General features: G+C 36.4%; 2 protein-coding genes across 6 annotated transcripts; both read left to right on the forward strand.

Moving 5' to 3' along the window:
- The first annotated feature begins 4,016 nt into the window (after positions 1 to 4,016).
- LOC145663226 (cytosolic carboxypeptidase-like protein 5) lies at positions 4,017 to 99,060 on the forward strand. Of its 5 annotated transcripts, none has more exons than XM_081729592.1 (10): positions 4,081 to 4,192; positions 29,387 to 29,487; positions 37,231 to 37,369; positions 41,728 to 41,944; positions 64,126 to 64,308; positions 71,492 to 71,541; positions 82,065 to 82,169; positions 84,662 to 84,709; positions 85,904 to 85,948; positions 98,626 to 99,060. In XM_081729592.1, the coding sequence occupies exons 2-10, from the start codon at positions 29,394 to 29,396 to the stop codon at positions 98,840 to 98,842; spliced, it is 1,098 nt and encodes a 365-aa protein (XP_081585718.1). In that variant the 5' UTR covers positions 4,081 to 4,192; positions 29,387 to 29,393; the 3' UTR covers positions 98,843 to 99,060. The 5 variants fall into 5 exon arrangements, with proteins under 5 accessions (XP_081585720.1, XP_081585718.1, XP_081585716.1 ...); XM_081729590.1 differs by lacking the exon at positions 4,081 to 4,192 and adding an exon at positions 4,370 to 4,472; XM_081729591.1 differs by lacking the exon at positions 4,081 to 4,192 and adding an exon at positions 4,385 to 4,863.
- Positions 99,061 to 140,063: 41,003 nt separating this feature from the next.
- On the forward strand, positions 140,064 to 141,530 carry LOC145661932 (uncharacterized). The gene has a single exon (XM_081727280.1). It carries the CDS (start codon positions 140,064 to 140,066, stop codon positions 141,528 to 141,530), a length of 1,467 nt encoding a protein of 488 aa, XP_081583406.1.
- The last annotated feature ends 2,649 nt before the right edge of the window (positions 141,531 to 144,179 follow it).

Raw genomic sequence — 144,179 nt, forward strand, 5'->3', positions numbered from 1 at the left:
TCGATTTAGTCGCACGACTAAATCGACTCGCTGCATTTGCCACTAAATCGAAGCAACTAGGCCGAATCAGATTGATGAATGTGTTCAATTATTTCAACCACAGAAAATAGAACGTCTTTTAATTCAGTTGAAAGTCGATTAGTCGCCTTCGATCAACAAGCGATTAAGTTGAAGTCTCGTTTACACGGTCGATTAAGTTGAAAGTGACGTCAATTCAACTGAATCGAACGCAAATCGACTAAGTGTAAACGCCCCATTACTGAAATTCCGCTATTTCCGCTACATTATAAAATAATTCTTTAATGGTAAAATAAAGAAAGAAAAAAAGAAAAACACTGTTAACAAAACTGCAAAATATTTCACACATTAATAATAGGCCTTAATTCTAAATGAAAATCCCTGATTTAGCGCTTCGTTAAATTTTATGAATTAAAAAAATCAGTCTTATTTGAATTAATATTATTAAAGTAAAATGCATAATCAATGCTTACCATTCTTTTAATATAATATTCTTTATTAACATATTACCATTGTGTTAAAATCATTTGTAATTGTAAACATTTTTTTTAGCAATAGAAGAAATGAAAGGAAAGGGAAACATTTTTATTTTATTTTCGTTACTCCATACAATAACTTCTAAATTATAATGCAAGAATAATTACAATAATGCCACTTGACAGCAAATTAAACAAAGGTTAACGTGCAAATAATGTTGATAGTATATCAAATCTGAAACTAATAAAATGTTTAGTTACAATTATCTACTTTGATATATTTTTTTTTAAATTTCTCTCCCCAAGAAACTACTATAAAATACTATTTAATTGCATAAAACCCTCTCTCGCCGAAAGAATACTCTGATTAAGACCTGGACAAGCATTAAATGCACAGGATAGTTTTGGCCTTATGTAAAGTCGTTTTGACGTAAGATTAGCGTCATACTAACACTGGCTACTGCAGGAAACATGTTAGTCGAACTCTTTTGTATCTCATTAATCACGCGTCACGACTCTGCATAAGGCAAGAATTGATTACATTTTGTCGCGTGTTTTCTAACCTAACATAAATGTTTTGTAACCTAATTTTTTCACTTCTTTCAAGCTAAGGGAAAAATTGGAAGTTTTAATATAGGTTTTCAAAAGTCGCTGCATTTTCCGTACTTTCGTCCGTCGCTGCTTTGTCGCCAGGATAACGAAAAGCCGCTACGAGTATCAGAATTCGGCTACGGTTGGTAGCACTGGTATGATAGGAAAGTTCGTAAAATAAGTTCCGTTTCGATTTTTCTCCGCTGTAGCGTTACGATCACAGTTCCACTCATGCGCACTAGTTACTCTGATCCAAGCAGAACGAAATAACGATATTTTGACATCACTCTATGTTGTGTGTCGTTGGTATAGTATATTTGTAATGTGTGCGTTGATCAAAAATCCCGCCTCTTGTGAAATTTGATATGCATTTCATTTTCTGAATTCGAAGAACGTAAAACCAAGCATCATTCATCGACAAATCTGCAAGGTTTACAGAGAAAATGCAGTGAGTGATTCAATGGTGAGAGATGGGTCCGACAATTTAAGGAAGGGACTGATTAACTGCATGACGACAAACGATGTGGGGGTCCATCTGTGCTTTCTTCAAAGATGTGGTAAACTGGTGAGTGCAGTCGAAGAAAGGATTAAGAACCGGAGGTTTACGACTAATGCTCTTATTTTTGAATATCCACAAATTTCACGAACAGTACTTTACGAGGTTGTTACTGAAAAACTGAGTTTTTGTAAACTTTGCGCACATTGAGTGCCTAAACTTGTTACTAAAGAACACAAAAAACAACGGATGGGCAGCGCACTTGATTTTCTGACACGTTATCATAATTATGGCGAGAACTTTTATCGCAGATAGTCATGGGGGATAAAATTTGAGTTGCTTATGACGCCCCTGAAACGAAACGGCAATCCATCGAGTGGAGTCATACTCCGCCCCCAACAAAGATTAAGCCAGAGCAAATCTTGACAACCCGAAAAGTCATGTGCACAGTGTTTTAGGACAGACGAGGCATTTTACTGATTGAATTTTTACCATGAGATGCAACAGTCAATAAAGATGTTTATTGCGAGACGCTTTAAGAAACTGCGCCATGCAATATAGAACAAACGCAGAGGAATGCTCTCAAAAGATGTTGTTTTCATTCACGACAACGCCCGACCACACACTGCGAATGTGATCAAACAACTCCTTGAAAGCTTTGGCTGGGACGTTTTTGACCATCCTCCACTCAGTCCTGACCTCGCTCCTAGTGACTTTCATCATCTGCACCTGAAGTCTTTCCTTGGTGGTAAGCGCTTCAACAACGATGAAAAGTTAAAAGAACATGTTACCACATTGTTGACAACACAGGCGGCGTCCTGTATGACACAGGAATACATAAACTTATGTCACGCTATGAAAAATGCCTGGAAAATTACGGGAGCTCTGTGGAAAAGGAGTGTAAGTGTTACTGATTTTGGTGCAATACGTTGCTTTCATTAACTGTATTCGATTTCTTATTTTATTATCAATGGAACTTACTTTCCGAACGAACTTCGTAGTTTATATGCTTGACATGCAAGAAATACTTGTGGATTTCATTTGAATACGACCCGCCATTGATATGCACCCTTATAAATTTTGGGAAGTCGGCGCCGTTGTTCACCTTAATCGTCCGTCTACCTCTCTGGAAGAGGAAATGGGAGAGCTCCGATAAAACCCAAGCACATGGTGTTTGTCAACTACAAATACCACTTGGCGCGATCTGGGATCGAACCAGGGATCACACGCACAAGAGGTAAACGCTCTACCTCTGTGTCACTGCGGCCCCAGCAAGGGCGAAGAGGCATTTCCTTTTCACAAAAAATTTATTTAAAAAATAATATTTCACTATATAAATTCTATACATATATATACTACTTACTTCCAAACATAATGAACATAAACACGTGAAAAAAATTATGGATTTACTAGTAGAGATATAGATTTACATTTACGGAGAGTGCAAATAAATCAATTTTCAGTTAATAAACACCGATGTTTTCTCACTGCAACTTTGAAAGTATCATCCCACCTTATCTAAAAATCAATATCAATCTTGCCTGAGATTTCTTGCTAACAATAGAAGAAAAAAACTCGACATTAGAGCAACAATTTAGCATGCGAATAACCCATAATTCCCGACGTTTTAATTCTTTTGATCGGAGTATTATAGCCCTAGGTTTATAGCTAAAAGTTAAGCCAAATCTCACAATTTGATAAAGAATTCCTGCTAAAATGTAGCAGCCCCAAACTCGGAATTACAGCATCAATTAGTCCATAAATAGCCCATATTTCTGACGTTTGATTTTCTTTGATTCGAGATGTCTAACCTTAACAAGCGTTCTTTCTTCATGTCAAGCTAGACTCCCCCACTTTTATTCCCATTTCCCACTAAAAGGTAGGAGTCCAAAAATCAGGATTAGAGCAACTAATTAGCCCCAAAATAGCCCATAATTCTAGCGTTTGAATTTCTAGGATCGGACCATTGTAAACGTACGTTTTTTTTTCTTTTTAGCTTGATGACAAGCTAGACTCGCCCATTTTGATTCCGATTTTCCGCTAAACAGTGGGAGCCCAAAAATTGAGATTAGAGCAACTAATTAGCCCATAAATAGCCCATAATTCTGGCGTTTGAATTTTTTCGATCGGACCATTGTAACCGTAACCGTATGGGGGGTTCTAGCTTGATGTCGAGCAAAACTCGCCCATTTTGATTCCGATTTCCAGCTAAACAGTAGGAGCCCAAAAATTGGGATTAGAGCAACTAATTAGCCCATAATTCTGAGATATGTTCCGGTCGTTTTAGTGTTGGTGGTTGGTCTAACTTGACATGTGTCGATCAGAGAGAAACTCGCATTCACTTTTATGATACGTAATACGTTTGCAAAACTCTGATACTTGGATCAGAAATGCTAGAAAGTTTAAGCACTTGCTTCTACATTAAGCAAGAAGGAAGACACATAATTTACAGCAAAAATAAGTATAATCAGTTTAAGAAACATTTCATTTAGACTTAGGTAAATTACTAATGAGAATAAACTAGTTCTACAAAGGTACAAAATGCAAACAACGGAAGACGAATCCACGCTTTTTTTGTACGTTGATCTTCATGCTTCACCGATTAATCAAGGTAACTAGTCTTCGCTTTTCTGTCACTTCAAAACGAATATAATAGCAACAGTATATTTACAGCGTAATTACATTTTTTTTCTATAGCGTAACGCGTGAATTAAAGATAATATATATGCTGCAAGAAAACATGTCACAGAAAAAAGGCTACAATTTTACATCGCAGCCTTCGTTGGAAAGAAGAAAAGAAGCTGGTGTGAAACATCTGACGTACGGGTAGCGTTAATGCGTCATTTCATACAAACAAAATTTCGTAATGAATTAGCTGAAACTTCTAAAATGTAAGCAGAAAAGAGCCATCCGTAAAAAAAATCTTAAATTTTGTGGAATGATATTTCTCAATGTTGTAAATATGTAAAATGAATTATGTTTAACAAGCAGCATGCACAGAGGATAATCAAGTATTGTTATGTTTACTATTTGTGAAAGCTAAATTTTGATTATAATTCAATGAAGAAATTACTCATATCGTCAGATAGAAATGAATAATATGTTTGTTTATCTAAAATCAAATCATTTTGAGGTAACACTAAACAATCGTAAAGGAAAGTTATGTTGCAAAAGGGGTTGAGCTGTCAGAGAGATCAGATAGGATGACAATCTCCGAGATAGATGAGCCCGACTCAGGTCTCTTTTTGTATGTTGATCTTCATGCTCATCCAATTACAGAAGGTAACAATAAAAATATATACATAGAATTGTAGGTTTCTCTAAGTTTTACAATTCATCCAGAAGTGTAGATATATATTTTGAGTCTGGGGAATTCCTCAGGAACACTACTGTCTTTGTATTGTAAATTGTCTGTATAATCATTTTTAGCAAGAAACGATTCCATTTCTTCATTTTACGGTTCTTTGTGAATTGTAATTGTTCCTGTACCAGTTACCATCGTATGTATTCTTTTATAATTCGTTAATGAGTTCCCTTTATATACTATCGAAGCTTATTGAGGTACAATCCGTTTGTGTGTAGGTGAAGTTTAAGGACACTGCTCGCAATAGTTGTTGGAAAGTTATTATCATAGCTTTGAAATGGGTGATTTTAACAAACTTAAGGGAAGTCATCGGCAATAATTATCTCCACATCTTTTTGCAAAATGTCTAAATTGGACAGCATGGCAATATCCCACTTGAGACAAGTGAAAGTAAGTATGGTCACTGGAAATAATTGTTAAATGATCTTATACGGCTTGTGTATAGCCCACTCCCCCCAGTTCTTTGTCACCGGAACTGGAAGAGTTACTACTACTACCACCACCACCACTACTACTACTACTACTACTACTCCACCTATATCAGGAACAACCTAACCAACCCCTGCGGGGCTTCTAACCCGTTCCTACTACTACTACTACCGGTACTACTACTATTACTACCGTTACTACTACTACTACCACTACTTACACTAAAGCTTCCTTATTACAAGTTTTACATCTTAAACCTTTATAACATTCGATTCCGATTCATTATGAACTTATATGAACCGTTAGAATCACTATGATTCATTAAAAATCACTGGGATGAGCGGGCTATACTCAATCCCCTTATATACTTCTGCAATACATTTGTAATGAACGTCATGACTAATATTTTACTCTGCACAAGTGAAATTATGAGAAGGGGGACCAATAGTAGCCATGTACGTAAAATAGAGAATTGTGAGATTCACGCACTAACCTTTGCTGTGTGGTCACTACAAACTAGTTTCCCGTTTATTCCAGTTCAGTGCAGGACCCAAAGGACAACCGCAGGAGGTACATTCGTTCGAGGAGACACATTTGTGACAGTGGGTATGCGCGTAAAGCAAGATTAGTGTGATAAATAGCGTGGTCATTACGCAAAGTTTGCATTAGAATTGTCAGTACTAATGAATCATACTTTTTTCAGTTTTTATATTCACATATGATTTACATGTTCTTCGCCTACATAAATAAGATCAACATGATAATAATGATAATTTATAACACAACAGACCCTATATTCTAAATCTGAACCAAAACTATGTATCTTACAAGTAGACCTCACCACTTCGCAGTTGCGTTAGCAAAAGGAAACAACTACTATCCTAATGTAGGGTTGAATATAAGACTGACAGAAACTTTAGCTATTAATGAGCACTAGAAACATGGGAAAACGAAATAGAAACATGAATGTGGGAAAGCCATCTACAATATAATTTGATAGTTGCAAGACTGATATTTTTACGAAATAGATGGAGGAACAATAGTTATGACTTCAACTATGTAAATCGAGTTAGGAGGGATGTTTTTATGACATTCCAGATTATGACCGCCATCTTGAAATCCGCCATATTGGGTCGACATCAAACGACAATGATCTTTTTTCACCCAATCGCATACACTAATTAGTTTGTCCATATCTAGAACGGTTTACAACTTACAGTTCTTTGAATGTTGAAAAATTTGTTGTTTGTAGCAGATAACAGATAACTATAGTGCCAATGAACATAGTTCCAGAGAGCATTCTTACCAGACAAAATTACGGCAATGCAAAAAATGCAAGTCCTCAGCATTCATAAAATGGTCAAAAGAGAATTTTGCATAGCACCATGAACGCCTAATAAAAAATGAAGCGTCAGAAATATCACAAAAGTTAGTTCCGGGAATATTGAAAGCGTACTTCTTCGGCACCTCGAACGATTCGATTGGATCATCAGTATATACTGATCAGTATATACTGCAATCTTACAGGCACTAGTCCGTTCTTTTCCTGGAGAACAATGAACAACTTACCAACTAACTCTCCCTTTAAATTAATTAAAGGCATGATTGTGTAGGAATGTGTCATAGCATTCACATTTATTACAAGGGCCTCGATTTTCCTTTTACCTTTTATATCCAAAGTTCTCGGGCAATGCATTTCAAACTGAAAGCCACTTTGGTCAGCATTACAGACATATTGAAACTCACTTTCCGTAGCCCGATATTATAATGTCGTTTGAAGTTCAGTAGCCAGACCTCTGAGGCTTTAAACTGTTTATACCCATCTCACGCGCAACGTGGCATGCCATTTGCTGAAGATCACTGTCTGATACCGTGGATAAACTGCGCGTACAGTGCCTCCTGTAAAAGGGAACGCTTGACTTCGCATGATAGCCTTTTATTTATTTTTTTTTTTCTTAACGCGATCGTAGGTCCACTCGCTAAAGCGAAATCGGTTACATATTGTCTTCTTACCGTGGTTTGTATGTCGTGTCATGTAATTAATAATTTGTTTCGTCTTCTCAACCGAGAGTGAAGCGCATTTCTTGCGTTTCGCTGGTGATGCAAGTGATACGTCTGACGTAGTTTCTTGGACACTTGATGTTCTGTCAGCATCTTCGAAATCTGTTGTGTGATTACCCCCATCCGCTTCCACACTAGCTTCTTGATTGTTTATCTCATGATGTGCCTCCTCTAGAATATCCAGAGTGTATTCCATTTCGAATTCCAGTATTTCATCCGCTAGGAATCTAATTATGTCATCTGCGATTGTTCTTTCTTGTTCTGATATATTTGTTGCTTTTTGCTTGAACCGTAATATCTGCAACTGCTGCAAGAGGTACATGGCAATGTTTGCTTTATTTAACGCCATAGCATGTTGTTTTTAGTCTATATTTGTTTCCTGCACCCACTCTCCCTAACATACACACGCACCCACCTCACAGAATTACAGGCACAATGCAATAAATGAAATTATTATTTCTCAAACAATTCCGAGTTCAGGGGTAGAACTGACAGTGAGCATAAATATTCCTGCACTTCTCTCCTTACAAAAGAGTTTGTCGCTGTAGAATGGTACACGATGCACGTAAGCTCCTACCTTATACCGTAGCTGCTACGACCAGGAATGCCATTGGAAACCAATATTGCCATTCTCTTAATCGTGCTGCCCCTACTTCTTATAGTTTCAGTTTGAATGTACAAACGCACACACGAGGTGGCGAGGTCAGAACCACTTTATGAATGCTGAGGACTTGCATTTCTTGCATTGCCGTAATTTTTTTCTGTAAGAATGCTGTCTCTGGAGCTATGTTCATTGTCGCTATAGTTACTGTTATCTGCTACAAACATCAAATTTTTCAACATTCAAGGAACTGTAAGTTGTAAACCGTTCTAAATATGGACAAACTAATTAGTGTATGCAATTGGGTGGAAAAAAATCATTGTTGTTTGATACCTCACATGGCCCTCTTTCCATTTGAAAAAGTTGACGTAGATCCAATATGGCGGATTTCAAGATGGCGGTTATGATCCAGAATATCATAAAAACATCCCTCCTAACTCTATTTACATAGTTGAAGTCATAATTATTGTTCCTCCATCTATTTCGAAAAAATATCGGTCTTGCAACTATCAAATTATATTGTAGATGGCTTTCCCACATTCATGTTTCTATTTCGTTTTCCCATGTTTCTAGTGCTCATTAGCAGCTAAAATTTCTGTCAGTGTCTTATATTCAACCCTACATTAGGATAGTAGTTGTTTCCTTTTGCCAACGGAGAAATTGTGAGGTCTACTTGTTAGTACATGCCTTGTGTTACTGCCTGCTTCTCTTCCCGATTTTGAACAACTTTAAATATAACTTCATCTAAATTGTTCGCTGTGCTGGTGTTCAATGACGAAGCCAAGTTTAATTTCTTGGAGCAGCATAAATTTCTTAAAGGGCAGCTATTTTGTGTATGCCGAAAATAATTTTCCCACTTTGACTACCTGAAAATATATCATGCCTAGAGGCAAAGGCGGGGAAAGCGATGCTATCGGAAGAGGCGTTCGCCCCTTGCTCCCTCTAGCGTTGTCACTGCTCGTGTGCTGTGCAGTTTCCACGAAACTAGTAACCTGCCAACTGTTACTGTCCAAAACATTGCAATTTGTTTCGCATTTGTTAGGACTTCCATTATACTTTTACGATTTCCGTCCCAATATTATCTCAGTCTGTCATGCTACAAAATAAATGGATGATAGCCTACTGAGGAGGGTTTACATTTCACGAGTCGCGTCATTCAGTTAGTTCGCACCGCTTCTCTTAATCCGGTTAGCAAAATTTCCCCTTTTACCGGAACCGATTGTTCTCATCCCGTCTCCAAACCAACGACAAATCTCTAGTCCTAGTAATAGTGTGTATTGTTAATAAGCGATTCTTCCTCTCACTAATTTGAACGGGTGACATCCAGAAGTCCTAAAGTGCAGAAGTCCTAAAAGGCAGAAGTTCTAAAAATATGGGCACTAGACCTAAATTTTAGGACTTCTGCACTTTAGGACTTCTGCCTCGGTATGATCTTTAGGACTTCTGCCGTTTAGGACTTCCGCCTTTTAGGACTTCTGCCGTTTAGGACTTCTGCCGCGATATGATTTTTAGGACTTGTGCCTTTTAGGACTTCTGCCATTTAGGACTTGTGCCTTTTTCATTCACTTGCTTTAGTTCTGAAATTCGCCACCACCACACGAAATTGGGACGATGCAGCAACTAGTTGGCAATAATGTTACGAACGTATCTAATTCCAACAGTAACAGCTATATTTGTACTACTAAGATTATTATTATCACTATCTGTTCTGCACTTATACACGAATTACATAATACAACCTATTTCATTCTAAGAATTAATTACATAATTAGTTAAGAAATTCGTTTCTTTCGAATGGAGATACGAGAATCCCAAGACAAATTCCTAAAACAAAAATAAATAAATAAATAAATAAATAAATAAATAATAAAAAATGTTTAAAAAGCATATTTTACCAGACTTCTGAAACCAAGCAAACATTCAGAATTCTTTATATACAAGTGTGCAGGCGGGACATAGTATATATATATATATATATATATATATATATATATATATATATATATATATATACGTATATGTATATACTATTTCATATATATACCCCTCTCCTTTGTCCCCAGGTCACGGCGCTTAATTTGGGTTTAAACGGCATTAGAAGTGTCACTGCTCATCTCAGCAATCCCAAAAACTAGAGATTCAACACTAATATCAGTCATTTTCGATCATTTTTTTTATATATCACCCCCTTCCCCCTCCCTAAAGTTTCGGCGTTGAATTTGGATTTAAACTGCATCGGAAATGTTACTGTTTATCTCAGTGGCCCTGAAAACTATGGATTCACACTAATATCGATTATTTTCCAACATTTTAATATACCACCCCCTCCCTCAATTTGCAGGGACAAATTAAAATTTTTTAAACAGCATCGAAAGTGTCACTGTTCACCTCAGCGACCTCGAAAACTATGGATTCACACTAATGTGGATTATTTTTCATCATTTTTATATACCTCCCTCAATTTGCGGGAGTAAATTTGAATTTAAACGGCATCGAAAGTGTAACTGTTCACCTCAGCGACCCCAGAAACTATGGATTCACACTAATATCAATTATTTTGCATCATTTTTATGTACTTCCCTCAATTTACGGGAGTAAATTTGAATTTAAACGGCATCGAAAGTGTAACTGTTCATCTCAGCGACCGCAAAAACTATGGATTCGACACTTATAGCGGTCATTTTCGATCATTTTATACATTTTCCTCTCCTTCCTCCAAGTTGCAGTGCTGAATTAGAATTTAAGCTTCATCGGAGATGTCAGTGTTCATCTCAGCAACCCCGAAAACTATGGTTTCGACACTAAGATCGATAATTTTTAATATATATCCGCACTTCCTTCCTCCAAGTTGCACCTTCAAAGTGAAATGATAAAACCATCTCAGGCCCGAACCTCATCTATGTTGAAAGTTTTTGTCGAGATCAGTCTGGTGGTTCAAGTGTTGTTAAGTTACAAATATAGTTACTTTCATTATATATATATATATTAACAACCTCCTCACGTCGTGCCTAAATTGCATGGGGATGACGTTATTATTGACGATTGGAGATTGCTACTACTCACTATCTGAAATGAGTAGGTTGAAGTGGAGCAGAGAAAAACCACACAAAATGAGCTTTCATTTAAGTAAATGTATTATCCAATAAAATCAAGTGTGTGTGTATGCTCATGTTGATTGAGTATAACTAGCCAGATCACATATCGACATCGTCTAGAAATTCTGTCACGAATAATTCGTACATAGCTGAGATACACATACCTTAATTTCTGATGAATGCCTGGTCTGAATGATAATACTTTTATGATGCAAGATCTCTTGATGCAGATAGTCGGCGTTCAGTGGAATCCGACTATAAACCAACCATACTCCAAGTTTATGGTTAAAGATTTAGAATAATAGATCTCCCTCGATCTATTCAGGTTAAATGGACTTGCAGCTCACTGCTCAGCTGCTAAAGGCTCTCAAGTGGTTCTCTCTAACGATCCTCCACTTCTGATCCCAATCCTCTCCAACGAGAGGTTTTTGTTCTCCTTTCCAGACATCCTGGAATTCACTTCGTTGATCTTTTTGTCTATCTCAGCTATTGGTGAAACATTGGTTTCAACCCGAATTACATCGTGACCAAATTCCCAGACCAACAATTTTCTGCAAGTCTGACAGTTATGCCACAGTCAAAGTGTGTCAATGTTACATACATCATTTCACATTGATGACATTTCATTATTTTGTACACAACATTACTAAACACATAAAGTGACGACTTAGCGTCTAGCCATAACATTCAGTTTTAACATTTAACACATTTACAAATTATTGACGTAAGTCAACAAATAAACAAACGCACGTGTTTGTACAACATGACAATATTTCATTATTGTTATAATTCAGTCCTTTAATTTAACTTTGAATAAATGTGATTTTCCATCACCTAAAATAACATGACCAAAACCATATACCTCTACAATATATATATATATATATATATATATATATAGGGAGAGAGAGAGAGAGAGAGAGAGTTACATTCTTTCATTTCTAGTCTAGTTAGTTGCATTCTAGTATACTTTCATTTATATATATGTTTATAAAAAACTCAGCTATTGCTTCTGCACTATTTCAATAGTTCGTACTTTAAGACATCCCTTCCTCAACCATGGTTGCGGAATTGATTAAACGTAATGTTCTTGTATTAAATAAATGTATTTTAAATATATATTTTTCATTAATTTCAATTAAGTTGCTTTTCAAACATCCTCTAAAATTTCAGTGACGCACTATGGGCTATAAGCCATTAACTTCTATGGCCACCCTGCTACAAACTACAGACTTAAATATTCGATAAAGCATTTCAGTACTAAGTAGTTGCCACAATACCAATATGAACGTATTTAATTCCAACGGTAACAACTATGTTAGTAACACTAAAATTATTATTAATAATGATAACGAGTAAGGGTTTAGGATGTTTCGGTGTACGGATGTTTCGGTGTACGGACGCTACGGTGTAAGGACGGTTTGGTGTAAGGACACTTGCTGTAAAGGACGTTTCGGTGTATAGCCTAATATTTGATTGCATTAATCATATGCTTGTAATGAACAGGCATGAAGTGTCATAGTGTAGCCACTCTGGAATAGTGTAAACTGATTAACATTGTTATTGAGTCTCATTGTTATTGAGACAGGATGATAATACAACACCAATCCATTCGCAACAATAATTTCTATTCAGAGATGCCCATAGACGAGTTTTATAGAATAATAATCAAATTTACTGCAAAATATTCAGCATTATTTCTAAATTGAAATAAATATATTGTACAAAGTTCCTGAGACACAGTAATAATATATACAAACTGAATAATACCTCAAAGGAATTTTTGGCGTGGGAGACCCGGGTTCGATTTCCGGTGAGAGCTCATGTGGTTCGGATTCCACGTTAATAAGTATGTGGACGTCTCATATAGCCTCACTGCTGAACGGGACGTTAAACTCAGAATCAACTCATCTCAACTCAAAGGAATTTTGTTGAGAAAATATAATTACATAGAATCACTCAACTAAGAATCTAAAATTGTACACAATTCCTTTTAAGACTGTAATCACATTGTCAGATTTGTAATTTTCACAAACGTTGTTCAGTCTCTTCGTAACACCGGCGTATTTTTTCTTTGTTCTGACTTCATATCCGCCAATTAACTTATTTTTTCCATTTGAACAGCACTAACAAGGAGACTTACGGAAGTGTAATTTACTGATTTGAATGAAACTTTGCATACTTGTAGAATATCAAAAAATAATCGCACTTTTTTTTTAAATTTTATTTTTGGCAATGGTGCGGGTTTAAGGGTAGAAACCATTCTTCGAACGTTAGAGGTAGCCTCCAAGCATAAACAGAAAGCAATCATTAAAATAGAAGATTAAATGATACGACCAGCTTACTGTCAAGGAGGTTTTAGGACAGGTGATTCAGAACCTGACGTTGAAATTACAAAATTCAAATTGGCGGATCCAATATGATGATTACAATTACAAATAGTCTTCTGGTTTGAAATGTTCTGCAGTTAGCCAAGAACAATTATAATTGGCAGGGGCTACTGAGAGAAGGTGCAGACTGATTTGAAACCCATTTTTGTACTTATTTTAACAGGACGTTTGATTAAATCTATAGCCAGAAAGTTAGAAGCCAATGCCAATGCACTTGTCGCGAATGTGAAGCAACACATATGGGCTAATCCACGCCAAATCGTACAGCGAAAATGCAATTTTACACCCGACCATTTCCGATTGCAATGAAATTTGGTATACAGTATCTTTAGACAAATATAAGAACCCGTATTTTTTATTTTGCCCATATTAGCTCTGGTTTGGTTTTTACAGCCTTCGAAAGAGAACTCTGCCCGACGATTTTGTGTATGATGCGATAAATGAACGGCACGTCACTCGGAACTTCAACTGAGCACCATAAGGCCACATTTGACCCAAATGTATTCAAATTCATCAGACTAAATGGAAATTGCATGAGGATTTTACAAATCAGGTCCAAAGTGGCATAATGATATTTCCAAACCATGAAATTTAGTTTCAAAATGGCGGAATAGAATTTTTCGAAGGTACTTATTAAATTACGCATAACTTTTTTCTCTAAGCGGGGAATTCAATGAGTAAATGCCGGTTAAATGAGTACATAATGTTCTATTAGGAGAATAAAAAATATCCGTGGGTTTTGGCTTGTAACAGCCTACAGAGCGCTAAAGTCAATTTATGACCTTAGATTTGAGAGTACGGGCAATACACCATAGATGTTACAAAATATTGCATTTCGTAAAAGAATCACGGCACTTGGTAACTGGGATAGTAGTTTCCAAAAGAAACTATTTTAGTACGAGGCCCCATGAAAATATACCTTAAAAACCAAGATGGCGGCATTGCAAAATGGCGGCACATGGTAGCTAGTTTTGCGTCACACAAACACAAATTGACGTAGGATCATGTAACAATATAGGCAACGTAAATATTCATACGAACGCCATGAATACAAAATCACAATACCACAAAGACATTGAAAATTCAAGATGGCGACCTTTCCTAAATTATTGTTTTGGGATTTATGTGGTGCAAGTTCCAAAAGAAATGTTCACTGTATTTAGCAAAAAAGCATACCGGTTGAGAAAGCATACTTAGCTAAGTTATTTTAGAATGAAATCCGACAAGAAAACTCCCGTAGGATCCAAGATGGCGGCCTCTGCAAATGTCAGCATGTAAGTATGTGGGATTTACGGAATTTTTGTGCTGCAAATTCCAAAAGAAATGTTCACTGTATTTAGCAAAAAAGCATACCGCTTGAGAAAGCATACTTACCTAAGTTATTTTAGAACGAAATCCGACAAGAAAACTCCCGTAGGATCCAAGATGGCGGCCTCTGCAAATGTCTGCATGTAAGTAATGGTTTCCTTATATCTACACTACAAATCCAAGAAGAGGCATATAACTTCTGCAGAGGAAAATATGTATTCACATTAATATTTAAATGTAACACCTTCAGACGATACACTTTAGGTTTCAAGATGGCGGCTGTTTCGAAACTGTATGTTTAGTAGTTTGTCACAATATCCTATGTGTACGTAAGTTGAAGTGAATAGAACGTCAAACAATCATACATGAAGTACCTAACTTGAAATACTTAACTTTGAGTTATGCTGAGAGTACATTTAATTTCGTTTAGTCCATGTAACAATATAGGCAACGTAAATATTCATACGAACGCTATGAATACAAAATCATCAGACCACAAAGACATTGATAATTCAAGATGGCGACACTGTTTGGGATCGTATGCACTGTGTATTGCAATACAAGCGCTCATTGCTATTCGTTTTTAGAGTGTCAGCTGACAGTAACGCCATTACATTGCTACTCATTTCAGCATAAGTTCTCCATTAATACCTATTGACCACGGTAAACTACAAATTATCATTGTTAGCTCTACCAGATAATTCACGAGCCGCCACTGCTGCCTAACCACGTACAAAACACTCAATTATTCAAACAAACATTCAATTCTCCCGGCAAGTCTGCTTGTGATGGTATAGGCGGAACTGTCAAAAGAAGTGTAACGCGTGCAAACTTCCAGAGACCTTACGAAGAACAAATATGTATGCAGCAAATGTCACAGTTTTGCAGTGAACACTTTGCACCTAAAGTGACCATCCAGTTTATCAAGAAACAGGATGTTACTGCCGTGGCAGCTAATCTAAACTTGCGTTTTTCGAAACATAAAACTGTACCAGGAACCCGTTCCTACCATTATTTCAAGCCAGTCTCCAAAACGGAAATTGCTGTAAAGAGGATGAGCAACGATGAAAGTTTTTCTCTGAGGTACAGCTTTTCACAGGTAACCAGATTCAGAGAACTTCAACTTAGTTCCTACGTTAGTTGTGTATACGAAGAACAGTGTTATATTGGGATGATATTAGAACTTGACGACGATAGCAACGATGTATGGATCAAATTTATGCATCCACATTGGCCTTCAAGGAGGTTGTACTGGCCAGAGGATAAAAACCGCGGCAGAGAAGACAAGTGCTGGGTTCCACTTGCGAATATTCTATGTGCGATGGAAGTTCCTGACGTTATCACGCAATTCGGAAGGCTGCAATACAAACTCACTGCAAAGAGTGTTAAGGACATTCAGGCAATATGGACTAAACGAAATTAAATGTACTCTCAGCATAACTCAAAGTTAAGTATTTCAAGTTAGGTACTTCATGTATGATTGTTTGACGTTCTATTCACTTCAACTTACGTACACATAGGATATTGTGACAAATTACTAAACATACAGTTTCGAAACAGCCGCCATCTTGAAACCTAAAGTGTATCGTCTGAAGGTGTTACATTTAAATATTAATGTGAATACATATTTTCCTCTGCAGAAGCTGTATGCCTCTTCTTGGATTTGTAGTGTAGATATAAGGAAACCATTACTTACATGCTGACATTTGCAGAGGCCGCCATCTTGGATCCTACGGGAGTTTTCTTGTCGGATTTCATTCTAAAATAACTTAGGTAAGTATGCTTTCTCAAGCGGTATGCTTTTTTGCTAAATACAGTGAACATTTCTTTTGGAACTTGCACCACATAAATCCCAAAACAATAATTTAGGAAAGGTCGCCATCTTGAATTTTCAATGTCTTTGTGGTATTGTGATTTTGTATTCATGGCGTTCGTATGAATATTTACGTTGCCTATATTGTTACATGATCCTACGTCAATTTGTGTTTGTGTGACGCAAAACTAGCTACCATGTGCCGCCATTTTGCAATGCCGCCATCTTGGTTTTTAAGGTATATTTTCATGGGGCCTCGTACTAAAATAGTTTCTTTTGGAAACTACTATCCCAGTTACCAAGTGCCGTGATTCTTTTACGAAATGCAATATTTTGTAACATCTATGGTGTATTGCCCGTACTCTCAAATCTAAGGTCATAAATTGACTTTAGCGCTCTGTAGGCTGTTACAAGCCAAAACCCACGGATATTTTTTATTCTCCTAATAGAGCATTATGTACTCATTTAACCGGCATTTACTCATTGAATTCCCCGCTTAGAGAAAAAAGTTATGCGTAATTTAATAAGTACCTTCGAAAAATTCTATTCCGCCATTTTGAAACTAAATTTCATGGTTTGGAAATATCATTATGCCGCTTTGGACCTGATTTGTAAAATCCTCATGCAATTTCCATTTAGTCTGATGAATTTGAATACATTTGGGTCAAATGTGGCCTTATGGTGCTCAGTTGAAGTTCCGAGTGACGTGCCGTTCATTTATCGCATCATACACAAAATCGTCGGGCAGAGTTCTCTTTCGAAGGCTGTAAAAACCAAACCAGAGCTAATATGGGCAAAATAAAAAATACGGGTTCTTATATTTGTCTAAAGATACTGTATACCAAATTTCATTGCAATCGGAGATGGTCGGGTGACACCCCTGTACGATTCGGCGTGGAATGACCCATATTGGAAAATTAAATATTTATAACTCTGATCAATAGGTTTAATTTTTTAATGCAGACGGGACGTACTCTAGTGTTTACAGGGACACAAACAGTAGAAAGGGTGGTACAGTCAGTAAATTCTATGACTCGTAGCTACATCATACAGCCTTTAATTTCTGCAAATAGTGTTTTGTTATCACCACTTTTAATTGTTTTGTAAGAAAACAATGGAACATTTGGTCTTATAGTCCAACACAACCTCTTTAAATTTGAAGATATCCTTGTAAAAGCATCAAATCCGGAAAAATTAACATCAAGTCTTGTGAGATCATAGTTCCAAGAGATTTTTCTTCAAGCGTCTAATGCAAAGTCCATTTTGTTATTAGTTTCGTGGAGTGGTCACAATTCAACTTTGACCTATTTTAAGAACAAAAGAGTAACTCATAATAGAAACAATTTCTGCAGGAACAACTGGTAGGATTCAGCCTCTTGTTGTGTTCTTTAGGCCGTTAAAAATTTTCTTGAGACATTTTTCTGTCACTGTCCTTCTCTACAACTATAACATGAATTTACATCTCCGTAATAATATAATTAAGATCTCATCACTGATTCATAATCAGTTTTCTTTTCCTAGATTTGCTAGAAAGTTAAAGTTTCTCACAGTTAATCACATTTGGTAGAAAGTTAAAATTTTGTCAACATAGAAATATATCATGGAAAGAGCAAGAAAGGACAATAGGCTTCATTTATTTATTTATTTATTTATTTATTTATTATTTCAGAACGATACAATATGTATTTATACAAATAACTTGTAAGAACTAAGGCTCTGTAATATGAAACAGTATATCTAAAACTTTGACTAACAGATTGACAGTATTCTTCTTACGGACGCGATGGTAGCGCCACAAGAGACTTTTAGGACTTCTGCACTTTAGGACTTCTGCACTTTAGGACTTCTGCCTCGGTATGATTTTTAGGACTTCTGCCTTTTAGGACTTCTGCCGCGATATGATTTTTAGGACTTCTGCACTTTAGGACTTCTGCCATTTAGGACTTGTGCCGCGAAATAATTTTTAGGACTTGTGCATTTTAGGTCTAATGCCGTTTAGGACTTCTGCCTTTTAGGACTTCTGCCATTTAGGACTTCTGCCGCGTCCCCATTTGAACACTGAACTATAGGGGTGAAGTATATACAAAACTATTCGATTGTCATTTCCTGTGTTGCATCTGTTCAGAATATTTTAGTCTTCAACTATACAACTTGTGTTTCACATCATGTAGCTCGTTTAACTAGTTCTTCCGCTTGGGTGTTGCTATGTCCATTTTTATGGGACTCTTTCTAGAGGAAATTGATAATTTTAAGCTCATCATCTTCGGTGAATTATAATCAGAGATTTCTACGCTTATCTTTTTTATATTTTTTAATATTTATTTTTGATGAACCCCAATTTTCCGAACAATATTTCAGCCCAAAATTTGACGCTACATACAGGCCCGTCGAGTGCCAACTCGGGCCCCGGGGTTAAATTATCATCGGGCCCGGTATAAAAACTGGTAAAAGATATCTCATATATTTAGTAGTTACATTAAATAGTATACAAATTACATTACTAGAGTTTCATTTTGTAATTTACAAAAGAGCCTTTTTTGCTTTTCTGCTAGCAACTGTATCTATGATATCATTAAAATTTGGCTGACGGACTAAAATAGACTCCATTATAAGAGTTCCCAAGTCGGATAATCTTTGTTGAGTCATCGATGAACGGAGAACATTCTTTACTCTTGCAAGTGCACTAAGCGATCTTTCAGCCTCCGCCACAGACTGGTAGTGTACAAAAAATACGAAGAGCAATAGTAACATTCGAAAAAATGTTGACTAGTTTTTGGTCAAGAATTGTTTTGAGCAACTGAAATGGTGTCAGAGCAGCACTGAAGTTGGCAGATTGAATGGCTTGTAGATGAACCATTTTATTAATGATATAATCTGGTAGGTCATCACTATATAGTTCTAACCACGTTCCTGCATTTTGCTGACGTTCATCATTGCTCAACGTTGGATACTTCCACAAGAAGTCGAATTTCATGTTTAGACCATGTATTACCTTATAGCGGCATTGAAGGTTGACGGTAACACAAACCACAATAGCAAAAACTGACAGTTTGAAAATTTCTTCGGGATTCTTTCTTATTCTTCAAAAGTTCCGTCTATTAAACGTTTCTTGATTATGCGCTTTTCTGGAAAATCCGAAGTCGCTTATAAGTTTTCGCTTAAAAGTATATATTCTTGCAAAATGTTTTCCTATTTACTGCATAGTAATATTAGATCCTCTATCAAACTTGTAATATTGTCAACTTGGACATCTAAAGCACATCTGTATAATAAATGCATGCTGTTACTGTTGATAAAGAACCCGTGAAGGGTACAGTGCGCCCTTTACGTAAGACGCTCTTGAGAATCCACATCAAACCTTGTGGTTTTATTTGTTCTGTATTTATTCTTTTGTATGACAGAGTTCTGTACAATGAATGCATTCCGTTACACTTGATAAAGAACATGTGAAAGAGAAAGATCCTGCGCATAGAGCGCCCTGCGAAATATCACATGATAGATAAGTGGTTTTAGTTGTTGTTCTGTATACCAGTTCTGTATAGTAAATTCATATAGATATTGGTAAAGAATCTCTAAAGTATACAGTGCACCCTTATAAAAGACGCCCTGCGAAATATCACATTATAAATATTTTTAAAATTCCTCTGTATACCAATTTTGTATTATGCATTCATAGAGTTACGAAAAACTACATTGTTATTGTGAATATACTAAAATAGAGTCCTAGTGCAGTCCACTTACATTTTCGTTTTGTCACTGCTGTAGGTTTTTTTTTTTTTTTAGAAGAAAGCTCGTTGGAATTACATCCAAAAAATTAGGGAGGGCGGAATCTTTTTCCGACGTTCTAATGTAACTTGGAGCTGGATGGAATACCTACTCGGAGGAAAAAGAATGAGGCACTTTTGCGTACATGTAGTAGCATGTACGTAGCTCATAGTACTTTCACTAATGGCATGATGCTTTGGTCACACACTACTGAAGTATCGTCCCTTGTGTGCCAGTGCTAGTGGTTGTCTTGCAGTTTTGTTGTGAAATGGTGTCAATTAGCGTGGCTGTGTTGTAGTAGGCATCTACGCAACTTGCGACTGATATACATAGTCCGATGCTCTGGTGTTACGTGTGGAACTACTGTATAACAGGATAGAAAGTGTTACGTTCAACGGTAAAGGGTTGTGTCCAAGTATTTACGGTCGTGTCAAAGTGTAGACGTTGGTGTTTAAGTAAAATTACTTGTGTTAATGTGTACGTGCCTCATTTATAGAGAGGCAACGGGAAATAGCTCAGAGGTGAGCCGTTGATACCGTGCCCATCGCCCTCAAGGAGAGCAACTTTCTCTGTACTTTTCCACTCCTCCATATTCGCCATCTAGAAATAGGGTCTCTTCAATTTCCCCTACGTGAAATCGGAGGAAATCGCACCATATGAACAGTTGAATTTGAAGATCAGAAACTGTCCTGAAGCTAGCAGTAGCCATGTGTGGGGCGTAAAAATCCACATGTTATTCTAGTGAACTATCAGCAGCAGAGATTTAGTGTGAGCGTGCGGTGCGGTATGATAGATAATTTTGGGGAGAACGTATCTTTTGTTTTTACGTAGTGCTATCCGAAAATTGTTAGAATAGTGCTCTTGAATATAAGATTCCCAGATGTGATTCCCAGCATGACAGTGCACTTGTACATTTTGACAGGAAGATGCAGACTTATCTAAATGAAACATTCGCAGATCATTGGATTGGGAGAGAAGGACCTATGTTATGGGAATCTCGTTCACCTTATCTCACTCCCCTTAATTTATTTTCTTTTGAGGTGCATGAAACGCCTTTTGTATGCAACTCCAGCCACGACAGACGAATAACTTGTTACGCGAGTTAATATAGCTGTGGCAGTCATCTACGAAATTTCGGTTGTGTTTGTTTCGAAATTTGCGAAAAAAATTGCTTCGTCGACGTCATTTTTGCAATGCAGTCAACGGTCGACAATATCACACTGTGAACTATTATTCTTCACAGCAGAATCGTGTACACATACTGCATTGCACAAATATTGTATTAGGTACCTCTGAGTATTTCCCAGTTATCCTACTAAGTACGAAACAGAATAAATGGGTAGTTTGAAATTGTATTTCTTTGTATCATGGTGCAACACGCAAAACAGTTTGTGTTTCGTCGAGTTTCGTTGGTTCTGTGTTCGGAATTATTATCTTTCACGGAATTACGTATTACGAGGAGGAAATCTTTTAATGCAGCTTACTTTAGCCCAAATTGTATTCACTTAACTTGGAGAATCACTATTGTCAGGTGAAGAATCCGTTAGACTCTCGTACATCATTCATGATCCTTGCCACCTGACTGTCTTATCCACAGTCGTTATAAACCTAATCTGGATCAAAGTTATTTTTTCACACTCTTAACTTGGACAAGAAGCTGTTCATTTATCATCCTTTACCATTAGCCTAGAAGATATAACTATGATACGTTAAGAACTTCTTTTCATTTAAATTCTTTTTCCGAAAGTTTATTCTGTGCTGAGACAAAATAGATCAGTCACATGTGTATCTTTCTTCCTTTCGAATCCTGAGTGTTCTTATTTGAACGAAGTACTATTATTTTTAATTATTCAAATCTTGTACTTGATTGTTGTTCATATTTCCCATTTAACGTTTGATAAAATACTCGAAGGAATATTCCAGTTTCTTTGGGAGTCACTCTTGCACCTCCACTATACCACATCCGATTGTACACTAAGGCTAAGAATAACGTACATTCCTTTCCGCCCGATTTCGGTCCGTCATTATGTTCTCGAGTATGACTGTTTTAGATTTTTCCGAAATTTTTCGGCTGGTCAAAGCTCCGAGGCATTTCTACACTCAAGTTGGTCTATACTTTTCGTTTCATTTCGGGAACAGGAATCAACTCCCGACGTTTACTAGATTAAGTTTTATATATAAAATTGGTATTCACGTTTGTATGGGCGCCTTTTTGGTAGACTTGTCCACCGCCCTCGTTAGTATCCCAGCACGGGCCTGGTCATAATGGCTAATTAATTCTAAAATACCCAAAAAGTTATCATTTTTGGATCTCCTATAAGAAGGTTATCATCCCTTAAGTGTAACCGTCTTTCCCCAACAAACGAATAACACCCAAAATTCTGGTTAAAATTTGTCTCCTCCTCGCACTTTCACTTTTAATGTATTGAAAAGGGATGGTTTCCTAACTGAGACGTTTGTCTAAATTACTCCATTCAACATAGCACATATTATGATTTATGTTTCGTGACAGGAAATTCTGTCCCATATTTTCTCCAATGATTTCCACAAGAGTATCCAGTTGGACATGGTTATAATGATCGAGATAACTCTGGAAGCTTACAGAATAATAGGTAGAGGAAGCAAAATAGTGCTTTCTTTTCTTTGCTCTAAACAAGCCAGTCTCTAGTAACTTCCCATTTTCTAAATTTGCATTTAAACACGGAAATGGGAAATCTATAATCAAAAACATCATTGGAAAATTTGTGAGGATGTGGGAAGGGACCACGACGCACTGCTCCTTAAATTTTATAAGCTGACGTACTCAAGTTCACCAATGTGCCAATATCAAAATTAATGGATTGTGAAGCACCGACGAAAGAAAATCTTCTTACAAGCAACGTACAGAACAAGGCAAGATCAGATCCGACTCAAACTTCGCCCAGAGAACATATAATAGAAAAGAAGAAAAAATGCCAAATAGGAGCTGCCCCCATCCAGAAACACCATAGATATGCTCCGCAACATAACGCACCACGCGATAATATGATATAAGGTAAACGTAGCAAGATACCCGTTTATGTCGAAAACGGAAAGGATGGGCAGCACCAGGATATCAAGATATTCGATATGCTATAACACTGACTTGGCGGCCATCTTGAAAGCCGCCATCTTGGATATAGCGTAAGGTATTGAAATGAGAAGCGGGGTGTATGATATATCAATGTAAGGTAAAATGCAAAAGGAAAACAAATGATGTAACCGCAAAAAACATATGTGTAATGGTATGGACGGGACGAAGTGTAGAAGACTCGGGCAAAACAAACGTGTATTCGAAGGGCAGAATAGTAGGGCAAGTCTTCCGTTACTAATCATGTTACGAGGGTGGGCTGATAAGTTCTCGGCCCGACCGAGGACTTGAGCTGCAGGCATGAAAGTGTGAGGCTATTCAACATAGTCCCCTCGAAGGTCAACACACTTGGCACTTCGATGCTGCAACTTCTCCAACCCCTAAAAAAAATATCAAGGTCTGCAAAAAAAACTGTTCCGCAGCTGTTATCGCCTCTTCATCACTGTGAAATTTCTGTCCTTTCAGTGCTGTTTTCAGTTTTGGAAACAGGTAATAATCAGAAGCGAGTAAGATGGGTGGTCAATGCACTGAAACCCTAGGTCCCTCAGAAAATCCATTGTTCTGCCAGCCTTGTAGACGGGAGCATTGTCCTGCAAGAACAAGACACCTCGTGTCAACTTTCCCCAGCGCTTTTCTTTAATAGCGTCCTTTACCTTAGTCAGCAGACTGCAGTAATACTCTGCAGTTATGGTTTGGCCCTTTGGAAGGTAGTCTGAGAGCAAAACATCATCCTTATCCCAGAATATTGAGGCAAGCACCTTCCCTGCAGACTTTTGTGTTTTGAATTTTTTGGGCCTTGGAGATCCTGAGTGGCGCCACTCGCATGACTGCTGTTTGGTTTCCGGATAAAAGTAATGCAACCACGTTTCATCCTGGGTAACAAGCCGATTCAAAAAATCGTCTTTGGAGTTCGCAAAATTCCGTAAAATCACCTGCGATGATCTCACACGTTCGCGTTTCTGATCCGCTTTAAAACATTTCGGAATCCATTTCACAGAAAGCTTGCGCATGTCTAACAGATCATGGATTATTGACCCAACACGTTCTTTAGATATGTGCACTTTGTCAGCTATCTCTTGAAGCGAAATCCGTCTGTTGCTCAAAATCAGGTCATGAATCTGGTCCACTTTTTCCGGAGTTGACACTGACACTGACCTGCCACACCTGTCACCATCTTCTGTTGAAAATTCACCACACTTGAAGTTCGCACACCATTTCTTCACAGTGGAGTATGAAGGGCACTGTCCACTCAATGTGTCTAGCATGCAATCATGGATTTCCTTGGGCGACTTCTGCTGCAGGAAGAAGAACTTCATTACACCTCGCAGCTCTTTGGTGAATATGATATCTGGCTCCGCCATGTTTCATTCAATTACCTGTAAAATAAAAACCGTTCATGGTAGAATCGTGAAATTTGGTACTTATACATATGAAAGATCAACATTTCGCATGACATCAATTACATCCGGTTAGTACATTCGGAAGGGAGCCTGCAACATTAATAAAGAAAGTTAATATAACATGTATAAATTAATTTAAAATAATACTTTACAGTTTATTATCTTTTTTCATGGTACTAGTTTCTCTATATTTTCGCAAACATGAATACGTACTAAGGCAGCCGTTAACGCTTAATCCCTCTCATTACATAAACACTAATGATTTGACAACTCCTGGGAAACCGCAGCCGTCTGCCAGCAGAGAGAAACATGTAACTGCTTGCGCGCTCACGTAAGTTGCTCCATACCAGTATACTAGCGAGGCACGGGATGGCAACAAAGCAAATTTCCTCTATTTGGAGCGGTTTCTTTTGGCAGAGCGAGTAAATCGAAGTTAAGAACAATGACATAGCAACCATTTATGGGCTATCTGAGAATTTTGGGGCGTCATTTTGTAGTGCTTTGCGTCAACGCAATGCAAAATTTGTGTTTTACTTTCCGATTTTTGTTATTGTAGTTATAATTATTTATTGCGTTATTTGCATTGAGTTGAATCCGCTGATTTTGCGTTAACCACTATCGAAATGAGGCGCGCAGACAGTATTGTAGATTGGAAAATGTAATAATTTCTATCACTCTGGTGAGCATTGAGAGTAATATTTAGCGGGAAAGTGAAATGCTACGAAGAAAATTATCAATTTTTATTTTTGTTACAAAGTAAATTGATTATAGAACGTTTCTTGTAAGGCTAAAATCAATACACTAATGGATTTAAGCCCAAATAGCAAAATCACTATTCATATTTCGTGATGCAAATTGATGAACGAAAAATATTGTATGGGATAACCGGGCACATTCCGTAACTGTTTGCGTTAATACAACGCAAACTTTGCGATTTATCTAGCAATAATAAACTAACTAACTCTATGGCCTATGGAACCCGGAGGTTCAATGCCACGTTCACAAAAGCTCTCCACTGACTTCTATCCTTAGCTAACTGCATCCAGTTTCTACTTTGTATTCCAATCTCTGTGAGATCCATTTTAATATTGTCCTCCCATCTGCGCCTAGGTCTTCCTAATGGTCGTTTTCCGATTGGTCTTCCAGTCAAGACTTTGAAAGCGTTTCTACTTTCTTCCATTCTAGTCACATGACCCGCCCACCTAAGCCTCCTAGACTTCACGACCCTAACAATGTTGGGTAAACCATATAAATTATGTAGTTCCTCGTTATGGAGTTTCCGCCATTCCCCATTCCCGTTCCTCTTGGGTCCGAATATTCGTCTCAGGATCTTGTTCTCAAATACTTTCAGTCTATGTTCTTCCCTCAGAGTAAGTGACCATGTTTCGCAGCCATACAAAACAACAGGCATGATTACCGTTTTGTATATTTTAAGCTTCAAATTCCTCGACAGAATTCGCGACGACAAGAGATTTTGAACCGAATAGTAACACGAATTCCCTGCTTTTAGTCGACATTTAATTTCTTCGTGAATATGATTTTCCTCTGTTAATATTGATCCTAGATATTTGAAACTATCCACTTTATCAAAAGTATTATTTAATATTTTAACGCATCCATAATTTGCTGTATTCCGGTCCCGACGCACTTCCATGTATTTAGTTTTATCTGCATTTACTTCTAAACTCATGTCCCTGCAAGCGTTTAATAAGATCTCTGCATTTCTTTCTATTGTTCTCCTATCATCCCCTATTGAATTTACATCATCAGCATATGCCATAACCTGGTGAATACCGTTCAACTGTAGGCCCTGGTTCCTATCTTTGATTTTCCTTATAGCGTATTCCAGAACGAAGTTAAATAATAACGGCGACAATGCATCTCCTTGTTTCAGGCCATTTTCGACGTGAAAGCTCGTGGACAAAAATTTTCCTACCCGGACTTTACTTTGGGATTCATTTAAACATATCTTAATTAATCTACTTAGCTTTCTCGGTATTCCAAGTTCTGTAAGAATGTTGTATAATGTTTCTCTCCTAACCGAGTCGTACGCCTTTCTAAAATCAATAAATAGTTGATGTATTGTATTCCCACTTTTTTTCGAGTGTTTGTCGAATGGTAAATATTTGGTCGATTGTTGATCGATTCCGTCTAAATCCGCATTGATAATCTCCAATAATTTCATCTGCGTATGGGGTCAGTCTTGCTAATAGTCTAATAATCTAGCAATAATGGACATAATAATTATAATGACTCTCTGCAGTTTTGCGTTACGTAGCTATACTCAGAATTTTTGCGAAGACTGGTACGGAACGACAACCAATGCCAGTAATAGAGGCGACTCGTGAGGTAAGTGACATTGGCAAAAATAAACATTTACGGATGCAAACCACGAAATGTTAACTGTGCAAATCTATGATAGAATTTCATTTACGGTGGATAATAATGGTCGCAAAACAAAAGTTCAAAAAAACAGACAAGCCACTTATTATTATTATTGTTTTGATTAATAATAATATACAAGGTCAGTGATAGTCCATGCCTTCAAACCTATATACGCCACTGGTTTGACCTTTCTTTGCAGACTTAATTCTTTCCTCTCGCTCTCTTCGTTTCCGCTCCCGCTCTAATTTGTGTACACATATAGAAAAGGAATCAAGAACTAATACACAACATAATAAATAAATAAATAAACATGAAATATATCGAGATAAACATGTTCTTAAAAGAACGGAAAATATTTGTAGCAATGTTCTCTTTAGCACAAGGGTTATAACACTTTCTGTATTAGCTGGGCTCTGGAGGAAAAGCCCCGGCTCTCCCATCCTCTCGTCAGACTTGGCTACATAACTGTTCACTACTGAGCTTTTGTACAATTGTAACTGTTATTTGTGACACAAACAGGCAAATAGATATTCTTGGAATCAGAAGATTGGCTACATCGCGTGCACAAACATCATGTGCACAAACTTCAGTTCAATTTTGAGTTCGATCGCGTAAACATATCCACTGAAGCATCTCGTTTAGCGATAGTTTGCTTGTGCTTTGGAAGGGGAAAGACCCGTGAAACCAAAAAGGAAGAAGAGGGTGTGGATGAAACAGTGGTTCAAGAAACGGTCTAGATTGGTCACCAAAATTTAATAGCCGAGCTTGAGATAAGTTCGACTGTGGATTTATTTACGATTGAATTCAACTATATTTGGTGAAATATTGGAAATTGTTACACCTCTTATTCGGAAACAGGATACAAATATGAGAGATGCGATATCTCCCGAGCAGAGGTGTTTGCCACTTTGCGTTATCTTGGTGCGGACCCCAGACGCTTGGACAAATTATTATAGAAACATGTAAGGCCCGATTTTTCAGATTCCTGTTTTTATAATCTTCACTCTTTATCTTCCACAGTTCAGGTAAACTTCGATAAAGTTCAATAAATTCTAGCCAGAATTCTTGAATACTATTCATTGACGCCACAGCGCAAGAAATAAGGGTTTGTATCCTACGCCTCCTACTCGGAAATAAACCTCGTGTTGGGACAAACATGCCCATACACGGTCCACGTGATTGCGCAAACATCATGTTCGTGTGAACAATTTTCGAACGAGTTCGATGTGAAAAACGTTTGCACAAACGTTTGCGCAAACAGTTCATACATTACCATGCACGATCAAACTGTTTGCATAAACAGCCTTGTTTGCACAAACCGTGGACTGTGTGTGGGTTCTATAACAGTGCAGTGCCATTAGGAAAGAATTTTGCAACGAACGAAAACGAACAAAAGTTCCGATTCGGAAGACAATCCTGAATGGCTGAAACAGCAGCATACTTGTATCCTAGTGGAAGTATAAATAAATTACACCCATGGAGGACAGTGACAACATTGAGCCTAACATTGCATTAAGCGTTTCTGTGAGGCCATGATTCGGAGCCTTCAGCGTTGAGAACAGCGCGTATGATTCTCAAGTGATGCAGCTAACAGACGGAACCTAAGTGCCTTCAGATTCTTTCTTTGGGGATTCTTGAAGGATAAGATAATTGTAACCAGAATAGAAAGCACGGGAAGCCTGTAGGAACAAATCAGGAAGGATCTCTTCGATCACGCCCTGCAAAGTGACCTTAATTATCTTGTGCAGTATATTGCTAACCGAGACTGTCATTTGCCAGACAGACTTTCACAAATAAATGTACAATAGGCCCTATATATTTAAAACGAAGTAGTAGAGACCACGTGACGTATGTAAATGGACTAGTGTATAGAAAATTATCAAGTATTTGGAGCTGCATTGTCTATAGGGCGAAATACATTATTTTCAAAATGGGTTATCGAAAATCCCATCCTATATTATAGGTTCATCCTATATAATGCAGCTATATTTAAAAAACCGAAAATAATAGTTATTGTTTTTGAAAGAAACATTTTATAGATTTGGGAATTGCTTGTTAAGTAAAAGCTTCTCTGCTTATTTGTAGTGAAATAATGGTGACCCTGGAAGAGCAACCGCCGTCAGAAAACCCACCACAATCGGATCTTTTCTTATACGTTGATCTTCATGCACATTCTTTCGTAACAGGTAAACGCAGTGTTCTCGAAAATTTAGTTTAAATCAAACATTAGAATTCAGATTCTTCAAAGTCTATTTCTCAATAATCTGATAGATGTATTCAATATACACGTACGCTGTTGACGTAACATTTTGTAGAAAATGTGATTTGTTAATACTCATGCATTATTAAGCCCAGTGTTGAAAATTATTAATTTGTATTGCAACTTACTCGAAGAAATTTCTGGTTTTTGAACACCCTGCGATGAGTATAATGGAAAAGGTTAAAATGTTAACATTAATCCAGGGTCACTTCTTGTAAGAATAATTGCAGTATGTATCACTGGCGTCTCTTCACTTAAACTTTTATTGTTTCTAACCAAGAACAAGAGAAGAAAACTCATTTGATATATAGTTGTTATACAAGAATTATTGAATGAAATGTTTGCTTACCCTGCTTTGAAGCAAGAGAACTTCGTTTAATTGTTACCAATGTGATTCCTCTCAAGAGCAGCCATTGTGAGAAATAATTATGTTCTAAATAGTTAATGCAATCACAGAATCAATAAACTATTCAACGTTCAAATAAATTAAAATACAGTACTGCACTTCTTAAATCTGAAAAGATATATATATAGCATAAAACTTTTCTTTTAAATTTAATTTTAAAAAATGGAGTAATAAGCTCCTGGTAGGAAAGAAACACCAATGATGTTTCAACATTACTTAGATGAATCTAATAATTAAAATAGTTTGCCCTACTCACGTAATTATGGTTATATATTTCTCCTGGAGATTCAGCAAACGTTTGGGAAAGTTTGGGTAAAACAGAGTTCAATTTTATCATTAATTCAACCACTTTCTTCAATAATAAAACAAATAACATTTTCTACAAAGTGTTGAATTATGCATGCGTACTTATCATAGTTGTGTAGATAATCTATTGGTGCTCATTGTTTTGTAAGTTTTTAAAATAAACCTTGTAAAATTTCTAGAATAATATGTTAGAAAGAGTTTTGAAATTAGACGGAAACAATTCTCTTTATTACATTAATAATATAGTGACTTAATATTTGGCTCTAATTTAACACTTGATACAGAATGTTATTTGTGTTATTATTACCAATGAAGGATACTTGAACCTCCCATGTTAACAGTTGATCACTGCCTGATGCAACTGTACTCAATCATAGGAAGGTATTCAGAAGTGGTAGAGGAGAGGGTGCAAATGTGGAAACCCAGTTTGTATTTAATTTGTAAAAAAGCAGTGAATCCTTAATTTAACCTGGAAAATTCCCTCAAAATGTCTTATAATATTAGAAATATGAAACCAAAATTCGGAAGTGCATAAACCATGTATGTAAAAAATAAAAAAAATGACACATGTACTAGCATATTTCGATTTTTAAAAAACTCAGGGTAATATGGAAACACCCTAAAATTACAGTAAATCAATGTGTAAACACGTAAAGTTGTTGGATCATAGTATGTTTTTAATCTGTAGACGAAACAAAGACAACAAAAGTTTTCAAATAATTATGGAGTTAAAAAGCTCAAAGTTACAAAGTAAACAAATTTGATTCAAGGTTTTGTTGTCAACAGACAAAGATGTTATGTAGGTAAGTCTTATTTTCAGAAATCACAAATACAAATGTCTGTTTCCACACCGGCACACTCAGAGTGACCCCATTTCTAACATAATTGACAATTAATGCATAGTTCCCCACGCATATCTTTCGAAAATGGATTCCCATAAAATATGCACAGGGCGCCTTTTTCGGTGGGCTCTTCTACTTCAACTGGAAGATAGACTACAGGTTTCTGTTTTTTTTTTTTTTTTTTTTTTAAATTGGAGGAAAACTTTGGATATTTTTCTAGTTTTCTTACCGCCTGCAGGCGGCTTTTGTTTAGGTCTAGCCGTACTCTTAGATAAGGATTCTTCGAGCTGTTTTTTGACGGAGATGTGAAAACAGCGCAAGAATTCGGTATACGACCTCTATTCGAAGTCTTTCTCTCCAAAGGGGGTATTTTCATGATTTCATATGGTGACACACAAACTTTTGAAGAGGTGCTCGGAACCTTGGGTTCCTCTGAAGAGGTACTCGGTACGTTGGGATCCTCTGAAGAGGTACTCGGCACGCTGGAACGCTATAATAAAAATCGTGGAAACAATTATTTCCTTTTTCCGCCTCTTTGTCAGTTTCCACTTTGCTTTACTCCTAAGCCTTACCCCTCTGCCCTGCCCCTCACTTAGACCATGAATAAAAAGTATGTAACATATACGTGTGTGATTTAAATGTGTGTTATCTTCAATAAATTATTTACTCATAATAAAACAATGCAATGGACTTTAGGGTGAGGGAAATGTGGAAACGTTTCCACATTTCCATCATCCATGTGTTCGCAAGTTACCCGCACTGTAGTCAAACTGGATTGTAGGAGTTAAGTTAAAAACACGTTTGCTTGTGATTGATTGAATGCCACCAATATCTTCCCAATAACTCCCTTTCATAATATTCTGATATGTATTACACTACATCTATGATACTTTAGACTTAATAATACTACACACTTACCACCAAAAACTACAAAAATGTGTAAACAATAATCGACGCACCACCATTAACTATACTGGCCGACTGCTTCATAGCGTTGTGCCTTCACGAATGGGGGCGAGGATGATTGTTTACGGCAATTGCCGCTCTCTGCAGTCCACATATCTTACGTTTCCACATTACCCTCACGTTTCCAGATTTGCACCCTTTCTACGTTTAATTTAAAACTGGTCCCGTGATACAGACATGCAAGAGAAAAGAATATATTGTCCTTTCCTCCTGCGCACTTCCTCAGTCCGTCAGCTACAAGTATACACACCAGCCTGACAAATTAATTACAAACATTTTAAAGAAAACTTAGAAAATTGTTGGATGTACAGCCGGGTCAGCAATTATTGAACACACTATATAAAAATATGCACAGAGCGCTGGAAAGGTTTGTTAAATTTCATTGAACTTGACAAAAGAGAAAATCAAAATGTAAAAGACTGCGAGCGAAGTGAGCACGAACTTTTATTGTTGCTAAATTCGGAAATGAAGATCAGGAAAACATTGGACTGAATTTACATAATTTGCATCTATTTTAATTAAAATCTCGAGCCGTGCCCTAAAATACCGAAATGCCCTGCGCCCGTAGGAAATGCCTACCCTATCTACCTTATTGCTATCGCATTGCATAGGGTCCCGTCATGCATCATCCACCGACAGTTTGCCTGTTTCCAACGAGGACATGATCCATCTCAAATATCTCGATGTGTTTCGTAGAGTTGATGTGGCTATGGAAAATATAATGGTTTTACTACGTCCTCATTCCAAATTCCTCATACACCATGGCGCATGCGCCAACATATTACATCGCAGGGTGGTGGAATTATCGTAAATAGTGGTCTGCCAATTGCTTCTTTACACACTATCGAGCACTGTACGATAATTTGTAAAATCGGGTTTCATCTAAAAGTGTTCTGGCTCAATTTGCCCCTGTTATGTCGTTACACTTCAAACGGTCAGCGTTACATGTATAGTGTTGATTATGGTCAACCGAATCTTGGCTGTATTTCCATCAATTTTCCATTGTACTATAAGACTCTTAGCATATGTAAATGGAATTCATAGTGCGGCTAGTCTTCCACTCTTCTAATCCCCAGTTGTAAGATCTCTGGCAAAAACTGTCAGCTCCTTACAACCACTTCTGTGGGCCACATTGTTACTTGTTGCACTGCATGCCCGCACCACCCTGTGCGTTATACTCATTGTTTGATGTTTTCAGGAAATTGTGTTGCCTTACGGCAGTGTTGGGTAAGTTACTTGTAAAAATGTAACGCGTTACAAGTTACTTTACTTTCTCATAAAATGTAACGCGTTAGTAACGCGTTACTTGTCCCAAAAATGTAACTGTTACTTTACTTCGAAAGTAACGCGTTACTAACGCGTTACTTTTAGGTCCGAAACTTTGAATATGTGAAAAAATGTTATTACTTCAATTTTCCTACTACTATTACTACCGCTATTTTATTATTATTATTATTATTATTATTATTATTATTATTATTATTATTATTATTATTATTATTGCACGTTCTGAATTGTTTTATGCAAATTTTTACTTGACAGCTATATGAATATTTTCATATAATGTAACATTGACTAAAATGCCATACTGCGTTACTCATAGGGATGGGCTACGGTGATCAGACGTACTGATTTTCGCAGTACAGTACTGTTTTTCAAAGAGCTGTCCTGCGTGTTGCGAAGACGCCTAGAAAATCGAGAAATATTATTCTTTTAAATGTTCTGCGAAATGTCCAGAGTTAATTTATTTGCAATATCTTAATGTTTCATTCTTTATTCACAACATTTTGAATCAAATGCATTGTTTTCCTCAATGATGAACCGCTGTGTTTTTTACACTTCTCAAAAGACTAGGAATAGAGAACAATCAACAAACCTTTTTTTTTACAATACATTGCTTTTACTGAGAAGGGCTTGTTGAGATATCGGTAAGGTAGGAAAAGTTTATTTTTCAACTTATGTTAGTGATGATCAAGTTAAGTACCTGTAGAAGTTCCCTTGTGCCGGTCTAAATTTTCTCTCATTTCTTAAAATAATACCACGCTTCGATTTTTTTAAAAGCCAACACGAAGTTTCACTGTATGTTCATAAAAATAAACCATTTTGTCATTCGTCAAAGCATTTGGAGTTGTGTTGAATTCCTGGAATACTTTAGTTCAGTGCTTCTTTTTTAATAAAATGTTAATTAATTTAAGGTTAACATTAATTGAAATAAGGATATGCGTATTGCCGACGCAGTAAACTACCATATACTATTATACTTGTGTTCTACTTTTCGTTTGTTAGAATCTGGTCACTCTAGGATGGGCGAGTTTTCTTTGAAACTCGATTCGAGTAGAAAGACACTTTTGAGCTCGACTCGAGAACTCGGCTCGAAACATTTCCTTCAACTCGACTCGAATTCGGGTCGAGTTTCAAGTGGAATCGAGCCAAATCTGGTGTGTAGTTTCGAGTACTCTCTTCAAGTATCTTGCATAGACAATATAGGTTATCAATGATACTACTGCTACTACTATTATTACTACAACTTTTATTATTATTATTATTATTATTATTATTATTAATTATAACAACACTGTGTTTAAACATGAAAGGTAGGCGGTTTGTATTTGAATACTAAAAAGCTATTTGATTGCCAACCTCAGTAGTCGTGAAGTCTAGGAGTCAAGGACATTGTTCACGAGCTTCTGAATTTGGGTTGAGGGGTCTAGATTGAGTATTCGGGCTCGAACCAAACATTGTTAAAAGTTATAGGACACTGGCCAAATATCTTCTAAACTGCTCGGCCCAGATTTAGAATTGTTAACGACTTGAGCAGCTCGGCTCACAGCTCATTCACTATCGACCCGAACCGAGAAGTGAGCCGAGTCAACAGCTCACCCAACCGAGTCGGCTAGAGCCTTCGGTCCAGATGAATCGAACCAGCAAATGGCTCATCCCAACCAAGCCAGCTCGAGCCGATGTTTCACCCGAAGCAAGCCGGCTCGAGCCATCGGCTCAGTTGAGCCGAGCCGAGCTGAGCTTGTTATAAAATAATTTCTTGTGGTCTCGATATTGAGACGAGAAGAAATACAAGCAGTGTCCCCCCTCGTGAGCAACACTAAAAGTATTCCATATTACTGCTTAGCTTATATTTCTCATGGCTTTCGCTTTCCAGTGTAATCAGGCCATGATTTCAAAACGAGTTAAAACGAGCGAACCATTTATCAAACTCAACTCGACTCGAAACTAGACGCCAAAAACAGTGAGTCGGCTCGGAACTAGACTCGACAATATTACCTTCGACTCAACTCAAAACTCGACTTGAATCTGAGTCGAGTTTTAGCTCGACTCTTGCCCATCAATATGCGTTAGAAAAAATGATTGCTTATTATTCTTTTGCTAAACTAATTATATAATAATAACAATGTTGTTATGTAATATTGAAAATACAGAATATTGAGAAACATTACACTACAAATAATAAAATGAGAACACATTAACTGAAGGTGAATCAAAACTTGCCAGTAATTCTAAAATCGATAATGCTTTTTAAAGCTAGTTGTTCCAAACTCTATAATCCACAGGACTCTAGGATCCGCAAACTGATCTGAAAGAACTCCAATATTACAAACCATTAACAAACTATTTTCTAGTAATAAAGTAAGCCTGCTCATCAGAACACAGTTTATTCATATTAACCCCTTACTGTATATCGTTAAATTATGGCACCCTAGTTGTTAACAAAATTTCCCGCCGGGGCACCACTTTACTTTTAAATTCTGTCCACCATCATCTTGAGCTTTTAAGAAGTATCTTTCAAATGTTCGAACGGTAAAATATTTTCGTTCTCCATCTTTATAAAAACAACACCAATCAAAGTAAAATAGACTAACCGTACTATTGCACTTGTAGTTCACTCACTGAATGGACTTTGAGCTGTCAAAATCTATGACAAAACTTTCCAGGTGCTTGCAATCAGTACACGTGATTTCCATGAGGCTGTCCTCATCTTCCAAAAACAGCAAGTGGTACTATGATCTTATCTGATTCTTTGAGTGCCAGTGACTGACTGTCGGTCAGTGACATCGTTCATGCTCCATTGCTACATTCCGAGAAATTCACTTACAGGAAAGAAACGTTTGTTTCCAAAAAAATAACATACATATATTGTAGTTACTCATCCGAAATGTAACGCGAAAAAAGTAACGCAAACTAGGTACGTTACTTAAAAATTTGTAACGCGTTACCGTTACAGTTACTTTGGAAAAATGTAACGCGTTACTAGGAAACGTTACTTAAAAAGTAACGCGTTACAAGTAACGCGTTACTTGCGTTACGTTACTTCCCAACACTGCCTTACGGGTGTCTATTTACTTACGTCGAGGTGATGCAGATCATGTTTCTGTGAAATTTTCTCAAACTTTCATTAGAAAATACCATAGAAAAGCTTTTCTCAAAGTATGGTGCACAAAACATAACTGCTTCTCGAGATCATCGGTTGTGATCCTCTTAGAACGAAAATTGGTGTAAAACATAAAAACAAATAATCAAGTAAATTGCGTATGACATTGTATAGTCGACAACCTGAACTAAAATTTGGAAATTATACATATTTGTGTCTAGTTTAACTTGTAGCCTTCAATAATTGTGAAAAGTAATAATTTTTGTATTAATACCAATATAGAATTAAAATAATTTTAATTAATTCCTTTTTACAGGTATTGACACACGCTCAAAACGTTATAATTAAATATATATAAAAATTTGTTTTCAACGGAGACAAGAGTACAGTGATCTGTAGAATATTTTGACTAATACAAATGGTTATATAGAGCTCCGTCGTGGCTATATTGTTAGCGTAAGCACCTTTGAGGGGGAAGAGTAGGGTTCGATTCTTACTGGAGCCCATGTGATTCGGATCCAATGTCCACATCTCATATAGCCTCGCTACTGCAAGGGATGTCAAACTGTAATGAAATCAAATCTAACAAAACCAGAAGTGCTCACCATTTAGAAAAATTTGAGAAAGGCTGTCAGAGTGAAAATGGATATGATTATGTAGATAGCGACATGAAAAATAAATTTGTATTAAGAATCGTAATGTTCACATATTAATTGAGGTTATAATGTTTTGAGAGAGGCAATGCTAATGGTGTTTCTGTTGCAGGTATTTTTATGTATGGGAACTACTTTGATGATCTCGATCAACATGTAGAGACTATGCTGCTTCCAAAGTTAATGTCTTTGAACAACGAGCATTTCCATTTCGGGAACTGCGTTTTCACAGAAAGAAATATGTATAAAGTGTAAGTAATTATTTTCTACTTTCAGTCATTTAATGGGCTTCCATAGAAGAAGGTTCCCATTTGCATTTTTCATATTCGATACGAAGGAGGATCAGAAACTAAGGTTACTAGGGCAATACTTCTGCGTTTCGTCTGTTATAGAAGAATGAGGAGTGTGCGGTAATTTTAATGGAGTTGGCAACTGTGCAGAGTTTCAGCCAACCGCCACCTACGGCGCTAGATGTAGGTAAACACAAATGGCGACTCGTTTGGAAAACTGGTCTCGCGAAGAAATCTGCTCAGCTATTCGATTTCTGTGGGCGAAACGTGTAACCGCGACTGAAATTCACCGGCAACTGGTTGAGGTTTACGCAGAGAGAGTAATATGTCCCAGAACGGTATCGAAAGTTTGCGGCTGGTAGAGAAAACGTCACCGACGAGTACCTTAGAAGACCACCAGGCTGTTGAAGTAGTTTCGCTGGGACAACATCGATCATCTTCCCTATAGCCAGAATTTCGTTCCAAGCGACTTTTACCTGTTCCCGCACTTAAAGGAGCACTTGTGAGGCTGTTGCTTCACTTCAGACGAGGAGGTGAAACACTTCCTGATAACGTGGCTGAACACGCAAGGACAGGATTTTTTCTTCAAGAGAGGTATATTCAAACTCATCCCACGATGCGACAAGTGCCTCAACCGACATGGAAACTATGTCAAAAATAACCTAATGTATGTATTACATGTTGGCTGTATTAATTGTATGAAATAATATTTACATGTTTCAGTGCAGGCTTGGTAACCTTACTTTCTGATCATCCCTCCTACAATTGAAGCATTTAACCGAATAACGATGTATGAAACCAGTCGCGTATTTAAGGGGGGCTTCCGGGCTAAACTTCCTCGGAATTGTACTTACTATATTAAAGTAAATTGAATATGTTGCAGAATTTTCACATTTCCAGGAACAAAGTTAGCAAAGCCCCCCGAAACGAAATCATAAATACGCCACTGTATGAAACGTTTAGAATGTGCTGAGGCAAGTGGTAAACGGAACATAATTGAAAGTTCGTTTCTGCGTTGCCGATGTGGGGGCATAACTACAGTGGCAAACTGGTCTCTCAGTAGGATAATGCGGTAGTCCAAGAACATACTACAGGTTTAAACCTTTTTTCTCGTATTCAGTAAAATATATCATATTGCGTTATTCGGGGAAATACTTTAATTCCTCTCAGCTGGAACTCTTACGATACGAAATTTGAATCTCTCTCATGGACATTTTAGAAAACCACCTGCAATCCTATCTCTTCCATTCTAGGCCTACAAAAGCTAAAAACACGCTTTTAATTATTTTAACTGAACTTTAAATACGAAATTTCGTATCTCTAAACTCAAGATTGAAAGAAGTGAATTTTAATATAATAATAACAACCTCCATTCTTTTTCTTCCTCACCCTTTTCTTCCCTCGTAGGTCAAATATCAGAAAACCCTGAATCACGTGTTCCATTATTCTAAATGAAATACGAAATTTAATGTTTTTTCCCTTCAAGAATTCCCAGACATGGACATCCCTTTATAACAATTACGTTCCTCCCTTTCCCCTTCTTCCTCGTAGAATTTTCAAATATCCTTCCTTAATGTTACCTCACGTCACAAATTTCAGATTTCTAGTTTAAACAGTTTGATTTAGGTCTTGATGAGTCAGGGATTCTTCTTTTTATAAAGAGATTAAGTCAGATGATATACAGATACCTCATGGTAACGACCAAAGGAAGAAAGCACTACATATGCTATGGTACAACCTTTGCATACCAGAAAAGAAAACTATAGTAATAAAGGACATTGATATGAGAATAGATAACGCATTGTATCTCAGACTCAAAGTAAGATTTACGTAGATTCGATTAAAAGTATTGACATGGCAACTCTGTTGTTATGTAAAGGAGTGTATTTCCGTAGCTGATAAGGGAATCGGAGAGGATGAAGTGCGGCAAATCATAACGACTTTGTGTTGTTCAGTCAAAAGCACCAGTGGAGGGTGGAAGCGCTGAAAGAGGAACGTACTTGGATCCAGGGGTAAAAGTGAATCTGAAAAGGTAGGGGGACGCATGACATCTCGCCGTCTCCCCGTGTCTATCTTTGCCCATTGTAAAATTTTTTGAAAGTGGGGGGACACCACAGATATTTTCTGGAAGTGAGCAGACGACGTCCCCTCACGTTCCCCCTTACTTTTACCCCTGCTTGGATCAAGATTAAAGAGGTACTTGAACGCGTGCACAACAATATTCTCTGGAATTTCATGACGACTTTTTGGTTAAAATAATAAAAGCACTTCGTGGGAATCACCACTACACAAGAGAAGTCCATGTGTGTCATATGGCGGAACATTGACAAAGATTGATGGACTGACAATGTATAACGCCTTCCACAAGTGAGCAGAAGGTGATAAGGATGGAAGACGATTACGTTGAAGGAATGTAACAGGTATTCTTCTGTGCGTAAGACCAGCTACGAGTTATGTTGTCCTTATGTTATAGGACATTCTATTGGTTGCAAGAGTATCCTATAATTATTATATCCATTGAAATAGCAGTATCAAAGTGAGATTTATCTATGTATTCTGAAAGTATTTGCTTTTAATCTAACATTCAGTGCGGAAACAAACGGTCAATTTATTACTATTTTATGAATGTACTCGATATAAAGATGAAATCAGATTTTTAAAAGAATTCCCAGTAGCGAAATAGTGCGTTCCTAGATTCTCCGTTAGTAGATGATATAATCAATACAGATGAGGGCTTTTCATTTTATTCTTAGATTAGTCTTCAGTAAAGTATCAACAGTAGGCTTGGAATCCTCATTGCAGGTACAAGTAGCGGTATCTTGTAATGACTTCACAGTGTTATATAGCCGATCTAGGTGCATGGATTGTGGAGAAAGACATGATTGCGTGATCCGATCGGATTGTCAAAGGTTAATCGAAAGAATCTGTAAATCTGTTTTTGTATGCTGCAAATAGCATTTGGTAATGTATCAAAGAGTTACACAACAACTTTTCAGTGGTTTCCACGTTTCCAAGCTGGAACAATGTTCATGTAGTATGATGATATACAAGTAATTGATAATAAATCCGTTTCCAACCGTTCTAGCTCCTCAAATGGCAATCAGTAGTTTAGGACTTTGTACTAAATTCAACAGTTTCTAAAAATGAATTCAAAAGACCTTCTTAAAGAGATCGGCACAGCAGCAACAAATCGATTCTGAAGCATTGAATACAGATAAAAAATATATATGACATTGCTGTGATGCTTTTATTAGGGATTAACACAAAAATTTGAGGCAAATATGGTTCCACTCGGTATGTATCTTTTTGATTATGTACTAATCAGGGCTCACACTGACGAAAACTATTGAATCGTGTCAACACAGACTAGGCCCATGCTTATTGGAAGCTTGCCATCTTTGTTTACTGCTGTACAAATTCGGATTCTTTATCTGCATAGGCGTCCGAAGGCATAGGCTGGGCCCCACTGGATCACGAAAATGTATATGTAATATAGCAAACCACGTATGTTAAATACCAGAAATACCAGATGTAATATAGCAACCATGGAGATGACCCCCTAGAAAATTTTCTTCGGGCGCCCCTGTTTATCTGATAACTATAGCATAAATTATCGATTTAGGAAGAGTTATTACAATAGGTCAGTCTGTGATAATAGTGTCAATGATCTTAATTGAAAGGAAACTGATTCCCAGGGCAGTGAAAGAGGTAAGAATAATGACTATGGTAATAATGGAAAAAGAGATTTTAATAGTGAAATAAACCCAAGGCTAGAAAAAATATGTGGCCCCTGCTGACTTCGACTAATATTTCTATGAAAGTACAATAGGAACGTTAAGGGACTATGTTTCATATGTTTGGTATTTTATCCTCTGATGATGATTGGATCTTGTATGATTCTTTTGTGGACGGCCAGCTGAAATCTTGATCAGAGTGGAGGCCCGGGGCTACATCCTCCATAAGCCCTTTCTTAATCCAACCCTGAATAAACCATATGTAGTACACATAGAAATATTTGTAAAAATGTCTTATTCCAAGTCAATGGCATCTACCAATTTTGAAATCATTGGCATGAATTAACCTTTCATCCGTGGGAAACTTGGCCCAGTTCAAGACACCCCTCTAAGTTTGGATGACTCGACGAGCTGTACGTCTGGGAGTGCTAATATATTCCATTTCCGAATTAGTTTAAGCTTTCAATTCTGCCTTACAAAATTTTCGATGGTATAGCATGGTCATTAGAGGAAATTCGTATTTCTTTGATAATTTAGCCAACAAGATGATGGTAATTAATTTCCTTCGTTTTTTGTTCTTTATAGCTCGAAGCAAAATCGTTTTGAGTATTACCTAAAAGGCTGTGGAAGGGTAGCGGCAATGGAAGCGACAGGTCTCTTACGGAGTTATACGTTAGAGTGCAATTTCAACCGAGGAAGGATGGTGAACCTTCTGCCGCCAAAGTGTACTGATGAATATAAGCATACTGGTGACAAACATATTCTGCCTACCACCAGCTATTCTCCACCAATTTTTCGGCAGGTATTCTCTTAGTACCTATAGAAACTTTTAACAGTTCACAATACATACTAGGGGACATCAAAAAGTAAAGGGACGTGCAATTTCTCGCACTAAGGTTTGTAACACTGCTATAGTATCTAGCAGTGAATTATTGTCGTCTGCAACACTTCTATGCAACGTGTCACTCTTTATTCCCTCGTTAGCCGTTGGAGTGTAGCAGATCGTTAAACTGGCAACTCCATTGTCGATCTGCACCAAAGAGGAAATGAGAGCAGTGATTCGTTTCTAATTTGCGGAAGATGTTCAACCTGCGGAAATTATTCGTATAGTAACAGCTGTTAATCGCGAAGCAAGATCTACGAATGGATAGAGCCACTGATTTATCCAGAATTTTAAACTTAGGGGAGTGTTCAAAAACTCTGCGGGGTGCAATTTTGCATTAAGGTCGTATACTATTATCGTCTTTTTAATTAGCATTTCTTTTTCTTCCTTATTACAAACTTGCAATATTCGTTGATGCAACGAACGATTGAATTGAATTTCCTTCCTCAGCCAGAGCAGCATCGACTTTCTCATGCTTGGTGTGACGTTGACATGAAGTCGTTGGCAATTGATTGATCAAACGTTGTTGTGACGATCACAGCTGTGTAAAGGTTGATTTCCATTCAATCTTGCGTTGCGTGCTTTGCTTCAAAATTTATTTTCTTGAAAGTAAGTTGTTTTATTCTATTGGCACTTAAAAACAAGAATTCCAAATCTTTTAAAAACCAAAATAGCAAGATGTTTAATGGTGTATTCTTGTTCTGCCTAAAGGCCCTCCAACACTTTATAGAAAATATTTTAAATGATCTTATGTTTAGGCAGAACGGGAATTCCCGTTCTGCCTAATCTTTCGAGACGAGGAATTCTGTCCAGGGAGGGATTTCTTCAAGAGAATTTTTCTTTAGTATTTGAAGTAGATTCTGTAAGAAGAAGTAAGTTTTATCATAAATTTTAGATGTTATTCTGCTTGTTCTTCTCGGAAAAATGAATAGATACAGTTCTGTTATCAACAGTGTTATTCACATCTATTTCAGTAAAAATGCATGTGATTATAAAAAGCTACCTGCAGAGAAATGGAAAATTGATTTACTCAGTTGCAAGAAAGCCGTTTGACATTGTAGCTGAAACGAAGATAAAACAACCGTACTTCGGTCTAGTATCATTTCACAACAATATTTTATTCAGTTTTCTAGTAGTTCACCTCCAACATGTTAAGGCCTGCAGTCAGGAGCGGCTTTAGGATTTTAATTTTGGGTAGGCCCACTGGCGCAAATCCCGGGGGGACGAGGGGGACATGTCCCCCCAATGTTGGACGTGGGGGGGACAGTCCCCCCAATAATCTGACTTAAAAAGTGCTTTTTGGGATAAGCTTGATGATTTGTGTCCTACTGCCACAAAGGAATGTGAGATGAAATTGAATTCTCTTGGCTTTTCCATTTTTAAAAAAGAATCGTAATCTGTAGTATTTCAAACTGAACTTCGTGCTGTAGTGCGTTTAGTAATCTCATCAATATGTATTAATTCCACTTCCACTACTTGGGCATAAATTGCAATAAATGCCAGACATTAGCGTGCGCAGGACATTGGGAATGTGGGTGCCAGATCTAAAGTACCACCATATGAAATGTCATCCTCCCCCTGTTTCCCCTAAGAAAAGATAGCATCATTGCATCCGACGTTGCGTCGGCGACGCACGGCACACATGCAGACGGGAAATAATTAACACGTAATCTCTTCTCAGTTTGTAATAATTCTACATAAAAAAAAAGTTTGTCTAATGGCGGTGCCAAGGCACCCACGTTGCGCACGCCTGTGATACCAGAAGAGGATATACCTCTCTCCTCATGCTGAAAAGTTCTCTCAGCTGTAGGTACGGGCACAAATTCCGGGGAAATGGGGAGACATGTCCCCCCCCCAACATTGGAACTGGAGGCTCTCCCAATAATCCGATTTGAAAAGTGCTTTTTGCAGAAAAATTTGATGATTTGTGTCCGATTGTCACAAAGGAAAGTGAGATGAAATTTGTTTCTCTTGGCTTTTTCATTTTTAATAAAAATGAAGGCGTGCATAACGTAACATGATATGAAATCTTCTCTCCTTTTCTCCCCTAGTCCCTAGCACACGAAGAATATACAGACTATCCAATGTCAGTAGAAACCATCTTTTCAGTAAATGGGAATTTAATCTATTTGTAGTATCAGCCTAGGCATCTACTCATGCTTCGTAAGCTAACTTCATAGCCTATGGAACCCGGAGGTTCAATGCCGCATTCACAAAAGCTCTCACTGACTTCTATCCTTAGTCAACTGCATCCAGTTTCTACTTTGTATTCCTATTTTTGGGAGATCCATCTTAATATTGTCTTGCCATCTGCGGCTAGGTCTTCCTAAGGGTCGTTTTCCGATTGGTCTTACCGCTAACACTTTGAAAGCGATTCTACTTTCTTCCATCCTGGCTACATGACCTGCCCACCTAAGCCTCCTAGACTTGATGACCCTAACAATGTTTGGTAAACAGTATAAATTATGTAATTCCTCGTTATGAAGTTTCCGCCATTCCCCATTCCCGTTCCTCTTGGGTCCGAATATTCGTCTCACGATCTTGTTCTCAAATACTTTCAGTCTGTGTTCTTCCTTTAGAGTAAGTGACCATGTTTCGCAACCATACAGAACAACAGGTATGATTATCGTTTTATATATTTTAGGCTTCAAATTCCTCGACAGAATTTGCGACGACATGAGATTTGAACCAAATAGTAACACGAATTCCCTGCTTTTAGTCGACATTTAATTTCTTCGTGAATATGATTTTCGTCTGTTAATATTGATCCTAGATATTTGAAAGTATCTACTTTATCAAAAGAATTATTTAATATTTTAACGCATCCATAGTTTGCTGTATTCCGGTCCCGACGCACTTCCATGTATTTAGAAAAAGGAAGCATCCTCTTGGCCTTCCTAATTTCCCGGGCTAATTATTCCCCCGTTTTGATTTTTTTTTTTTAATTCAAACATTTCCTTCTTTTAAAAATAACTAAATGATATAATTTTTCCTTTGTCATAATAACTAAAGTCCTATCATGTTGATATCCGTGCAAGTTGGTGTGGAACACCAGTTTCGCTTATGAACTCCTCTTAAATAGTTTTGGTGTTACTGATGACGGCCGACTTGAATCACAACTGACAATGGTCGATAAAGTATGATAGACGAAATGAAGAAAGTAACGTCAAGAAAAAGAAACAGAAAAGTAGAAAGGACGAAAGAAAGAACAAAAGGTCGCAGTTCTTACATGGAATGAAATTTGGCAAATACAGTATTATTTCTGAACAAATAACATAAGAAAATGGAAAGTCAATGACATTCTTAGAAATGGTTAGAAGGATTATTGTTGTACATGGAATGTGAAAACCTAACAAATTTATTTCAGAGGGAGCTTGAGCCTGATAGCCTCCTGAATACGCCACTGAAGACAATTCTGTCCCCTGATTCTTCACAGCATTGTTTTTCAACTTCATACATATTTTGAACATCGCTTATATATATATATGTATGTTCGAAGTGGAAAAAGAGCAGAGACGGTATGTCCTCATTACTGAAAAACCAGAGGTGCTATGGCATACCGTCTCACTTCGACCACTGTATATATCTGGTGTTGCAAAATAAGTGTTACAACTCTTGGGAGGTGACTCCTGCTACTGAGACAAGAAAAAAAGTTCTCTTGAACTTTCGGCTATCGGATATAGTTTCAGATCTACAAGGTGCCGAAAGCGTGGGAAAATGACTTTCGGACGTCAATAGTTCAGAAATTATCCAACGTAAAGAGGGCGGGTAAAAAATTCACTGAAGAAGTCATACCTGCTGTATTAAATTTTGCATGTTTCACAATCCTACCATGCACGCGCAAGGGATTCCCCAAAGGAACGTAGGGAATTCCGGATAATGTGCTAAATGAAAGTTGGTCTAAATGGATATGAATTGATGGGGTTTCTACCAGGTAACAATAATTCGTTTGTATTAAGTCGATATCTGGAACAAATACAAAATGGCGGACACTTTCATGCTCGTTGTGTGTGGTTGCATAATCACCAGGTACGGATGCTGGCTAACAGTGAAGTTCTGGGTATTAAGTGTAGCGAATTTGTACTCAAATGCTCTAGAAAGACATCTGGAGTGTCGGTAGAGTACAACAGATGGAGGAGGGTGATTCACATGTGTGGAAACACGTAACGAAAAATGCCCAGAGATGCACTCATACTTAGTAAACGTGAGTTCAAAGCGTCGGAAATGTAACGATTAGCGTCAAGAACATGAAAGTCAATTCACTCATAATATTCCCTCAAACCGACGCAATATGATGTGCACGGTTGCATACCAATAAGGATGCAACAACTGAGGATAAGTTGAAATTGTGCAAGGGGTCTCAGTAAGAAACTGGGTAAACTAAATGAATGTGTCTAGTGGGATCACATAATCGATATTGAAATGCTGATAATTTGTGTGTTGATATCGATATTTAGCTAGTGGAGAAATGTCAACATGTGCCACTACTGCTGGGACACCGTCCCAAGTGGGAAAAATAGGAAAATAACTACTCGGGTCTTGAATCTGAGGCCGTGGGCTCCCAGTAGGTTTGGAAACTGCGACCACGCGAGCGAAAGCGAGCGCTCTAGCTCTGCGGCTCGAGGGAGCCTGACTTTCTCTGTATACATTTCTTTGAGGAGTACCCATTTTGTTTGGCAAGCGCTCTTGTACAGCCTCCCGACATGCTTGTGTGTTACATTTTGTTACTCCTACTGCACATTTGAGCCACGGTGGCTCAGTGGTAGAGCGTTCACCTCTGGTGTTTGGGGTCCCGGGTTCAAACCCTGCTCCCTCCAAGTGAACTTTGTGGTGGATAAACACCGTGTGCGTGTGTTTTCTCGGGGTTTTCCCGTTTCCTCCCACTTTCTTCATTCCATCATTTCATTCATCTCTCATCATCACCGTCTCCTTTAGCCTAACCGGAATAACCGTGGGACGTAAAACAAAAATTTCATTTCATTTCATTTTCCTACTGCACAGTTGTAAACAATCAGAGCTTTAAGACGTTTCTTCCTGTTTCTCATGTCGTTTTATTTTCCATTTGTATGGTGTTCCAGCTGTAGTGTTCCATGTGCCAAATTGGTTCATTTTCGTCTTTCTCTTGTCATGTGTACTGTGTGTAAGATACATATTTCTAGAGGTATTTTGATATCGAGTACGTCATATGTCCCAGAAGACGTGAGACATGATACAAATTTGTTATTTTCACGCTCTATCACAATTTGAACCTTGGATTAAGAGATTTCTTTCCATATGTGTCGACTGTGGGACAATGTCCCAATCTTGTTCTTGTTACGTTCTACCTAAAAGTGCACCAGATGTAATAGCAGAATGTACAACGTTATTTTCCTAGTTTTCGCACGTGAGATGGTGTCCCAGCAGTAGTGCGACATGTTGACATTTGTCCATTAGCTACATGTTGATATCAACACACACATTGGCCACATTTCAGTATCGATCATGCGATCCCACTAGTGACATTCCTTTAGTTTACCCAGTTTGTTAGTGAGTCCATTGCACAATTTGAACTTGGCCTCAGTTGTTGCATCCTTATTGGTATGCAACCGTGCACATCATATTGCGTCCGTTTGAGGGAATATTATGAGTGAATTGGTTTTCATGTTCTTGACGCTAATCGTTACATTTCCGACGCTTTGAACTCACGTTTACTGAGTATGAGTGCATCTCTGGGCATTTTTCGTTACGTGTTTCCACACATGTGAATCACCCTCCTCCATCTGTTGTACTCTACCGACACTCCAGATGTCTTTCTAGAGCATTTGAGTACAAATTCGCTACACTTAATACCCAGAACTTCACTGTTAGCCAGCATCCGTACCTGGTGATTATGCAACCACACACAACGAGCATGAAAGTGTCCGCCATTTTGTATTTGTTCCAGATATCGACTTAATACAAACGAATTATTGTTACCTGGTAGAAACCCCATCAATTCATATCCATTTAGACCAACTTTCATTTAGCACATTATCCGGAATTCCCTACGTTCCTTTGGGGAATCCCTTGCGCGTGCATGGTAGGATTGTGAAACATGCAAAATTTAATACAGCAGGTATGACTTCTTCAGTGAATTTTTTACCCGCCCTCTTTACGTTGGATAATTTCTGAACTATTGACGTCCGAAAGTCATTTTCCCACGCTTTCGGCACCTTGTAGATCTGAAACTATATCCGATAGCCGAAAGTTCAAGAGAACTTTTTTTCTTGTCTCAGTGGCAGGATTCACCTCCCAAGAGTTGTAACACTTATTTTGCAACACCAGATATATATATATATATATATATATATATATAAAATATGGGAACGGTCTTACCCGTCCCCCCCAATGTTGAAGACAGATTTGCGCCGATGGGTAGGCCCGCTCCATCGCGTATGCATACATATGCACATTTGATTGATTAATGACAATAGGAAATTACTTTTACAGTACTGTTTATTAAATAATTATTTACCATTAATATAAGAAGTGGAAAATATATTTAATCTTTATTGTATCGTTTAGTGTTTATATATTGTTCAATATTTCTGGATAGGCTCGTGCCTACCCGGCCTACCCGCTAAAACCGCCACTTAAAAGATGCCACAGTTCATATCCTCAAGACATGTTTGGCCATACATTAAGCAAACAATGCAAAAGGATGCGTAAGACGGCCTTTATCCCCGATTATCTGAGTATTACATTGGCAATATAAATATGAAAATAGAAGTATACAGTGCGTTTCACGAATAACACTAAGACTCGTCCCCTGAAGAAACCAACACAGATAGAAACATGAAACCTTTTGTAACCTTCAAGGAACATAAAAGGCAACATTATGCTGATATGAAGAAACCCCCGTGAGATGCGCTCAAGGGGGTTACGGGGGTAACTACAAAATTTTAAGTAGCAAACCCGCCGTGTGGTATCTCGTTTGAAAGTTAATCACATGTAGAGACCAATTTTGGACAGTATCTGTCGCTAGCGTGTCCCTATCCAACATTTCGGCCATCCGTAAAGTAGGGTCGAAGTACATTTCACGCATAACACTAAGGCCCATCTCCTGAGGAAACCAAGACCTATAAAGCATGAAACCTTTTGTAACCTTCAAGGAAAACAAAAGACAACATTATGCTAATAAGGAGAATTCCCAAAGAGGGGAACCTAGGGGAGTTACGAGGGGTAACTATAAAATTTTAAATAGACCCCCATCGTGATAAGGAAAATCCCCTATGAGTTGGGCCAAAGGGGGTTACTAGAGGTAACTACGAGTACTTCGCGTACTTACGGATGGCCGCCATGATGGATAGAGACAACACGATAACGACAAGCAGTTTCCAGAATTGGTCTCTACACGTCATTAGCTTTCAAAGGAGGTACTGCACGATGGGGGTTGCTATTTAAAATATTATAGTTATCCCCCGTAACCCCCTTGAGCGCACCTCATAGGGGGCTCTCCATATCAGCATAATGTTGTATCTTATATCCGTTGAAGGATACGAAAGATTTCATGTTTCTATCGGCCTTGGTTTCTTCAGGAGATGGGTGGGCCTTAGTGTTATGCGTGGAACGTACTTCGACCCTACTTTCCGGATGGCCGAAATGTTGGATAGGGACAAGCTAGCGACATGTAGTTTCCAAAATTGGTTTCTACACGTGATTGCCTTTCAAATGAGATACCACACGGTGGGGGTTGCTATTTAAAATTTTGTAGTTACCCCTGTAACCCCCTTGAGCGCACCTTATGGGGGTTCTCTATATCAGCATAATCTTGTCTTTTATGTCCCTTGAAGGTTACAAAAGGTTTCATGTTTCTATCTACATTGGTTTCTTCAGGTAACGGGCTTTGGTGTTATTCATGGAACGCACTGTATATGATACTATTGCATATAGTATAGAATTATGTATATAAGACAAATCAGCTGATAAGGTGATGCCGAAAAAGGAGTTGTGATGTAGAACACTAACATTCTTTCTTAAGAGTCACCTTATGCATCTTCTTGCATTGTTTATATGTCTTGAGGATGTGAACTGTGGCACCTTTTACGTATTGCGACTCTTAGCATGTTAGAGATAAACTACTGAAAAAGTGAATAAAATCTTGATGTGAAATAATTTGATATTATATCGAATTAACTTTATTTTATGTTCTTTTCAGTTACAATGACAAACGGCTTTCTTGTAACGGAGTCAATCAATTTTCCATTTGCCCGCAGGTATTCATCTTTACCAAAGCAGATGTGAATAACACTGCTGATAAAGAACTGTATCCTCGTCATTTTCCCGAGTAGAACAAGAACTACATCTAAAATTTATGATGGAACTTGAAGAAATAGTTATTCTTCTTACAGCCTCTGTTAGAATTACCAAACAGATTACTACGAATGCAGGACAAAATTTAAAAGGAAAAACCCCAACGAAAATTTAGACAAAACGGACTAAATTCAAGGACAGAATCATAGGCGCAGATTAGTAAAAGAATGATTATTTTTTTTCTTCAACTGTTATGCAGCTAAAATGTTCTCTGAAATTCTTCACTTTACGGAAATAATATTTTTTTAAAAATGTTGAAAACCCAATAAAAGATACAAGACCGTTATAGTAACTATATATTTCACATTTTGATCTTTGCTTTAAAAAAATCTTGATCAGTATTTCAGAATTAAAGTTAATATTTATACATTACTCAAAATAGAAGACTGCTATATGCTACCACACAAGAACGACCTTTTTAAACTCAAATAGCATCACAGTTACTTTTCGTAAAAATGAATGGTGTTACTGTAATATCCTAAACATATTCCAAATGTATTAAAGGTATAATAAATAGGAATACCCAGAACTTTTTATATGGGTATGTGTGAAAGTAATTAAAGCTAAGCTGCCCTTTTATTATAACATTTTACGAGTTTTCAGCATTTTAAAAGAAAGAAAAAGTTATTTCGGTTGAAAAAATACAGATAACATTTTAGAATATATTACAATTGAAGGAAAAAAATAATCATATAGGGTGTGCACTGGTACATCCAATATATACTCTTATGATTTTGTCCTCGTCAGAATTTTCCTTGTATTTTGACCGCTTGGATTTAGTTCCCCCTCGTTACTCCTGCCATTTTATACGAGTTCCGATCTGCATACAAACACGCTAGGAGGCAACCTTTTCGGTGCTGCATTTCCGTGAAAATGTCCTCCTCTTATAGAATTACCTGCCTATTCCCGTTCTGCCTAAAGATAAGATCATTTAAAATATTTTCTACGAAGTCCTGGAGGGCTTTAGGCAGAACAAAAATGAATATTTCTAATATTACACCCCCTATTTGGGAGGGTGTAAGGAATTAATTTCTGGAAGGTGTCCGAAAATTTTAGGAGGGTGCTAGGGGGTGTAGATAAATCACTGGATAGAGCGTTTCAAACAGGGAAGAACTTTATGTGACGACGAAAGATCAGGCAGGCCATTGGCGTCAACGACTGATTACATCATCACGAACCAGAAACTAAGGCTACGAGCATAGTTTGGAAACACCCATCATGATCAGAAGCTAAGAAATGTAAACACCAACCATCAACTAGTCATTGATACGATGCAAAATTGGTTACAGTTGCAACCGAAAACATTATTTTTTTCAACGGAATCAAAAAAGTTGTGAAACGTTGGGAAAAGTGCGTTGAAGTGCAGAGAGATTATGTAGAAAAATAAAGTGTTTCAGCTTGCTATCATTAGTATAAGTGTACTTCTCATAAATCCCTTTACTTTTTGACTTCTCGTAAAATATATAATAAATACGTACAAAATAAGAATGGAATTGCCAACATATAATTAGCATAATATACTGTCTTTAGTATAAAGTGGATTTGTAATGCTATTATGCGAAAATGTCAGCTAATATAATATTTATATCTATTTTGTAATAAACAGAAAGTGTAATTTTAATATTTGTCTATTTATTACAAAATAAATACAAATATTATTTAAAAAGTAGTTAACAAGGAACCAAGACATGATAAGTCATCAATTACCGTTGAGTTTATAACCGCTTTCCGGAACTGTCCCCCTACTGTCCCACCAATGAGTATTTTCAGGAGACCTGAACTTACCTGGTTAAGACATCGAAGAATATTTCCAAAAAGGGATTACAGAACATTTCCCAAACTGCCCGTCGGTCAAAGTAATGAGATAAGCATTAGGCACCGAGAGGTCCGAATGTCTCGTTGCGAAATCCTCACGGACATTCAGACGGTTACTCAGACCACGGCGCACATAAAGATTACCCATACATGTAACAAAAACACGTTAAGTAAAATAACACTATGCTTATTTATTAAAACACTAGTAAAAAATGTGGAAGAGAAAGATAATCACAACACTCAACACTGAACATATTATATAACTATTTTCACTAATAAAATTACACTTCACTTTTTCACTACATTGTACACAGCAAAAAATGAGGTGTTGAAACAACACAAAATGACTGCCACTTTAGCGTGTTACGTGTGTGTTAATTCAACACCAACCACATCGTCTTCAAAGCATATCAGATATACCTCATTACTGGTTGTGAGTATTTACGTTGAGTTTTATTGTTTGGTATGAGCGAAGCTTTGAGAAATATATTTCGCATTTATGGCAAGTAACTAACAACATTCTATGTTTCTGTAATCGGTCACAATAATATTGTAAATCTGTGAATCATCTGAAAACAGTTACATAGATAGCAGTGCTTCCATCTGTTTTCTTTATCTGTTATTCTTGGGTCTTAGCTCGTATGGTAGATATGTTGCCTATGTAACTGTTGTCAGATGATTCACAGGTTTATAACAATATTATTGTGACCGATTACATAAAATATAGAACATTATTGGTTACTTGACATAAGTGCCAAATATATTTCGCAAAGCTTTGTTCATATTAAACGATAAATACCAATGCAAATTCTCCCAGGTAGTAACGTGTTATTTTTGATATGCTCGAAGGCGATGTGGTTGGTGCTGAATTAACACACAAGTAACACGGTGAGGTGGTAGTCATTTTGTGTTGTTTGAACACCTCATTTTTTACAGTGTGTCCCTTTTATCACCTATATATACAAAAGATTATGATTAAGATTTCACTTTAGATAGTTTTCTCACATCATTAATGCACTGTGGGAATAACACCGGGGTAGTCCCACGAAGTAGTTTGTAGCAGCTGTACAAATCTACAAAAATTGACGTAGTCCCCAGCAAAAGAATGTAGACAGCCCCCAAAATAGAATGAGAATGTTGGAGGGCGGGTTTACAACTGATACGCACTGGGTTTACGAAACCGGGGCTTCATTAATAAGGGACTAGCCGTCGTATGACTCCTTTACCGGCTAATTAGCTTGTGCCCCTTTACTTAATGTTATGCCCAATCCAACGAACATGGGGGTTGCTTAGAGATACGGAGTGAAATTCCCCGAGCTGAGAGGTTCGAGGCACGAGCGGCATTGACCGACTGATCAATGTTGGCAGTTCATTCTAAAATGCACTCAGGTTATATCACCTGTATGTATATGCAAATTGAATGTTAAAAGAATTGACGTTAATTTACAGTTCACTGGCCACGATACACAAATCATTGCGATAACTTCATCGTGAGAACGTGCAGATAACGAACTGGCTGAGCGATATAGTTGTCACCTCTCTGGCGTTCAGACATCTGGTCTGCAATATTTCCATAAACGATTGAAGAATGCACTTGATTCAGTTGCAAATAACTATAGAATATAGTCTTTGCATGTTAATAAGTAAGGAAGAAACACTGAAAATCCAGGTACAAAATATACGACTATCATATATATACGACTAAAAGACTCCTTTGTCCTATTACGTGGGGAGAAAACTGTTCCCACCGAAGACGCAGAAACAAAGTATAAATCAAAGAATGATTGCTGTCTTTACGAAATATCCAGAGAGTCCACAAAAATTACTTCTATAAGCTGGTGACGGTTATAAGTTAATTTTTCTAGTAGCTGCCTTAACCTATATTTTTGGGTAATTCATATTCTGGTCACACTATAATTTCTATGGACGGCAACACTGAAAATCTTTTGATTTGTATTTTCGGATGTGGAATAGCATTTATATTATTGTGCTAAGTTACATTTCATTGTCTCTTTTCACTTACGAAAAACAGTCAAAAGAAAAATGGTTAGCTTTTGTATCGTTTATAGTAATCCGCCCCCTTAAGAACACATAAAAGTCGTAGTACGCCACTATGGATCAAACAGGAGACAGTGTTTCAAAGGAACATTATGCGTGCCTTCAGCATTTTTGTAAAAAAAAAAAAAAAATAAATAAATAAATAAAAATAAATAAATAAATAAATAAATAAATAAATGAAATCTTTAATTTTTACGTCCCATGATTATGCCAGTTAGGCTAAAGGAGACGGTGAAGAAGAGAAATGAATGAAATAGTTTAATGAAGGAAGTGGGAGGAAACGGGAGAACATCGAGAAAACCCATGAGCACTGTGTTTATCCACCACAAAGTGCACAGGGCGCGAGCTGAGATCGAACCAGGGAACCCAAGCACCGGAGGTGAACGCTCTAGCATGGAGCCACCGCACCCCCTTGCATCTTTGTAGCGGCAGGCGGATGATCTTCTAGAGAAAGGGATTGTCCCGTCTCATCATCCTATCCTCAAAAGATGAGAAAAATTTATGTACTTAAGAACGTCTAATACCTACCCCCTTCCTGTAGCCTCGTTGAAAGTGTTTCTCTTTTGTTAATTAAATACTATTTTATACCCTAACTGTTTTCAATGTTTGAGAAACCCTAAAATTCCACCATCTTATGGCCATCCTTATATAATATATAATCCTTCAATGCATGAATAGATTGAAAACCTCTTATGACCCAGATTGCCACTAAACTAACAGCTGGCAACACTCATGCATTTCAAATTTTTAAGACATAGGATTGGGTTTGAGTAGCGAGACTCTGTGAAGTGTGAGCCTACACACTAACGTGCGATCCCAACCGCATGAGATCAAGGGACGTACGCTATCCATTTAACCACGTGATTTTAAGACAGGTTACTTGCAATACCCTAATGACAATGATAAATGTTAACAGCTTTTACAGCACACCTCCATCAAAATGAATTATCTATGACAGAAAACGGACAAAATTCTGTTCCGTTCAGCATAATGTGTCCAAAGAAGAAAGCGGAGAAAAACACATGAAAATTATATTGAGAAAATGTACAATGCCGAGCAGGAATGGCGAATATTTGCTATACAGTATATAATCACAATTTCTGTTGTAACTTGCGTATATAAACACTGACGTTCACTTAGATTTCTTCGACTTTTTTTGCTGTAAATAAAATTAGTCTAATTCAAACAAGATACAAGAAGACGAATGGCTTAGGGTACAGTAGCGAGTATTTTTTTAGTAGGAGCAAGTATGAAGACATAACGTAGAAGAAAATGGTACGTCAACCGGCAGGTATCATCCATTACCAGTTCCCAACAGGAGCAGCCACATCCCTATTGCTATGAAAACAGAGCTGCACGCTGCGGGATTTTAACATCACTCAAACTAACCACTCGCTTCCATTGCCCTGGTGTAGCGTCTGTGAAACAATGCAAGACTTTGCTAAGAATGATGAATCAAGGAACACATTTTTACAGTCAGATCGGAGAGTGTGCGTGTGGCGAAAGTTTCTTACTCCAAAAGTGAAATTCGGTGGTTGTGGTTTTCAATTGGGTTCGATCCACTGCTTGTCATCCTTAGTAAAATGAAGAGTACATAATACCTGAATATTTTGGATAATTCGGTGTTTTGCACCCTGTGGAATATCTGCGGAATAGACCAATGTTTCTATCAAGATGACATTGCCCCTTGCCAGCGATCCGGCATTATTGTAAGGTGATATGGGGATAATTCTGTGCAATCACTGGACTTGCCTACTTGAAGTCCTGATCTTAACCCCAATGAGCACTGATTCCCCAAGCACTACATAAGCACACATGCTGTACATGTTTTCAACCTATATATAGTAAACACTTCTACGTTTGCATACCGGTACCGTTTGCACGCTCTCTCTCTCTCTCACACACACACACACAATATATATATATATATATATATATATATATATATATATATATATATATATCGGGTGTACCAGACCATCCGTCCCAGGCATTTTCCTCGGCTCGTAGTGCACATAGACATTTTAAACAAAAAATTGAATTACCAAATCGTATGTGAAGAATCAAATGGTGATGTTTCCATATGCAGTGGCGTAGCGGGAATACTACTATGGGGGGTAACTCCAAAATTTTGAAATGAAAAATGGTATCAATTTCGATTTCTTTGGAAGCACTATTGAAAAAGAAGAAACTTTTACAGGAAACATTTTTCGTTAAATTCTACGGTTTGGCATCTACGTCTGTTACTTGTTGTTGGATTGCATCTACAGAACAACAGTTATATAGTTGGTAATGACTCTAGAAGAACATGTTCTATCAAATAGTTCTGTTGAAAACTCTTTACAGCATTCAGTATCAAATGTTACGACGTATCTCCTGCACGTATCAACCAACGAGCAGGGGCGTAAATAAGACCCCCGCAGACCCGCAATTCGGGGGGACCTCAAGCCATAAGGGGTCCCCAAATCGTGAAGTGGGACGTAGAGAAGGAGTCCCACTTCATGCTGTGTGCTGGGAGGCCCCCAAGCCTTTAGTTACGCCACTGTCAACGAAAACAATATTGCAAGACAATACGTAGTTAAAATTCTGTGGTCACAACCAATTTAAAACAGAAAAACAGATAAAAGCACTCTTTGGTTTTACGTAAAACTACGTATGAAACAATTTTTGATGTAAAGTGCAAGCAATAAAACATTACATTTCGGAACTTATTGCACAAATAATTGTTCAAGAAGAGCACAAATAAATAAACCGAAAATAATAAATAAAATAAATAACGTGAACTGCAAGTTCTAAACATTCTTATCAATGTATCGCACTTGGGCCTAAAGAAAACTCTCAATAAATGTTCAAAGAATCGACTAGCACCTGCGATACACATGCTAATGCCTACCGGGACATTTGCACTTAGTCCATGGCACACATTACAGATCCTCTCCATCATGTCGTCCCTTGAAGTAGGACGCCCTTGGTAAACCAGCTCCTTGACACATCCCCAAGAGAAAAACTCGAGCGGAGTCAAGTCTGGAGAACGAGCTGTCCAGGAAACCGGTCTCCTCTTCCGATCCATCTGTTTGGGAATAAACCAGCAACACTTCGTCTAGCAACTCTCGCAAAATGAGCAGGACAACCGTCTTGTTGTAGCCACATCAATTCAAGAGTTTTTTGTGGGACGTCTTCCAAGATCTCACAAAGAACATCTCACAAAAAAGTTGCGTATCCCACCCTTGTTAATGTACTTTCGAAGAAATGGGGACCAATATTATTTGTCCTCCCATTATATCACACCAGACAATTAGATTCCAGATATGTTGATTGTCAACTTCACGTACTCAGTGAGGATTCTCGCTGGACCAGTAGTAAGCATTGTGTATGTTAACATCTCCATTACTCTTGAAAGCCGTCTCATCCATCCATAGAATATTCTGGTGGAAACATGGCTTACTGGCGCTCATCCACTGATAAATCCCCAGACGGTTATGGAAATCTTGTTCTCGAAGTTCCTGATGCAGATGAACATGGTAAAAATGGAACTCATTATTGTGCAGATTCCTCCAAACCGTCATGTGGTTAATAGCAGCATCCCTGGTTAATCGTCTTGTCGAGATTTGCTGATCCTTTTGGACTGCGACAAGGATGTCGGGAGATAGTTTATCCTGAACACGGTACCTGATCTGCTGACATTTGTTGTGGTAAGGAAGGACGTGCCCAGTCCTCTGCACACGAAGTGCCAAGAGCCGATATACACACCCGATATACACACAGAGCCTATACCACCACGACGCGACGTGCAGTGTTGTTTGCTTCGGGAAGGTTTCGTGAAAAAACGTTATTATGTCAATAGAGGTAAGAATCCGTTATTAGTACCTAACTCAGAATATTGCCGGTTGTTTATAGCAGTGTGTGCCTTATTTCGTGTCCGTCTGGGAACACTTTGTTTTACAAGTGTTATTTCAGTATTTTTGATTCCATGGCCACTAAATCAATACCAAGCATGGTGAAGCGAAATACGCCAGGGCTTATGCAAGACTGGTTGCAGAAGACAAAGATGTTTTCATTTGTCTCACATGTTCTATGTAATGTTGGTGCAGCTTTTTTTTTAAGTCATAGTATAGTGACACTGTTTGTTTATCTTCTTATGGACTAAAACTTTTCAGTTTGGAACTTCATTTCAACTGTGGAGATTATCGTTTTCACATTTTATCTTTTTTATCTTCATCTTGCACTTTGGTTAGGGTTGCCATTTGTCCCGAAAAATTCGGGATCGTCACGGAATAGACATCTGGTTCCCGCCGTCCAAAATATTTCTCGGGACGATTAAATGTCCCGGATTTCGGCGAAGAAGAAAAAACACGGGAATTTTATAGTTTGCTTACAAGGGAATATAATATAACAAACTCCGCCAGAACATATTTCCAATGAATTAACCGTTCTATATGTAAACAAAAAAGTATACAACATGTGAGAGGATACATCATACCTTCAATGAGATGAAACAGACTCTGAAAACCACGAAACATAGCAGATTCTGAGTAAAAAAAAGAAGAAGAAGAAGGGAGTAAATCATCTGCTTACGTTACTCACTAGGGAGAAGGTCTAGTGAAATGACTAAAAATGTGATAACGTAATACTTAAACAACTCTATATAATGGAAGAAAGTAAATTTGTATATAATACTTCTTTTCATTTTAAGCATTTCAAAGATTTTCGTAATTTATTAGCGTCCCGGATTTGCATTTTTGAATTACGGCAACACTAAGTATGGTTATTCTATTTTTTGCTTCAACCATCTTGTGTAGTAATATTTGAGTTCGTATAATACAGATAATGTAAGCACTTGTAAGATTTATTACAGGTCTCTAGTAGTATTCTAGACTCTGCGTAATTAAATGCACGTGTTAGTAAATATGCCACTTGGTAACACTTTTTCTTTTAGCTTGGGTACAAAATAGAAGTGACTTGCATCATTGGCACATTTTCTTCTACACGCAGAAAAGGCTACTCTGCAACGCATATGTCTTGTTCTTTGTGTTTCATGAAAATTAAGACCATAAAAGTCAAACACCCTTAACATGGTGTATTTACCTGCACCTACCTTATTTGAAGAACATTATCTTCTGCACTTAGAAGGAACAATAATAACACCTACCCAAGAAGCTAACAGTGATCACATGTGTAATGTTGATTCGAGTTTCATGAGCCTAACTATCGCAGGATTCACACTACATCCAGCCTTCATTGAACGTTTCATCACAAATTATGCATTCAGTGGTGTTTTCCTGTTCGTCTGGTCGTATTTTCTCTTTGTCGGTGTGGTGGTTCGTTAGCTTCTTGCGACCTTCCTTTGGTAGTTCGTGTGCTGAAGTAACTTTTCTTTCAATTTGCGTCTTATATGATGAAGATATTAGTATCACACTCTATCCAGTTCTTCTGGTTCGTGACTCTAAATGTCTCTTGCGATTTTCCGGTAGTGATGATAACTGTTCACTAATGGAGAGTTCTTGACTAGTTGATGGACGAGAAGATTCTGATTCCTCGGTCATATGTGGAAAACGTGGATCCACTGCAGACGACAAACAAGAAGTAGCCCCCTTTTCCTCAACCTCTGCCTCAGTTGAAGGTTGTGGGTCTTCACAGGTATACCTAGTGTAACATCTTGCAACACGAATCATGTTTGCGGACAGATAGTCGGTGTTTGTAAAATCCGAGGTTTCAGTGAATATATTCCGGCGCACGCATAATCAATTGAGAGCAATGTCCATGCGACACATCTTTCGGTATGCCTCTGAAACAAGTTGCGCTACATCGTATTCTGTTATCTTTACTCCAGCATTCTTGCACATCCACAATGAACAAGCTTAATTGTATGCGCCTTTAAACAGTTTCATAAAACAACTGTCAATGGGTTGAGTCTTATGAGTGGTATGTGGAGGAGTACTGAGCAGTGAATACTGTGATACCTCGCATATTGAATCACTTTCAGTTCTTTATGGCTGCTATGTATATAAACAATTAGCAGAACTGAGTTGACAGAATTTCACAAGCGAAGTAATTTTAAAAAAGTATCACACGTTATCCAACCAATACTTTCTGCTACAACAATGCTTTCAGGTGGAGCATTAACCATTTGTTTTTCACTGATGCGGAAATATGAAAAGGGGTGGTACAAACTGACCAGTAGCACTCATGTAGAACATCAACATTATATTTCGAATTCTTTCGCCCAACGTCAACTTGTTTCTCTTTTTCACGTATCACTTTGGGATGATACGACGATACATTAGTCCCATTCACGTTCAATGTTTGTGATGGTGATAAAGAATATTTCTCCATCAGTGTGCACTAATTCGAAAAGAACTTTGCAACTTATTTCTTATTGAAAGTTGTTGTTATCAATATACTTGTAGACACGGGAGTTCTAAGAAACAAATCGGGATGTCACTTCATAAACTAGTAGTAAACATCTTTCACAGAACTCTGTTTATTGAACCTGTGATTCATTTTCAGTTCTTCAACCAAGTCAAACTAGCTTCAGGTATTCTTTTCGTGACAATGGCATTAAACGATCAGCTAACTGTTTCACATGAAATTTCAGCTCTTTTTCATACATATCGAGAAAAGTATTTTCGAATCTCCTAACTTACTTGCAATACGTAATTTAATTCCTTGCTTTCACTGTGACAGTCTGTCTTGCACCAAATCTGTTTGTTTGAAATGTCTACGTGCACTACTAGCCGAAAAATGCCTGGGACAGGTGGTCTGAAAATAGCAATTCCACAACAAATAACAGACGTAGATTCAAAATCATAGAATTTAACGCAAAGTGTTTCCTGTAAGAGTTGTTTGTTTTTGAATAGTGCTTCCAAAGAAATCGAAATATATATCACTCTCCATTTCAAATTTTGGAGTTGACCCCCCGTAGTAGTAATCTCGCTATGCCACTGGATATGGAAACATCACCATTTGATTCTTCACGTATGATTTGGTAGTTCATTTTTTTTGTTTAAAATGTCTACGTGCGCTACGAGCCGAGAAAAATGCCTGGGACGTTTGGTCTGATACACCCTGTATATGTGTATAGGACGTTACTGAACTATACCGACAAGCCATAAGAGGTGCTTTCTCACACCAAAATAAGAAAAAAAAAAGTACATACGGACGATATGGCTCTGTTGGTCAAAGTTCAAAGTTTTGGAGGTAGAGCATCGCAAATCATGGAAAAATACCTCGTAACATGCACTGTTCCGAATACGAGGGATGCAAAATGGATATATATTCATTTGCTTACTATCCTGTCACTAAAAAGCACCAGTGACGAGACCAGCTTTAATTCCTTTGGGCGTGAGCAAACGGAGGGTCAGAGATTTTTGGGGTGCAGCTATTTTTCTGATACCGAAAGTAGTAGTTTTATATTATTTATCTTAGATCTCATTGCATGTCTGGAGCAAACCCGTACCCATAGAGGAGGGGGCATATGAGGGCCAGCTTCCAAACTTTAGTCCTGCTCTCCAGATGATAGAAGAACGTAAATTATTTGATATATTTTATATCAGGTTTATTAGTTTAGAAATATTGTTCCTCCATCGGTGCTAATTTTCGTCATATCAGAGCTCAAATAGGGCAATGATTGAAGTACGGGGGGAATAGAGTGGGGTACAAAAGGGCAGGGAGGACTTTATCCTAATCTCAACATTATTGACTGATATTTACACTAGGCGTGTTTTGACTGACAAATCCTTTTTAGAATAAATTCTATGATGTATTACATTAGAACTGTATATATCTAGGTAGAATTAATTAAATCATTGTGTAGTTTGTTCACCTGTTCTTTCGAATCTGACTAGGTTAATTTTTTAGAGATATCATATTATTAAAAAAAATATGGCGTATCACAACCAGTCTTAAAATCATACTTGAATTTGTGTTTAGATTAGCGACATTTTTCTCTTTCATTTTTAAATCGCTACTCCACATTTGTTCGTGCATAAAGGTAATGTGCTTAACAACATATTATAAATAGCTCCTGTTAAATACCAGGTAAGCAAGAAAGTTCGTGCGCTTTTTACCCACTCCCGCGTCAATTTGGCTGCTGCGGCGACATTTGTCGCCGTAGCATGAGAGTTTTGACTGTTTCGGAAAGCTTATTCATTGACGCATCATCCAAGGTGAATACAACAACGCATTTGTTACTGTGGTGTGTAAAAATCGCTTGTGATCATGTCAGTGTCAAATAAAGTTCTTAGAGCTTGTTTGCTTTACGAGTTTAATTTGGGGACTCGTAAATCTAGGTGCAGAAGCAGCTAGAAAAATATGCGTTGCGTTCGGAGAGGGTGTAATAAGTAAATGTACAGCACAAAAATGGTCCCAGACCTTTTCAACTGGTGACGAGACCTTGCAAGATAAGCCTCGCTCTGGGAGGCCTAAATCAGTTGATATGGACCACCTGAAGGCCGCTATTGAAGATGATTCCAGTCAAACATGTGAGGAACTTGCTCACCGACTCGAGGTAAGCAGGGAAACCATTCGGGTAAGTCTGCATCAGTTGGGAAAGACCTGGAAACTGGGTCAGTGGGTCCCTCACCAGCTGACCACTACGAGCCAAGTTCTAAGACTGAATATCTGTTTATCTTTGTTGACGAGACACAAAATGTGTCGAATTTTGGACCGTATATTAACTTGTGACGAGAAGTGGGTCATGTATGACAATAAAAAACGGTCATACCAATGGCTATCACCGAATGATCCGAAGCCTTTGACTGCAAAACCGAACATCCATCAACGCTAGGTTTTGCTCTGTGTTTGGTGGACTACAAACGGTGACGTGCACTACGAATTCTTGGAACGTGGTAAGACAATTACTAAAGATGTGTACTCATCGCAACTGAGAACGCTAGCCACCAAACTGACCCAGAAACAGCCAGCACTAGTGAACAGAAGAGGTGTGCTCTATCACTAGGACAACGCGCGCCCTAGTGAGCAGTGACGTCAAAAATGCAGTTGCTGAGTTTTTCGAGTGTCGAGAACAAATATTCTACAAAACTGGCATTTACAAGCTTGTTGAGCGCTGGGAGAAGGTTGTAGAAGCAAATGGAGGTTATTTCGCCGAATAAATAAACCGTTAAAACCCTGTAATTGACAGTTTTCTTTCATAGTATTAAACCGCACGAACTTTCTTGCTTCCCTGGTAGTTTTATTGGAGAATCTATATGACACAATTTCAATTCCGCATTCAAATGTACGGGTATTATATTATAAAACCTTAAAAGTTCATATTCTTGAATAAAAAGAACTGAATTGTTTTCTTTTATTCTAAAAACAACACATGTCAAGTTTCGTCTGACACGAAATTAACTACAATATCGTGTTTCCTACGCGTAGATACACATTTTGTGAGAGATCTGTACGTGTCAAGCTGTTGCCTACGCTTGGTATATTATAAATAAGTAGACATTTTTGGAGAAAGTATACTGTGTAGTGTAGGTTTTCTCATTTTCCTCAAAACCTGTTTTTTTCTGACATGTGTTGTGTTAGAAGAAACGATTCAACTATTCACAATGGGCTAGTGAAACAATGTAGAAAGTTCTTAATTTGGAGCAAACGTTATCTAAAGATTAATTCCTTCAAATTTATAAGGTCAGTGTTTATATTGTTTATCCAAAGTGTGGATGTCATTACAAGAAGTGCTTACCATCACCGAGCTACAGTGGATTGTGTGTTACCTTTTGATCAACCCTCGTAAAAGAAAAAGATCTCAGATTTTTTTTAGTATTCTATTTCATGTAATGGAACTTTAGTTGGTTGGAATCACGAACTGTAATAATAAGTTTCTAAGTTAGTGGTTGTTTATCCATTGTATTCCTTATCCTTAATTAACATGAGAATGCTTTTATATACAGGTTGGAGAATCGTTAGCATTGTCAATTCTAGACTTAATAGAAATGAACCCTGAGAGCCGCTTACCCAGGTCTCCTTACCAAAATTTGACAAAGTTGCGGTGCATGTTGAAGAATCAGTTCGTCTGGAACAACAGGGGCGTATCGATGAAATCAAGACATGCGCAAGTGCGGCGCAGAAAACGGGTGAGTGATTAACTAATAAATCTTATGTTGATCTCTTAGAGATATTTCAACGTATACTATGTTTATTTTATTCACACTTAAAATTCTCAGGAATAAAAAAGTACATTAGCAGTGATACGTTATAATGGCTGATGATGAAACATTGAAAATATCAGATCTCATTTAAAATAGAAATAGATTTATAATTTATGCTATTATTAATTCATAGAAAAACAGATATTTATGAACACTATATGGGACGCAGGAAAGTGATAGGACGTACATAAAAGTATAGGATTTATATGCACTTACAGCTGGTATTTTTACAGTCCAACGTATAGTCATGTTTAATTTCCTAATGAATGAGGACGGAGTCTATAAACCTTCCTTCCTCGTTAGCATTCTAACGATTTCTCTCAACTCTTCCAAATGAAGAAAAAGTGTGTTCAATACTTAAACATTTGGTTTCAAAGGCATTGCTTCTATCAACTAAGTTTCTGTTTTCACCCTCTGAAAACAAATATATCACTGCAGATTGAACCTGAAACCCCGCTTAGAGAAATCACATACATTAACCACTTGCCGACGTAGTGGGAGTGAACGTAGGGGAGAGTAGCCAAAATTGCACCACGTTTTACATAAACGGTTTTAATTCGAAGGTTTTGAAGAAATTTAAAATGTTTTTTTTTTTTTTATCGTATTGAACTTAATAGTTTCCCAACTCTTTCACAGTGATTTCATAACGATATCTTATCATTATCATGATAAAAATGATATTTCAAAAGTTTGCGATTGGTGCGATTTAGGCAACAGGTTTCCCACCCAAAATCGCACCGCCATTTGAATACATGCAAATTTTACAGTAAAGAATATGGGTAAAATAAATTATCATTTCCATGGAATATCACATTATTTTATTCATGCTATATTAAGATGAGGAATAATATATCTTTAAAGAGAAAAATACTGCAATGTAAATAACCGAGCACAGAAATAACACGTAAGAAATAAGCTAAATAGAAACGCAACCTATAACTAAAACAAATTAATATTTCTTTGATATATCACATTCTTTTATATCAGTATTATTAATACGAGGAAGAATATATTATGAAATAAAAGATATCCATATTGTTGATTCAATGAGCAATAATCAATGAGTAATCCTATAAACGTAAACGAATCTATGTTTATGGAAAACATGGACAACTACACCTTATGTGCCCAAAAATCACATTGGAATGCACGTTTATATCCTGAAACACCCGCACAAGACTCACGTATCCAGACTTTACATGAAACACATTGTACGGAATCTTCGACTAAATTTTGTTGACGAAGGATACAAAACTAATCTTGTTCATTGATTTCAAAAACCACATTTGAAACACTGTGAATATGTAGCTCGGAGCATCGTCATTTAGATGAATCTACTTTTCGAATACACTTTTTGGTGTTAAGGTTTCCTGAAGCACGTGCAGACCTAGCTGACGGTTAAGAAAGATTAGGTCTCTCCTCACGTTTGGATACTCTTGGTTGCCTTTGCCGTTGTTCTTCAAGATGTTTTTATGTTCTTTGTGATTGTCTGTTGGTAGTTTTACTTCCTCCTGCTATTGGACTGTGCAGCGTCACTTTATTTTCTATATACTCTTTTAAAGCACGATTCATAGACTCCAGAGACCATTTTCCATATTATCGTGTACCCAACTTGTTTGAACTGGAACGAGAAAGAAACCAGAAAAAAACAATTATATCACTGAGCCAAAATCGGACTGGTGTGATTTCGGACACACGGTAGTCAGGGGTGCCCACAAGGGGGGGCTATGACGCAAACTGCGTCATTGAAATATTTGGGGGGGTTAAAAATCTATATAAATATGTTTGAGAGGGTGTAAAAATTAATCGAAAAGATTTTTTTCATGGAAGAACACCTACGGATAGGCAATTGAGGGGGGGTGCGTCATGGACATGAGGGGGGGTGGGCACCACTGCGGTAGTAGTGCGATTTGAGAAACTACGCTATTTTTTTTAAAAAAAAATATTCTTTACATACCTCACAAACTAAAAAAAAAAGCATAACTTGAGATTGTCATTATAATATTAATGGTATTTTGTTTATTACTACTTATTGAAACATAAGCTAATTTTCTTACCTTAATTCCTATTCTACTGTGAAATGCCCCGAAAATTAGTAAGGAATACTACAATTATATTATACTGCAACTGCACACACACATAAATTACTGAACTTGTCACTTTACTCTGTAATTATGGAAATATGCTTAAGTACTTAATTTAACTACCAGATGCAGGGCCGTGCTGGGATACTAATGAGGGCGGTGGACAAGTCTACTGAAAGGGCGCCCATACAAATGTGTATATATATATATATATATATATATATATATATGTATGTATGTATAAAGAGAGAGAGAGACTTTGAAAGAAAGTATGGGTGCCATTTTATATCAAAATTGGTTTTAGCATTAACGTAAATAGCTAACCTCGAATCGAAATCCTCTTTACCACAGAAAAACTTTTTAGTTCCTGTAATAACATTTCTGCCAAATAAAAAGAAGCTAAATGTATCAACAACTTAATATAGCACGCCTATGGACGCAGGAGGCTCATTGCCGCGTTTACAAAAGCTCTCCAATGATTTCTGTCCTTAGAAAACTGAACCCAGTTTCTACTTTATATTTCAATCTCTGCGAGAATCATTTTAATATTGTCTTCCCATCTGCGCCTCGGTCTTCCTAACGGTCATTTTGGATTTCCAGTTACAACTTCGAAAGCGTTTCTAATTTCTTCCATTCTGGCTACATAACCTGACCATTTGAGCCTCGTAGACTTGATGACCCTAACAATGTTTGGTAAACGGTATAAAATTATGCAGTTCCTCGTTATGAAATTTCCGCCTTTCTCCATTCCCGTTTCCTTTGGAGTTCGAATATTGGTTTAAGAATCTTCTTTTCAAATACTGCCATTTTCCCTCAGAGTCAGTGACCATGTTTCGCAACCATACAGCACAAAGACATGATTATCGTTTTATATTTTGAGCTTCAAATTCGTCAACAGAATTAGCAACAACAACAACAACAAAAAAAAAAAAAAAAAAATAACTGAATAATAGCACGAAATTCCTGCTTTCAGTTGACAAATTTTTTTAGTGATTATGGTTTTGGTGTGTTAATAATGATTCTAGATATTTGAAAGTATCCAGTTTGCCGAAAGAAAATATTATTTGGTATTTTAATGCATCCATAAAATACAGTATTACGATCCCGACAAACTTCAATTTATTTAGTTTTCTCTGCATTTACTTTTAAGCCTATATCCCTGCAAGCGTTAATTAAGATTTCTGCATTCCTTTCTATTGTTCTATCATTCCCTATTAAATTTACATCATCAGCATACGCCATAACCTGGCAAATACAATTCAGCTCTAGTGCCTGATTGTTGTCTTTGATTTTCCTTATAGTGTTCTCCAGAACAAAATTAAATAATTATGACGACAACGCATCTCCTTGTTTCAAGTCATTCTCAGCGTGAAAGCTCGTGAACAAGAATTTCTCTATTCGAACCTTACTTCGGGATTCATTTAAACATATCTTAATTAATCTACCTTTTTCGGTATTGCAAATTCTGTAATCATGTACAATGTTTCCCTCCTACCAGAGTCTAAAGTCAATAATTGATGTGCCAGGATGTTGTGTTCTCTCATTTCTTTTCAAGTATTAGTCGAATGGTAAATATTTGGTCTATAGTTGATCAATTTTACCTAAATCCGTTCTGATAATCTCCAATAATTTCATCTCCATATGGAGTCAATCTTCCTAATACAATGTTTAAGAGGATTTATTGGATGTTGACAGAAGAGAAATGCCTCGATAATTATTAGATCTGGTTTGTTGCTTTTCTTCTGAACTTGAACAATGATTGATTCTCTTCACTCTTGTGGTAATTCCTCCTTGTTCCAGATAATAAGAATGAGTTTGTGTATCTTGCTCTACAATTTTTATCCTCCAGCTAAAATTAAGTCAACCAGAATTTCGTCTACACCCGGAGATGTGTGTTTATTTTCTATTTCTGTCTGGTTAGGTTCTGGAATATACGGTTATGCTGCATGCATTTCACTTTCTCCACGCGCATTAGTTTTTGGCTATGTGTTAAGCAAATCGTCAAAGAAATCTTTCCATCTATTTAAGATGCTATCTGTATCAGTAAGAACTGTTCCTTTAGGTTTCTTTAATATATAAGCACGAAGTTAATAGCCCTTCTTAAGTTCGTTGATGCATTTATACATGTCCTGAATGTTTTTGTTTTCACTATTACCTTCAAGTCAATTAATTTTAACTTTCAAAAGTCGCGTTTCTTTGTTCTAAAAGTTTTAGAAGTTTTCTGCCAGATGACAATGAAATTTTATGCAGCTATTTCGTTCGGATTTTATAGCAAACGAAGTTTCTTCTGTTTTCTCTTCTCTGGTACTTTAGTACGTTCCTGGTTGAACCATGGTTTGTTCCTACGTATTTCTGCGTGCTCCAATATTTATTTTGCTGAAATTTTAAAGATATCTCTAATTTCAACCAAGTATCTTGAACACTAGTGCACTCCGAAGCTTCTAAAACCGAGAATCTATTCGACACTTCAATCTGGCTCCCCTCTCACCTGACTCTCCTCTATTAAAAAAAAATACCGCTCCGTTTTCAGATATTGAAAATTTCCTTTATTCAACGATAGTCTCTCTCTTACTATCACAATCAACTCCTCTGAACGACCGAACATCAGTTGTGCTAGACTGTTCTTTTCTGTGTACTAAAACATGATCAGTTTGAATGTGTTTTTCCATCTGAAGAGGTCCAAGTATATTTATGAATGTCGAGATGTTGGAATTTTGTAATCTTCACGATAAGATTTCTGGATGTTGCACAGTTCACGAGTCTAACGCCGTTGTCACAACCTTCCTTATGCAAACATTTATTTCCTATAATCTGTTTGAAAATACCCTCTGGTCCTACCTTCGCATTGAAACCGCCTAACAGAATTTTCATATGGCATTGCAGGAGATGATCAAATACCCGTTCTATTCTTTCGTAAAAACTGTATTTTTTAAATCGCCATTCTTATTTTCTGTTGGGGCATGTGCATTGAAAATAATAATATTACACCACCGACCCTTAAGAGAAGTAAATCTATCATTAACAAATTTAACCTATGTAATTGCTGATATTCGTTTGTGAACGGAAAGCCCTGTTTTTAGTTGATAATTTTTAATTTGTTTCCCTTAAAAGAACGTAAAATTTCCCGACTTGTCTCCTCCATTTCCTTCTCATCTAACTTCCTGATATCCCACTAGGTCCAATCTCTATTTCTAAACTCATTTTTTACAAATTTTAACGCGCCTGTCCTATAGAGACTTCTTATATTTTATGTTCCAAATCTCATGTCGATTTTACTTTGCGGAGTTCGTGCCAAGTTATCAATTCTGATCCGAGGATTCTGAGAACTTATCTGATTTTTTTTTAATGGATGAGGTTGTTAGCCTCACCAAATTCTCAAGCTGGATTATCACCCCTTGTCTCTCCGCGACTGCTTACTCAGTATATTCACAGCTAACCTCTATATCCCAGAGGACTTCTCCTCGTTCCACAACCTGAGGACGCGCCGTGCTGTGGTGACAGGAAGACCACATTTTACGGAAATTAATATAGCTTTATTTCAGAAACACAATAGGTACTGATTATTCGAACACTGCTTTAAAACACACAGGAACAATCGATATGCTAGGATGTATGGATGCATATTAAGACTGTGAAAGCTTCGATGCCGTAAAAATCGTAAATTAGAGACTAGTGTCAATGTAGTATTACATAAATGCATCGTACGTTTGACTATCCGAACTATTCTTCATGTATCACATTGTTTCGTTTTATAGCTATATAACTTTCTGAAAGTATTTGAGAACAAGATCCTGAGACGAATATTCGGACCAAGAGGAACGCGAATGTGGAATGGCGGAAACTTCATAACGAGGAACTACATAATTTATACGGTTTACCCAATATTGTTAGGGTCATCAAGTCTAGGAGGCTTAAATGGGCAGGTCGTGTAACTAGAATGGGAGAAAGTAGAAACGCTTTCAAAGTCTTGACTGGAAGACCAATCGGAAAACGACCATTAGGAAGACCTAGGTGCAGATGCGAGGACAATATTAAGATGGATCTAGCAGAGATTGGAATACAAAGTAGAAATTGGATGCACTTAGCTAAGGATAGAAGTCAGTAGAGAGCTTCTGTGAACGCGGCATTGAACCTCCGGGTTCCATAGGCCATAGAGTTAGTTAGTTAGTTAGATTATACTGTTTACCTGTTCTCTTCGAATAGCAATTGTATGAATTTATAATACAAAACTGAAATACAGAAGAATAAAATAAAAAAAATAATGTGATATTTCGCAGGGCATCTTATGTAAAGGGCGCCTTGTATTCTTCACAGGTTCTGTACTACCAGTCAGTATTTGAATTTATTAAACAAAGCTGGTATACAGGATAACTAAAACCACCTATCTATAATGTGATGTTTCGTAGGGTGCCTTATGTAAAAGGCGCACTGTACCTTTCACGGGTTCTTTACCAATAGTAACTGTATGTATTTATTGTACAGAACTGTGCTATACAGAAGAGTAAATAATATCGTTCATCTTTGATGTGGTCTCGGAAGGGCGCTTAATGTAAAGGGCGCAATGCACCTTTCACGGGTTCTTTACCAATAAAACTGTCAGAATTTATTACTAAAAACTTGTACCTTTATTGATACTGTGGTATTTCGGAGGGCGCACCGGGACACGTCCCGGTGTCCCGGTGGGCCAGCACGGGCCTGACCAGATGGCTTGTTAGTACTACGATTCTTTTTAAATTCGGGCTGGTGCAATTTAGAACCCGGCGCGATATCGGAAACTCTCCCCTAAGCTATATAGTGATGGTTGTTAAACGCGACATGGGATGAGGATGTAAATGATACACCATTCCACGTGTAGTGCAGTAAGAGAAGCAGCAATCTCGAAAACAAACCACAGATTTCTACTTACATTGACGTTGGAGTCGATATTTAACTTTATCCCAATGTTTGGACAATAGCTCCAATAGATGATAACATGGATTCGATTATAATTAAAAGTTTTATGTAAGTTTTATTCATATTTTCAGATTGGCCCAATTGATCGTGATCATGGAATATTGTTGGCGTTATTTTCTTGGTAAGTCAATGACCAATAAATATTAATAATTTGTTATATTTTTGGTATTTTGATTAATGATAGAGGACAGCTCCTTCATGGCTAGGTGTTTGAGGAGGGCATTCTCAGCGGAAGATCATATGGTTCGGATCTCACGTTAAGCACTAGGTGCACGTCTCATATAGTCTCTTACTGAAAGGAAGGCTAAACTCAAAACCAAATGAAAATAGTGCGAAGCACTTACACGATTACTTTGTGTAATTAATTTACTTACTTAGTTCTAATTATTTTAAAGGTTGAATCCACAAATAGTTGCTCTGACAAACATTTTAACCTTAATAATTCCGTTTTTACATTGTAATAATATATTTCCAAACGATATATCTAAACCACGTAGAAAGTTGACCTGAGAAGATGAAGTACGTGTAGTTATCAGAGCTACTAGAAGAATATCACAGATAAACCTTATGGTATACAATTATATTCATAAGAATCAATAATAGAAATACTAAAGAGCTTAGAACTCTCAGTCAATTCAATATTTAAAAATCCCGAATTTAAGAGCCTGACTACTAAAACTAATACAAAATTTACTATTTTTGTTTTGCTTGTTTTTCATAAGTGGAAGGAGATAATGAAATGCAACTTACCACAATCATAGACAATGTAATTCTACAAAAGAAAATATGAATCTGAAGAATCTTCAGGGTTACTATCCATCATGGGTGCCCATGTTGTGGTTTCCAAGGGGGGGGCAAGAATAAGCGACATTTTAAATATAGTTTCAAATTTTGCTGTAACTAATGTAAAAATTCTATTGGGTTTTCGATATTACGAAGTACGATTTCCTCTAGGGAGGCAAGCACCCCACCTTGCCCCCCCTGATGGGCGCCCTTGCTATCCATAGAAATTACAATGTTGCCAGAATAACATTAGCGCAGTGACTACAGGAGCAAACTCAACTACATTTGATTACGTATCATGTTGTATTGAAATCCTGTGAACTACCTTTTAAACAATAGCTGTATTTAGTTTGTAATAAACTAAATAGTTTTAACATACAGTTATGAAATTAAATAATAATGTTATTTAAAAAGTAGTTCACAGAATACCAAAACAATATTATACGTAATCAAATGCAGTTGAGTTTCTTCCTCTAGTAGCTGCCTAGATTTTGGAGGAGTTGTCATTCTGGGAGCATTGTAATATCTATGGATGGTAGCACTCAAAATTCTTCAGGTTCATATTTTCTGTTGTAGAATAACAGTGTCTATGATTGTGGTAAGTTGCATTTCATTATCTCCTTTCACTTATGAAAAACAAGCAAAAGAAAAAAATGGTGAATTTTGTATTATTTTAAGTATATCAGGTTCTTAATTCAAAATTCTGAACCATTCCCTAACCACTTAACTTTGTAAATATTTGCTCAATGGATGGTATAGAAAACTTGTAATTCTTTCGGACAATGCGATTAAAAAAAAAAAAAATCAGACGTAAGTTGATAAGCGCTTTGGGGTTTATTAAGAACAGAAAATATTTGTGTGTGTGTCTGTGTGTGTGTGTGTGCAAATACATTTTGAATGAAAACAAGGGGAATTTAATGAATTAATTTATTTATTTATTTACAAACATAATTCCATATATAGCTGAACGCCAATTTACACTGGAATATCTAACAAATCTAAAAGATGATATAATAATAATAATAATAATAATAATAATAATAATAATAATAACAATAGGGCCTAATAATAATAATAAACATAAAGTAATAGCAAAAAACGGTTGAGAATAGGTGAATCGAATTTATCCATTAAAATGACGTCAGAGTGCAGAGTTATATGCACTTTCAGAATTAAATAAATCTGTGGTTGTATGTGATATATCATTGCATAACTTAGGAAGCCTGTAGAACAAAGAGATTGAAGTATTGACAGTCTAGCTCGTACTATATGAAAATGATATGTGTTACGTGTTTGTTTGAATGGAATTCGGAAATACGATTCTGAGGGTAATGTTTCGGATCTGAACTGGCCATGTGTGAGTGTGTAGCGATATTTGAGATCACTGATTTTATGACGAGTGCAGAGCCGTAGCTACAGCTTTCGGCGCCCAGGGCGAAGTAAAAGTCGGCGCCCACTACACTCACCATACCAAACTTTTGAAACCTTTTTGTTTGTTTGTTTGAATATAAGAAAAGCAGCTTTTGTTGTTATGCTATGCTGAAGTTTTATCAAGCTGCTTGAAACATCTAAAAAAAAACGATCATTATGTACTTTTTTTACAAACAATGCATGTTCATGTTTTCAAGAAGCTTTTCATGTTTTATGTTTTTAACAGTTTTTTTTTTGGATTAAAACATCACAAAAGTGCCTTTGGTTGTATACAAATAAACTTGGAGAACAGTTATGAAAATTTACAGCTATTTACAACGTTTCATACTATCGATAAGAAACGGAATTTCAATACATTAGAAACTATGCGGTTTTAAAATGTTCGAAATAGATTACAGCATTAATTTCTAGTGGTAATAGTAAACTTTTGTAATTTTATTCTGTATATGACCAAAAAATAGCATTTTAATTTCGATTTGTTTAGTACCAGTAATTAAACGGGTTGAATTTGTTAATGATAACTTTCATTTAGAACTCTTATTGTTTTAAATGTACACTCATGTCCAAAATTATTGTCGCATGTCTATAAATGTGTTGTTGTAGGAATATAATTTGATAACGAGTTCGCCCGGTATTTCTTATAATGTTAGTATGTGTATAATCGGCAAAGACACGTATGTGGCAAATTTCATGTCAAAGGAGCAGTAAATAAGAACAATAAAGCGAAAATAAAACTTTCTTGTCTATTTAGCAACATTTTGTTTTACTCATTTTAATTTTCGTATTTATAATTCTTTTCCTATGAAATTTACCAAAAATATACATTTCCCGATTATACACATAGTATCTGTGTTAGAAGTACCCTGCAAAATCATTATCAAATTATATTCTTACAAGAAGACATTTATAGATATGCGACAATCATTTTGGACATGAGTGTATATGCCCCAACAGAAGATAAGAATGACGATGTAAAAAAAAAAAAAAAAACTGTTTACGATGAAGTAGGAGAACGTATATTTGTCCAACTCTCGCTTTCCCATGAAAATTCTATTAGGGGATTTCAATGCGAAAGGAAAAGAAACTCGGCATAACGAAAGTAATGACAATGGCGTTAGAATCGTGACCTTTGCAACATTCAAAAACCTTATAATTGAGAGTACAAAATTCCCACATCGCGATATTCATAAATGCACATGAACCTCACCAGATAGAAGAACACACAGTATTCAACTTTATTCTGGAGAATGCTATAAGGAAACTCAAAGATAGGAAGCAGGGCCTAGAGGTAAATGTTATTGACCAGGTGGCGTATGCTGATGATATATATCAGATAGGAGATGATTGACGAAGAATAGAATGAAATGCAGAGGCCTCATTAAACGCTTGCAGGTTTAGAAGTAAATGCAGAATAAAACTAAATACATGGAAGTTCGCTGGAATCGTGATCCAACAAATTATGGATGCTTTAAAGTATCAAATAATACTTTCAATAAAGGGATACTTTCAAATATCTAGGATCAATATTATATCCACGAAGAAATTAAATGCCAACTGAAAGCAGGGAATTCGTGTTAATATTCAATTCAAAATCTTTTGTCGTCCCAAATTCTGTGGAGAAATTTGAAGCTTCAAATATATAAAACGATAATATACCTGTTGTTCTGTATGGTTGCGAAACATGTTCACTTATTTTAAGGGAAGAATGCAATTGAAAGTGTTTGAGAATAAAATTCTGGGACAAATAATGGACCCAAAAGGAATGGGAATGGGCAATGGCGGGAACTTCATAACGAGGAATTGCATAATTCAAATAATTTACCTAACACTGTTATAGTCATAAAATCTAGAAGGCTTATAGGGCAGGTTATGTAGCGTGAATGTAAGAAAGCTTTTTACTAGAAACCCAATAGGAAAATGACCATTAGGAAGGCCTAGGCCCAAATGGGAGGACAATATAAAAAAGATAGATCTCGCGAAAATAGGGTAGAAATGGATCTAGTTGGGTAAGGATAGAAGTCATTGTAGAGCAGGGCGCAAAATTTCAAAGTATTACGCACTCGCCAATCCAAAAATTGTGGTCGCCAATATCTCACGCAGAAGTTAGAAGAGCTCCCTTCTCCCTACCCCCCACCCCCCGGCCTTTGGTTTGACAAAGAAAGATATTACATTAGGGCATAAAATTTCAAAACCAGACAATTAGATTCAGAACAATCAATTCTGAATTGGACAATTCATATACATGCTCTAAAATATCTTACTTTAAGACAAGAATTACAACGTTGTGAAAACTTCGCTTTCCACGTCCGTTGTAAAGACTTCATACTCCGTGTTTTCTCTCACTCAGTGACAATTATTTTCGTGCGAAACAAAACTGCGCAGCCCTGTGAGTTTAGGCAGAAACTATACCTACTGAACACTGGTCGCCAGCTGTAAATTTCTAGTCGCCAATGGCGACCTGGTGATCGAAAATTTTGCGCCCTGTTGTAGAGGCTTTATAAACGGGGTAGTAAATTTCCGGGTTTCATAGACCATACAGTTAGTTCTTTCACAGTTAAAAAAAAAAAAAAAAAAAGTGAAGTATAAGGGAAATTCAGAAGGAACGTTCTTTGTGAATTTCGATGGAGGTGAAGAATTATATGTATGCGGATAGATTAAACAAAACACAACTAGATACGTATACACAGAAAAAATATCCTGGCGATACAAGTAGTTGATGGAGAAATGATCCCAATAAATTGCTTCAAGGTGGAAGCATTTTATAAGTCAATGGAATAAAGAAAAATAACTTGTAATTATCAATCTTTGAAGAAGACGAAATTCATTGGGTTAAGTTCTGACCTCTTAAGCCCCTATTCTACAACTGCTTCGTGTGTTCGAAAATGTTATTATTACCCTTGTTTACGTTCATTTTTAATATTCTCACGCAAACAGTAGTTTCTTGTGTCTCTTCACTTCTCTCATTTTCATACCTGCATTCTCACCATTGTGATTAATCTGATTGGGTACAAAAGAGTGATTAACTAAGCAAACTCATCACCATCACAACGCCGAACACGTATTTCAGAGTTTGACCGTTTATGATTTTGAAATCGCTCCTGCGTACACTATGTCATTACTCAGGCACGTAGCCAAGAGGGTGTCCGGACCCCTCTTCGAGACCAGAAATGGAAAAAATTAAGGAAGGATGAAACAAAATGAAATAGGAAAAAGAAGAATCGCGTTAAAAATACTTTTTTTAAATCAGGAAACGTTTGGTTACTCTTTCTTATGGGGAGATGTGTATTACTTGCAATACATAGTGGCGAGGTAAGCGAGATATCCTGGAAGTCAGGAAATTTTGAATTTCTAGAAAAGTTACAGAATTTCTAGAAAAATTATGGAATTCTCAGAATTTCTGCTACTAGTCACGGAGATTTCAAGTTTCCGAAAATATAACATCGTGGACATATTTTTATCATAACTTTTCGTCATCGCATCCTTGCAGTATCAAACATTTTATTTCAAAAACAATTTTCTACTTCTCCTTTAACCTGTCATTTGGAACACAGAGTATTTTACGGAATAATAAAAACAAAAAGTTATTTGGAAAGAAAGTTATGTTAACATTTGATTCAACAGAGAAAGGAACGCAGATATTGTATGTAGCACCCAGAGGGCCCTGATCCCTGGAAAGCCACAGCTAAGTTTAACGCCCAGTGCCAGAGCACCGAGTTAATAGGTATAAGAAAGGGGTCGCCACCTGTGAACTGTTGTGAACACAGGAATGAATTAAAACATAACACAAAAACGGATACAGGATAAACCTGCGCCAAAGAGATCCTAAGAATGCAATAAAACAAAAATACAACGGTAAACGAATCCAACCTGTGCGAGACTGCCACCTATACACTCTACGAGTGTATAGAGAACAGCCCTTTTCTTGTGTCATGATTTTCTTACCTGATAGTAAACCAAAATCTTAATTACCAAAGATACAATCGTGAAGTTTGGTTTCTCTAAATATAAAGAGTGGGATTATATGGGTTGTAACGTTTATTTAACTATATATTTCCACAAGTAAAATTATTTAATAAGTATTATGCACGTGAAACTGGAATAATGTTATTTCCTTGCATTGAGACTAGAATCAACAAAAAAAAAAAAATGAATAAATAAATAAATAAATAAAGTTCTTATGACTTTTGAACGTGTGCAGACATGTGACAAAAACAGGCTTATGCTATGTATTGAGAAAGTTAAACATACTGCACTTATAAGTAAATATACAAAGAACACACATATAAAATAATAGAACATTATGCTAATCAATTTACCATGGTTTCAGTACACATTTAAACAAAATAGCTCGAGCGCTTTAACTTTGAGAACCACGACTAGTCGGGTGGACATAGAATTGGATAGGACATAGTTATCTTTGAATATTATACATGACTGACTTAATACTAAAAGACAAATTAACCTTTCAAAAGAAACATCATGCCATATTAATGTCACTCGTAGTAAACATATGATTCAATAAGGTAGACAATCACCAATTGTGGTTATACTTAACAGTGCGACACATTATAACAACTGACATTGTGACCTACTATAAAATAGACCCATGTAATCAATCTACTGTAGACCAAGAATGCGGCTGGGATACCTTCAGACAGAGGTTAAGATGAAAGAACTGGAACGAGAACAATATGACTTCCGCAGAGAATTAAATTAGCTGCAAAATAGCTAGTGTAACACCAGAGGACAACAGAATCAACCAACTTATGCTAAGTGGCCAAGCAAACTTTAAATGGCTCGTGGCTTAGCGGTGATGATCTCGAACGACAACTATTAACCATGTGCATTATCTTATCCATATGATGTTTATAACACAATTAAGATCCCTGTAGGTTAACAATAATTATCTGCAAATACAATATTTAAATAATGTACGTGCAAATCCACAAATGGGTGCAATACGTACTCGAAATGACAATAAATCATTAGAAATGTCGATAAATTCTGTACGAAGCAGAAAAACTGGCCAGCTGCGAGGGCAGGCGCATATCCTTTGGGTACTTACCCTAATTGCAGACATTGGATAAATATATTTCACTATTATTTTCTTAGATGCACGTGCTACACAATTGAGCAACATTTTGAGAGAAAGGAATAATTGCACGAGACACACGAACTAATGCATCACTCACACACGTAATATAATGAACTTGGACAGAATTAATGAATCACTATTACGATGTTGATCCTCTTGACTACCCATGGCTGAAATCTGTTTGTAGGAAGATGTTCTCATCGTAAATAACCTTCTCCGGACAGGGCGAAGCCGGCGACACATTCACTTCCTGGACAGTAGTGGGTAATTTGGATGATATGGTGGCTACACACTGGCTTAATGTGATCTACAGGCATAACATATGTAGTAAGTACAAACATTGGGCTATCAGAACAAAAATCAAGGCTGGCTACTTCAGCTAGCACATTGGAGAAACACCAAAGAAAACGTGTCCGAGTAAATTCAATGGCATGGAACTATATACATTCAAGGTATAAAGCCATCTCTCACTTAAAGGACATCTTGCTTCATCTTCACTTTTCTGCTACGTAAATGGGTTGAAGTGTTCAGATTGATTATACGGTTACCTGAGCACAAGCTGCTGAGAGATGAATTCATGGTTTTAATAAGGGTATAAAGAGAGTATATGAACCCTGACTGGTTACCAAACATGTTGCATTGGTTGCTTCCTAAGAACACATTCACAAAAATTAGCTGGTCCCTGTTATGCTGACAATAAGATCCGTGGACTTCCATGGTTGAGAACAGAATTGATGTAAACTGATGGTGAAGGCAGATAGAATACTTAGCCATCGTGTTACTTAGTTGACGAAGTGGATGGGTTGGGGGCCTCTGACGGAAGCTTAACTATGCATGATGAAAATTAAATTATGCCGAAAACTGAGTTTATATGCTATTAATGGCATAATGACCAATTCACACTACGACTAGCACCGTAGATGCAAAAATATGTTTCACTGGAATCACTACACAAGAATGTGACAAACTTCCACCCAATGCCAAGTCACATGGTGGAGTAAAGAGAAGGCCTACATCCCAACACCACTCAAAAACTGCTTCAATTTATGTTGACCAAAAAGACTAACTAACGTAAAATGTTCTATATAACACAACTTGAGTTAAACCCACTTCTAAAATGTAGATGAGCATTATAAACGAACAGGGTGCGAATTGGCGGGGGGGATGCCAGGGATTTCCCCCCCTGACAAAAATCTTTCCCACCCTGGAGAAGAAAAATTTTATCCCTGGCAGGGATAACTTTTTCCCCCTCTGGAGTATTTTTAAGTGGACATAAAGATAAGTAGGTCTACTTTGCGTAGCTAACCTAAATATTACTTGAGTGAAAATTTATGAAAGATCTCACATCTCAACTGTTTTGTACTTGTTAGTGTATATATATAACTGGGGGGAGGACTGGGTGCGCATATAGGTGAAATTCATCCCCCCCTGGGAAAATTTTTCAATTCGCACACTGTAAACGAATATATATAGCAAAATAAGTTGACCATGGAGTATCACTACATCCTGTTATTCTTCCATGTTCTGGCGGGGTACCCAGAATTCTTTACGCGAGACCGCGAGCATGATGTTCCTACAGGGATGCAAACTACAATTACATTACAAGATGTGTCTTGTAAATTACACTAGTATTACAATTCTAGTCAGATTATATAAGGGCGTTACATGTAAAATATTTTACAAGACATTATTGAGTATGCGCTTTTTATAATAGTGAATGTGTACTTTTTATAATAGTTGAGGTCATAATGAAAGGAAAATTGTTATATTTGAATGAACAGAGGAAGGACGTAAATATTGTAAAATCGTTTTCAACACTTTTTAATTATTATTTTACTTGAGATTTTTTCGTAGTTTGTTATTAAAATACTTACCAATATATCCTCATTTTATTGATCTAACAAACCAATATATCTCAATAGTAACGTAGTTCAGATTGATCGAGCTCCTGGGCATTCAGAATTTCATGTCACGCCCCCCTCCCCCCTCGACCCCGTTACGAAATCCTGACTAAACGAACCAATATATGTTCCAGTAAAATAGTTTAGAATGATCGAGCCCCTGGTGTGATGACCATAGTATTTCATGTCACGGACCCCTCCCTTCACGAAATCCTGGCTACGTGCCGGCATTACTGGGCACCTTGTATATTACATTGCATTGTCATTAACAAATTAAAGTAATAAGTAAAAACTTGTTGTGACTAATATTGAAACGTGTGAATTGCCAGCGGAGCGAGGAAGAAAATTTTTAACAAATTTATTTATTTGTAAACCGACAGCAATATTGATTTAATAGGGCGTCAATACTCAAAAGGGGCGTCGCGTCGTTTCCTCTTTTCCAACATTATTTGTTTCTTCTTGCTCATTCGGCGTCCTGTTGGTATCAGCACCCGGGGTACCCGCCCCGCTCGTCCCCCACCCCACCCCATCAAGACACGGCTCTGGACGAGTGTAAGGTAATTGAATATTTAGTGTTTGTAAGAGTTCATGTTTTGTGATCACACGTGTGCGAGGTACTCTCAGGAGTACTATTGCCAGAAAGAAGTTGAGACCTGAGTTTAGCCGAGATAGATTTTTAGGAGCTGCCATTAGCCAGATAGGTGAACAATATTCCAATATAGGAGAAATTATTGCCTTGTAGAACATTGTTAAGGAAGAGAGGTTCTGTATTTCTGATAACCTGTACAGAAGTCCTACAAGACACATCGAGTTTTTAGTGATAGTCTTTATATGTTCTGTAAAAGTTGGTTTTGAGTTTTACGTCCCACGGTTATGCCGGTGAGGCTAAAGGAGACGGTGATGATGAGTAATGAATGAAATGGTGGAATGATGAAAGTAGGAGGAAACGGTAGAACCCCGAGGAAACCCACTCACACGGTGTTTGTCCACCACAAAATTCACTTGGCGGGGGCTGGGATCGAACCTGGAACCCCAAGCACCAGAGGTGAATGCTCTACCACTGAGCCACCGCCGTCCCAAAAGTTGGTTTTGTGTCAAAAGTAACTCCGAGATGTTATATGAGGTAATATTATAATATTACCTCATATATGAGGTATGTTATAATATGAGGTATGTTATAATATTTTTGTTTATGGAAACTGTTCAAACGATTAAAATTCTATTTGATTTCAAAGATAGGAGAATAGTCCCCACATATTAAATCAATGGGCTGCAGAGAATGCGGCGAAGACACTTAACCACATTTAAGTCATTTATTAACATTGAGGGAAATGGGGAGCCTTAATGCTATAGAAACCAGTAGCTTCAATTTTCATATTCTAAGAAATGATATTTCAAGTTGCTTTATAATTCAAGATGAGTGTTTGGTTTCAGGTTGTTAATGAACAAGACCCTCGCATTCTGGACAATTTTCTTTCTTTATTTATGCTCCATTGTCATGGAAAATAAATTTCTGCAACAGATAGCACAATGTATCAAGTAAGTAACAATGAACATCATCTATAAATTCGTAATGAGTAGAGTGGTAGGCTATAACAGTAGAATATTTTGTATGAGAGTAGAGCTCGTACAGAACTTCATCAACTAGAGCTAAGCATTTCTTGTGTCTCTTGTTTCTCATGTCGACATGATATTACAGTGTTTTTATCATTATCAAGTTTCTCTTGACATGTTGGCAATTGTTCTTTTATTCTTCTGATCGGTTGCTATAGATATACCACACTGACTTGACACCTAGTCTTCCGTTCCAGGCGCTGCTATCGGCTGAAGGAATTCCACTTCCTTTCGCTAAGGCTCTCTCACTTAGCAATAGCTGAACCCTTAATGGCGCAACGTGTGGGTGTGAGCTTTAGTTCGCATTTTGGCAGCACTATAACATTATTGGTCCTCCATAAACCTGACATTCTTCCATCCTTCCGTGCAAAAAGCCGTTTTGTTGCATAAATATGAAAATGCATTGGATTTATTCCATTCTATAAACATACATCTGAAATAGAACCTTATCAAATGCATATGTTGAATATGTTGTTGCACTTGTTATATTACAATATGTTGAATATGCTCCTAAGCGCTAATATATGCTCTAACCTTTCAAATATGCATTTATATGCACTATAAAACTTCAAATTGGAGCTGTATTATTGTTGTTTGAAACCCCTATAAACTTTAACAGAGATGCATATAAGCAAATAAAATATGCATTTGCATTAAAATCCGATCTCTACTAATGATTTACATACTTTCATAGAATATGCTTGAAAATGTTTTTAAAAAAATAGATATGAAGGTATAAAAATCGAAATTAATTTTAAAATTGCGACTGAGAAGTTTATCCTGATAAAGCATAAACAAAAGAGTAACTGCTTTGTAATATATTTGAAATTTTCTGATACTTGATTTGTGATGTAACTCTAACCGTCATGACACTGGAACTTATTAACGAATAACTAACACTTTCTGACCAGAGCTTCTGAATACACTTATTTATTAAAACTAAAATAAAGTGTTATAGTTTCGAAAACTTGTCGTCTTCATCAGACACTCAATGGGCAGAAGCAAGAAAAACTGTTCGCAACTTTGGCAGACGAGTAATACATCTGTAAGAAACTTGAAGGAGAAGCAAACTTAACAAACATTAGTTTTTCCTTCTATATGAGTTCTCCACACTCTCTTGACAGAACAATATTTGCCTTCCCACTAGAGACCTGCACGGGCTTGGGCGGGCTGGCTCTGTTATTTCTTTGGGCCGGGCCGGGGCGGGCCGGGCTTGGGCGGGCCGACACTGATTTCTCTTCAAGTCGGTCCGGGCTAGGGCCGATTAATTGCAATTCTTTAATAATTATTGACTTTCGTTAGACAATAATTAGAATGAAGGCAAACGTTGAAGAAGTGTGAAAAATGTTACAAAATGAGACTTTTAAAATTTTTCGGGCCCGGGCTGGGCCGGGCCTAGGTACATTCGGGCTGGATTGGGCTCGGGTCGAAAAAATCGGCCCGTGCAGATCTCTACTTCCCACTACCAGCTGTAATTTAACGAAATACGTATAATTCCCGAAGATGATCATGAAACAATTATTCAACCACACATAAAAAATAGGAGTTTTATACAACGGACCCCAGGAAATGGATTCGATGTAGTTTGTTACGTTAAATTTCGAAACCCCAATTCAATGTCAGTTTGTTTTATGGACGAATAACTTTAGAGATTTTGCATAGGTAGAATACACATAAGACAACCATGCAAAAAAAAAAAAAAAAAAAAAAAAAAGTTGTGTGCAGTGGGCCAAAGGGTACGGATTCAATGTTTTTGTTTTTGTGTTTGACAGAATCCAAATTTCGAAACCTCAAGACGATCGACCGTGTCTATTTCTTTGCTGGGCGAGAAACTTCAGGGAATTTTGGTACGTAAGACAGCACATACGTTTTCGCCTATAAAACAAAATTGAGAAGATCAATCGCCCTGCGATTTTGAAATTTGGATTCTGTGTAACAAAATACATTGAACCCATTCCCTGGGGTATTGTGCACAGAATTTTTATTTGTGTGCGTGTGTGTGTGGCTGTGTTATTATTGTTACGTACATTATTATTATTATTATTATTATTATTATTATTATTATTATTATTATTATTATTATTATTATTATTATTATTATTATTATTATTATAGTTACTTTATAATATATACCTGATATAAGAACTTATTTTATTTTTAGAAGATAATCTTGGTAAATAGTATTTGAAATCTTTGAATTAAGAGGAGCATTGCAGCTCTCTTGTTTTTGAATGTAACTAAATGTACTTACCGTGTATGATAAACACTTATTATGATTGGAGTTGAATTTGAAAAGAGAACAGAACGCTTTTCTCAGTATTCTTAGGACGTTATGTTCTAGAGTAAATATGAGACTTATATTTTATATATTATTTTGATATATTAACAAAATGTTTTCTTTTTATTTCCAATGGCAGCTTCATATGCAGCAAATCATTAACGTTCTTGGCAACAGCTCTTCGCAGGTTAGTTCGTTTCTTATTTATTTATTTATTTATTTATTATTTTTATTACGTGTTCTGTCCTTTGGCACCTTTATTTGTTGCTTGACATGTCTCTACATTTTGCTTTGGATAGGTGGTAACTCTACTCACCAGAGGAAATAGAAATTGTGCGTCTAAAAAATGAAATGAAATCTTTGAGTTTCACGTCCCAAGGTTATGCCGGTTAGGCTAAAGCAGACGGTGATGATGAGTAATGAATGAAATGTTAGAATGAACAAAGTGGGAGGAAACGGGATAACCCCGAGGAAAGCCACGCATACGGTGTTTGTCTACCTCAAAGTTCACTGGCGGGGGCTGGGATCGAACCCGGTACCCCAAGCACTAGAGGTGAACGCTCTACCACTGAGCAATCGCGGCCCTCCTGCGTGTAATAAAGAATGCTGAAATAGACTAGTAACCAACGAAGGAGCCTAAATCTGTAAGAGCATTCACAACGAAACCCAAATAATGAAACAAGTATTTATAACAGCTATGCCAACTGTCGCAAAATATTGTAAAACAAAATTTGCGCTGCGTTGACGCAAATCACTATGGAAAGAGGCTCAAGATATCCGAGACAATTCCCAGCGACCCCAAAATGCGCTGTCATTACTCGCATAACTTCCTCTTATCCCTCGCGCATGCCCAAGAAACCGACTACTCTGCAAGTAACTGGTGCTACCTGGCAGCCCGTTCGTCCACTGTGGTTGGAGGTGGAGCGTAGCAGAATTCGCTCATAACTACCGGACTCTTCCTGCAATAAGTAGCTAGAGAGTGGTTTCTGCTGCGTTCAAATCGAAGATCTGTTAAGGAAGCGAGACAGAGTCCATGCAAAGAGTCTCGTGGCTGTTTCTAAATACATATAGTTCTCAGAAACTTGTATCGTTGAAAAGATACTAAAGTAGAAAATTATCTTTATAAATTAGTTTTTATAATAATAACTTTATTTTGCAATATTCTAGAGCTACCACCGGTAGGCCACAAAATAGGTCACTCCTTTGAATTAATCTAAAATGTTTTTCATCAGTTTCCTTATTACTTTCACCTTATGGAAACTATTTAAGTTACAATTTGAACAATGCAATAGAAGTTGTTGCTACTTGTAGACTAGAATACTTTTTAAATTATTATTTAATGTTGCCCGTTTTAACACTTTTTTCTTAATTTTTACACCAGCTTGTCATCTGTTGTGGTGACAGTGATGCGCCCAGTCCAGCACAGGTTTGTATATACAAAACTGCTTTCTTCTTTCTAGACAGAACTATCAGATGTAGATAATTAACCACATCAGGATGTGATTAGTTTAGAAAAATTTCAGTACGTAAAGGCTATTCTCATAGACTCTATTATTAGTTTGAATTAGTAGCTACCAAACAAGAATGCAAATAAATTAATTTCTTCTATTTTTTTATGGTGTTCACTCAGTGGCAGCGCTACAGGAAGGCAAGTAGAGACGACCGCCACCCCAATATTTTTTCTCGCCTCCCTTTCGCCCCGTCATTTTTCTATGTACAATCGGTGAATAATAAAAATAATAACAATAATAATATGTACAACTGATAATAATAATACTCAAAGCAAAACATCCCTCCCCAAAACTTTCATTGCCTCCCTCTATTTCTTCTACTATTACGAGCCTAGCGCCGCCACTGCCTTTACTTCCCCTTGAGTTGATCGATTTCTTTTATTGCAGTCGCTACTTGCTTTTGTCCTTTTCTCTCTTCATTATTATTTTTATTTCGTTCTTTATCTCCCTCTCCTCCCGGCATTTAATGGTCAGGGCTCTACGTTTTTGTTATGGTATCTAATTATTTAAACCATGTCCTATTTTCTATTTTTCTTTTATTTACTTATTTATTTATTTATCTACAAAATATACAAATGGACAGACGAATGAATAGATGAACATGGAATAGAAACAGAAACAAAAAAGGCTGAGAAGAAAGAAACTCTATTAAGGGTCTTTACTACAGCGAAATTAAACTACCGCTAATTTTAGAGTATTTCTGTAATATCTTCAGAACAACTAAAAATACTCGAAAAGTTGAAACGTAGTGAACTAGACAATACGATTTTGCATGTGATACCGTTATCACAACTCATCTATCTGCTTTCGATTTGCAGCTGTAGAAAGATTTAGCATTTCTTGCGAGTTCTGTAAATAGAGGGATACCAAAAGCGGATAGGTGTATTGTGGTGAAGATATCACATGCAAAATCGTATTATCTAGTTCACTACATTACTGCTTTTCGAATATTTTTATTTGTTTTGAAGATATTACAGAAATACTCTAAAATTAGCGGTAGTTTAATTTCGCTGTAGTGAAGACCCTTAATAAAGATTAAATTAAGTTTGCATTTGTGTCTTTTCTAATTTACTTTGTTTTAATTTATGTTTATTTTATCACCAATGCTTATTTTTTCTATTTCTTGTTGCCACCATCGAAAGTATTGCTGAAAAATGTTTGTTAGGAAATTGATTCTCCATGTTTTTCATTTTTATTTTTTCGTGGATTCTTTCTGATTTGTTAGGGATTTGTTGTCCATATTTGCTTGTTAATACTATTTCTTCTACGCTACAGTTCTCAATGTTGTAAACACTAAATTATTAAGAACGTAAATCAGTGACGTATTTAGGGGGTGGCTATCGGACTCAAGCACCCCCGAAATAGATAAATTTATATATAATATATAATAACTGCATACCTACATAGATCTAGTATATACACCTACTCAGGAGAGTGTGCATAGTCCCCCTCGAAACAAAATCCTAAATACGCCACTGACGTAAATCACTACCGACTACAAAACTATAGTACACTAAACACATTAATTGTTTCCATCTTCTATTCGTGGCAATTTTATTTCGTTCCAAAATCTATTACAATTTACTGTAGTTTGTCTGAACCATATAGGCGTTCATTGTCCTTCATTCATTTCTATTTCCTGAGTATTCGTGTTTATGTCGCAGATCATTATATTGTGGTCACTCACTGTGACTGGGTTTAAGACTTTCCCATTTTTATCTAGCTGTACATGTTCGTTCAAGTTACTGTTAGATCAATGCTGGGGTGTAGCCAGCAGGTTAATCTAGGAGGGGTCATCGTTTTCGATGGGGGCAGCTACGATGTACAAAACGTCTGTGAAGTTGTCTCGCCCACCTAACGAATTTTTTTTTCTTATCTACATCGTTAGTTTACGTTAGTTTTGCTTAAATTATCGTTAGTTTCGAAAAAATAAAATTTTTATTCAAAAAATAAATGGGCAGGCCAACTTCACGGTTCCCCACCCACAAACGAATTTCAAATTTTTTCCATCACATCGTTAGTTTATTGTTAGATTACGTTAGTTTTGCTAAAACTATCGTTAGTTTCGCAAAAATAAGAATTTTATTCGAGAAATAACCGTTACAGTCATATCTGAAGTTAACCCGAAATTAAGAAATCTCCTAAATTTTTCACCCCATATCATAAATTTGTGTCGGGTTTACTAAAACTATCGTTGGTTTCTTTTGTTCAAAAATAAACGTGAAAGTTATCAGAGATAGTAAAGCATCTTCGACTCTCTATTACAATAACACATGGAGTATACATTTCTGGTGTCTATACAACTTTTCGAACTTGCTGCCACCTTGATACGCCCTTTCTTTGATCAAAAGACTTTGGATTATGTAAGCGTTATGTTGACATTTTAACAAAATATACATACAAATATAAGAGAGAATAGTCCCTATTTACAAATTTTGGCTGAACAGATATATGGAACGTGTTGGAAATAGCAAACAAAATTATTATTATTATTATTATTATTATTATTATTAGTAGTAGTAGTAGTAGTAGTAGTAGTAGTAGTAGTAGTAGTAATAGTAGTAGTAGTAATAGTGAAAGAAGTTAGAAACAATTCCACAGTTGCTACGAAACAATAATATTTCTTACACATTTATGACTCACACTAGGCCCTAAGGATGACTCTTATGTATTCATGAATTGTTTGCTAAACATGTTACGTTCTTAGACAGTACGAATGAAGACTGCAGACATGACATTGTGTTTTAGTATTTTTTCTGTGAAGAAACTCTAACTTGTGAAACTGACAGAAATTTAATATTGTCCATGTTATTATACATCAGATGTATCAACATTGTAAATGATGTATACATTTTCCACATACTAAACATTTTCCTTTAGTGCCTCAGCGGTAATCGAACCCTGGACCTTTAAATTACGAGATGCATGCTCAAGCCACTACGCTAAGACTGCTGTTAAGTAAGACTCAAAAAAACACTCGTGTATGTAGCAACTTGCACACGTTTACGATTCTAATATTTTATTAGCGATGAAACACTGATTTCGGTCATGATAAAAAATATTATTGTCCAGAGATTCAAATTTAAATTAAACAAAAGACATACAAAAACACGCAAGGACTTTAAGGAGAAAGTGGTTTTAAGAGTAATTCGAACCCTTAACTGGAACCTGATGCCTCAGACCATTTTCTTTCTGATTCACCGAAAGTATCCGTAACTTGTGTCTATTATAATCGGTCATACTCGTTTTACAGTTATTTCCAGTAATCTTGAACGACACGGACAGGAACACAAACACATCGAGGAGATTTAATATTTCAAAGGCTCTCCTACAGGGAATCGAGCCCGAGACTACTGAACTATATGATGGGTGGGGTATCTGGTTCGTTCCCAAGGCAAGTAAGCTAGAGGTGAACATCATCGTGCTCCTGGGTTTTCCTCTCTTTGCCTCCAACTTTCTCATTCCACCAATTCGTCCATCATAAATTACTCGCTTGTATCCTTCAACCTAACAAGTATAATGGTGGGACATAAAACGAAATTTCAAACGGTTAACCAAAGCCAAACCGAAAAAGTTGTATTTTCTGTTGTTCACTAACGTGTTTTCACAAAAAAAATAGAGAGAGTAAAAACATGGGGTATCAAAATTCCATTCAAAAGTGAAACAGCAGATTCATAATACCTTAACTTAAAACGGAACCGTTACATATCTTTCGGAACTTTTACAAAATATTATGGATATTCTGAAAAACGCAATATAGTGTCTGTTTTCGAACAAACTGGAATATAATCAAAGGATTTGCATTTGTTGAAAATCAATTGGGGCTCTTGTTATAGGACAAAATCACACACACACACACAAGTAACCAACGTATTTTCGTTGTGTCACTGGAATATAATCAAAGAATTTGCATTTGTTGAAAATAAATTGGGGCTCTTGTTATAGGACAAAATCACACACACACACAAGTAACCAACATATTTTCGGCCCACTTAAGCAAACCAGCTCCAAATAAAACATAATATAACAATGGAAAACTTCGCCGGAACCACAACCACACACATACACACAAATAAAGAAAACTAACATTTTAAAACCTCCAAGATTAGTAGGTTAGCTTTACATTTCAATGTTGTATTCTTTATTCGTAAAAACAGTTTACCTTTTCCACACAATAACCGTGTGATCTCACTTCTCAGACAATAAGCTACTCGTATGTACTGGACACGTAAATACATTAAGAAACCGTATACTATGGATACACGGTTGTAGTAGAAACAAATGCCTCCAGAAGGATAAGAATCATTTCTTGAAAATTATTACTTTAGGCTCTATCATCATTAATTGTTAAAAAATATCATTAATCTAAGAATAAGACAGATAAAATCCTATATTAAAATACAAATACTTTCTTACTATAATAACATAGAATTTTACATAAATTGATCCAAATATATCTTCTTCTGGTAGTTCCTCCTAAGGATATTTATGGAGATTTTATATGATCTTTATAAGAGGGCTGTAGCCCTATATCAGGCACTGGCACATGCAAGGAGCATCGGAGCATTAATTCTGTGACATGCGTCATTATGCTGACGCTTAGTGGCGTTCCCAAAACACAATATAGGGTTTTGGTAACACACCACTCACTACCATTTTACGCCCCTTGCAACGAAACGAGGAGCCTTACCAAAAATAATGTTCCAGACGACTGTACTAATATTGTGGATGAGTGTTATTGTATTTTGTAGCTATAATACTCATGTGCTCAAATTCCTTATCAATACTCATAGGAGAAAACTGCCTCAAAAATTCAACATTCAGCCTCCCCTTAAGGAAAAACTTTTTTGCTTACTCCCCAAAACAGGGGCTAAAGAATGACTTTCTCTCATTTACTGTTAGAATTTAAAACATTCAGACATTTTTTCAATAAGAATGCCAAATTTCACATTAATAGCGTAAAAACTTCCAGTGGTTTAGAAAATTACAGGAATTATGGAATAGGTTGTATATGTAAATACGGGCGGAAATAGGGGACTATAAGGGCTTTATCTCCTAATTTGCACTACACAATGGCAGTTGATTTCACGAGACAATAGAAACATCAAGTACAACCTAACCACTAGCCGTGTTCTAAACCTGGTTAACGGGTTTGGGTTCTATTTAAGATTGAAACAAAATGTGTCGCTTTATTTCAGAAACCAAATTGAATTTTTTTTTTCAATTCTCTTCGAAAGACACTACGTAACCTTTTTACAGAATATCCATACATATTTTGTAAAAGTTCCGAAAGATATGTAATGGTTTCTTTTTAAGTTAAGGTTTTATGAATCTGCTGTTTCACTGTTGAATGTTATTACGATACCGCATATTTTTTCTTTCTATATATATTTTTTTGTGAAAACACATTAACGAACAATAGAAAATACAACTTTTTCGGATTGGTTTCGGTTAACCGTTTGAAATTGCGTTTTATGTCCCACCATTATACTTGTTAGGTTGAGAGAGACCAGCGAGTGATTTATGATGGACGAATTGGTGGAATGAAAAAGTTGGGGGAAAGAGAGGAAAACCCAGGAGCACGATGATGTTCACTTCAAGCTTACTTGCCTTGGGAACGAATCAAGTACCCCACCCAAGAGATAGTTCAGTGGTCCCGGGTTCGATTCCCGGTGGGAGAGCCTTTGAAATATTAAATGTTCTCGATGTATCTGTGACAATAGCTCCTTTCATTCGAGATTACTGGAAATAACTAAAACGAGTATAACCAAGTATAAGAGAGACAAGTTGCGGAGATACTTTCGGTGAATCGGAATGAAAATGGTATTATTATTATTATTATTATTATTATTATTATTATTATTATTATTATTATTATTATTATTATTATTATTATAACAAATATGTTCGCAACTAGGGATCCATCTCTATCTTGCATGGGAGGTTCACGAGTTTGCTACGCCACTGGTGTCCCTTATTTTGTATCTGTCTCTCTTTCCGTTTCGTGTGGATGTTTGTTTTTGTGCTATTACTTTTATATTAAGCCTTTACAGTATGTAACCTTTTTCATTTTTTACGGATTTTTTGGAAAAATGCGAGAAACTGCATTCCTCTGATATCTATTTCTTACCATCCATCTTGTTTAAACTGCTTAAGTAAGATCATTTTGTAAATTTTTATGTCATTCATTGCCCTCACGATAATAAAATCGTCATTCTTAAAAATTTATTTTATTGTCTTATTTACAGTTTGCGACACTGCTATATTTGTAACAAAATTAAGGTTTGTTTCAACGTCTTTCTAATTCTCAACCACCCCAAGGTCCCTGTTTTTGGGTTGCCTACTATTGCAGGAAAGGGAGAATCACAGATGGTAATGCACTTTTGGAGTTACCCATACAAACTATTTGAAGCCGATTACGTAATCTCAAATCAAAACTTGCAACGCACTTTTTCATATCGACCTTTCAAATAATCCAGACCAACTCTCATGCGCATTGAATGTAATGTGTGTACTGGAAAGACAAATCACATACCGCACTCAAAGGCATCATTATTAAATATAGGGTGTTTCAAAAGTCCCATACCACCCTTTTTAAAATCTATGTAGTTTCATTAAATGTGATATGGGCGATACACGTTAGGGAAAGGTAGTATGTCACATGAACAGCCGCCATGTTGGACTCAAAAGTTTTATTTTAAACATTATGTGGGCAGTGTGATGTATGCCGAAGGGGTAGAATTTCCTTAGGATGTCAAGTATGCGATTATATTTTATGTGACCTAATTTGGTGAAAGCTACGTTCATCTCTTTCTTACTTATAAAAATGTAACAATTTCTGGATAGAAAGCCATCCCTATGCCGTAAACGTCGCCAACACCTAGTGACCCACTTGCCGGTAAATGTCGATCGTCGATATAGCAACGTGTCGAAGGGTTGCCGCTAGTGTGCCATTAATGGCAGGGATTCGTCGAGTCGAAACAGATATCTAAAGTTGGGGTGTTGAAGTTACCACCACGTAGCACCGAGGACTTCATTTCGGTCCGCGCTTCATCGATTAGTCTCGGAGAATCGCGAAGGGACCAACATGAACTATCGCAAGTCATGTGCATGCGGTTATTATTATATATTATTTTTTCCTGACGAATTGTTCCTAAAGTGAGCTCCGGGAGTTAAAAAAAGCCCCTGCCTGTACATCATGATGTGAAAAATCTTGAGATAAATGCGTATAATTGTAAAGTCGGGGCCATGGATAAGCGACTATTTTTCCTGGAAGAAGGAAGACTTTCCTCTACCCCCTGTGGCTTAGCAACCGCAAACTGCACTGGAGGTCGCGAAGGACTCAATGATGCCAGATTTCTAAACTGAATGAACTGGTTCCTCTCTGTTTTGAAGGTTTCCATTCCAGATTCTCATATGGGAACAGCAGAAGTAAAAACTTATTTTTTAGTTCAACCTAGACACAACTTGCATTATGTTAGTATTCGGAAGTTTTCGATAAAGTGATATGTTTATTTATTGCCCATAAAATATCTGTAGGGAAAATGAGCTAACGAAGTATCTCATTTTTTTTAAAAAAACGGATTCTATTTTCTTCGGGATGACATTTTTTTAAAGGAAAAAAAGTATGGAAAGGGAAAAATTTACGCACTTAAAAGGTAAATATTTATTGATTTATTCTCAACTTCTGCAAGAGCCTAACTTTTGGCGCTATAGTTTACAACTTAAGGCAGGTAGTAGGGTGATTTTCCTTTCTTCTTTTTATAGTTTTCCGATGTTTGCAAGCCATAATAAAATGAATCATATATTTGTAAATTTAAGCATGATTTTTTTGAAGTGTATATATAAAGAAAGAAAGAAGGAAACACAGTATGTCTTACGTCTTCATCCACGATTGAGTAACAACACAAAAAGAAGTTAAAAGTTAAAACTTTTTTGTATTGTTTTGCAAATTAAAGAAACGAAGAGAAGGAAGTGAAAATCTTAGCTTGGAATGCTTTCTCAAAAAATTTCATTCCTTATAGAACGCTTCAATTTATTGTTTATGACCATCAATGTTTTTCACAGTTGTCAGTTGGTAAGTTTTAGTTCTCTACTTTCTCTTGAGATTTTGTTCGAAGAGATTGTAGTATGCTGGTGGTGTCTACGTATTTTCTTGCTGATTGGAAATGTCTAATTTCTTTCGGGAGTACCAGAGGATAAGCAACCTAGTCCTTCTGGCCAGAAAAGTCTAAGTAACAAATAAAAGAATCGTGTACTTGGAAGTGAAGCAAAGCAGAGGAAGCAAAACATGAAAGTTTCAGGGGGCTGAAGGTAGTCGAAAGGGGCTCAAACCCTAGCTGCCCCTAGCTAGGGTCCGGTTTCGATATGAATGTTGGTTAAGAAATCCGGGCGATATGTATCTTTTTTAATTAATGCTAATTATTCAACACTTATCTCCACAAAGCATTTAATTTTCTTATTACTAAGTGCAAAAATTGACGTACATTACTCTCAAAGTCAAGGATATAAAATTACTTAAAAAAATACGAGAACATTTTCGGAAGAGAGGATAAAGATTATTTGAGAATCGAGACAAAACGAGACTTCTTCAACCTTAACAAGTCTCCTCTCGTGGACAACATTAGTCAAGGCTGAGTTAAATCGTTTTTCCGCGTTCCAAAACCAGTGACTTTACTTTAATCAAAGGAGATCACATATCGGAATAATATAAAATAATTCTAAACAACATTTATTTAATATCACCAGTTTATTGGCTTCAATGATGAAACCATACAGCCAGCCCACGTCACTAACCTTAGGATACGTTTTCATGTAAGATACTTGCACTCAATTGAATTACATTGATTTCAATACAAAAGTAAAGTATTTACAGATATAATTCTCAACAGCTTGTTTTCAATTTTATTTTAAGTTTCGGTACTGACAGATTTATCAACCGAGTGCTAATCAAATTTGCAATTTTACTGACATTTTGCACTAATCTTTGTTTCTAATTACCTGAGGATATTTCTTTAGTAAAACTAAAATTATAATATAGAAATTGACCCCATTTCCCCTTCTCAGGAACAGAATTAAAAAAAAAAAGAAAATCCGAAGGTCGCGGCCTGTAATTTTTTTAAATGAGAAATGTATGTGCTGAATTTTACACCTTCTTAAGCGAATCCTCACATTCGGCATTTTCTAAACAAATAATCGGTAATTTGATTATTAATACAAACCCCCTCTTTTCTCCTATAGGAGCGAAGTTTTCGCAATCATTGAAACGTGTTTTCTGTTAATTTTAATGAAGAATTTATCCCTTAGTTCCATCTTCTTAACCTCAATAATTAAAAAAAAAGAACTCTCTTTGTCTCCTATAGGACATATATTTTTAAAATTGTTTTATTAGCCCTTGCCTTTTGACAAAGGAATATTCTGTACAAATCCATGTTTCTATCTATAATAGTTTGAGTAAGGTATTGATGAGTAAGTCACTTTAGATATAATCTTTTTTAATTTTTTTAAATATAATAGTGTATATATCTTTTTAAAAACTCATAAATAATTCGTGTTCAGTTTTGGTATTTTCGCCCTATTTGAATTTTGTTGGCACTCGATCATAACATTTTTCTTAGATCACTTTTTATTACACAATTCACGAGTCAATACGTTTCTACTACGGTTTTCTCAATGGCTCTCTCTAGAAGAAAGAACATATGGTGTCCAGACATTTTCAAGAAAAAAAAAATGTGACAACCTTGTCCCTCAGCACGTGCAGAAAACACTTTTGTGGTCACTTGTGGTCATGCTTGCGGAAGGGGCTGTTTCTTATGAAGGGTATGGGTAAGGGTCGCTTAACGGTGGCCGCGACTGTATGAATTTAGGTGGCAATTGTCGCCGATCATTAGACAGTGAATATGGGAGAAGTATGAAATAAAGTAAATGGATGCGCGTCATTTTGTTATAAAATTGCATGACGAATGCAATTTATCTGATGCCGAACGGTTATCGTCAAATATACACGGTGAAAAGAACACTCTGATTATCCAAATTAAAAAGATTTCAACGATTTATACCTCTACAAGTGAGGATTTTTTTCATCGCCTCCGTGTCGAAGTGGGAAGAGCATATAGACAATTTAAAGTATTTTGGGGGAGTAATTTTGTGGTTCATTGGCGTTTCGTCTCGTCTCTGCCGCTGGTGGTGTAATTTTCAAAACGGAATTGGGGCCACCGCGAAGCATCGCTGCGGGGCCGCTTTTTTTTTTTTTTTTTTTTTTTTTGGCGAGATGTCGCTTGTTGCCAATCGGTGGTTCACCGACACTTATGACATGGGGATCTTGCCCAAAGTCAGTGAGGCTGTTCCGAAATAAAACGGAATGGTATCAATTCATAACGCAAGATTTGACTTTGTTTTTGAAGTAACCAGGAACCGTCAGGAAGGGTATCAATTTACTAGAAAAATATTATTCCCTATCAAATTTTCGGATATAAAGTCATCTTGCCCAAAGTGAGTGCATAACCTGAGCGATCACATTCAATTATATCAATTTTCAATGTGACTTCTGACTTCTTCTTTGAAATAACCAGAAACCGACAAGGGGATAAAGATTTCCAGGCGGTAGAATTTTCAGGGACAATAAAAACCGGTGACACTGGCGTTGCAATGCTCTTGAATGTGTTGAGAAATTCATATGCTTGAAATTTCAGTTCCGATTGGAAGCATTAAATTATATGTTATTTTTATGTGGCACAAAAGTACTATAGTTAGTAGTAAAACGTTGACTTCTTTATTGAAACAAATATTCCTCCCCTGTAAAAGCCTGAAGCCAAGGGCGCCCATCAGGGGGGCAAGGTGGGGCGCTTGCCCCCTCGTAGAGGAGATTGTACTTGGGAATATCGAAAACCCAATAGAATTTTTACATTAGTTACAGCAAAATTTGAAACTATATTTGAAACCGCTTATACTTGCCCCCTTTGGAAACCAAAACATGGGCGCCCTTGCCTGAAGCTGTGGTAACCCTTTAGAAGAATGTTGCCAAAATGTTGACACGAAAAGTCGTTAAACGAGAGGGGAAATAACTCCAACTTTGGGTAAAAAAATCGCTAGAAAAAAGTTATTTATGAAATCCGTTGTCTATAAGTATTGTTTGAAAGTTGTAGATGTAAAATAAACAATATGTTCTACTTACATCTTCGTAAACAGGGCGCGACCAATCCTTGAATTCAGGGATCATTTCACATTGTTTCGGGGACTTTTCTTCATATTTTGGAGTCAAAATAGTTCCGAAATAATTAACACTACAGTTCTTACTTTATGCATTTTTTTTTTTTTTTAAGAAAAAGTGCAGAACAATCCCAAAGCTCAAATATAACAAACACCCACTTCGCTTTTAGTCATGCATCTATAGGTCAGTGTTGCCACAGTCCTAGCCCTGGAGTGGGCTGAAAAATAGTACCAAATTGAAACAAAAAGGGCTGAATGCATTATTTTATACCAGGGTAATGCATGGCTCTATAACACAAAACTAAAAGAGGTGAAGTTCCATAACACTCCCCCTCTCCTCTTCCACGAGTCCAAATCAAGAAATTGTTCTTTTAAAAAATTATTTTTTAAAAACATCCAAATAGGAGGACCCCGAACAACCGTCAAGATGAAATTTTTCTCGCACGTAGGAAGTATAACCAAGGCCCCAAATTAAAAGGGAAAACAGTTACCATCTTCAGTATGTATTGTGAGCGCCTTTATTTTAAAGTGACCAATAAACCAAAACAACGGTGTTATGCCCATATATGAAAAATATATAACACGAGGAACAAATCAATCATCTCCGAGTTCGTGTACAAACAGCATGTTATAATAAAATATTAAAATATAAATTATTGCACCTTATTCTCTCTTATTTCAGACAGAAGGAGGATCATAGACTGTAAGAAGAATATAAGGTGAGTAAACTGACATTTGTAACTGACAGTTTTGACTGACAGTTCTGGAAATGTGACAACTATGTGTTATATGGTGCTGCATTGCGTAGAATTGTACCAACTTTTTCACAAAAGGGGCTGAAAATGCCAGCGTGGTACCAACGGGCCGATGAATGACAAAAAGGGCTGAATTTTGTACAATTGTACCAAGTGTGGCAACACTGCTATAGGTAATCTCGTCGCGATCGGTTACTTCTGTTTCTCAACGGAAGCTCTGGAAACTAAAGGACATCAAGTTTGTAATTTTTCTCCGTTAGAGGGCAAGGGTAAAAGATAACAATGCAGGATTGTGAGGAGTGGGTAGGTACGCTCTATTCCCAAACTCTTCATCACTTCCGCTGATCAAAACAAACAAAAAGAGAGAAAAGAACATAAAAATGTTTTGAACTAATAATGCTCCTCTACAGATTAACCGGTTGTTTGCAGCAAAAAGTCGCTAAATTTGAAAGTAACTAGGTAAATCGACATTTACAAATCAAAAATTCGCCAATCGAAAAAAAAATTGTCGCTATCGTGGAGGTCGAATCCCCCAGATTTAGCGACTTTTTCCGCAAATTGGCAACATTGCTTTAGAATTAGATGAAATAAGTATTAGACCATAATTCTGTTGTTATTTTTGCTTTCAGAATCTCCCTCATTCCTGCCTCTACTATCTTCATGTATAGTTTCGCCGCTTTGACGATTTTTATTTTAATTCATTCTTATTCCGACAAAATAAAAGAGCTTCTCATTGAAGGAAAAGATATTTGTGTGCTGCTGACGAGAATCATAGTTGCGTTCTCAGTCATTTGTTGGAAGAAGCTGAAATTGCACTATCGAAGGAGAATTCGTCGAGATCTTTAGCATTTAGATGCCAACAGATTGTTTGCATAACAATGCTAAGTCCAAGAATTTTCAAGCAGTAAAAGCGTATTATTATTATTGTGGAATCATTTATGATTGAAGCAAGAGGTTGAAAAATATGGATTTTGTTCTTTAATCCTACTTGAGAATAAAACATATTGCATCGCTGTCAAATTATTCACTGTTAGGGGCCTAATAAAAATTTGACAACTATTGTATACTTCTATTTAGATTTAAAAGAAAAATTATGTCTACATTTAGCTTACAAAAACTATTATACACAAAATGTCACCCATGGTTAAGGTTGCCAACTGACCGGCATTGTACCGGCTGGCCGGTATTTTAGTCAGACTCAACTATATACTTCAGGGACAGTGTTATGTAAAATTCAGAGTACTGACAGGACGCTGAACCTTTAAGAAAAACTGGCTAATTAAGATTTCTTCAGAGATACGAGGGTCACTACGAAAGTTTTGAGATGTGAAATAACTTACATACTTAAAATCAATTTAACACTTACATTTTCTGAAAGTATTCACCATTACACTGTACACACTTTTGCATCCTCGAAAACCACTTTTGAAAGCAGTATTGAAAGTCTTTTTCTTCAAGTGTTGAAAGTTCATTCTCGTAAGCCACTACAGCTTCTTCAGGGCTGCAAAATCTCTTCCCACGCATGCGATCTTAGATCCTGGGTAACAGAAAAAAATCACACGGGGCCAGGTCACGACTATACGGCGAATGAGTCATAAGTTTGACCCCCGTAGATTCTAAAAACTGAATTGTGATGGCCGTGTGTGCGGACGCGTTGTCATGATGAAGCAGGATCCCACGCAATCCAGTTCTTGGACGCCATTCCCGAACCTTCTGGAACACTTTTGTTAGGCAAACAGTGGTGTACCACTGAGCAGTAACAGTCATTTGTTCATCAAGTGGAACAGTTGCAACATGGCCAGATTTGGAGAAGAAAGTTAAGACCATCTTCTCCCCCACACTTCGCGGTCGCTTCACTTGCGGGGATGGATTTTCGTCTGGAAAGATCCAAACTGTAAACTGTAAACTATACCCTGTTTATTTTCAGGGTCAAATTAATAGATCCAAGTCTCATCACCATTAACAATGTCAGAGACGCGTCGAGAATTGCCTCCATCAAATCTTGCAAGCATTTCTTCACACCATTCCATACGAATGCGCTTCTGCTGTTCAGTCAAAGTGTGAGGCATCCAACGAGATGAAACCTTCCTGAGCCGAAGATGATCATGAACAATTTTTGTTACTGCTGGCGATCCAATGTTCACTGAAGATTTAATGTCCTTGAAAGTTGTTCGAGGATTTTCTCGAATCATTTGTTCCACAGCGGCAATGTTTTCATCTGACACAGCTGTTGCCGGACGTCCAGCTCTCTCTTCATCTTTAAGCGATGTCCGGCCTCTTCTGAATTCACCAAACCACCGAAAAATTGTAGCACGGGAAGGTCCCCAAATGCCCCCTGCAAACGGTCAAGGCTTTGTGTCTCGTTCAAGCCACTTTTGAAATCGTCCGAAAGTGTTCCCTTTTGAGCTCCATTCTAGACAGCCGAATACTGCTCACGTCAACAAACAAGTGAAGGCGATACGGCCACGCCGATAAGCGAGGCGAGTTGAAACTTGCTTCGCTTCTTCGCTCTGGATACCACTACCGAACGCAGTTGTTGGAATTTAAATACTGGCGCAACAACAATGCGTATCTCAAAACTTTCGTAGTGACCCTCGTATCTCATACACACGTGTAATTTCAGCTCGAATTTTAGGAGCCACGAGGTACAGTGCAAACATCTTTGTTGTAGGCTATAAATACTTCTGTTTATTTCATTATAAACAGTCATAATTGGGAGTCTTGATTGTAATCAGATTTGGAACAAGAGAGACGTTGATTATCAACGAAGTTACTACACTGTGAATCTTATAATCGCAATCGGTCACTGAGATTTAGAATCAAGCAGTTATGCAAATAGACTGATTGTGTGTACATCAGAGATGGCTGCACTTAACTAGTTGACTTCTTGATTTTTACCATCATTATCAACGTCATGTATGATCCAGTTAACCTCTGCTCTTTTTAGCCTGAGAACTGTCATCCACATTCGACTAACATAACAGGTATTCGCTGCATAAACACTCAAATTCATTGAGAGTGAGACAAAATACATGTTAACTATGGGCGCCAGAAGGGGAGGGCAGGATGGGACCCGAGCCCCCCCCCCTTGCTCACGAAAATGTATTAAATTTCTCAAGATTTTCTTAATACCAAACGTAGTATAGCAAAAAGGGATCTGAGTCCCCCCCCTAGGAAATTTTCTTCGGGCGCCCATGATGTTAACTATTACTTTAAATTATGTTTCTCAGTTACACACACAGTTCTGTTTGACCATATCAAAACAGTGGTGGAGATCCCCAAAAGTACCGGTATTTCATAACACATTTTAGGTGTGTTCATTTTAACATTAGCAACATAGGTAATTTAAGATGTACCTTGAGATAATACTATCATTCTGGGTCTCCTGAAACTGCTCTATTAGTACAAATTCTACATTCCATTTTAAATTTTAAAGGAATAACAACCCAGGTTGACATGGTGGAGGTGCCAGATGTGGCTTACGACCATATTACAGTTCAATAGATAAGTGCTAAATGTTGTATTTAGAAATTCAATTTTTTTTTTAAATTTCAGTTGAAATATTTATTAATGAAATTGGCAGAATTAATTTCAAGTTATTCCACCCACCCTCCATCACTAAACTTGTGAACTAATGCATAAGAAATGTTAGTTTATAAGATAGGTTAAGGTAAAATTATTGTTGTGGTAAATGTGGTTAAGTTTTTATGTATCAAATATGTCAGAAAAGATTGTGTTAATTTGTTCACAAAAATCATTAGAAGGATTTGATATAGGAATAGACAACATATTTAAGATTGTAACACCTTGTAGAATGAGAAAACGAAAAAACTAGAAAGATCAAATAGTCAAATAGGAGAAATTAGCAAATCATTAGAACATAATATAGAAGAATTTAAAAAAACGCAGTTTAAATTACGTAGCTCTGAAGAAGTTCGTGCAGGAAATAGTAAACAAGTGGAAGAAGTAAATAAAACGAGTGTAAAAACAGCTGGACTAGGCTCGTAGCCAGCCTAAAAAGGTAGAAGTTAGGGTAACCGATCCAACCATATTATAGTTCATTTGCAACCCTACGATGAAAATTTTAGGGGGCAGTAAAAATTTACGAGGGCCCGGCTCCCTAGACCCCCCGTGGATACGAGCCTGGGCTGAACCTGAGAGGACAGTATTTAATGATATTGCTAGGCTTCCGCGTTTCCTCAGCAAGAATGAAAATGACATTGTATCATTCTTTGATCAGTTCGATGATGCATGCGAAGTATGAAGTTGGGACGAAGATAAACGAAAAGCGTCACTATTGTGCTCCCAAAATGTCTTGAGCCGTGGCAAAAATGTGAACTAAAGTTCACACCCTCGACAGACCCACGCGTTGAACCAATAAGGGGTCATAGTGTAGGGGCATGTGTAAATATAACAAAGTCCGTGAGGTTTTGAATGAAGCAATTGTATGAGTGCTGGTGATGGATAGGTAATAAGCTATAGAATCGTGTACTATCGGTTGTTTTGTCTCAAAGTGTGGCCGAGCCGATATATGCCGTCATACTTCTAAGATGGCCGCTAACGCCGACATCGCAGTCTTTTTAACGCTATACAGACTAAAGTTCTCAGCCGATTTTCATGGGAGGTGGCTCATTTTGTTTCTTATGGTTGCTATATGTGCTTTTACATAGATATTTGCCAAATAAATAGCTTCACTACTTCAAAAATTAAGAAAATTATCAAAACTCTTGTAAAATTAAATAACTTTTTCGAACTTTAATGAGTATACCGACTAAACTGGAGAACGGGTTTTAATAAGTGTTCCATTTTTCTCCATGGCTATTATGTATACATATTGCTTAGATATTTGTCAAGTAGATAATTTTTTATTGATTTACAAATTTAATAAAAAGTCGACACAATTGATATAAAATTGAGTCTGTTTGAAAGATATGTAGTCAAATATCGACAATGAATGTTGTATGAGCAATAAAACGTTAAGAAATCATTAAGCCAAAAAATAAGTTAAATTAAACAAAAGTTTCCAATCATAGAGTAATTTATTTTCATGTTGTTGTGGACAACTTCCTTATTACCGTTAAAAAAGATAGCGTCCTAATTACCCCATGCCGTAGGTATCGGAGGACCACCGATGGGCAACTAGAGATATCTCGCCAAAAATTGGCGGTCCCCACAGCGACGATCCGTGGTGGACCTACTTCCGTTTTGAAAATTATACCACCAGCGGCAGAGACGCGACGAAACGCCAATGAACAACAAAATTACTCCGCCAAAAAATGTTAAATCGCCTATATGCGTAATTTGTTACATTAAGGAGAGTTTAGAAAACACTTTAGAAAAAGTAAAAAAATACGCGCCCCAGGATAGGCGCCAACCACCGACTTTTGGATTACTAGGCGCGAGCTCTTCCGACTTTTCTAATTCACTTTTTATTTACATTATTGTCGAATTACAATAATAAAGCTACATATTTGACAGTTATAATTACATTCTCAGTAAAGAATAAATAATATAAGAAAGCTTAATAATTATAAAGATAGACCATAGAAGAGATAATTAAGATAATTAGCAAATAATATTTTGTTCCTTGGCTGGGGGGAAGGATTTCCGTATCGTAAACAATGGAAATCCTTGTACGTATGACGTGCTTCAGGAGAACAAGGAGACAGAATAAATTCAATTGTGTTCGCACTCAGCCAAATGACAGAATGATGTTTCTGTTTTGGAAAATACTTGAAATCAGGTAACAGGAGCATCTGGACAGTAACACAGTCGAAGCTGATCTTACACAGGTATTGAATCATTTCACAATACATTTTCCAAATCGATGTTGATCTGTTGCAGAGCGTGAGACGATGTTCCAACGTATTTGCTTTTCCACAGAGATCACATCGATTGTCGTGAGTAATGTGGAGATGATGTCGTTTTGCCTTAGTGTCTATGATGTTATTAACAACCCTGTACCATAACGAACGAGTTGAAGTTGATATAAAATTGAAGGAAATGTTCATCCAAATCTGTTTCCAATTCTCATTTGGTAATGTGAAGATTATGTGATGACAGCGGCTATTTTGTTGTTGTAAAAGCGGAGTATAAAGAAGTTTCACACGTTGAGGAAGATTTTGGGCGCCACTGGCAGACAAATAAAAATAAGTACATAGAACGTCTGTAAAATACCAAAATTCGGGAGGAATGAGAGGCAAAGAGACCCGTCATTGGTAGCGACGAGAGTTGAAAGTAATGTACTGCTGAGTTGATCTCCAATGCCTTCAATGTTTTGGAATCCTCTGTGGTAAAATAAAGCTTTCATTTTACTTTCAACATGTATCAAGTTCAATCCTCCTTCATGATATGGCAAACATGTACTTGGATAGCGTACTCGCAACATCATACCTGCCCACAAAAACCAGTTACCTATCTTGTAAATTTGTGAATATAAGGTTTAGGCATTGGCAAAATTTGACAGATATACCACAACTTGGAAAAGGTATATATATTCACAAAATATGCACGAGATATCAACGAAAGTTGACGATTTTTGTGTTGATGTAAAACGGATCTCACCCTCAGAAAAGCATCTTCAAAATTTTTTGATATCCTGTCATGCAAGTTGCGGGAAAAATAAATGCCCAATATTTTCATAACCGGTACTACTTTCTCAAAATGGTCATATGAATTTGTAGACCCATTTTCTAAGGGCATGAGTTTAGTCTTTACTCGATTAAGAAGTGCACCTGAATATTAGAATATTTTTGAGCGCAGTCTTCAACAAGTTCTAAATCCTGTGGGTCTCTCTAAAACACATTTACGTCATCAGCAAAACTACACACTCTGATAGGAACAGTATAGATACGAAGACCTTGTATACGTTGATTGATGTTGTGTAGTAAAGAGCATATAGAAATTATAGAGTCATACTTAATGGACAGCCTTGCCTGACTCTACGTTTTATAGCAATAGGAGTTGTCAGAAACCCATTGACTTTTAGTTTCGACTGTGCTGCATCATACAAAACTCGAATCCAACGAATAAATAAATCTTCGACTCCCATATGTTGCAACAAAGACCACAAATAATTGTGATTTACACTATCAAATGCCTGGTTGAAATTAGGCAAGCAAAGCATGACTAGTATTTTGAGACTGGTAATTTTCAATAACATCACGCACAGTTTGTAGCACATGGTAAATTTTCTTTTCACCTCCTCGTGCATACTGAAATGGTCCAGCAAGAATATCAATATATGGTAGGAGTCTATTGTTCAAACAACGAGCAAGCAACTTGTAATCGCAAACACCAGGAGTGTGATACAGAATCTCTGGATCACTGAAATATTCGTTAACAAGATCAGTTAGTGTTTCACCAGGTATTCCATCTAGTCCTGGAGATTTTCTATTAGGTGCTGTCATTACTGCCTGTCGTACATTATCAATAGTGAATGGGCGCACAAGAAATTGTTTTGCTGTATTTTCAAGAATACAAGAGGGTGGTGCAGAAGATTCCTCAGGCATGTTATGAACTTCAGAAAAACTATATAGTTTGTGGTAATACGATAGAAATACATTGTTAATGGATCCAATATCTTCATGAAGTTGTCTTTCCTCATCACGGATCGAATGAATCCACTTGCCTTGGCCTTGTTTCATCTCACGAAGTACATGATATAATGATGATTCTTCATCAGCATCTACTAAGGGGACCTTGCTTCTAATCTTGATTCCAGCTACACGTCGGCGATTCAAATTTAGAAGCAATCCTTGATAACTTTTAACCTGAGGTAACATGGACAAGTCAGAAACAGCACCACATCGAGCTTCTCTTAAGCATCTGTTATAAAAGTAAAGCAAATTGCGAAGATCTCTGGATTTTTCAAAGGAGTACCAGCGGCAGAAACTAGTAAACCGTTGTTTGAAGTAACTATGCCACCATTCACTAACAGTACGAAAATATTTCCTTTGCCTAATCTAGTATTGCCACTTCGATTGAAACTCAGCACAAAAATGTTCATCTTCCAATAACGAAGTATTTAATTGCCAGTAACCCCTACCTCGTTCTACATTTAGATCAGCTAAAGAAAAAGTTACAATATAAGCAGAGTGATCAGGAAAGGAAGTAGGAATAATTTCAACTTGTTTAATACATGGCACCAATTGTAGGGAGACATATATACGATCAAGGCGTGATGCAATTTGATGTGATAAGTGAGTATAATCACGTGCCTGCGGCCTCAGACATATCCATGAAATGTAAATGAAGTCCAGTTATAATTCCTGGAGAGCATGACTGAAATTAAATCCTGAAGTTTGATCTTCAGGTCTTAAAAAACAACTATAATCACCTGCCATAATTAATTTGTCAACATTGAGTCCTAGTATAAGAGCTACATCCTGTGAAAAGAAGGAATTTCGCTGAATTCTAGCTTGCGAGCCACTCGGTGCATAAAGGTTGACAACATTGATATCTCCTAGTTTGCCACTTAAGATGCGAGCAGACGGATGATACACAAGAGAAGAAGGAATAAAATGGTGGACACACGCACGTGACTGGAGTTATGTAGTAAGAGTGTAGAAAATGAACCGAAAGTGAAAACATTTAATGAGAAGTGTTAGACATTATGTGTTACGTGTAACAAGATTTATTGACTCCTTATTATCATAAAACTGTGGAGTGAAGTAAAACGTAAATCACAGACAATACATTCGCCTAGTGTAGAGTGTAGTGATCAACGTTACTAGAACATTCCTGAACTATTAAACTAGGATTATTGCACCAGATAGGTGAGATCGTTTTCAATTCTTTCAAGTGTGTAAATACTATTATATTCAGGTGTTTTGTAAATATCTCTCTTTATTATCAATTTTCAACTTCAGTAGCTACAAAATAACGTATATAATGTGTAACATAAACCTCGATTGTATGCATGTTCTAGCACATGGAATTTAAAGGCGCCATGATGGAAACTTCCAACTCAGAGACTTTAGATGTATCAAAAACCACAGATTGTTCCACAATGGAAGTAGAATCTACAAATACAAATACCGGTAATACTAAGGAGAAAGAAACTTTACAGACTAGCATGATTTCTTTGCCAGTAACCCAGTCATTAACCGATAATGACAAACATATAACAAATCCCCACACTAATGCTACGCAAGTAGGAGTAAATAAATATAAGGATCATCACTTAGCTCCTTATATTGTTTTCATTCGTTCCAATTTTGAAGAATTGGGTAAGAGACATATAATGTCAATAAGTAGACAAATTTACTATGCAGAAATACCGGGTATAGAAGTAATTGACAAAATAGGACGCAACTTAATCAAAGTCAAGTTTCGATCTGGCGCCGAGGCAAATAATTTCCTCACTCATCCTATACTAACTACAAACAAATGGGAGGCATTTATACCCAATCACTTACTATATTCAACAGGGGTAATCTATGGCATAGATACTGACATCTCTACGGATGATTTACTAAATGATATACAAAGAGACATTCCTGTAGCTTCAGTAAGGCGTATCCATAGAAAGGATAATCATGATGTCTTACAACCTACTTCTACCATCATCCTAACGTTCGACTCCCAGCACCTTCCAAACGAAGTCAAGTTGTATTATTTAAAAAGAGATGTTCACCTTTACATTCCCACCACCAAATAATGCATCATGGGATATTACAGGTACGGACATAGAAGGACCAATTGTCATTCCAAAAAATTAACTTGTGTAAAATGTGGCCAACCACATTCTCCAGACACTTGTACAAATCCAACAAAATGCGTTAACTGTGGTAATAATCATAGAGCGGACTTCAATCAATGTCCAGAAAGACTTCGACAACAACAAATTATGACTTTAATCGCGAAGGAGAAAATATCGTTCAACGAAGCTAATTTGATGATAAAACGACCGCCACCTTTAGCTCAAAACTTCCCACAAGTAGGGATATCCCAAAATCCCCCCGGATATTCAAATAAGACTTTTAAAACATCAGTAGATTCTGGTACCAATTTTTATACATATTCAACTGTTGTCTCTAGGAACTTTTCGAAATCGTCAGATAAATCAAGAGAGGACATTACAAGTAGTCCACCAGAGAAGAAACGGAAAAATTTAAATGAAAATACTTATTCCAACAGGGTCATAGTTTTTTTTTTCAAAAAACCCTACAGCTAGGAAACAGCCAATAAAAACAGATTTAAATACAGTTACGGAACAAGCTTGTTCTTCTAAATCTTGGTTACAAAAATCACTCCCTATTAGAAATGATAGAAGCTTATTTTCATCCACAAGCAAGGAACCAGAATCGCTGTCAGCAAGAAGACCATTCAGTCGTACGTCTAACCCAAAACAGGAATTAGCTAGCACTATTAATGTTAATAAGGAAACAACTCAACTCTTCTCATTTAGTAACAAAGCACCTAACAAATCAAAACGTTCTACTTCGATAGACGACACACAAAATTCTGAAGAAGACGATGAGTTAAAGGAATTTTTACGAACCAATTCAGCACAACTAAATATTGTCATGCAACGTTTCCCAACGATTTTTCAGATACTACTCCAGAACAAGTATGATTCTAAACTCGACAACACAGAACTCATTGCATTCATGAAAGAAATTTCTTCTCTCAGTTAAAAAAAAATAATAAAAGTTTGTCATTACGTAGGATTTTTCCAAAACAAAAATATAAAAAATAGTTATTGTTTAAGCATTTTCGCTAAATACTTATTATTATCTTCATGAAAATGGCAAATGTTAGACAGCTAACCATTTTACAATGGAATCCACAAAGCATTTATGGAAAAATTCATCATCTAAAATTATTGATTAATGTGTTCCATCCTGATCTAATTCTTCTTCAAGAAACTTGGTGTAACCCGCGAATTCCGTTACAAATTACAGGCTATAAATGTCTGAATCACATCAGACAAGACTCTCATCGAGGAATCACTATTGGTATTAAAAATCACTTGTCTTATCAACTATTTAATTTATCGTTACCTCCTCATCATAGTCACATCCAGTATATGGGAATACAACTTAATGATATAAAACTGGTTATATATATATATATATATATATATATATATATATATATATATATATATATATATATATATATATATATATATATCCCTCCAAAAGTTAAAGTAGATGTATCTTTCTGGGAATCCTTACTCCTCTTATCACCCTCAAATTGATTACATTGAAGGAGATTTTAATGTATCTCATAAAATTTGGGGAGCAAATAGAACTGATGCGGCTGGCCGCCTCTTCCTTAATATACTAAACAAATCGCCTTTTACTTTCTTAAACAATGGCTCTCCCACAAGAGTTCAATACAATTCATTTAGCGCACCTGACTTAACTTTGTCAGGAGTTAATCACTACATAGAGACAGAATGGACTACGTATCATCATCCATGTCATAGTGATCACTTTCCGATTATTTTCAAAACTCATAAGACTATGTATTGTTCTTCTTTTACTTCAGATAATACGTTTATTTTCAACTCTAAATTACAGCATGTATCACAAGCGATTAACTGGACTGTCTATAATAAAACAATTCAGGATAATTGCCTCAATCTCACGTCAGATTCGGAAATATTTAAATTAATAAAGAAATCTGCATCATCAGCAACATTAGTAGAAAAGCATATAAATAAAAATAAACTCGAAGATAATAGAAAGACTAATCTCAGTCAACATAATTTAAAGCCTGGGTGGTGGAGTGCAGAATGTCAAAAAAATATTAACAAATGCATTTTGTACTTTAAAAATTTCATCAAAACCAAATCCTTAGATAGTTTTAGAAAATATCAAGAACAAAAGGCGTATTCCAAATTAATAATAAACAACACCAAACGACAGCATTGCCAAGAATTTTGTAATTCACTGTCTGACAGAACTAATTCATACAAAATTTGGAAATTCTGGAAGCAATTTAAGTATAATCATACTGAAGCCAACAAATTTTTATCAGTTTTTGACGGAGTATGGTATGAAAAGTTTCACATGAAACTTACGCCATGTACGGTTAATAATGACAGATTACAACTTACGAAATATTTATTTGGTAATACAAATTCCATACTAGATAAACACTTTTCCTTACAGGAATTACAGTTAGTACTTAACAAGATAAAGAAAAACACAACGCCAGGCATTGATGGAATAAGTTTTAACCATTATAAACACCTACCTACTTCTGGCTTACAGATTTTATTGAATTATTACAACAATATCTGGAACTCTGGATTCATACCTTCACAATGGAAGAAAATTCTAATAATTTCTATTCGAAAACCTAACTCTACAGAACAATCTAACAACTTTCGACCAATAGCGCTATTAACGTGCTCTTTGAAAATTTTTGAGAACCTAATCCTCAATCGACTTATATGGTATCTAGAACACAATCAAATCTTTCCGCCTAACATAACAGGATTCAGGAAGAATTATTCAACGTTAGATGCTCTGTCTCTTTTTATCATCGACATCTACAAATCTTTTTATTCACGACAACATCTCCTAGAAGTCTCCCTAGACATACAAGGTGCATATGATAATGTGAATTTAGATATATTAATACAGAAGTTACACCACATAAAAATTCCCGGGAAAATGATCAGGATTATTCACAATTCACTAATCAACAGGAAAATATTTATTAAAATTAAAAATACCTACTCTCCTTCTCGAGAAACGTCTCTGGGACTACTTCAAGGCAGTAAACTTAGTCCCATCTTATTTAATATTTACATTTTAGATTTAATGGTTAAAGATTGGTCACCCTGTCAAATAATAAGCTTTGCTGATGACATTCTACTAACCATGCAATCCAAGAACATAAATGAAGGCATATCTACGCTGGAACATCACTTAACATCAATAAATAATTGGATGACCCAAAACGGTTTCAACCTCAATTGGAACAAAACTAAATTCGCAATATTTAATAGAAAGAGAAACTATAACCAATACAATTTACAAATTCACCAAACGAGAATTAATTCAGTAAACTCTTTTAAATACCTTGGCATAACCTTGGACAAATCATATTACGTATCTGCAAGAAGAAGCTATGAAATACCATAAGTTGTTGTCTATCATCCAAAAAGTGGGGCATAAATCCTTCATCTCTGGTTACGGTTTTAAAACAAGGATTTCAAGCAAAGGTGTTTTATGGCATTATCTTCACGACGCTCAATCAAACTCAAATAAATAAATTGGAACAAAATTTCTACTCTTTAGCAAAGTTGATATTTGCGCAACCTTCATTTTGCCCAAAACAGGCCTTACTAAACGAAATTGGATGCACACCTTTGAATCTACTTATAATGGAAAAAGCACTTCACTTTATTTTAAACACAATGGGAAAACCATGTTCACCAATAATTAAAAAACTCCAGGACTTAGATATTCTTTTGAGGAAAAGGAATATCCCTTACAAAAAGAAAAAACCCTGGTTTTTTCAAGCATATTGCAATTTAAAATTCATAGGCAGTTACATTCATAAGGTTTCAGCAATCAGTTGTTATGTTTGGAATTATCAGACTAGCTTAACTATAATAACACCTAAAATTCCTAACTTTTTAAAAATTCATCATCCAGACTTTAGAAAATCTATATATAAAAATATTTGGAAAAATACTTTGAATTCCATAGATAAGGATTCGTTATTAATTTATACGGACGCATCAAAATATCCGAACTTACATGTTGGAACGGCTTTTTACATTCCTGAACAAAAAATCTTGGAAAAATTTAAACTACCAACGTTTACATCCATATATGAAGGAGAAGCATTCGCAATACATCAAGCGCTACTTTACATCAAAAGAAACAATATCAAAAACTCGACTATATGCACAGACTCTTTAAGTGTGTTATTATCTTTACAAGCCACCCATTGGAATAAATACACATCGTGGACAATTTAAAACATTAAATCTTTATACTCAACCATGGTCACAAATAAGTTCAAGATAACATTCATTTTCAGTAAAGCTCACGAAGACATATATAATAATCTAAACATTATTGACTCAGCTGCTAAACGAGCTTGTAAAGGAGGAAAGATCTCAAACATTAAGTTGGCTCCAGTTACTTTCAAATATCTGATAAATAAATATATCACAGAAGAATCTCGTAAGTGGTCATCCAATACTGAATCAAAAGCTGGAAAATTATGCTGGGAAATTAATAAAATCAACAACTATAATAATTTAAAAAACCTAATATTATGGTCAAGAAGAGAAGTCATAATTTATTATCGACTCATATCTAGCACTGCCTTGATTCCTACTAAATTATATCAAATTAGGAAAAAATTGTGATATCATTGTTGGTGTGACAAGGGGATTGGAACCTTAAATCACATATTATTTGAATGTGAATCCTTTCAGAATATAAGACCAACTCTACTGAACAAATTATATCTTCATCTGGGTCACTCACCTTTCTCATACAAAAGTATTCTCGGATCAAAAAACAGGAAGGCCATACTAGCCATGATTCAATTTCTACAGAACACAGGAATTAATCTATAAAAAAAAGTTAAAAAATAAATAAAATTATTACATCAATCATTCATTAAAAAAATCAGTAATAACATCAAGCAGTAATGTACATTTGTTGCACAATATTTCAGGGGTGCATCTAGATCTTCAGATCAACCGACACCAGTTACGGTGAAGAAGACAAGACAAGAGAAGAAAAACGTATTGAAGGCCTGAAAGCAATTTATGTACCTGTGCTACTATTGTCAAAATTATTTTCAACTATGTATGATGGACTTAGATTTAGTTCCGCGATACCAACTTCCTGTAAAAGAGCAACATCAATTCAATCTTTTCGTAGAAAATCACAGAGTACGAATTGCTTGAGGGGGCTTTGTATATTGTTAATGTTAATTGTAGCTATTTTTAGCAACAACACATTGGCAAGGAAACACAATGACCACTGAGGAAGAATACAGTTCTTCAAAGAAAATAGCAGAAACAGCATAGTAGTTACCGTAAAAATGAACTTGGAAAAACTTAAAACATAGAAGTATCATAAGGTAAAAATAACCTAACAAAATCATCACGGTAGTTAACGTAAAAATGAATTCCATAAAGCTTAGAACACATAAGTATCATAAAGTAAACCTGACCTAACAAAAACAGCACAATAATTAATGTAAAAATGAATTTTATAAAGCTTAGCACACAGTAGTATCATAAAGTAAACCTGACCTAATTAATAAAAGATCTAGTCGAACCTACTATAGCTTAACTTATTAAAAATATAATGTACAAGAGAAATAATCACATCATAACAGCTCTTCTTGTAGGCTAACTAGACATATTTGTGTCAGTTTCAGATTTTTTGAACAGTTTTTGACTTATTTCGTTTCGTTTGGTACGTTTACGACGAGTACAAGTTTCTTCGGTAATTTCATTTAAGTTTGTGATAGGAGAATCAACGTGTATGTCACTAGATTGAGAAGATATAATGTGATCAGTTATTTAACTTTCTCAAAGTGCCTAATAGTAATATTAAATTAATGTTCCCTAGTATTTAGCTTGAATTATACAGGGTGTACCAAAAAGAACTTTACAACTTTGAAAACTCATATTGATTTATTGATTTATCTTACAGACATGGTTTTGGTGTCATTTTATACCAAAATACTTCACGTCTTGACTCAAGTAGTACACTAGTTCAGAAACAAACCACCGCAAGCGCTAGCAGCAGTTACAGCAAAGATGGCTGTCTTTACTGGTCCCAAGTGTGCTAACTGTGTGTTTTGGTTTGAAGAATCCAAGTCTGCGACAATTGTGCAACGTAATGTTCGTATAAAGTATGGTAAAGATTCTCCCAGCAGAGGATCTTTATAAGTGGCATATTTTTTTTATATTGAGCCACAACAAATCTTCAGGTCGTCCCCGTACGTCTGAAGACGTTGTAGAGCAAGTGAGACAAAGCTTTGTGAACAGTCTTACAAATTCAACCTGGCGCGTGCTTCTCGATATAGCTGGGCGCCCCAACACATGACACTTTGGTGTGTATTGAAAAAACGGTTACTTCTCAAATCATTCAAATGACAAATGGTCCAAGAATTTAAATACACTAAACAAGTCATACCTGACTCTGGTATGCTGCAGCGGGTTTAGTAAGAAATCGATTTCAGATGTTATGTATGCCTCATCAGCAATGGAAACCATATTGAACCTCTTTAGGTATAAGATTTTAAAAAACAACAGAAAAACGATGTGTGTTGTTACAAAATGACACCAAAACTATGACTGTAAGATAACTGAATAAATCAATATAAGTTTTCAAAGTTGTAAAGTTCTTTTTGATACAGCCTGTAGATGTTATTAGCGATTAATAAAATAAACATATTCGTAATTCAAAAAGTCATACTAAATTTATTTTAGCCTATACTTGAGTTTTACCAAAAATAATGATGTCAGGATAGGTTTCTAACAATTCTTGTTTCGCGAAATCACGGAACTATGCACTTCCAGATTTTTCACTTCCTAAAAAAAACTTGTGGTGTTGAAGAGAAGTGAGTAATTAGTTATTGTTGTTTAGGGTTCTTTCCAGCGCCGATGCTATATGGCACGGGGACCTACAATTTAAGGTGCAAGCCGAACCACCGTGATGAGTTCAAATTTTTGCTGCTGTTCCATTGGGAATCGAACAGTGACCACGTACCAAAAAGACGCAGAAGATAGCCACTAGACCAGGGGAAAGGACTGTATTTGCTAACTAGTTTTTTTTTTTCTAAATTCGGCTTGTATTCAGATACTTAAAATTGTTTCATTTGCAATTCTGTTGTCGAGTTTGAAATAATAAATCGTTTGAAAGACTTTCAATGACAAAGCTTAATCATGGTCGTTGCAATTTTTATGTGTTCCTGAGTTCTAGTATGTAATTTTGCACATTAACATACGCCCAACAGCAGCATATGCCCAACATTAAGTAAGTCTAAAGAAAATTGTCAACGCATTAGAACTTGCCAGAGAGCTGTCAGAAACTCTTAGAGACACCATTCCCGAACAATTTATACTCACAGTGTATTTCCTTCCTACGGTAATGCCTTGGTTTGTGGTGCTTTAAATTTATTTCTATCACTGTCTAAAAGCCTGCTTTTCAAGCCGAATACTGACAAATAAAATATTTATTTCTAAAAAAAATATCTCTGCTTTCTCTGGTTTGGAATGGCTGACTCAGCCAGAGATTGGAATCCATACCTTTGGTGAAAAAAAATGAGTAGCCTCTTTCCGTTCCTGACTATAGGAAGAAGTGATAGTCCACGGAAGTGATATCGGAGGAATACGGTGAGTAAGGAAGGGTGTCATATTGAAAGTCTTCGCTGTCCTGTTCCCAATATGTAAGCGAGCATTGTGGAGCAAGGTCACCTGGGGATTTTGTAAATTGTCCTGGGTACCCAACCACTGTTCCGACCATTTACAGTTGTACCAGATCATTTTTTCTTAAGAAACCATCTGATACAGGAAACCTTTCTGGTTATTTCGTACACATACAGAACTGCACACATACAGACAGGAATTGTCGTTTTCCGTCCTCAATTCGTGTGGTAGACTACCTAGGAATCCAACATTTTTATCTTACCACTTGAACGGAGTCACTGCATGACAAGGGCATCGAGTATGCTAACTCATCTGCAATGGCAGACAATATTTCCTGAGGGTCTACTTTTCCGAAATTTCGGAGAAACTCATTCCAACATTATGCTGGTCGGTGACCACAGCAAAAACATTCGCAATGAAGCCACTGATTTCGCAATGCTGCCACCAGAACAAAATTGGTCAAACAAACAGCGAATAGTGTTCATTCGCTATCCCTGGCCTGAATGTACTGTTAATATTTTTTACAGCTTGCTGTGCACAATATCCTAGTTTAAATTGGAATAAAGAAATCAGTTGCAATTGTGTGTTCTCCAAGGTGCACTTTCATTCATACGACGCTGTTCAATAATACATTGACTTGTAATTGTCTGGAGTCCCAGCCTGTTTGCTGGATGTGTACAGAACTTGTGACGTTAAATGCATGATCACAGTCCATCTCTGTGTTGTGTTGTGTTGCCGAGGTAAGTTTCCCACCAACTTCAAAACGGATATTTCAGTCGCACCAACCTAATAAGATTTCGCCTCCAAATCAACTGTACGAACTCGACTATACTTTCTTCAAGAACCTTCTTCGCCATGTAATAGCTTCTATAACTAAGGAAGTGCATTTACAATATGTATATTGAATGTGGCAAAAACATGGCTTCAATTTCGAGAAACAAAATTTTAGATGAACTTTCCTGTTATTACAGAGAACGAGCACGGGAGTAGAAGAATAAATGCTATGTAAATTATATCAATAATGATTTAATTTGAAAGAAAAGATTACATGCGTATACTCATAATCGCTGGTGCGCCTGTTTCCTACGAACAAAGTAGTCAGCTTAACCCTGATCTGAACCGGTTTAGATAAAAGTTTTGTTTTTGCAATCACTTATTACATGTTGGAAAGAGTTTGTCGCGATAATAGTAGGTTTTTTTCGGTATATCAATATGTTTCCATATTATGAATCTGAAGACAGTTATTTGGACTTGCACCAAGAAACGAACACTCCAGAAAATATTGAAGTGTTATTTAAAACAACGACAGTGACTTAAAATACTTTTATGAAGTGGTACCCTCTTAATCTGCATAATCTCTGGAACATCTTGCTCTCTTGTGGAGTTCTTCATTGCAAAACACAACACTTTGACTCTTCTTACTCCCTGAGAACAAATCACAAAGCACATGGCATTTTATTCTGAAATTTTGCTCTAAAATTCTGATTCAATATCTACAATATGAAAGCATTTTTTGCTTTTGCAGAATTTTACGACTGACGTCATTACGCAGATTACGATATATATATATATATATATATATATATATATATATATATATATATATATATATATATATAATACAGTAGCGGCCGGTGGATTGTGGTTTCGGGTGTTGCAGTATGTACGATCGGATACAGACGATAAAAAAGTGGACTCATTGACTAATCAGCGTAACATGTGAAATTAAATAAAATTCTGTTTTTAAAAAATAAAAAATGCAGAACATTTTATCCGATTAATCACCTTAATTAATTAGTAAATTCATTCTCCTCTCTTTGATTGGAGCAAGTCTGTCTAATACATGCTGGTTGAACTCTGGTATTCTTATTGTCAGGTCTTTTTCTATGGAAAACAATCAATGGTGATAACCTTTCTTGGGGCATTCAATTCCTTGAAAGTGTCAATTCTTTCTAATGTGGAAAAAAACTTTTCGTCTTTTGCTGACGCCATAGGTACAGTTAATATTAATTTCAGAAGCTTTGTAGATTCACTAAATATTTTTTTCTAGATTATTGCGAACGATTCATTCTAGCAAACTCAGTCCCAGACAGTGATCCGAATTCCTCTTCAGCGTTGACTGAAGAGAGTTCGTAGCAGAGATTAGTGTTATTTAAAAAATGTACATTGAACACACTTTATTCACAGCTTATCTAGGAAAATTTAAAATAAATTGAGAAAATGTATCTAGTACAAACAACATTACTGCCATAAGATATCCTGTAAATTTAAACTGGATTTTTTTTTTTCGAACACTCCTCCGAATTGCCCTTTGGTTGTATTGTCTAAGCCTTAATTGCAAGTTTTTCCTCAGTTGAAGGCTGGTTAATGTTTTTTGTAAGGTATTTACAGAAGTCACGGTATACAATTCATTCAGAATTTATAGGTTATTTACAGAATTAAAGCACACACAATAAAATTAAATCTAATAAATAAAAACCAAAACAGCTGATACAAAAGAGGTACTGGTATATGAATTCCGAATGTCACATATTCATACATCAACCCACACTTGTGTGTACAAGAAAAAACTACATTCCAAATCATCCGTCTTGGTTGTTACGCAATGCACGATGAACACAATATACTTCCACATGAGGTGAAATAACGTTTATCAATGTCATATGTTCTGGAAGGGAAACCTCGAAACCCGCCAGATGTAGGATCAACATGTAACAGAAGCCAAAAATCAAAGAACATCAAAACAAACAGCATTGTCAGTTCTAACTAACTAACTCTATTTCCTATGGAACCCGGAGGTTCAATGCCGCCTTCACAAAAGCTCTCCACTGACTTCTATCCTTAGCTAATTGGATCTAGTTTCTACTTTGTATTCCAATCTCTGCGAGATCCATCTTAATATTGTCCTTCCATCTGCGCCTAGGTCTTCCTAATGGTCATTTTCCGATGGGTCTTCCAGTCAAAGCTTTGACAGCGTTTCTAGTTTCTTCCATTCTAGCGACATGACCTGCCCTCCTAAGCCTCCTAGACTTGACGACCCTAACAATGTTTGATAACCCATATAACTTATGTAGTTCCTCTTTATGAAGTTTCCGCCATTCCCCATTCCCGTTCCTCTTGGGTCCGAATATTCTTCTCAGGATCTTGTTCTCAAATACTTTCAGTCTATGTTCTTCCCTCAGAGTAAGCGACCATGTTTCACAACCATACAGAACAACAGGTATGATTATCGTTTTATATATTTTAAGCTTCAAATTCTTCGACAGAATTCGCGACGACAAGAGATTTTGAACCGAATAGTAACACGAGTTCCCTGCTTTTAGTCGACATTTAATTTCTTCGTGAATATGATTTTCCTCTGTTAATATCGATCCTAAATATTTGAAAGTATCCACTTTATCAAAAGTATTATTTAATATTTTAACGCATTCACAATTTGCCGTATTACGGTCACGACGCATTTCCATGTATTTAGTTTTCTCTGCATTTACTTCTAAAGCCATGTCCCTGCAAGTGTTTGATAAGATCTCTGCATTTCTTTCTATTGTTCTCCTATCATCCCCTATTAAATTTACATCATCAGCATATGCCATTACCTGGTGAATACCGTTCAACTCTAGACCCTGGTTGCTATCTTTGATTTTCCTTATGGCGTATTCCAGCATAAAGTTAAATAATAATGGCGACAACGCGTCTCCTTGTTTCAGGCCATTTTCGACGTGAAAGCTCGTGGACAAAAATTTTCCTACCCGGAATTTACTTTGGGATTCATTTAAACATACCTAAATTAATCTAATTAGCTTTCTCGGCATTCCAAGTTCTGTAAGAACGTTGTATAATGTTTCTCTCCTAACCGAGTCGTACGCCTTTCTAAAATCAATAAATAGTTGATGTACGGGATATTGTATTCCCACTTTTTTCGAGTATTTGGCGAATGGTAAATATTTGGTCGATAGTTGATCGATTTCGTCTAAATCCGCACTGATAATCTCCAATAATTTCATCTGCGTATGGGGTCAATCTTGCTGATAGAATATTTGAAAGGATTTTATAGGATGTTGACAAGAGAAATGCCTCGATAATTATTAGTCAGTTTTGTCGCCTTTCTTGTGAATTGAAACGATGATTGATTCTTCCCATTCTTGTGGCAATTCTTCCTTGTTCCAGATAAGGAGAATGAGTTTGTGTATTTGTTCCACAATTTCTCGCCTCCAGCTTGTGAAATGCAGTTTGTCAGTAGTTTTTTTTTTATATTTTGATATGAAAATTATCCTATTTGCATATCTGTATTTAAATTTGTATTTTTGTTTATTATGTAATCACAGAACAAGTTTAAGGTAATATGTTAATTTTGTATGAAGTAAATATAAAACATTATTCTTGGGAATTATTCCGAATGAAATTAAAATTGGAATTTGAAAGCGACTCCCTACGACAAGAGCGGTTTATCTCGCTATTTCTTCAAAATCTCTATATAGAGCCCTTCATGCAAATTCGGCGGAAGGGGGAGCAAATTTTGGTGCAGAAGAAAATCATGTGCTTACCGCACGTTGGAAATTTTTCACATTTTTGAACAATAAATATTGACGTCAGGTAATTTACCTTATAGGGACACCATACCTTATAGCTAGGATATCATTCTATTTTTCATTTTTTATGCTATTAGTATGTGTCCAGATAATATTTGAAAACTTTCTTGGTTCTGTTTTAACAGACTGCTAACAGAGCAGACACACACACATATAGCTGAGAGAGCGAAGTTTTTGTTTGATCCATGTAGGACTAGAGGCAGAAGGGAGATGAACGAACCAGCCGTTTTTTCTTTTCTGTAATTATTATTTTTAATATTGTTTTAATTTATATAGTAAAACTTAAATGAGTGTTTGATATTATGGTCAAGGAAAAGAGAATTGGAACAAATTGAAGTATGTTATATATCCATACGAACTTGAAAGTGTTTGCTTGATTTTTTTAAAAAAATATACAACATCAAAAACTAAATTCGTGAACAGCGCCTCAAGGACAGTGACCATCGGAAGCGAGGGTGGAATCTGCCTGTGGAGCGGCTCTGGACAAATTCTTTGGAAGGGGAGAAAAAAACGGTTGGAGTGGACATGAGAGGCGGAGCACTTCTCCGGTTTTGAACTGGAAAAAAAATAGGGTGAGATAGGACTTACGTCAAGTTGGCGACCACACTTGTAGCGACCACACTAAGATTAACAAATTTTTTTGTGCTAAATTTGTGCTAATTTATGCTGCAGTTATCAGAATTTGTGCAACAACAGTTACGGAACTAAGTCAAACAGAAAGTTGGTCGCCAATTTGATGTCAAGTTAGCGACCACATTGTCAAAAACGACTCCTACCACAGAGACATTAAAAAATTATTTTGTGCTCAATTTGTGCTGATTTATGATGCAGTTATTAGAACTTTCGCTGCAATAATTACAGAATGAGGAAAAAAAACAGGTTGGTCACCAAGATGACGTCCAGCTACGAAAGAAAATACTAAACTTTCAGCGACCACCCTTTCTACAGTTGAAAGAAGAAATTAATGCCTGCGATGGAATTGTCTCTCGATGCTTGAATTTGTGCAGCACAAAGCAGAATCTGTGTTCGCACAGTTAACCAGATATACGGCATTAATAAAAAGTAGAAAGACATATTAAAATTTCAGCGACCACCCTTTCTACACATGAAAGAAGAAATTAATGCTTGGGATGGAATTGTCTCTCGATGCTTGTATTTGTGCAGCACAAAGCAGAATTTGTGCTCGAACAGTTAACCAGAAATACGGCATTAATAAAAAGTAGAGAGACATTAAAATTTCAGCGACCACCCTTTCTACACTGGAAAGAATATATTAATGCTTGCGATGGAATTGTCTGTCGATGCTTGTATTCGTGCAGCACAAAGCTGAATTTCTGCTCAAACTGTTAACCAGATATACGGCATTATTAAAAGCTAGAAACAAATATTAAAATTTCAGCGACCACCCTTAATACACTTGAAAGAAAAAAATAATGCCTGCGATCGAGTTGTCTGTCGATGCTTGTATTTGTGCATCACAAAGCAGAATTTGTGCTCGCACACTTAACCAGAAATACGGCATTAATAAAAAGCAGAAACAAATATTAAAATGTCAGTGACCACCCTTAATACATTTAAAAGAAGAAATTAAGGCTTCCGATGGAATTGTCTCTCGATGCTTTTATTTGTGCAGCACAAAGCAGAATTTGTGCTCGCCCAATTAACCAGAAATTTGGCATTACCAAAAATTAAAAAGACTTATTAAAACTTCAACGAACACCCTTTCTACAGTTGAAAGAAGATATTAATGCTTGCGATGGAATTGACTCTCGATGCTTCTATTTGTGCAGCACAAAGAAGAATTTGTGCTTGCACTGTTAACCAGATATACGGCATTATATAAAAATTAGAAACAAATATGAAAATTTCAGCGACCACCCTTTCTACACTTGAAAGAAAAAAGTAATGCTTGCGATGGGATTGTCTCTCGATGCTTGTATTTCTGCAGCACAAAGAAGAATTTGTGCTCGCACACTTAACCAGATATACGGCATTAATAAAAAGTAGAAACTAATATTAAAATTTCAGCGACCACCCTTTCTACACATGAAAGAAGAATTTAAGGCCTGCGATGAAATTGTCTCTCGATGCTTGTATTTGTGCAGCACAAAGCACAATTTGTGCTTCCAATGTTAACCAGAAATACGGCATTAATAAAAGCTAGAAACAAATATTAAAATTTTAGCGACGACCGTTTCTACACTTGAAAGAAGAAATTAATGCTTGCGATGGAATTGTCTCTCGATGCTTGTATTTGTGCAGCACAAAGAAGAATTTGTGCTCGCCCTGTTAACCAGATATACGGCATTAATAAAAAGTAGAGGGAAATATAAAAATTTTAGCGACCACCTTTCTACACTTGAAAGAAGAAATTAATGCTTGCGATGGAATTGCCTTTCGATGCTTGTATTTGCACAGCACAAAGCAGAATTTGTGCTCGCACAGTTAACCAGATATACAGCATTGATAAAAAGTATAAACAAATATTATAATTTCAGCGACCACCGTTTCTACACTTGAAAGAAGAAATTAATGCTTGCGATGGAATTGTCTCTCAAAACTTGTATTTGTGCAGGACAAATCAGAATTTGTGCTCGAACAGTTAACCAGAAATACGGCATTAACAAGAGCTAAAAAACCAAATATTAAATTTCAGCGACTACAATTTCTACACTTGAAAGAAGAAATTAATGCCTGCCACGGAATTGTCTCCCGATGCTTGTATTTGTGCAGCACAAAGCAGAATTTGTGCTCGCACTGTTAAGCAGAAATACGGCATTAATAAAATTAGAAATAAATATTAAAATTTCAGCGACCACCCTTTCTACACCTGAAGGAAAAAATTCATGCTTGCGATGGAATTCTTTCCATGGTTGTATTTGTACAGCACAAAGCAGAATTTGTGCTCGCACAGTTAACCAGAAGTACGGCATTAATAAAAATAGAAACAAATATTAAAAATTCACCGACCACCCTTACTACACTTGAAGGAAAAAATTAGTGCTTGCGATGGAATTGTCTCTCGATGCTTGTATTTTTGCAGCAAAAAGCAGAATTTGTGCTTGCACTGTTAACCAGATATACGGCATTAATATAAAGTAGAGAGAAATATAAAAATTTCTGCGACCACCCTTTCTACACTTGAAAGAAGAAATTAATGTTTGCGATGGAATTGTCTCTCGATGCTTGTATTTGTGCAGCACAAAGCAGAATTTGTGCTCGCACTGTTAACCAGATGTACGGCACTATTTAAAACTAGAGACAAATATTAAAATTTCAGCGACCATCCTTTCTACACATGAAAGAAGAAATTAATGCTTGAGATGGAATTGACTGTCGATGCTTGTATTTGTGCAGCACAAAGCAGAATTTGTGCTCGCCCTGTTAACTAGATTTACGGCATTAATAAAAAGTAGAGTGAAATATGAACATTTCAGCGACTAACAGTTCTACACTTGAAAGAAGAAATAAATGCATGCGATGGACTTGTCCCTCGATGCTTGTATTTGTGCAGGACAAAATCAGAATTTGTGCTCCCACTGTTAACCAGATATACGGCATTAACAAAAGCTAAAAAAACAAATATTAAATTTCAGCGACTACAATTTCTACACTTGAAAGAAGAAATTAATGCCTGCGATGGAATTGTCTCTCGATGCTTGTATTTGTGCAGCACAAAGCAGAATTTGTGCTCGCACAGTTAACCAGAAATACGGCATTAATAACAAGTAGAAACAAATATTAAAATTTCACCGACCACCCTTACTACACTTGAAAGAAAAAATTAGTGCTTGCGATGGAATTGTCTCTCGATGCTTGTATTTGTGCAGCAAAAAGCAGAATTTGTGCTTGACTGTTAACCAGATATACGGTATTAAAAAAAAGTAGAGAGAAATATGAAAATTTCTGCGACCACTTTTTCTTTACTTCAAAGAGAAATTTAATGCTTGCGATAGAATTGTCTCTTGATGCTTGTATTTGTGCAACACAAAACAGAATTTGTGCTCGCACTGTTAACCAGATATACGGCATTATTTAAAACTACAGACAAATATTAAAATTTCAGCGACCACCCTTTCTACACTTGAAAGAAAAAATTAATGCTTGAAATGGAATTGACTGTCGATGCTTGTATTTGTGCAGCACAAGGAAGAATTTGTGCTCGCACAGTTAACAAGATATACGGCATTAATAAAAAGTAGAGGGAAATATGAACATTTCAGCGACCAACCTTTTTACACTTGAAAGAAGAAATTAATTCTAGCGATGGGATTGTCTCTTGATGCTTGTATTTGTGCAGGACAAATCAGAATTTGTGCTTGCACTGTTAACCAGATATACAGCATGAATAAATAGTAGAGAGAAATATAAGAATTTCAGCGACCACCCTTTCTGTACTTGAAAGAAAAAAATATTGCTTGCGATAGATTGTCTCTTGATGCTTGTATTTGTGCAGCACAAAACGGAATTTCTGCTCAAACTGTTAACCAGATATACGGCATTAATAAAAACTAGAGAAAAATATTAAAATTTCAGCGACCACTCTTTCTACACTTGAAAGAAAAAATTAATGCTTGCGGTGGAATTGTCTCTTGATGCTTGTATTTGTGCAGGACAAATCAGAATTTGTGCTCCCACTTTTAACCAGATATACGGCATTAACCAAAGCTAAAAAACCAAATATTAAATATCAGCGACCACAAGTTCTACACTTGAAAGAAGAAACTAATGCTTGCGATGGAATTGTCTCTCGATGCTTGTATCTGTTCACCACAAAGCAGAATTTGTGCTCGCACTCTTAAGCTGAAATACGGCATTAATAAAAATTAGAAATAAATATTAAAATTTCACCGACCACCCTTACTACACTTGAAGGTAAAAATTAGTGCTTGCGATGGAATTGTCTCTCGATGCTTGTATTTTTGCAGCACAAAGCAGAATTTGTGCTCGCACAGTTAACCAGAAATACAGCATTAATAAAATGTAGAAACAAATATTAAAATTTCACCGACCACCCTTACTACACTTGAAGGAAAAAATTAATGCTTGCGATAGAATTGTCTCTCGATGCTTGTATTTGTGCAGCACAAAGCAGAATTTGTGCTTGCACTGTTAACCAGATATACGGCATGAATAAATAGTAGAGAGAAATATAAGAATTTCAGCGACCACCCTTTCTGTACTTGAAAGAAAAAAATAATGCTTGCGATAGATTGTCTCTTGATGCTTGTATTTGTGCAGCACAAAACGGAATTTCTGCTCAAACTGTTAACCAGATATACGGCATTAATAAAAACTAGAGACAAATATTAAAATTTCAGCGACCACTCTTTCTACACTTGAAAGAAAAAATTAATGCTTGCGATGGATTTGCTCTCGGTGCTTGTATTTGTACAGCACAAAGCCGAATTTGTGCTTCAATTTTTAACCAGATTTACGGCATAATTAAAAAGTAAAGGAAATATGAACATTTCAGCGACCACCCTTTCTACACTTGAAAGAAGAAATTAATGCTTACGACGGGATTTTCTCTCAATGCTTGTATTTGTGCAGCACAAAGCAGAATTTGTGCTCGCACTGTTAACCAGATATATGGCATTAATCGATTCTATCACAATATTTCTTTTGTAATTTATTAATAATCCTTTTATAATGCGAAGGTCTTTCAGGATGTATTTCAACTGAATTTAAATAGCTTGCAATAGATAAAGAAACATTTATTGTCTTTCTTTTTAACATTAATCACTGCTTTCTTATCTTTAGTTGGTTTGAGATGTTCAATATAAGAAGCTCTTAATGGTGCATATTTGTATAGTCTGATTTGCAAGTATTTAATTTGGTGCAATGTCCATCCTGATCCTCTACCTTCAAATTCTTCCATTTCTCTACGAAGTGTTTGTTTTGCATCAGATATATATTCATTTAAGTCAGTTGATTGTAATATTCTCTCGTTTGATGTTTTGAAATTGCGTTCTTGTATTTCTTTATCTTTTATATAATCACAAATGAAAAGAAGGTTAACTTTAACAGGGTGAAATTTTAATTCCTCTTTGATTTTGTTAATAGCAACTCTTCCGCTTGTATTTAAAAATTTTATTGGGTCTTTATATTCTCATATATTTTCAAGTTTTATAGTTTGTAAACGCTTCTTTAATGCTGTTTCTTCTAATTGTATGTTAATGTGTATACGTGTTTGTTTTGGTTCTTCAATTACTTCTTGTTTAAATGGGAATATATTTCTAATCTGTCTTCTGCTTTGTTCATCGTCATGTTGTTTAAGAAAGTATATTAGTTCATGTTTTCGTAATCGGGAATATCTTTTGATTCCCTTCTGTTTACATTGTCGTCTTAACTCTACTACAGTAAATCTATTATAATTACTCATCTTATTTATTATATAGAAAATCTGATTATCACTCTTCAATTTTTATCTTCACGAAAATTTTTTTAATCATTTACGTACTATTTTAATTTTCATTTGTCTTAATACAACACTTAACATTGTACACTCCTGCCATTGTTTTCATATATTACGCGTTGTAGTAGAAAATGGCTTTCATGGGAATAACCCATCAAAGTTACATATACACATTTTAAAACTGAATCATTTTTGTAAAATTACTCATCGTCATAATCATCACTATCATATTCATATTTATCACTACCCAAATCAGGTGTTTTTTGTTGTGTTATTAATAATTCTTTTTCCTTTAACACTATTTGCCTTTATCAATAGTGCTTGTTTCTCTAGTAGTGCTGCTAAGAGTTTAAGATCTTCATGAATTAGTTTAAGTCTATCATGTAATATATCAAAATGTTTCTCCATATTTATTATATAGAAAACCAAAAATGAAATAAATTTTTAAAAAATCTAAGAATAAAACCGAACAGGAGAATATCACTAGTGCTAAGGAAATTTTATCTTACAAACCTATATTTGATTGTGTATGTAGACATTTAGATATTGGTGACTATACTGATGAACACAAAATAAGTTTTAGCATATCTCTAGGTATGCTAGATCATTGTTCAAGAAAGCTACTAAAGAAAAGAACTCGTATCTTATACTAAACATTCTCTATGCAAACGTTATGAACTTGTCCGATGAGATGTTAGATTCACTGACTGATGAACAATGGTTATCTATAGGTTATGATGATTATGAGGAGGAATATAACTATGATCACATTACAGAAGACTTCATACGCAAATATCAGCAGAAAGTTAATTTGAGTGAAATATGTTCATGGAAAAAGTTATCAGAAGAGTTTATAAGAGAATTGGCTGATATAGTTAATTGAGAGATTATTTCGGAAAGCCAAGACTTATCAGAAGACTTTATAAGAGAATTTGCAGATAGAGTTCATTGGAGAGAAGTATCGTTAAATCAAAACCTATCTGAAGAATTTATTAATGAGTTTATAGACAAAGTTGATTTTGATGGTATATCTTATAGAAGCAAACTCTTTGAAGCTTTTATACGAGAATATGCAGATAAACTTTCTTGGCGGCGCATATGTGGGACCCAGCAATTATCAGAAAACCTTATAAGAGATTACGCCGACAAAGTAAATTGGACAATGATTTCAATGTTTCAAAATTTAACAGAAGAATTTGTTGCAGAGTTCAAAGACAGTGTTCATTGGTATAACATTTCGAGGTATCAAAACCTCTCTGTAGAGTTTATATATTTATTGAGACATTTCGTAGATTGGAGAGTTCTTATAAGAAGATACCATAATAATTCCGATTTAGGTAGTATATTAAATTTAGCATTCGATGTTATAGCTGAAGGTTTGTTTAATGCTTAACTAATTACCTTTTATGGCTATTATATCATAAAAGTCGTAACCTTAATTATCAGATATTAACCGATCATATAAACAATCTATACTATTAATCAATTCTTCTTCTGATAGTGATGTCCAAAACTTACCTTTACCTTTACGAATATCTAGTTCTTGAAGCATTAGATTAAACAACTTAATGCTGTTAGGATCTCTAAACTTTTCGTATATTACCTCATTATCTGGATACTTTTCATCTGCATCGTTAAGAGGTTTAGACAAACTTCTCTTCTGACAACAAATAGCATAATAGGGAAAAGGATCATTCGGTTTGTTCTTCTTATATATAACTAAGCAATTGTCTTTTGAACTATCATTGGTATATGGTGCTGCTGTATGTCTTAAACTCTCATTTTGAATCTTTAATCTTTCCATTGACTGTTCAGTCTCTTCTATTCTTGTCTGTAGCTCTTCATTGTCTTGTTGATACTGTCTAAATTCTTGAGTGAAGTAATTAATAATAATTTCATTACATTTAATATAAAAATCTGGTGAAACCCATCTTGCTATATCAAGTAATAACTCTTTCGGAACATATGTTCCTCGTATAATATCTAATTGACCGCCTTTGACAATCTTAAAGTCATCCCCACGAATTCGGTTCAATGACTTTATATAAGAAATTAACTCTTTAGATTGTTTATTTTCTAACCATTTATAAAATTTCTTTCCTCCATCATGACACAACTTAGTTGTATTGAAGTATCCTGTTGTCTTATCAATAATCAATTTAAAATCGCTAAATAAACCATACCAATAGTTATCTTTAATCTGTTCCTAGCAAATATCGTTTAAACTAAGAGAACTATCCATAGTACTTATATTTATTATATAGAAAATCATTATTTTTAACTTTATTTCGTTACTTTTATTCATACCTTTTGGTCATATGTAATATGATGATTTTTGCCGGAGCATATCTGCTCCAGCTAATTTTTTATCATAATATTCAAGTAGTTTTTACTTCTTTACTAATCTTAGCTAACCTTTAAATGATTTTCCACTCTTATCACACAACTTAGTAGCATTAAAGTATCCCTGTACTCTTATCTATAATCAATTTGATATCACCAAAAATACCATACCAATAATTGTCTTTAATCTGTTCGTAGCAAATATCATTTAAACTAAGAGAACTATCCATAGTACTCGTATTTATTGTATAGAAAATCATTTTATTTGTATTTTCTCGATATCTCCAAGTTTTATTTCTTAAGTTGCATTTTTAATAATTTCATCGGCTGGAATTCGAGCTCTGGAAATGTATGCTATGAGTTCTTATGAATCTTTATTTTTTTAACCAGTGATCAATATTTTTAGAGCGACTCCTAGAATTCCGGGAGTCGGATTTTTCATCATAGTACCTTATTAGTTCTTTTGATTGTTTATTTTCTAACCAGTGATCAAACTTCTTACCACCACTTGCACATAACTTCGACGATTCAATCCTCAGCATTTTGTCTGGATCACAATCTGTTTCTTTAGATAGACGTCAACCTCTTAAATAAATACAACACACAAGTGGAATGATTCGTTCCTATTAAACACAATCATCATTCATCTTAGTTAAACATAAGGAGAATGATTCGTTACCCTTATCTCATTCAAACTAGCCTCTTATGGTTATTATTCCATAAAAGACATTTATATTTACACTACAACATTACTTGTATCTATCCAGCTATTATGCGAATTATCAAATCCTAGCCACTTAACGTATACTTTGTCACCTTTCTTTCTCAACACCTTCTCCACCAAGTATTCATCTTTAAGTTTCGTCTTTAATAGTTCTGGTTCGTAAAATCTACCTTGCACATCTTCTTCTAAATCTTTAATTCCATACGTAGGCGGATTAGATGGAATAACTTCGCTAATAACAAATACTTCTGTTGACCAATTAGGTGTATATCCTTTTTCAAATAATCCTTTCGATTTACTTATACGAACATGATCACCTAATTTGTATTTGGGCTTAACACGCTTATATTCTTTTTTATACACTTTCTCCAATATTGTTCGCTCATTTTTCTTGTTAACTTCTATAGGCTTTAAACCAATTGTTCTATGTACTCTATTATTATATTCACTAACCAATGTTGGCAATATCTCTATCCATTTGTAATTTCCTTGTGTTGTAAACCTTTTCCACATGTTTTGTTTAAGCGTTCTATTAAATCTCTCAACAACAGAAGCTTTTTACCACTATAGGTTGAGTAATGATTAATCTTATTTTCCTCCATTAACTTTTTAAATTCTTTATTGTAAAACTCTTTGCCTTGTTCAGTTTGTAAGTTACTAGGTTTTCTCGCTCTTAGTATAGATTCAAATGCTTCTGTAACATTGTTACAGCTCTTATCTTTAACAGGAACAGCAAACGCATATTTCGAAAATACATCTATAATTGTTAGCAGATATTTATAGCCTTTATGTAATTTGGAAACATCTTTTAATACTCCGCTATCCATTTCTACAAGATCAGCTTGCCAAAGATCATTGATACCTTTTATAACTACACTTAGTCTGTCAAAGTTTTTACTAGATGGTTTGTGAATTTCTTCTATAATGTCTTCTCTAACACCTTTACCATCATATAGTCAATCTTTCTTTTTAACGAATTGAGTTTTATTAATTCCACATATACTACATATACCTCTCTTTAGATATCTTCCATTTTTTGTTTGTTCAATTCTAATAGTATCTTTCCTCGTATCTGTTGATTTCTTACATTTAACACAATACATTACCATTATTATTTATTGTATAGAAAATCAAAAAATTAATGTTCATCATTATCTAATACTAAACTCTTAACATTATCATCATCACTTGATTTTTTCACCTTCATCTTCTCTTTCTATATACATAATAAGCATTAATAATTTACCTTCTTTCAAATCAGAATCTTTGGATAGTCTAATTTTTAACTGATGATTTATATTAAAGTGTAATGGGAAACTTTCAACTAGAGCGTCATTAAAAAATATATCTATAAGATATAAATTGAGACTTGATTCCATATGCATTAATCTACCTTTATAAAGAAATTTGTAGGCAGCAGCTAAATTTTATACAAAAAAGACTGGTTTTCCAACCTCATCTTCTGCCAATCGACATGGTAATTCAACAATTTCTTTTCGTGTAAACTCTTCTTTTACTGATTCAAGCTGTTCTAATCTTGTTTATCGAAAGCATTAGATACATTAACCAATCTTCCATTCTTAAAATCAATCGAGGATGTGTTTTTTGAGTAAAAACTTTATCTATTTTAAATTTAAGCTCTTCTTTTGTAGCAAATGTTTGTAATAACATGTCCCTATTTTTAATGTTACAAAAAATATCCATATTTATTCTGTAGCAAATGTTTTTACGAAAGCTCTCTTTCTATGTACATTACAACAAACAATAATTGTCCTTCTTCCATAGCAGAATGTTTATTTGGTTTAATCGTAATTATATCGTTCTTCTTAAAGCTAAAAGGTAACTGTCCAATCAAAGTATCACCTAAATATATGTCTAGAAAGTATTTATCCAAACTTAATTCCATGTGCATTATTGTACCATTATAGAGAAATTTGTAGCCATTAGAGAGATTTAATATTCTAAAGATTGGTTCCTCAACGTTTTTAGCTCTCAATCGCTATAAAAGAGGTAGTTTCTTTCTGCATAATCAATTTAGTAGTATCCGTCCTAATCTTTTAAAAATCTTCTTTCTTTATGTATGTGTTTTGTAACGTTTCTAATACATCTTCAAATCGTTTTCTATTGTTTTCTAATTGAGCTTCTATTGACCTAAGTTGACTTACGCTAACAACATCATTTAAATTCTCCAACCATTTTAATTTTTGTTCAGTAATATTAACATCACCTTTTCTATCTACAACATTACAAAATGTATCCATACTCATTTATTATAAAGAAAATGGCCATCCTAATTTTCAAAACATTTCTTTAACATCTCTATTTGTTTAGATGAGTGTTTGAAATCAATACCAACATGAACATCATACTTTTTCAACAGATAGTACAATACACATTTTAAGTTAATAAACAATACTCTTTTGGGATACAGTTCTTTAAAGGTCTCGTGTAAGTTTTCGAACTCGTTTATAAGTATTTCTTCCATATGTTGTAATTTTAATGGTTTTTGATCGGTAACATGATACAGTATTAAATAGACATCATTATAATAATTTTTACTTTTTGGTAATGCCGAATTTCTCGTTAACTGTGCGAGCACAAATTCCGCTTTGTGCTGCACAAATACAAGTATCGAGAGACAATTCCATCGCAAGCATTCATTTCTTCTTTCAAGTGTAGAAAGGGTGGTCGCTAAAATTTTATGTCTTTCTACTTTTTATTAATGCCGTATTTCTGGTTAACTGTGCGAGCACAAATTCTGCTTTGTGCTGCACAAATACAAGCATCGAGAGACAATTTCATCGCAAGCAATAACTTCTTCTTTCAAGTTTAGGAAGGGTAATGCCGAATTTCTGGTTAACTGTGCGAGCACAAATTTGCCTTGTGCTGCACAAATACAACCATAAAGAGACAATTCCATCCCAAGCACTAATTTCTTCTTTCAAGTGTAGAAAGGGTGGTCGCTGAAATTTTAATGTCTTTCTACTTTATATTAATTCCGTATTTCTGGTTAACAGTACGAGCACAAATTCTGCTTTGTGCTGCACAAATACAAGCATTGAGAGAGAAACCCATCGCAAGCATTAATTTCTTCTTTCAAGTGTAGGAAGGTTGGTCGCTGAAATTTTCACATTTCCCTCTACTTTTTATTAATGCCGTATATCTTGTTAACAGGGCGGGCACAAATTCTGCTTGTGCTGCACAAATACCAGCATCGAGAGACAATTCCATTGCAAACATTAATTTCTTCTTCTAAATGTATTAAGTGTGGTCGCTAAAATTTTAATATTTGTTTCTACTTTTTATTAATGCCGTATTTCTGGTTAACAGTGTGAGCACAAATACTACTTTCAACTGCACAAATACAAGCATTGAGAGAGAATTCCATCAAAAGAATTAATTTCTTCTTTCAAGTGTACAAAGGGTGGTCGCTGAAATTTTCATATTTGTTTCTAATTTTTATATAATGCCGTATATCTGGTTAACAGTGCGAGAACAAATTCTGCTTTGTGCTGCACAAATACCAGCATTGAGAGAGAAACCCAACGCAAGCATTAATTTCTCCTTTCAAGTGTAGGAAGGTTGGTCGCTGAAATTTTCATATTTCCCTCTACTTTTTATTAATGCTGTATATCTTGTTAACAGGGCGGGCAAAAATTCTGTTTGTGCTGCACAAATACCAGCCTCGAGAGACAATTCCATCGCAAACATTAATTTCTTCTTCTAAATGTATTAAGGGTGGTCGCTGAAATTTTAATATTTGTTTCTACTTTTTATTAATGCCGTATTTCTGGTTAACAGTGCGAGCACCAATTCTGCTTTCAACTGCACAAATACAAGCATTGGGAGAGAATTCCATCAGAAGCATTAATTTCTTCTTTCAAGTGTAGAAAGGTTAGTCGCTGAAATTTTCATATTTCCCTCTACTTTTTATTAATGCCGTATATCTGGTTAACAGGGCGAGCACAAATTCTGCTTTATGCTGCACAAATACAAGCATCGAGAGAAAATTCCATCGCAAGCATTAATTTCTTCTTTCAAGTGTAGAAAAAGTGGTCGCTGAAATTTTAATATTTGTTTCTAGCTGTTATTAATGCCGTATAGCTGGTTAACAGTGGGAGCACAAATTCTGCTTTGTGCTGCACAAATACAAGCATCGAGAGAATTCCATCGCAAGCATTAATTTATTCTTTCAAGTGTAGAAAGGGTGGACGCTGAAATTTTCATATTTGTTTCTACTTTTTATTAATGTCGTATATCTGGTTAAGTGTGCGAGCACAAATTCTGCTTTGTGCTGCACAAATACAAGCATCGAAAGACAATTCGATCGCAAGCATTAATTTTTTCTTTCAAGTGTAGAAAGAGTTGTCGGTGAAATTTTAATATTTGTTTCTAATTTTTATTAATGCCGTATATCTGGTTAACAGTGCAAGCACAAATTCTGCTTTGTGCTGCACAAATAGAAGCATCGAGAGTCAATTCCATCGCAAGCATTAATATCTTCTTTCAAGGGTAGAAAGAGTGGTCGCTGAAATTTTAATAAGTCTTTTTACTTTTTGGTAATGCCAAATTTCTGGTTAATTGTGGGAGCACAAATTCTGCTTTGTGCTGCACAAATACAAGCATCGAGAGACTATTCCATCGCAAGCATTAATTTCTTCCTTCAACTGTAGAAACGGTGGTCGCTGAAATTATAATATTTGTTTCTAGCTTTTAATAATGCCGTATATCTGGTTAACAGTTTGAGCATAAATTCTGCTTTGTGCTGCACAAATACAAGCATCAACAGACAATTCCATCGCAAGCATTAATTTCTTCTTTCTAATGTATTAAGGGTGGTCGCTGAAATTTTAATATTTGTTTCTATTTTTATTAATGCCGTATCTCTTGCAAACTGTGCGACACAAATTCTGCTTTGTGGTGCACAAATAGAAGCATCGAGAGACAATTCCTTCGCAAGCATTAATATCTTTTTTCAAGTATAGAAAGCGTGGTCGCTGAAATTTTAATAAGTCTTTTTACTTTTTGGTAATGCCGAATTTCTGGTTAACTGTCCGAGCACAAATTCTGCTTTGTGCTGCACAAATACAAGCATCGAGAGACAATTCCATCGCAAGCATTAAATTCTTCTTTCAAGTGTAGAAAGGGTGGTCGATGAAATTTTGTCTTTCTACTTTCTATTAATGCCTTTTTCTAGTTAACTGCGCGAGCACAAATTCTGATTTGTGATTCACAAATAGAAGCAACGAGAGACAATTCCATCGCAAGCATTATTTTTTCTTTCAAGTGTAGAAAGGGTGGTGGCTGAAATTTTAAATTTTTTTTATACTTTTTATTAAAGCCGTATTTGTGGTTAACTGTGCGAGCACAAATTCTGCTTTGTGCTGTGCAAATACAAGCATCGAAAGGCAATACCATCGCAAGCATTAATTTCTTCTTTCAACTGTAGAAAAGGTGGTCGCTGAAATTTTCATATTTCCCTCTACTTTTTATTAATGCCGTATATCTGGTTAACAGGACGAGCACAAATTCTTCTTTGTGCTACACAAATACAAGCATCGAGAGATAATTCCCATCGCAAGCATTAATTTCTTCTTTAAAGTGTAGAAACGGTGGTCGCTAAAATTTTAATATTTGTTTCTAGCTTTTATTAATGCTGTATTTCTGGTTTACATTCGAAGCACAAATTCTGCTTTGTCCTGCACAAATACAAGCATCTAGAGACAATTCCATCGCAAGCATTAATTTCTTCTTTTAAATGTATTAAGGGTGGTCGCTGAAATTTTAATATTTGTTTCTACTTTTTATTAATGCCGTATCTCTTGTAAACTGTGCGACACAAATTCTGCTTTGTGGTGCACAAATAGAAGCATCGAGAGACAATTCCTTCGCAAGCATTAATATCTTTTTTCAAGTATAGAAAGCGTAGTCGCTGAAATTTTAATACGTCTTCTTACTTTTTGGTAATGCCGAATTTCTGTTTAACTGTGCTAGCACAAATTCTGCTTTGTGCTGCACACATACAAGCATCGAGATACAAGTCTATCGCAAGCATTAATTTCTTCTTTCTAGTGTAGAAAGGGTGGTCGATGAAATTTTCATATTTCCATCTACTTTTTATTAATGCCGTATATCTGGTTAACAGTGCAAGCACAAATTCTGCCTTGTGCTGCACAAATACAAGCTTCGAGAGAAAATTCCATCGTAAGCACTAATTTCTTCCCTCAAGTGTAGTAAGGGTGGTCGGTGATATTTTAATATTTTTTTCTACTTCTTATTAATGCCGTATATCTGGTTAACAGTAGGAGTAGAATTTCTGCTTTGTGCTGCACAAATACAAGCATCGAGGGACAATTTCATCGCAAGCATTAATTTCTCCCTTCAGGTTTAGGAAGGGTAATGCCGAATTTCTGGTTAACTGTGCGAGCACAAATTCTGCTTTGTGCTGCACAAATAGAAGCTTTGAGAGACAATTCCATCGCAAGCATTAATTTCTTCTTTCAAGTGTAGAAAGGGTGGTGCCGGAATTTTTAATATTTGTTTATACTTTTTATTAATGCCGTATTTGTGGTTAACTGTGCGAGCACAAATTCTGCTGTGTGCTCTGGAAATACAAATATCGAATGGCAATTCCATCGCAAGCATTAATTTCTTCTTTCAAGTGTAGAAAGGGTCGTTGCTGAGATTTTCATATTTCCCTCTACTTTTTATTAATGCCGTATATCTGGTTAACAGGGCGAGCACAAATTCTGCTTTATGCTGCACAAATACAAGCATCGAGAGACAATTCCATCGCAAGCATTAATTTCTTCTTTCAAGTGTAAAAACGGTGGTCGCTAAAATTTTAATATTTGTTTCTAACTTCTATTAATGCCGTATTTTTGATTAACATTGGAAGCACAAATTCTGCTTGGTGCTGCACAAATACAAGCATCGAGAGACAATTCCATCGCAAACATTAATTTCTTCTTTTAAATGTATTAAGGGTGGTCGCTGAAATTTTAATACTTGTTTCTAGCTTTTATTAATGCCGTATTTCTGGTTAATAGTGCGAGCACAAATTCTCCTTTCAGCTGCACAAATACAAGCATTGAGAGAGAATTCCATCAGAAGCATTAATTTCTTCTTCCAAGTGTAGAAAGGGTGGTCGCTGAAATTTTCGTATTTCTTTCAACTTTTTATTAATGCCGTATATCTGGTTAACAGGACGAGCACAAATTCTGATTTGTGCTGCACAAATACAAGCATCCAGATACAACTCCGTCTCAAGCATTAATAATTTCTTTCATGTGTAGAAAGGGTGGTCGCTGAAATTTTAATATTTGTTTCTAGCTTTTATTAATGCCGTATATCTGGTTAAAAGTGGGAGCAAAAATTCTGGTTTGTGCTGCACAAACACAAGCATCGAATGGCAATTCCATCGGAAGCATTAATTTCTTCTTTCAAGTTGAGAAAGGGTCATCGCTTAAATTTTCATATTTCCCTCTTCTTTTTATTAATGCCGTATATCTGGTTAAGTGTGCGAGCCCAAATTCTGCTTTGTGCTGCACAAATACAAGCATCGGCAGACAATTTGATCGCAAGCATTAATTTTTTCTTTCAAGTGTAGAAAGGTTGTTCGCTGAAATTTTCATATTTCCCTTTACTTTTTATTAATGCCGTATATCTGGTTAACAGGGCGAGCAGAAGTTCTCTTTGTGCTGCACAAATACAAGCATCGAGAGGCAATTCCATCGCAAGCATTAATTTCATCTTTCAAATGTAGAAACGGTGGTCGCTAAAATTTTAATATTTGTTTCTAATTTTGATTAAAGCCGTATTTCTGGTTAACAGTGGGAGCAAAAATTGTGCTTTGTGCTGCACAAATAGAAGCATCGAGAGAGAATTCCATCGGAAACATTAATATATTCTTTCAACTGTAGAAAGGGTGGTCGCTGAAATTTTAATAAGTCTTTTTACTTTTTGGTAATGCCGAATTTCTGGTTACCTGTACGATCACAAATTCTGCTTTGTGCTGCACAAATACAAGCATTGAGAGACAATTGCATCGTAAGCATTAGTTTCTTCTTTCAAGTGTAGAAAGGGTGGTCGCTGAAATTTTCATATTTCCCTGTACTTTTTGTTAATGCCGTATATCTGGTTAACAGTGCGAGCACAAATTTTTCTTTGTTCTGCACAAATACAAGCATCAAGAGGCAATTCCATCGCAAGCATTAATTTTTTCTTTCAAGTTTAGGAAGGGTTGTGGCTGAAATTTTAATATTTGTTTCTAAGTTTTATTAATGCCGTATATCTGGTTAACAGTGCAAGCACAAATTCTTCTTTGTGCTGCACAAATACAAGCATCGAGAGACAATTCCATCGCAAGCATTAATATATTCTTTCAACTGTAGAATGGGTGGTCGCTGAAATTTTAATAAGTCTTTTTACTTTTTGGTAATGCCGAATTTCTGGTTACCTGTGCGATCACAAATTCTGCTTTGTGCTGCACAAATACAAGCATTGAGAGACAATTGCATCGTAAGCATTAGTTTCTTCTTTCAAGTGTAGAAAGTGTGGTCGCTGAAATTTTCATATTTCCCTGTACTTTTTATTAATGCCATATATCTGGTTAACAGTGCGAGCACAAATTTTTCTTTGTTCTGCACAAATACAAGCATCGAGGGACAATTCTATCGCAAGCATTAATTTCTTCTTTCAAGTGTAGAAAGGGTGGTCGCTGAAAGTTTAGTATTTTCTTTCCTAGCTGGACGTCGTCTTGGTGATCAACCTGTTTTTTTCCTCATTTTGTAATTATTGCAGCGAAAGTTCTAATAACTGTATCATAAATCAGCACAAATTGAGCACAAAATAATTTTTTAATGTCTCTATGGTAGGAGTCGTTTTTGACAATGTGGTCGCTAACTTGACATCAAATTGGCGACCAACTTTCTATTTTACTTAGATCCGTAACTATTGTAGCACAAATTCTGATAACTGCAGCATAAATTAGCACAAATTTAGCACAAAAAAAATTGTTAATCTTAGTGTGGTCGCTACAAGTGTGGTCGCCAACTTGACGTAAGTTGAGATAGGGAGAAGGAGAGTCTTCGAAGTGAGAGGTGCTTGAGCCAGAGAATAGTTCATACGTAAAGTAAGATAATTGGTGGAAAAAAACAATATGTGTTCTGAAATATTAAATCGCCGCTTGTGCAAGATAAGAACGATAAACATAAACTAAATACAGTGAACCAGTGCTATATTTTTACACGTTTAGTGTGTATGATCGGAGTATTATTGAAAATTTTTCTTTTTTTTAAAAAAAAAAAGTGCTCAACCTTGCTGGCAGTTGGAAGACTAACGCCTACCAGACATTGTCAGGGCAATGTAGCTCCCTTGGTTTTGAGGATAATAATGTGTTGCTTCACATAACACATCTTTGGCGGATCACATACAGTGTAAAAAAATCGTTAACGTCAAGGAGATCGAAGCTGTTAGTTTATCATAAACAATTAAAAGTTCTAAGAACATCTTGTACCAAATAGACAGTGTTTGCAGAGGACTAAGAACGGACTATGATCCTGACTTTAAAATATATGTGGTTTTTAGTGAACTTTGACTTTTCCTTTTGAGAAAGAGTGACATAAAAATATTAAGATTGTGTGCAAATCCTAGTTAATCGAACTCTGTACTAAAATCGCTTAAGAACAAATATCAACATCAACTGGATAAACACTTTATTAAGAAAACTTCTCTAGCTATATATATATATAAATATATGCATAGACATACACAAGGTTGGTAATTATCCCTGTGCACAGTGGAAAAGTGTAAAATGAAATGTGTTCAAGTCATTCAGAAAGAATTATACCATTTTTTTTAATCCGCAATTATTGCTATTAAATAATATCAAAACACAAATGGCTGGTTCATACCTGAATTGTCCATGGTTCTGGAACTGGTGAGTACACTGATTTTTAGATGTACCATATCATGTTTTCCTTTTTCAGCTGAAATTGTATGAAGGACTTCTCAATGCTTCCTGTATGTATTGTCACTTCCTAACGGTGCACAGGAAGAAAAAATTAGAACCCGAGTATTGACACAGGAGCAATATAGTAACGGAGATATTTTTTAAAAAATAGAGAGTGAACATGCAGCCCTGTACTCAATGAAGGAAATATAAACAGTGTATTAATTAATTTAGCTTTGTGTAGTGGTGGCTCTTAAGTACATCCCACTAACACAATAACGTAGTAAGCTAGGTGCATGCTCTACTCAAGTGAATCCTCTTTAGGGGCTCTTCACATACAGTTTGGCCATTTACTGCCATAGGGCCTTTCACAAAAATTTTGGCGCCACAGCTTTAAGGGCAATTCAATGTTCATCTTATCCTACGGTGACATTGAATAAGAGTCAGCTTTCTCAACATTTTTTGGCTTAAATTTTCGGTATGTTTGATGTTTTCCATAGCGATTCCAAGAATATTGCAGAAATAGAGTTATTTTGTTTATTTGGTGTATATTTTGTGATATTTTATTCTGTGTAATTAGAGTTTCAGGCATACAATTTGGGGGGAGGTTAAATTTGTTACAAATTTTATTAGTTTAATGGTAGTCACTCGTTCGATTGCTAGAAGAATGGATGAAGTAAGAAACGAAGAGTTTGCGCAGAGAGGTGACGCGAACTCTGATGTCGAGACTGACGTGTCCGAGCTCAGAGACAACGACCCCCCTCCGAGTATCAGTAATACGTCACTGGTGGTCTCGGATTCAACTCCAGGGGAAAGTCAGAATGAAACTAATGGCTCAGACGTAGGGGCTAGCGATCCAGGGAAACTAAATTTAACAGCAATTTTAGAACAGATTCTTCTTGGTCAGAAGAAATTAGAAGCAGAAATTGAACAGGTTAAGCAGGATACCAAGAGCCTGGAAAAGAGTAACCAGAAACTTGAAGAGAAATTAGAATCTAGTGCGAAGAAACTAGAATCAGGTTTAGAGCAGGTGCGAAGGGAGTCTCGTGAAAGCAATCAGCGTCTCGAAGAGAAAATCGAGACGAACAACTTCAGGCTTGAGCGCAGGATAGATATGGTTCAAGAACAGCTTGAAAGTAGTGAACGCCAACTCGTTCAGCGCATTGAGAACACATCTAACGAATTGCGATCGCAGTTAGAATCCACCAGGGGGGAGTTAAATTCCCACATCAATGAGACTAACGTTAAGATAGGTCAAGTACAGGAAAACTCAGACAGGGTTGCCAATTTAGTAGATGAAAATTATAGTGAACTAACGGAAGCGTTGCAGCAGGTTTCGTCCCGGGTGGAGCAGACCACTGTCAGTGTCACAGAGAGAGTAGCAGGTGTAGAACACTCAGTGACAAGAATAAGCCAGGAAGTGAAGAGAGTTGAGGTGAACTTCACCTCACAGATAGCGAGGATAAGGGGAGAATTCCAGCAGGAGACGCCTCTGGAAGAGATTAGGTCTGAATGCAATGGGAGCATTCAACGAATGCAAGAGACTGTAAATGATGTTTGTGAAAAGCTGGAAGAAAAAATGGCTCAGTGGAAGGAGTCAGTGCAGCGTGAAACAGCTGAACTTGTGGATGGGAGAATCGCTACATTGTCAGCTGGGTCACCCAGAGCCATCTCGCCACCGTTAACCCAGCAGATCTCTTCAGGACGCGACTTGCTGGGTTCTCAACCTGGGAACGTAGTAGACGCCCGCGAGACTGACACCAACGAGCAATCTTCTACGTCAAGGACCATTCCTAGCAACCAGGCACAGGGTGTAAATATGGCAACCGCGTTAGGATTCCTCCATAGGGACCTTACACTACCAACTTATCAAGGAAATGAAAACGAGACTTCTACTCATAACTTCCTCGTGGATCTAGACCGCTACTTCGAGATAAGTGGTGTACCTAATGAGTTGAGGCTTAGTCTAGTGTCAAAATGCTTAAGAAACTCGGCAGCACTTTGGTATCAGGTCACTGCAGCAAAGATGAGAAATTATGACGAGTTTGTTGCCCTCTTCCGCGAGACGTATTTGAGTGAGGAACGTCTCGCAAATTTGCGTGCAACCATTCTTACGTCTCACTATGACTCATGATTGCATAAATCCCCATCCAACTATCTGCTCGACCTGTTACACAAAAACAGTATTCTGTCTCCTAGTATGTGCGAATCAACCCTCCTCAAGGTTCTCCCACGGCAATTACCACCTTGGTTGTTCAGGTCAGTCGTCTCGTCCCGGCCTAAGAATATCTCTGACTTGCTGACTCTCGTGCAGGAGTTAGAAACCTCAATGCGAGACCGCGAGTCATTCACTTATAATAGGAAGGGAGTGAACATGTTAGAAATCAATTATGAAAGCAGGTCACAGAACTCCCCAGGCCCGAGTGGTACGCATTCGTCTCGAAGGCAAAACAGGCGAAGGCGAGACAACCGGAGTCCTTACCCGAGACAACCAGAAGAACATCATTTAAGAAACAGCCCATCTCGTAACCGTGGCAACGAGAGTGGAGGTGTATCACACCCACGAGGTAGAGAGAATGGTAACAGAAGGAATGCAACACGTCGCGCAAGAGGTCAGCGGGGTAATGTTAGACCTGTTCCCGGCCAGCAGAGAACTGCCTTCAGGGGGGACGAGTCTCTACATGTGTTAGAGACATATGACCAAAGCAGAGAAACAGTTACCCGTAACAAAAATGACAACCCAGATATGAATAGTCGAGCATCGCCGTCGACTCGGCAATGAGGTGTGACTGCACATGCTTGTGGGGACGGTAGGTCGAATGCGTGCGTGAATACCCCGAATGAGTCTTCAAAAATAGATCCCAAGTATATGCAAAATAGAGAAAATGTGTATGAGAGAGAAATTGAGAGTGACGAGCCAGAAACCGCCGTGAAGGAAATTTCCGTAAATGAAGATTTAAATGAGAAGGAAAATTGTGAAACTTGTGTAAAGATTATCAACCGTACACACTTTAGAGAGGCTAGTGCTAGTAAAATTTCATTATTAAGTAGGAATGGCGAAAATGTCGACATTGACAGGAATATTTTTGAAGAAGCGAACTCAATTTTTAAAGATTTGTTGGATACGAGCCATGGGCCTATGCCCACAAATAATGTGATATCACTCCCCGAGATTCACGTAGTAGTATTTGCGCAAGCAGTTGACGCACTACTAGACTCAGGAGCCAGCGTGTGCGCAATTTCCCAAGAACTGTGGAATAAAGTTAAGGATAGCCACCCTCCCCCTGCATTTTTGCGTGCAAATAATATTAGAGTAACCTCGGATTTTGGCAGAAAAGCTGCTGTGTTAGTGGGACAGACGATGCTAGAGCTTGTTATTCAAGGAAAGATATTTCATACTGTGAGAATAATTGTGTCCGGTCTAAATCGTTCGCTTATTCTGGGTTCGAACTTCTTCAATGATTCACGTGCCATATTGGATTATGACAAAGGGACTCTACATCTTACCATTCCACATGATGTAGAGATACAATTTAGATCAATAGACTGTCACTCAGAGGACTTAGTCGTACGCTGCCTGGAGTGGGAGATGGATTGCCAGAGCACCTGCGTTCCAGTTGGGGAGTTAGGGGATGTGTATTTAGATGAAAATTACCCGTCAGACGAAAGACGGAAGGCCATGCCTGTGTACATAGCAGCCCTAGAGGAAAGTAAGCCCGTAAGAGACACGGTCATTCGAGCGCTTAGGTTGGAGGGAAGATACCCAACCACACAAGAGCTGGCAACTTATGTGTTTTCGCCATCCGATTGGAGGCAGATCCGAACCCGTGCATCCATCTCAGAAATAGAAGACTACGTCGACAAGTACACTGATCTCACAGAGACAGAGAGAGAAAGATTGAAAACAGTGTTAATAAAGCATCAGGCACTTTTCGATATCAAGCCTGGGTGCATATCCAATTATGAACACAAAATCGAGATAACGGACGAACATCCTGTGAAAGCTAAAATGTATCCATACCCAGTGAAATACAGGAACCAGGTAGCCAACGAAATTAATCGATGGCTAGCCTGGGGAATAATCCGAAAACAAGCCACATCGTTTGCCAATCCATTAGTAGTAACGCCTAAGAGCGACGGTAGAGTGAGGGTGTGCATTGATGGACGTTCGTTAGGGAGGATATTGAATTCAGAATGTGATCGCCCAATTCCACCTCTGTCTGTGCTGCAAGACATGTGTGATAAGTCGTGGTTTAGCTCTGTTGATGGGGTAGAAATGTTCCTTCAGATCAAGGTGCGAGAAAGTGATCAAAAGTATCTGGGCTTTCTTCACGAAGGGATATCTTATGTTTTCCAAAAGTTACCGTTTGGCACTAAACAGAGCTTAGCCTCGTGTGTACGTGCTCTTGATTCAATTCTTGGACCAGATGTGAGAGAGTTTTGTGGTCTGTATGTAGATGACATTTTAATAGGAGATACGTCATTTGATGAGCACATGCGTCATCTTGACGAAGTGCTCGCTTTGTTAACAGCAGGTGGCCTAACTCTCAGACTAAAGAAATGCGAATTTGCTCGTCAGAAGATTAACATACTTGGGTACCAACTTTCTCAGTACGGTATCGGAAAAGATCCGGAGAAAGTGAAGCGGGTGATCGATTTTAGAACACCTAAGAACGTTAAGGAATTACGATCATTTATTGGATATTGTCAGTACTACCGCTGCTTCAGTCGAAGGTACTCAGAAGTTCTTTTCCCGTTATTCGGCCTACTAAAGAAAAATGTG

The sequence above is a fragment of the Thermobia domestica genome, chromosome 10 (assembly GCF_964235325.1).
Source record: "Thermobia domestica chromosome 10, izTheDome1.hap1.1, whole genome shotgun sequence".
NCBI lineage: Eukaryota > Metazoa > Arthropoda > Insecta > Zygentoma > Lepismatidae > Thermobia > Thermobia domestica.

What these genes read in the sequence shown, in the direction of transcription:
- LOC145663226 (XM_081729590.1), top strand. Translation starts at nt 4,417, where the DNA reads ATGCGTCATTTCATACAAACAAAATTTCGTAATGAATTAGCTGAAACT. An exon ending in TTGTTGGCGTTATTTTCTTG is followed by an intron (nt 71,542 to 82,064) that starts GTAAGTCAATGA and finishes GTTTGGTTTCAG; the next exon opens with GTTGTTAATGAACAAGACCC. An exon ending in ATGCGCCCAGTCCAGCACAG is followed by an intron (nt 85,949 to 98,625) that starts GTTTGTATATAC and finishes TTTTGCTTTCAG; the next exon opens with AATCTCCCTCATTCCTGCCT.
- LOC145661932 (XM_081727280.1), top strand. Translation starts at nt 140,064, where the DNA reads ATGGATGAAGTAAGAAACGAAGAGTTTGCGCAGAGAGGTGACGCGAAC.